Source organism: Harpegnathos saltator, unplaced genomic scaffold (genome assembly GCF_003227715.2).
Source record: "Harpegnathos saltator strain DR-91 unplaced genomic scaffold, Hsal_v8.6 scaffold79, whole genome shotgun sequence".
In the NCBI taxonomy this organism is placed as follows: domain Eukaryota; kingdom Metazoa; phylum Arthropoda; class Insecta; order Hymenoptera; family Formicidae; genus Harpegnathos; species Harpegnathos saltator.
The window spans coordinates 358,340-483,149 of NW_020230637.1; the positions used below are offsets into that span (position 1 = coordinate 358,340).

At 53.3% G+C, this 124,810-nt stretch overlaps 2 protein-coding genes across 2 annotated transcripts; one reads left to right on the forward strand and one right to left on the reverse strand.

Moving 5' to 3' along the window:
• Positions 1-11,488: 11,488 nt before the first annotated feature.
• LOC105181247 (uncharacterized) lies at positions 11,489-12,158 on the reverse strand. Its single transcript, XM_011137893.3, has 2 exons — positions 11,906-12,158; positions 11,489-11,687 (listed from the first exon to the last, which is right to left on the reverse strand). The coding sequence occupies exons 1-2, from the start codon at positions 12,056-12,058 to the stop codon at positions 11,613-11,615; spliced, it is 228 nt and encodes a 75-aa protein (XP_011136195.1). The 5' UTR covers positions 12,059-12,158; the 3' UTR covers positions 11,489-11,612.
• An 841-nt stretch (positions 12,159-12,999) lies between these two features.
• On the forward strand, positions 13,000-112,691 carry Su(Tpl) (Suppressor of Triplolethal). The gene is made up of 10 exons (XM_011137879.3): positions 13,000-14,409; positions 43,285-43,332; positions 100,197-100,315; positions 102,721-102,837; positions 106,127-106,333; positions 107,686-107,756; positions 108,014-108,220; positions 108,350-109,442; positions 109,663-109,840; positions 109,938-112,691. The coding sequence occupies exons 1-10, from the start codon at positions 14,284-14,286 to the stop codon at positions 110,157-110,159; spliced, it is 2,388 nt and encodes a 795-aa protein (XP_011136181.2). The 5' UTR covers positions 13,000-14,283; the 3' UTR covers positions 110,160-112,691.
• Positions 112,692-124,810: the final 12,119 nt, after the last annotated feature.

Below are 124,810 nucleotides of genomic sequence, written 5' to 3' on the forward strand. Positions count from 1 at the left end.
TAAGAGAAGGGCGCGGCTCTCCCCCGCCGCCCTTTCGCGGAGCGGAAACTTAGCGGTAGACGAGGAAAGACGCGGAGCTCGACGCCCCGCGTGAGACGAGACGGGAGATACATCGGACTCTTCTTCGTGCGAGTGCCGCGAGCGAGAACGAGGAGATTGGTATACGAAGGAGGAAGGGAGAGAGAGAGAGAGAGAGAGAGAGAGAGAGAGAGAGAGAGAGAGAGAGAGAGAGAGAGAGAGAGAGAGAGTACACAAAAAGAGAAAGAGTGTGTGTCTCGACGAAGACGTGAAAACAGTGCTGCCAGTACGCAATACATTTGGTAATATTCGTAACGTAAGGTAGGACGAGATCACAACGGGGAGCTCGCATGGTGCTTCGGAAACGCGACGGACACTCTCGTGTCGCCGGGCCGGTCGCCGGAAGACTGACCTTCGAAGGGCGAAAGGAGAGGAAGGAGGCAGGAAGAAAATGAAGAAAAGGAGGAGGAACAAGAAAGAGACGTAGGAGCGCAGTCGAGCACACGGGAACGAGGCAAAACGCGAACGAGGAGGACCGCATAACGCACTCCACACACGTACACACATCTACACGCACAAACACACATACACTCGACACGATTATATAGAGAGAAACATACACACACACACACATTACATAGATACGAGCACACGAGAACACGACTTTTACGACACGACCGCGTTTCTAAGCCGTTTGTTCGGGAAGACGAGTTTACTGTAGATACGTGAAAAACGTTGTTGACGAAGAAGTTTTTTCTAATATACAGTTTAAATGTAGCATTGCGTACGACCAAACAGGCGCGCCCTGACCCGTCGCTCACGGCGCGCACTGTTAGTAATAAAAAGAAAAAAAGACACCTAGTAAGGCATTGTAATTGTAAAGTAACGTTCTTATTCGTAAGGATATCAGAGATCGTAAGAGTCTGACCGCCGCCGCCGCCGCCGCCGCTGCCGCCGCCGCCGCCGCCGCCGCCGCCGCCGCCGTCGCTGTTGCTGGCTGCTGCTGCTGCTGCTGCTGCTGCTGCTGCTGCTGTTGCTGCTGGTTGTTGCTTGTTGCGAACGATGCCGAGATCCGCCCGAAAGCTTCGAGAGCACCAAAGCGCGATACGGAAGCCACGATCCTTCTCCGCGTGCTCCACTTCCGCTCGGGGTGCGAACATCCGACGAGAACGGAACCGCGCGCGCGCGCGCGCGCGCGCGAGGCTCCTCTTTCTACGAACCGGCGAGCGCGCTAGCGACCTCGATCGATCTTCCAAAATTCGACTGTACGACTATCCTCGTGTGATCTCGCGCAATCATAGCTTCGATTCACTCTCTCCGTAGCGATCGCTGCTTCTTGTACGGCAACGCGTATCTCCAAAGCAGGACGACGACGTATCGAGACTGGACGTTGAAACTATTCATACTACCCGCTATTATACTGTTACTACTACTACTACTACTACTACTATTACTACTACTACTATGGCTGCTACCTACCGTCTATTAGCTTCATATCGCGTCTTGTACATCTTGCCTCGTACTACTTGTACATAGGGGACGTTCGTCCGTTCGTAGAAACGTGTCGCGTGCGTGAAACACCGCGCAAGCAGCTCGCCTCCGCGCGCGCGCGCGAGAGAGAAGAGAAATCGCCGGATACCGCGCCGGATAATCTCGCGTTCGATTTCTCGCGATCGCGATCACGAAGCTTCGGTCGGATCCCTCCGTGTGAGAAACGCAGGGAAGAGCACGTTGCACGCGACGTCGAATCCGATGAATTTCATCGTCCGGCCGGCGCGCACAGCCGCGCGGCCGGGCACGCAACTCCGGAGATTACGCTATTATATTCAAAAGTTTCTACTACGTAGTACGTCTAGATATACTTACGTATTGTGTATAGTGTCTAAACGCTGATGTAGCTGCGAGCGCGGGATTTTCGATCGGGAAAGAGAATACGGAGGGGAGAGAGAAAGGGCAGAAGAAACAGAAGGCTACTCAAGGAAGGAAGAGAGGAGAGAGAGAGAGAGAGAGAGAGAGAGAGAGAGAGAGAGAGAGAGAGAGAGAGAGAGAATGTCGGACCATCTCAGCCGCGGGTGCTTTTCCAAATTTGAATACGCCGGAGAAGGCCACCGCAAATCGAAGGATTCCGCGCAACGGTGTGTGCGCAACGGGCTCGGGCCTTCCCCGAGAGCGCTAGCTCGAAGAACTCGAAGAGATTAATCCCTCGACGTCGAGGAGGGCAGGACAAAGGGACTCGTCAGCCGTGTTAGAAGCCGAGTATAATTTGTACCAGTTTAGTAGACTTAGATTAATACTCTCGAGTTCTCTCGAGGGAGAAGCAACGGGACGGCGGCAACATCGTTGCGACGAATCCGTCAATTCGAGACAATACATCCTCCGCTAGTCAGGATACCTAGAGCCACGTTGTAGGATCTCACCTAGCGCCTCTCTCAAGTGCGGCGCCTCACGCGCGGGAACAGAGAGGTCCGGTGAAGCACCTGAGACGTCCGTCGTCGTCGTCGACGTTGACGCCGGGTCGACGCGAAGTAGGTAGACAAGCGAAGAAGAGAAGAAGAAGAAAAATCAGAGGGAGAATAACACGGGTCCGCGAGCTCGCCACCATCTTCATTTGTAAGAGTGTCTATTTTCTCCGCTGCCTAACTAAGTGCATACTGACATACAAGAAAAAGGGCTGGCGAATTCGGCAACTTAGACCGGCCTCGTCGACGGAACGCGGCACAACCTTCTCGATTAAACGATAACCTCCGCCGATCGCCTCCTCCCTCCTTTCTTCCCTCCCACCCACCCTCCCTCTGCCTCTGCCCACCGCAGCCGCCGATCGTCGACGGGGTCGGCCAGCAATTTTTCCTCCTACTCTCCGCTTCGATTAATATCTTGTAAGCTTAATGAAAATATCTCGTGTATTCTGTGATAATTATCCCTTAACGAACACACCACACCCTACAGTTTTACACGCACAAAGAGACACACACACACACACGTATACACGAACGCAGGGGGGCACAAGGTGGGAGAAAAATTCTACGGACGTGTACAATTGGAAGGCACGACTACGCGGTTACACCGATCCCGCAACAGTATTTTTCTCTTTTAAACGACACACACACATACACACACACACACACACAGACAGATACACGCCCGTTTCTATCTCTCTGTAATCATTAAAACGTCCGAGGAGTCTCGTCGGGATAAAGAAAATTAACGGAGATGCGTAATAGAGTGATCCAGGCTCGCCTCACTTTCTCTCGTCTGCCGATCCTGTGACCAATTCAGAGTCGGGATTATTGTACACCCCCTAAGCCCCGCCCCTCCCCCCTCCCATCTTATAGAGCGAATTCGATCCTTTTCCACGACTTTTTCATGTTACCGTACGTATCTAAGTCTCGAGTACGCTGTTGAAAGTAAAGTCCACTTCGAATTGAATAAAGATCAAGACTCTCTGTCGTCTTCTCTATTGTGATCATTATTATTTGTCAGATTCTCCTCTAGATTCTCACAACCGGCCATCGCGAACTCAAACAGCAATTGTTCGCCAGCCTCGAGATGCCCCCCCCTCCCCCCAGCCCCGATCGGAACGCTCGACAAAGTCCGCTCGAATCGATCGGAGAATCCGCAGATGGAGCGCGCGGGAAAAACCGGGACACCCTGCGGGTCGCGACACAATACCGAGAGATAACGTGACAGAGAATGGCGACCGATTTTGCCAGCCGCGAAAATTACCGAGAGAGAGAAAGAGGAGTATCGTTCCACCGGAGGTGGATGTCCGAAGGGTAGGGACGAGTTCGCTTCACGCGCCGAAGAGAGGAGAGGATCGTCCCTGAGCCGGACTCGTCGGCGTGTAAACAACCGAGAGACGCGAGTTTTCACAGCAGGAGCGGAAGATCGCTCAACAATGAGACTGAGCGGAGAGAGAAGAGGAGAAGACGAGAGAAAGCGAGAAACAATAGACGAGACAAACACAACCGTTGACAATACTATGCTCGAGAATCGAGTACTTGATGAAGACTCGATAGAGAACCGTAGACGCGCGTAGGACAAACTTCGCGTTTCGTAGGTGTGAGAAGCTCTTATTTAGGAGTTTAAGGGAGCTCGCGAATGCGCCAAGACGTGCACTTCGCCGCGCGTTTATCGGCTACTGAGACGCGATAACGAGAGCGAGAAGATTGAGAGAGACGCGATGGCTGTCTAAGGGCAGCGTCGTACCGTCGTCACAATTTGCCGAGAGCCAGCGAAAAGCCAGGCAGAAGAGGCTGAGAGAAGGGGAGAAAAGAGAAGGAGAGAATGTGAGAGATGTGACAGAGATGCGCGACAGGACGATTTCAAGCGCGATGGCGAGGACCCAAAGCAATCGTATCCGAGTATCAAACACGCACATTCGACACAAAGAAAATTACCAGTTTATCGTCAGCAGATCTCCGTTAGCGTTACGTTTCGTTCGTTCGTTCGTTCGTTCGTTTAATTCGCGCGACGAATTATTCTCCGGCAAACTGGATGCATGTACACAAGCATACAGAGCCACGGAACACATTCCAACTCACTCACACGAACACATCGTATACCCACACACACACACACACACACACACACACAAAAGATCGAAACTCCGAACGCGCACGTCGTCAACGTTCCTCATCCCGAAAGCAATGGATCATCGCCGCATCCTCATCGCTGCGTCGAGAAACGACGCTAAAATATCGTTCAGCTTCAGCTTCAGCTTCAGCTTCAGATTCAGGATTCAGGCTCCGAGCTCAGCTACCGGCCCCGCCTGGATCGTTCGTCGCGCGTGACTCGACGCGAGCGCGAGCGTTGCCTCGCACGAAAACGCGCGCGCGCGCGACAATCCTGGCGGCGTCTCGAGCAGGACGCAATCATCGACCACGGAGGAGGACTCGCATCGACCACTACGCCGTTCGACCAGCCGGCTACAAGCTGATTACCCGTTACACACGCGATTCGCATCCTCGACCCGAAGGATACTCTACCGCGCGTCGTTCATCAGTAGAGCGCAACCGTAGATAGAGAGCGCGAATGAACGCGAGTCGGAGCCGCGCGAGTCTCTTTCTCTCGGGTCAAGTCGATCGAGTTCGTTTTCGTTCACGCTAGATGTACGTCACTTCTGCTAAGGCCATCGCGCCCGCGTTCATCGGCTCGCGTCCGCGGCGCGAAGCCGCTGCACGCGAGCTTGATATCTCGTGTGACCAAAATGCGGCACGGCGGGATTCGCGTTCTAGCCGCGTTCTCGGCCGCTGGAGCGCAACCCGAGTCTCATCTCGGTCTTAGGGTGTTAGTGAAATTGAAACTAGTAGAATAATAAGAGCGAAGCGCACGAACGCTGCATTACGGCGGCCCGGGCGTTCGCGGCGGGAACGCGGAGCACTCGTCATTTGTATTTATTCGATGGGTTTGTACATAAGGAGAGACAACTCGTCGAGAGCGCGCGGATGTAGTTGTTGAGAGAGAGAGAGAGAGAGAGAGAGAGAGAGAGAGAGAGAGAGAAAGAGAGAGAGAGAAAGAGGGAGTGGGATGTATAGAGCGAACGCGGGAGAGAAGTAGGCGAAACTGTATGCGAGTTGAATGATAGAGAGAGAGAGAGAGAGAGAGAGAGAGAGAGAGAGTTTGTTACGAGGGATTAAATCCGAAAAATCGATAAATTAGTAAATTAGGAGAGAAATGTTATAGGAGAATGGCGAGGAGGAGAGAGAGAGAGAGAGAGAGAGAGAGAGAGAGAGAGAGAGAATGCATGGGTGAGCGAGGAGGAACGATTAGAGCTATATCATCGTTGAATCATCGTGCCATGTGCCATATCATCGCATTACGCATCACAGGGACAGAGTTTAAATATTATTAACTTTAAGTCTCTCGTAGCTAGATATAATACGGCCGTATATACATATACATATATACGTGTGCAGCGTGACGGAATCACTAGAGGTGGAAATGAATCCGACATGTGTGTACATACAGCATTCGTTTGACTATCTGTGATTCCGGTCTTTATTCGAGCGACGATCGTACCGGACGATCCACGTACGGTACGATCGCGAGAGAGACGGAGGGGGTGCGAGCGAACGCGAGAGCACCGTCGTCTCTCCGACGCGAATCGGAGTTCTCCCGCGGAGTATTTGAGTAATTCGCGCGAGCGGGATTCAGAGCCGTCGCTGAAGCTTGCGCTGAAGTAAGGAAACGTGTCCGCGAAGAAGCGGAATTGCGTTTATAGACGTACGCGTACGCGTTTACACACGCGCCCATCTATAAATCGTGAAACGCGTTTCCCACGCTATGTAACAAAATGTCAAGTATTATTGCAAGCTGAATTCTACCCCGCCTTCTGTTGTGCGAATCAAACGAGGTGTCTCGCTGTCACCGGTGTAAATACTCGACGGCCCGGCGGAACTCACAGAGGCGACCAAGAGCGCACGTCTTAATAAAGCTGATCGTTTCTCGAGAATCCCCCATCTCGAGCTCCATTGCGAACACCACGTTTCTCACACGGTCTCTTGTGAGGTCGAGCAACGTCTCAAAATCGACGCAACGTCGACGACCCACGCGCGAGAATCACGCAATGTGTACTACACATACTTGCAATCCTTTAATATCGCTTCCCTCCTTCAGACGAATTAAAACGGAATCAGGTGAATCCTCAAAGAGGTATAGAAATCGTTGTATTATACAAAAAATCTCTCTCAGTTATAACAATCAATCCCCTCTTCCGAGAGAAAAACAGTCGCGCGTCTGTCGGGCGGAACGCGGAAGTCTCAGCTTCGCAACGATCGCATCCCAAGGTCGCTACCCCCGCCGGAAATGAAGATATCGACGATTACGTCGCGAGCGCCCACCGCGGCGACGGCGAACGAGCGACCACGTGGCCGCGTCGGCCGGTCAGCTGACGTAGTACGGAGTGGGGTAGGCCATGGTCCGCATTCCGGCCGTACACGCGCTCGGCTACGCATTGCGTAAGCTGAGCGGTCAGCTGACCGCTCGGCCCCGCCCCGCCGAGCACGCGCCGCTCTCGTTCATCGGGCTCGCGCGTGCGCTCTACGCGCCGCCGCCACGTGCTCTCAAGCGCCACGTCGCTAGGTAGGCGCCGGCGGCTAGATCGGCTGTAACTCGCGAACCGATCGACGTAGAGACGCGGGACAAAAAGCAGTCTTCTCGTCGTGCGAGTCCGCGCAAAACTACTCATATTCCGCTCATATTCCGAATGTTCTTTTATCATTAAAAGTGTGACTATAAAAGTGGCTCGTAAGCCTTCTGATTTGCTGTAAGCCACTTTTGAAGTCACTTTTAGCGATGAGAGTTCAGAGAATATCAGGGCCTATATTTATATTGTTGTTCATTCATCGTCGAGTCGGAGAACAAGCGCCGGGAAGCGCGTGAGACAGAGACTTTTTTTCCCCTTTTTGTCATTCGCAAATTCGACAAAACTCATTCTCGGTTACATGTCTACGATCGTGTACGAAGAACATAGTCTACGAGATCAATCGAGCTGAGCGTCTTCGAAACAAATGGTTTACGGAAATGCTGGGAGTCTGTCTTTGGGGGAGCTTCTTTGCTCGTTCCTGTGTGAGCTCGGTAGCCGTTCGAGTCTTTACTCGCGACTTCGAAACACATCGTGAGTCTCGCTCAAGATGGACGATTGAGAAGGAGAATGAAATTTAAACCGAAAGAAATACAGACAGACCTTTCTCGTTCGCTCGACCCTTCGTTGTTGTCACACGTGTACGTCGACATAATTCGACGCGAATGCAATCCCCTGCTGCACCGCACGCTCGGATATCGACCGTACACTTTTTACTTCGCTATCGCTGTTACTCGCTCGGCCGAAGACCGTCGTGAGTCTGCGATCGGTCGAAGAGGCGAGGGAGAAGCGAGAGCTTGTTCATAGAGAATCGTCACACCATCTCGCCATAACGCGAGCGAGTCATACTCGCGTCGTCGCGTCACATCGCGCACGAAGCGTCCGTTTGTTGCCCAGCTGATCCGTTGTAATCTAATTTTCGCATTGACGATACACACACACACACACACACACACACATATACATACATCTACACAAGCAGAAAACACATCAGCACACGTACACAGGCATGTGTAAGATATTATCGCATCTCGATCGTGTAACCACAGAATATATTGCACATACGACTGCACATATTATATACATATTACGAGAGTGTGTATATACATTATATATATATATATATATATTATATATATATAGATATATATACATACATGGTCATGGCCGCGAGCTGTTGCTGTCTCGCGAGCGGTTAACATGATTTCGACGAAGCGTTACGCGTTTGATCCGATATATATATATATATATATATATATGTATAATTCGACTTTCCCGTTTCTTTCGATCCGTTCTGCGCGCGCGTACACACACACACACACACACACACACACACACACACATACCCACACACATATCCGAGGGACTCGTGAAGTTCAAGAGGAGCGCAGAGTGCCGGCCGCGTTATCTCTTCGTAGATAATATTTTATAAGTCCTCATTATACATTACGTATATATAAATTATATTATTGTATGTTACATAAATGATACGTGCATCAATCCCACATACACACACATACCTCCATCCAGTTCCGCTTGGTCGCGAGGGGAGGACCCGCGCGCGCGCGTTCCCACGACCGGCGGGATCGAGTGGAAGACTCCTCGCGAGGCAGCCACGGAGAAAACGGCTTTTCTAAATCGCACCTCTCGTGTTTCCGCGAACGTATCCTTTCCGCGTGACCGCCTCGACGTGACGCGTCGCGATGGCACTATTCTTCTTTGATTTCTCGGCCCCATCGCGCGTCACCTCGACGAGAGCTCGCGAGAGAGAAATCGCGATTGTCCCGACGGGCGAGCGAGAGTCGCGTTTGTTCGCTACAGCCCACACATTTACCCATTTTGATTCCGCGTCTCCCCCTCCCCCTCCCGTGGTACGTTCGCATAGTTCTCTCGTCCCTCATTTCGCGACCCAACGTATCCATATCCGAAGGGTGCTCTTAAACACGGGAGATAACAGAAGGAGTATTTTGCGCGACGCGTGTGTAACCCATGCCTCGGCTAACAACCGGGCCCCTTCGGACCTAACGACCTACCTACCCCGCAACTCGTCTCGCTCTTCGGCCCTTTGTGCGTTGACGAAACTTTTTCAATGAGATGCACGCTCGAAACGCGGGCTTGATGAGGACGGAGGCTCGCGCGATAGCCGGAGGTACGAAATCCCACGAATGGGCCTCCGAATGGGCCCGGTGTCAGCGAATGGCTTGCGAGGGTTCATCAGTGATGTGTGATGATGAGTGATTACGAGAGAGAGCGAGCGAGAGAGCGAGAGAGAGAGAGAGAGAGAGAGAGAGAGAGAGAGAGAGAGAGAGAGAGAGAGAGAGAGAGAGAGAGAGAGAAGGAAGACAGATAGCTTTCTTATCAGGATAAGCTGCCTCTCTCAGGGGAAGGTAACCCAGGGACTCTAATAAATTATCCGAAATTATCAGCCTGAGATTATTCTGTCTGTCGCCAGGGCCAGATCGTACTATTCGTTGTCCAGGCGCGGGGTGTATAAGCGAGGCGCTCGGACACACACTTTGGCTCGCGCGTGTACAGGGAAAACCGGAAAATACGTCCACCCCGAGCCCGACGAAATAAGCATGGCTCTGTCCATGACCCTCCTTTATTCCTTCCTTTGTACATTTTTCACACATGTAAAACGACCAGATTATTAAATTAAATTATATTAGCAAGTTAACGTATCTCAGAGAGTACCACCACCACCACCACCACCACCACCACCACCACCACCACCACCACCACCACCACCACCACCACCACCTATCACCACCATTACCACGCTTGCTCTCCTGTGTGCAATCAAGCGCAAAATATCTGACTCTCCTCTTCGTGTGCGGAAGATTTAACATTTCGCCAGCTCGAATGTGTAATTGCTCTTCGTCCCTTCGTCCCTGAAGTCGTTTATTAATCAGAATTCAAGATCTCTTTTCTCTGTTCGAGGACGAGCGACGTCCGACCGATGATGACTTTGTTGCTAAATTTTACCGGACGTGTAAGGTTTCTGCGTGTGTCTGCTTCACTCGCAGTGCCTCGAGATTATTATTTTTCAGCGATGTGACTTGACGTCAGGAAGATTTTTTATTTTTCGCGAGATACACGGAGACAAATTTATCCGCCTCGTCTCACGCTATCGAAAAATAAAAAGTCTGACTCGCTGTTGAGCCGTATTGTTTGAAAACAAAAGATAATGATGGAAAATAGAGATAAAAGATAATTAAAAAGTAATAACGAAAGATAGTAAAGGTAAAAAAATCGATTTGAATCTTTGTTGAATCGCGTGCTTTGTTTCATCAACAGGATAGTGGCGGCTCCTAGCGGAAACTTAAAAAATAAGAAACCAATTGGATCAGATTTAGCAGAGACTTAAACCGCATTCATGCCGAAAATGAAGATTGTAAAAACAATAATGGGCGATAAAGGTACGTTGACAATAAAATTTTTGAAAAATCTAAAAATGTATAGTTATATACCAGATATTACAAAGCTTGTGTAAAACATTTTCTCGACTTTTACACTTAAGTCGTGTATTCAATCGAGAAGAGCTGTTGACAGCTGTATGAGATCGATTCCGAAAGGTACAAGCTTGAAAGAAATTTGACCGAATTGTCTCATATGGTTTGTTTCAAATCATAAACGCGAGAGAAGCGCATGTTTCTTATTTTTGGCTGCTTATGTATATTCAAAGTTCATCACAGCCTCTGATTACTCTCCCTGTACTATTGTGTCCCCTCCGTATCCAAAGTACAGAGTATCAATCATGAATCATCTCTTCCTTTAACGTGAACTCGTGAAAAGTGAAAATTTTCTAATATGTAAAAGCATATGGAAATGTCCACTTTTTTCACCCTAGTTCACCCCAGAGGGAAAGATTCATGATTGATACCCTGATCTCAATTAAGGTGTAAATGAAACATCTGGATCAATGGATCGGCAATCGCCTCAAGTGAGCTGTTCTTTTTAGCTGCACTGCTGAACTAGTGCAACAAGTCAGAGTGAGACATCTATATTTGTTCTCACTCTAACTTTGTCGCAGCAGTTCACAAGTGCAGCAGTGCAGCTAAAAAGAGCAGACCATAGGTGTAGCTTCAAGATGTAACTTGAGGTCACTACGAGTTCACTACTCACTACGGTCTTCAATGACGAGGTCGTGATGCGTGCAACTCGACGGGAGAGAGAGGTAACATTATTTTAAAAATATTCCCGTTTCTCTCATTGATTAATAATGATAAAATAATAGTATCACTGAGTTCATCTGTGCGATTAGACGCTGAATTGTGCGACCGAGAAGTAAAATAACCAAGCAGAGGAAGCTTGGATATAACTCAGAGCGCGCTACAAGAATCATATAATATCGGAATTTTCGCAAGTTCCGATTCTGTGGTCGAGACGTGGTTATAGATTGTTACATTTATTAATCGCAACATGTCCCCCTTCATGGGAAGCCACACACATACATCTGTCGCAAAATTATATTAACAAAGTCAGAGCTTCGTCTCTCTACACATGCGTTGTCCTAATTAACTTTGACTAATCGTTCTTTGGGCGGGAACATATGTTTCCTACATTCTTCAGCAAACAACAGCTCTTTCTGAAATAAACAGAGAATCGTCATTTCACCGTCGGCAACTGCACCTAACCTGTGTGCGACCGAAGAGCTACCTTTGCCAAAATCGGTTAAACTTAATTCCGGCCTCAACAATTGCAAAGTTACAAAATTACGATAGCACTCAACGACGAGCCGGGATTCATAAAATCAGACGGCTAACGAACAGGGCATATTCAAGTCGCTATGGTCGCAAAGGTTACCTTCAGCTGTTCCGCATCCGGAATTCTTGGGCGCGGGCCTATCAGATCTGCCTGCCCGTTAAAGTAGTCAGTTGTTAGTGTCCAGTGAAAGTGCATTAACAGCCCGAAGGAATACACACTAGCCAATGGTCTCAGTGTTTTGAAATTAGCCATTGCGAAATAAATATCACAATATCCGAATTATTGAGACAACTGTTACGACGTAAACGAAAGCCAATTCTTACGTCGAGATAGCTCGAGACACTGCTACCAAGTCATGAATATTCCGTTCGTAAAGTTCCTAGACGACATGTGCTCGGAAGGATTAGATCTTGAGAATTCGTCGAGTCTGATTGCAAAAGGTATTCGCACACTTGCGTCGATGGAATTCGATTCTCTCTGCCATCTTGTTTCGACGCAGAGATTGTTAGACGTTCGTTAGAGTGTAAAATTCCGCGATGCTTTGTTGTGAAAAAGTCCCAAGATCCGATTGTTACTATAGCTGCGTTCCGATATTCACCGCCAGTACTGAAAATGCATACTTTATGTCACATATACTATAGATCTTCAGTGCTGGCAGTGAATATCGGAACACAAGCTATGTCCAAACGATATTTCATTCTGCACACGATAGAATAATCATCGGCGATTTTAGTAATCAACAGGAAATTTCCACAAAATTGTCAGATCCGCGTGCGATTCAGATTCGAAATCTCGGATTTTACATTTCCTATAGGTTCTTTTTCTGCAAGAACCTCCGAACTGGCGCAATGCAAGTTGGAACGAGACAGATATATTTTCTCTCATTCCATCTTATTGCAGTGTGCATCAAGTTCAAAAGTTCCTCGAGGAAGACCCCTACGATCATCTTGAATTTATCTTGCGATATTGCACGAATCATGTTTTCATTGGCTGGTCTAAAGATGAAGCATTCGAAGACGAAAGATGAGGACACAAGGCGATCTTAAGATCTTAAATGTAGTACGCGAGATGCGTTTAACGAATACAGAGCGCACAGTGTACATACACACACACACACACACACACACACACACAAACGAGGAAACGTCATCCCGTTTTTCGTCTTTGTCCCTAGGAAGAAGCCGAGACGCATGAAAACCACCGCGGTGACGTAACCGTCGCGCATACTTCACGTCACAAGCATAGATGGTGACACGAGTACGTGGCACAACGAACGGAGCCGAGAACAGTCGATCGCAGTCGGTCGCCGGACATCGCCGCGGGAGGACAGTACGGTTATCGTTCGGGCTCGTAGTGAACGCGTCGCGATTGGCCGACGTCTCCTTCCGCCGACCCCGCCTACCAGGTGTCCGTTCGAAAGTGTGTAGTTGTGTAGTACGTTACGGCGAAACGACGGGCGCTGCTCTCCTCTCTCAGCGAGTTCGTGTCCAATCACAGGAAAAATCCGAAATGATACGTGTTCCGCCCGCTAATATGTGACGGCCGCGAGGAAACCTGGAGGAGACGAGCAAGCGTGTCGCGAGCGCGGTGAGGGTAGTTGTTGCTTCACGTCGTCGGCACGGGGTGCTACTTCGGTCGGTTCTCGCAGCGGTGACTGTACACGGTGTCCGGGGGTGTCGCAGCTGCGAGGTAGTAGTGCGTCGACGAGAGACGTGAGAAGAGCTCGCAGGGATATCTGGAAGTGACGACGAGGCGCGAAGGTGGTGAGCGAGCGTGACGAGGAACAGAAACGTTACGTTTCGCGACGACGACGACGACGACGGCGGCGGCGGCGACAGCGGCGACGACGACGACGACGACGACGACGACGACGGCGGCGGCGGCGACAACGAGGACGCTTTGATGTGCCAAGTTCGCAGTGCGCGTGAGAACGTTCGCCGTCGTCTCGACGAAGATCACGTCGTCTCGCAGTCTCGGTATCGGTGACGGGCAGCACACCGTCTCCGCGTGTGCGTCGTTTTCCTTACCGTCGTTTTCCGCGCCGCGGCCAGTTCCGCATCGCGAGTTCCGGCATCCGGCGGCACGGCCGTGTATATCGTCGTCGTCGCCGCAAGTGCACGTTCGGCGGCTGTACGCCGTGAAATTGGCGCCGAGCGGCGGAACGCGCGCGTGAGAGATCGTTCGACAGTGAGACGGACGAAACTGCGAGACAGAGAGATAGTGGTAGAGTTAGAGAGAGAGAGAGAGAGAGGGAGAGAGAGAGAGAGAGAAAAGATCGGGAAAAAGGAGTGAGAAGTGCGTTCCATCGTCGTGTCGTTTTACGTCGACGGGCGGGCGAGCGAGCTAGCGAAGCAGCCAACCTAGCAGAGGACGTCAGCTGTGTGCTGCGCCGAGGGGGACCGTCGCTGGCGCGAGAGGAAGCAAGATAGAGTGTGCGAGCGCGAGAGAGAAGCCGTGCACGGCCGAGAGACAGAGAAATGGCGACGCTGGAGGCAGGTGTCCAGTATGGTTTGCGAAGCAATTTCGACGAAAACAAGAACCTGCTGTTCGTCAAGCTCACCGATTCGGCGCACCGTCAGATTCTCAGCTACGTGAAGAACAGAGTAAGTGATCTTTACCGTGCTATTCGAGTTTCATCAGATTTCACCAATAGCGAAAGACAGAGAGAGAGAGAGAGAGAGAGAGAGAGAGGGACAGAGAGAAAGAGAGAGGCCGTGATTTGTCGGCGTTTGCGCGCGCGTGCGAGCGAGCGACGAACGAACGAACGAACGAACGAACGGACGAACGAACGAACGAACGAACAAACGAACGAACGAACGAACGAACGAACGAATGAACGAACGAATGAACGAACGAGTGAGCGAGCAAGCGAGCTTGATGCGTGTTGCGTGTGTGCTCGCGTACATACGTTGAAACGCACGATCACTGCACACTCACACGCGCATATGTGCACACGTGTGTGTAACTTGTCGCCACGAAACAGCGATACGCGTGTGTGGCGGCGCGTATATACGTGTGTCGTAATATCATGCCAAGGAAAGAGGGAGAGGGAGAGAGAGAAAGAGAAAGACGGGCACAGCGAGACACCCGATCGTCGTCGTGTCGCTCGCTCGCTCGCTCGCCATATTTCGTGCGAAATTTCGTCCCGACGACGTCTTGCCGTCGCAGTGACGCCTGGGAACGCTTCGACGGGCTCGGCCTTCTTTCTCTCGTTCTCTCCTCGTCTCGTCTGTTCTCCGAGCGATCTCGAAGGCTCTTCTCGAAGATCTTTCGCGCACGAGAGAGGGCCACGTTGGCTCTCGGAGCAAACAGCTGCTCTCTTTCTCTCTCTCTCTCTCTCTCTCTCTCTCTCTCTCTCTCTCTCTCTTTCTCTCTTCCCTTTTCCCTTTCTTCTCCCATCGTCGGCTCGCCCGTGAGAGAACCCCGAGGACTTTTCACAGGTACTTGTCGAGGCCGACAAATCTGAAAATTCGATACGCCCTCGTCGGCGAGAGAGCGCGCGCGGTCGCCCTTTTTGCGGCTTTGGTGTGGCGAGCGAGTCGCGCGATGTCGACATGTCTGCCACTTTGACAACGGCAATTACGTAATGCGTGAGCGAGAACGAGCCGAGCTGAGCCGAAAAATCTCACCGTAACATATGTAACAGCGGCATGAGAGAAAGAGAGAGGGGGGGGGGCGGGAAGGGTGAGTAGACGCATGTGTGGAATTTTACGCGTCTCCGCGAACAGGTCGCCCACTTTGCCCTCCTCCGCCCTTTTGCTCGCCGACGCGATCGCGTAACTTTCTTGCGACTTTCCGAGCATCCTCCGCGATGCGAGGAACGCGAAAACAGATGAATCATCTTCGTCTTGTCTCGTCTCGGCTCGTCACATCGCATCGCGTCGCGTCACGTCACGTCACGTCAGTGGTAATTTCTGCGAGCCGATCCCGCCGCGCGTTTCCTCGGGCGTGCGTTTCGGATTTTTCCCGTGTTCTTTTTTACATCGGGCGATCATTAAGTACGGATACTTAACATATCGTCGATTAAAATCGAGCAGGCAGAGTCTGCGAGATGTTAATCCTAATCTCTGAGTCGTCCTTTTTGTGCCCGAGGGGAACCTACTTTATGGCGGTTTCTCCAACTATCCTCGATAGCGCGTGAAAGGTTACGATAAAGATAAACTGCCTCTGGGAGAGACTGAAATATGTCCGAAGTAAGCCTGGAGAATACGCTCTGGGGAATATACGAATGTCTCTCTATTGTATACATTCTTTTGTACGCGCATAAGCATACTTAAGCATGCTGTAGGACGGAATGCTTTACTCACGAAAGGTACGCCTCTGTCTCTCTCTTTTTTTTCCCCCTTTTTTTTCTATTACCCGCCGTCAATCTTCCGGCCGTACCATTTTCCGTTGTTAAACCAAGTGCGCGGTTTAATGAGCATGAAGCGTTATAAAGCGGTTGCGAATTCTTACATCAGCTGATTCTAACCTCTCGGACGAGATTCGAAAGTGGCGGAATCGTCAGAAGGGAAAGGGGGCCGACTGGGAGAGGGGGACGTATGCCTTCGTCAAAATATCGCGATTAGAACGCGACTGGTGTGTCGACGTCCGATGAAGGAAAAAGAAAATGTGCGTATATTGTGCCCCGTTGCGTGTCTACGTCGCTTATCGCTAACACATCCTTTTCTTTCCCTCTCTCTCTCTCTCTCTCTCTCTCTCTCTCTCTCTCTCTCTCTCTCTCTCTCAATTCTCGCTCTTCTGTTTTATTTGTTGCTGTTGCGACTTGGAATTCCCATTCGTCGAATAGCGCTTTTATACGTCGCGACCGTCATAAAACCGGAAAACGACCTCGATAAAACAATTTCGCTGTCCGCGGATCGTCGGTACTTCCGACCTGTCGTGTTCATTTCGGACGGGAAAACGTTTCGCATGAATTGGACTTAGCATCGCGTTTATCACGGCGTTATAAATTAGTTGTCGTCGGTTTGGTCGCGCGTAAAATCAAGTCTTCGAGGAAGTGATCTCGCATTATATACGCACGTATCTTGAAATAGCACGTGCGCTCTCTCATTTAAATAAATGAAATATTAATATTAAAGCTCAACAACTCGCGCTGTTATTTCGAACGAGTTGACGCAATAACTGTCACGATGCAATCCTTTTTTCTTTTTCTTTTTCATTATAGCAAGAAATGATACACACCGCGTTATGACTTTGGTTATTACTCTTTCGCACATATACCCGTAATTAATAGAATAAAAAATGCATGCCCGAGCAAAGAAGAGGAAGAAGAAAAAATAAGAAGGAAGATTGCGTCGTGAGATAAATTATTTCTCGATCGCGTGTCGATAAAGCAACGGATAACGATCGTAATCGCCGCGGATTGAAATATGTGCCGTGGCGAGAGAGCAGCACTCTTGTCGTTCCACGATTTCCAACGTTTTTCCCGTGACGAGAAACTTGAAAGACGCGAGGATGAAGACGGCGAAAGAACGCGAGGCAAGGTCGCTCGGGACTTTTCCGCTCGGACATTCGGTGGACAGCCAGATATGTAAATAAACGGCCGCAACCCTCTGTGGAAAATAAAGAATGCAGGTAGCGGCAATGAACGAGGGCGAGAGAGAGAGAGAGGGGGGGGGGAGGGGAAGAGGTAGAAAGAGACAAAAGAGAAAGCAGCAGGGTTACGCATCAGGTACGCATGCCGTTTAAAAGACGACGACGCGCGCGCGCGCGCGAGAGAGAGAGAGAGATCCCCGGGGCGCTTCCAGAAGCCAGTTTCTCGGCCGGGCTTATACACCGTGCGTCGTAAGAAAAGGGGCGTGTAACGTGGCCCTTCGAAAAGCACAGCTGTTCCTCGAACTCGAATAACGAACCCGCAGAACGGGCTCGTAACGACCGCTTGTACACTCCACGTGAGAAAATCCGTCTCTCGTCTGTCGTATCCTCTCTCTGTCCGTTCTTTCCTCGCCGTTTCTCATTTTCCCATTTTCCTTCGGAAATTTTTCGCCGGATTTGCCGCGCCGTAAATAAACGACGATCAGCTAATGATCAACTTTTGCCATAAAAAGATGTTTTTACTCCTTGCGAGAAGGATATTAGCGAGAGACAGATCGATCCATCGCACTTTCTCCGAGCTTTTAAAGACCACAAGGTTGCTCCTGCGCCCTTTGTCCGTCTCTCTGCGTTTTCTCCTCACCGAGGGACGGTGACAGGAGAAAAATGTGAGCGCGAGAGAGACACAGAGACGCGCAGCACGACTCGCGCGATCCACATCCGGCCGAGTCCGTCTCGCGGACTACCGCCGAATTTTTTTCTTTCTTTCTTTTTTTTTTCCCCCCCGAACTCTCCGTGAATCCGAACGACTCGCGAATTTATTATGAAGATAAGCCGCGGCCTGCCGAGCGCGCGCGCACGCACGTTCGCGCGAGGCGCACGTTTACCCCGGGAATTCCAATCTCCGTTTGTGCGTTTCTTTACGTACGAAAATAATTCAATGCTGCGAGACGTAACACGGCGAATGGAAAGTCGAATGATATTAACGTGCGCGCGCGCGTGTGATGCATTCCTGCTCGCGGCATAAGGTACACATCGCGGCGGTCGTACGTTTTAAAGGCCTGGCGGCTGAGTAGACAGAGGCGAGAGAAAGAGAGAAAGAGAGAGGCCGAGAAGGAGGAAAAAAGGCGTCTCACCTCGTAATCGCGCTATTAAATTGGCGACTTACATATACACGAAACGCCTTCAATTTACGCTCGGTATAGAATAAATTATGCGAAGTGAAAGTGAACGCTCCACGGCTACCAGGGGGAGCCAGGGGGATGTAGCAAGGGAAGGGGCTGGGCTTTTCGGAGGGGGCAAGGGGAGAAGGCAGGTAGGCTGCGAAAAGTAACGCCGATTGTTGAAAACCTTGAAAGTGCATAAAACGCGCCTGCGAGCCGTTCTGGTCTCGCGCGATTGTGCGATTCCACTGATTTTCGTTTGCCCGACGACGAGCCCGTGCGCGCGCACACACACACACACACACACGCACACAGCTGTGAAAACAGGTGGTGTGTCGCGTGTCGTAAAAATCTTGTCAATAAATCTACGCGTAGCCGCGACGAGGGAGGAGGAGGAGGAGAGGCTCGTCGTCGCATCTCGCGCGCCCCGTATCACCTCTCCCAGAGTTTGTTTCGCGTTATTTTTTTCTCCGTCTTTCCTCGTGAGACACGAGATCCGCGAAACTGATATTCGACGACGGCCTCCACCTAGTTCGAATTATTGTGAAATATCCCGGCGCGTTTTTAGGCAGCTCGAGGAAACTGACGCGCCGAACAGCACATCTCTCTATTTGTGGACGCTATCGCGTTACCGTTACAACAAATATTATCGCTCGCATTACACACGTCCGTCTTCGCATGCGTTATTCATATGATATATTTTTTTTCTATACATTATTCATACATAATAATGAGAAGGAGCAACCGGCCGCTCATCTGTTGCGTCCGCGCAGTATTTCCCGCGGCAGTCGGGTGAATTCGCGTTTTTTAATGCTTGCCTGCCTGCCTGCCTGCCTGTCGACCGGCTCTTCTTCTTGTCTCGCCGTTTTATTTCCTTTTTTATCAGATTGCGCTACCGAAGGCGAGGTGCAGCTTCGGCAGGAAATTCGATCGGCGCCCGACGACGAGAGTCGAGTACGTGTGTACGGTGTTACGTATTCGCCTTTTATCATCGTCATATTATTTTGCGATTGCTAGACAGGCTCGGCTTTTATCTGCCGGCAATAATGCGCTCGAACTCGCGCGTAACGTAATTACCCGGCGAACGGTGCGGTGAAAAAAAAAAAAAAGAAGATAACGTTCGCGACTGCAGTTTTTCTTCGCTTTCCAAGGCCGCGCGCATGTATATCGGTGTGTTGTCGCTCGACGAAACTCTCCCGACGACGACGGGATGGAGCCGATCTCTGGGCCCGTCCGCGGACGGTGACCCGCGACGGTGTGTCAATTAACGTGCGATAATTACAACATCGTTCCGTCTGACTGTCGCGACGCGCGTTTTCGCGCATGTCACGATGTCGGCGCGATTAACTCTCGTCGGCTTGTCGCTTGTCGCCGATTGCGCTCATACGCGACAATTAATGCGAAGGAACCGATTCTTCCTGCTCCTCTCCTCCCCCCCCCCGTCGTCGGCCCTCCCTTATTTGTCCCTCGGTGCGCCTTACGTAAGCGAGATTAATTTTCGCATCGTGTGACGTGATGTATCGATAATCCCGCCACGCGTATATATATATATATATATATAGAGTGATTACATAATGAACGAGATAAAGTAACGACATTTGTTTTTTTGTTCGTCACTAGGCCAATCTCTCGATATACGGATATACGAGAGCGTTCGTCCGACAAAGAATCGTGCGGTTTCTGGCTAATTCCCCGCGACGGCGCCTCCGTGTCTCTTTTTCTCGCGCGCTCTTTTTCTCTCTCTCTTTCTCTCTCTCGCTCGCTCCGCCAACGTTATTCGAACGTCGAATCGATACACCTCCCGGAAACGTTCGATCTCTCCCCGAGTACTCGCGCGCGCTTTCGTGCCGATGTGATCGGTACAGCCGGTATCGTTTTCACCGGCGACGAATTTCGATGAGAATGGTGAAATCGGCCGTTTCGCCGTCACGAGAGCGAAATTCGTGTGGCCTCTCGCGACAGGGATTCGCTCTCTCGCAAGTGATCCGGGCGCGATCGATGATGGTAATGACGACGACGACGACGAACTGCCGTAAAATAAAGTCAGCAGCGCGAGCGCGAGCGCGAGGTGATTTGCTCGCGAAGTTGGCGGCAAGTTTCGGCAGGAGCGCGCGTCGTTACGAATTCACGCGACGGGCTTAGACTTTGGTGGTTGCTCGCGGAGCAACTCGGAATTATCCCGGCGTTACAACACGGAACTCACTCCGTAAGCCGTCGCCCGGCGTTGCGCCGGTCTGAGACCCGGAGACGATAAAGCCGCGTAAAAGCGTCGTAAAAATACGCGCGCGGTCCATTACCGCGACGCGACGCGACGGCTGTTGCGGGAACGAGCGCGAACTCCGGTGAACTCGGTGAAGGTTCGATAGCGCGCTTGCGACTTTTACCCGCGAGCTTCTCGTAAAGCAAGGAGAGTAAGCCTCTCGCTCGGTGATCCCTCGATTCGTCGCCGCCCGCACACGTGTAAATTGCCTTGAAATTAGCGCGGAATTAAATCGAGATTAATTCGTCGCTCGAGCGCCGAATTTCGACCTGAGCTGCCGAGTTGAGCGCCGTTGATGACGACGTTGTCGTTTTTCCGCGAAGTTTATTAAAGGTCGGCCCTCGCTTCTGTCTGGTAGCGCGACGGTTGTTCACGATTAGATTAGGGGCCGCAAACACACACGCGACGACATTGACGAAAAAGAAGCGAATCGCAATCAAAATATTTATCATAGTTGTATTTCTCGCGCGATTAAACGCGACGTCTCGTACTCCGTTTTAGCTTCTGGAAACTCCTACGACGGAATTAGGACGATTGTCGCTCTCGATAAGAGGCGAAAAGGAAGAGAGAGAGAGAGGGGGGAATAGCGAACATCGTACATTTTTTTCACGTTTCCGCTCTCCGTCACGCTCCGTGTGTGTGTGTGTGTGTGTCTGTGCATGCGTGATTCGTATTGAGGATCCGCGAGAGAGAACCCGAAACAGACTTTTATCGTCGCGACGACTGAAGACCGTCACGTCGCGTCACGCGCAATTTCCGACTCTTCGATTTCGTCCCGCTAGCGTTCTCGTCGTCATTGTCGGCCTCGTCGTCCTTCCGCTTTTCCTTTTCGCCGCGCGATTCCAGGCCAGTAATTACCGTGCACGCTCGAATCGCTCCCCGGCCTGGCGATCGGCGACACATAAAAGCGACCGATCCCCCTTGCGTCCCTCTTCCTCCCTCCCTCCCTCCCTCCCTGTCTCTCTCTCTCTCTCTCTCTTTCTTTCTCGCTGCCACCCTCGCGTCGTCTCTCCCCTCGTCTTTCCCCCATCTCTCGGGCTCGACGTACGCGTGTGTCGTGCGTACTTCACGAGAGTAGCCTACTCGCAGCGACATATTTGAGGTGAAACCCGAAGCCGCGCGCGGATTACGCGACCTCGCCGGGACGCAATACTGGTTTGAGCGGAAAGTTCTCCGGCGCGCAATCGAAAAATCGCCACCAACCGCCGCTTCTCTCGGGCCGCTTCGCCGAGGAGATTCGAATAATCACAAGTCGGGATTTCCTCGTTGAGCGACGGGTGTCTTCGAGACTTGTCTCCCCCGCGGGCGTCTTCGACGCGTGCAACATCCTACATATTTCACTCGTCTGTCCCTCTCTTTTTCTTCGCCGTTCGGCGCCGTTCGTCTCATCGACGCCGACGCCTCGGCTCATCATCAGGTCCGCGGCTTGATGAGGAAGTAACGCGATTGAAGAAACTTCATCGGCCGTGCGCTGGCGACGTAAAAGCGTTAGCGGCAAGATTTCCCGCGAGCTCGCTCGTTCTCGCCGCGACTCGCAGATTATTAATACGAAATAAGCGTTCGATCTCTGGCGGCGTGACGCGGACGGGCTCCGTTTCATTCATGCCGCTTCGAGACGAGAGAAAGGAAGACCCACGGGGGGGGCGAGAGAGTTGTTACGAATTCGTCGCGAACACTCTCGTAAATCCGCGCTGTGACGTGTGTTGCGTACAACGCGAGAGTATGCATTTTTGCAGCTCGAGATGAAGCTCTCGGCGCGCGCGCGCCGATCGGGAAAGGTTAATACCGATAGAAAACGCGCGCGCGCGCGCGTGCGCTCGAATCTATGGCGAGGTCGAGTCCGTCGCGATAAAAAGATCGGTGAAGGGAGAGTGATGCGCGATTCCCGTCGGTGCGCGTTCCGCGCGCGGTTATCTCTAAGCGGGCGGCGAAGGCTTTCTCCGCGAGGAAGGCCTTTGAGACGTCCTTTCTCTCTAAGGACGCCGGGGTGGCCGGAGGAGTTCGTCTCAAGGCCGTTGCACTTGGACAAGAAATTAATGTTCCGCGCTCGTTTTGCAAACTGGAAATCGAGTATCCCGCGAGCCGTTGCAGCTTTTACCCGGAACGATCAGCGAACGCGGCGGCGGCATCGTTCATCGTCCAGGCGATGGAATTATCGAGCGAGCGAGCGAGCGAGCGAGAGAGAGAGAGTGAGAGAGGGACGGAAAAAGAGAATGTGGGTGATCCTTTCCTTTCCTTCCGGACGCTCGCGAGAGAGAAAGAGAAGGAGACCGCTCGAAATCCCCCCGGGGGAGGGGACTCCCCCTGAGCGCGGTAATAATACCGGGTGTCGTAGTAGTTAGCGCGCGTGAGCGAGCGGGCGAGAAAGAGTTATCGCTGACATTTGAGCAACTAAGTGGGTGGCGGAGCGATGATATCGATCGAGCCGGGATTAACGTCCGTGAAGAAACGTCCGTGTAAATATTCAACAACCGCCGCTGCCGACTATATCATCCGCGCTAGTCGCATAATACATCAGCCATAAATATCGCGCGTGCCGTCTTCATTTTTATTTTACGTTACCCCGCGGCTGAGACTCGATTTCCCGTTCTACGCTCTCTTTGGCCGCGTTAACGAGCGCTAATGGCGGAAGGATTAATCGCGGGGACGCGCTCGCTCGCTCGCTCGCTCGCGGGGCTGTTGAATGTTCGACTAAAGTGTAACGCGAGACATCGTGCTGCTCGATCGCACGCGCTCTTCTAATTATCGATAATTACGTATCCGCCCTAACTGGCAGCCACCGCCGCTTGCGAAAGTTTTTATATTTTGCCTGCGCGAAGAGCGGAGCAAAGGAGAGGAGAGGAGAGAGAGAGAGAGAGAGAGAGAGAGAGAGAGAGAGAGAGAGAGAGAGAGAGAGAGAGAGCGTGAGAGAGTGAGAGAGTGAGAAAGAAGGGGAAGGGGACGGTTCGCGCGGACGTGGCTTTAAAAAGGGACTCGGTCGCTAATCGTTCATGGGGATTTCCCGGCGTTTTACCGTAAGCGCGCCTATGGCCGCTGCTCGTCGGAACGTTGGCGCGCTGAAAAATTCTCACCTCCCTTTTCTCTTTCTTTTCTTTTTCTCTTTCTCTCTCTCTCTCTCTCTCTCTCTCTCTCTCCCCCTCTCCTTCTCGCGCACGCGCACGCGTCCCGCTCGTTCCATCGAGGCAATTTACGTCGTCGTGCAACCCCCACGCACGTAATTAAAACGTCCTTCTAAAAGGATATATTTTGAAACGTTTCAACGAGCCGCAACGCAAGCGAGGGACGCAAAGCCGCGTAATTACGCGCGGAACTATAAGCGCGAGCACACGCGACTGAGAATATGGTACTTCTCACAAAAGGCCGCGCGTACTTTGTTGTGTTCTTTTGCGTGTCCGTTAAAAAGCGCACCGTTGACACCTCGTAATCGTGCGAGTTTGTGACGCAATTTTCCGCGAGGGATTCGATTTATCCGTTGACTCTCTCCCTCTCTCCCTCTGCGACATACCTTCGACCTCGTTGAGTTCTCGCTCGTCCGACAACGACGAGGGGAAAACGTCGTCGTGCACTCTCTCGACTTGAAGCTTCCGAACTTCGTTAATGGCCGGCGCGGTAGATTCTGCCGTTAGACTCGCGCTCTCTCACTTCTCTTTCTCTCTCTCCCTCTCTCTCTCTCTCTCTCTCTCTCTCTCTCTCTCTCTCTCTTTCTACATTAAGCTTCTGGCAATTTAGCCGGCGGAGTCTATGTGCGCAAGAGGCCTAGTAGTCGCTCGCGTTGGAGCAATGTCGTTTTGTATCCCGGAATATTATGCGAACGGAAACGATAACGCGAATCGCCGGCGGTGGAAAAACAGAAGATAGGAGAGCGGGCTGAGAGACGGGGGGGGGGGGTCGCGACGTTCTATAATTATTCGGGCACAATGAATCACGTTTCATGAAATTGTCCGTTTTACGAAGGAAATGCTCGCTGGTAGTTTGATGGGGCCGCACTTTAACGACGAATCACGGACGGCAACAATAATCGCTAATCGTGGGAGAAAGTCGCGGCGGCGTGTTCTCGGCTTTTGTTTATTTGCTCCTCCATTCCACGGGCGCGATTATAGTTTCGATTAAACGCTCCGGGCGGCGTTCTTGTTCGGAGATACGTTGTCGGTGGGAGGAAACGAACGAGCGAGCGAGTGAAGCAGAAAGAGAAAGAAAGAGAATCCCAAGGAACCGTGTGTTCTTTATCTTTTCTTTCCCTCTCCCCCCTTCCCCTTCCGCGCACTCACTGTCTATGTTCTTTATATTCTCTTAGGTTGTTATTATCTCTACATGTTTTTATACTTTCGCATGTTTGTGGTTCATATCTTTTTATTTGCTTTCCTTAAACGTTGCTCTATGTTAAGGATTTGCTTAGGCAATTTAGCGTGCATCAACTCAAACAACCAACTATTTACTTTGTAAGTCTAAGGTTGATATCCCAAGATAACAATGAATTGTATTTTTCCCCTCCCCTCCCCCCCCTCTCTCTCTCTCTCTCGCTCGCTAGCTTCTCGAGCGTGACCTCTCCCAGCCGTTAAATTTTCCGCCCGTGACTCGACATATTATCGGCTCGATTATTTCAAATACGAAGCCAATAGGAGTACGCGCGGGTCGACGATAACGACGCTCTCGCGGTGCATCGTAGGAATTAATCACGGGAGTGTATATTCCGGCAGATATACTGCACCTAGTCTAACTAGCTGGCTGACGCGCGCGCGATTACTCTCCCCCTCTCTCCCTCCGCCCGGGCGATCCGACGCGGAACATAACGCAGCTGCTATCGATACGCGCTTCCGGCTTTCGATGAAAACAGGTCGCGCGGACAGTCCTCGCTCCTCGGCGCGCCGAGGAGTTTCTTCAGGATGATTTGCGCGTTACGCGCGTGCCTAGACGCGCGCGCGCGCGCGCGCGTGCGCGCATGCGCGCAGGGGAAAAGTTCATTACTTGATTCACCGCAATTTCACGGCTGCCACTTTATACTCTCCGTCCCTCCGCGGTTGGTCATAATTTACATTTACGCGGAATCGTCCGCCGGCGCGATAAAAGTACATATACGCGCAGGCGCGCGTCACACACACATACATGCACGCACGGTACGTGCGTAGGCCGTTAGATGGTATGAGCTCGCTCCTTCTCGCGGATTTGCCTTTTGTATTTTACCATACGTCTCCCCTCCCTCCACCGCGCGATTCATCGTCGGTGATGAAGAAGACGCGTGTGGTGGTTTTTCGTCCGTGTGGACGGAGAGGAAGAAGAGGAGGAGGAGCGGAGTCGCGTGGCGCGCGATCGTTATACGTTATAACGGAGGTATCGGTGACGGACGAAAAGCGAGATTCGATGGCCGGTGTCGCACGATGCAGCGCAACCGCATCGCGTGCGCATTACAACAAACAAGCGGCACGGCAGTACAGCCGCTTATCTCGCCGTGATGTACCGTTTAAATACTTCTGATAGCACGCGCTACCATGTTTTTGTACGATATTATCTGTCACATCGATAAAAGCCGATAATATGACGAAGGAACGAGCGTCAAGCTTTCTTTCTCTCTCTCTCTCTCTCTGTCTCTCGCTCGCTCGCTCGCTCGCTCGTACCCGCAAACGTTTTCCAATCGCGAGGAACGATGACGCCCGTTGCTGCGACGGCGTAATTTTTCGTTCAACAGGTAGCCTTACGTCGAAATTAAGTTGACTTAACCACGCGGGATATTGAAATTTCCAATAACCGAGTTCGGAGCGGAGGCGAAGGTGTCCATTAGACTCCGCTGGAGCACGTTCGCCGCTTGCGTGGTGTTATTTCGTAAGATAGATTTTCCGGGAGTGCTCGAATGAAAATTTTCAACTTGCAGGTCGTGCGTGTTGCCCCCCCCCCACATCTCCGAGTACGTCACTCGGAGACTCGCTTCAACTCGGAGAGATACGATCGAGATCGCGAGGAATAATAAAAATACAGTCGTACGGTTTGCGCGCTCCCTCCTGCTTCTATAAACAAGGACACCGAACCTGCGGAATCCGTGATATAGCGATGCTCTCTCGCGGGATAACGGGAGGATAAACGAAACGGACATGGACACGATCGCACATTCGCCACGTAGCTCGCGAGCGTTTCCCGTCGTCGTCGCGTCTCCTGTCGCGCTTCGCGCAAAAATCCAATCCGGTTCTCGCGCTCGCGATTATGGCCTTTTTCGGCCCAAGGTTACGAGACTCCGCGGTTTACATTGCCGCGGGGGGGGGGGACACGCCCGTCGGTGCGGCGTGGCGCGTGATCGCACGCCGGTGCTTCGTGAAGTCGCGCTTTTTCAATCGCACTGAACGATGGCAGGCTAATCCGGCCGCTAAATCAAAGGCCAATCGACGCGCGAAAGGAAAGGTCGCCCGCCCGGTCGCCCGTTGAATTCGCGCTACGCGTCCGCCTCGAATCGCTGCGAGCGGATTTGCACGGCGTCGAGGCCGCGCGGCTGCTGAGAAATTTCCGGAATGTCTCGGTGGCTAAACCTCGCGCGCGCGGCCCGGGCTGTTTTATTCGGCGAAGAGAAGCCGGAGACTCTCGCGGAGACGACGGCGACGGCCTTGCCGGGCGTCGCGATCGAATTAATTTCATCCTTGGTCGAAACGAGCCGATAATATAATTGCGTTCGGCGAGCACGAGATCGCGATTTTATCGCTCGCGGTCTCGAACGCGCTCCGAGCGAACGCGCGTTTGCCTCTCGCAATAAGTGGATCGATTTCGTGAGGGAAAGTCGCTTTATGAACGGCCAATTAATTGGTTGCGACTGATCGAAGCGATGGAACGATAAGTCACGTGTTGCAGCTGACTGCTGCGTCTCGCGCGCGCGCGCAAGAACGCTGCGCGTCAACTTGGCGTCACTCTCGCGGAATATCGCGGGGGTTCCATATTACGACACTCGCATCGAACTAATCTTATTCTCGCGGGCAGTCGCGTTTATACAATCGACGTTATTTTCACCGAACGGTGTCTCCGCGTGCCGCTAAAAAAAGAAAATAAAAAAGAAAAATTCCATACTCGCGAGTCACGGACACTTCCGTGGGGAAAGCTCGTTATCAAGCTGCTCTCAATGCCAAGGCGGACAGACGGACGTACGGACTCGAGTGTACAATTTCGTCGAAATTATCCGATCCTAACCTCCTGACCCCGATTCATCCTGCAGAGTCTCTCTCTCTCTCTCTCTCTCTCTCTCTCTCTCTCTCTCTCTCTCTCTCTCTCCGGCACGGAGCGCGAGCGCCTCACCGCGACATCGCGTGCCTCGCGGAACTGCGCGCGGCTTAGACGAGAGTAATGTTAATGAATTCGTAGTGGACGACGACGATGACAATGACAGATGCGGCGACGCGCGAGAGACGACCGGCCACACGCACGCATCGTCCACGGGCATCTCTCTCTCTCTTTCTCTCTCTCTCTCTCTCCGCGTAGCGTGTTGCACGTGGGAGAGCGAGGTTAATAGACGAACGTGCTCGCGCGAACTCTCTCGTATCTCCCGCGGCTATCTCGGCCGCTCGTGGCGAGCGCGAATTTCGACGCGAATTTCTCGCGGGGCTCGCTATCTCGCTCGCACGCCGGCGCGAGCAACGGTACTCCTTCGCAACGCTAATAGGCGTTACGTAAACTCGCCCGTGCGAAATTAACGACCGGATGTTGGAGCAGCGACTCCGCGAGGGAGGAAGAACGTGCCCGTCCTCGTGTAGTCGACGCTCGCATGTGTCATATCATATGTGTGTGTGTGTGTGTGTGTTTGATCAGCTGATCGCTGTGAACGCGAATCCACGCGCGAACGAGACGTTCGAGTAGCGCGAGAGCCTCGTCCCTTCGATTCGTCCAATTCGTACTCGCGAAAGCGATCACCGGCATAAGGTAAAAACGTCCCAGTATCCGATAACTTTGAAAAAAATATTTATTATTTATTTTAACGATAATGAGTGAAAATAATAATTATTGTAAAAAAGCTAAAAAATATTTGACGATTACTTGGAAGAGAATGTACCCAGTTTGATACTTTTGTATTAAAATAAAAATTAATTAAATAAGTATGCTTCTATGGTCTGGCAAAATAATGGTCATCTAATTTTTATATTATTTCCCGTCGGCACATACTAATTTTCTAATTGCGGTCAGACTCTGAGACAAATTATATCCGGACATTGGGCCATAATTTATTTCAACTGTCCGGTCACCGGTACATTAATGCGCTTCATTATTTGTGTAAATAATAGATATATACATTGGTTTAAATCATTTTTCTCTACTTAAGAGAATCTTAAGTTTTCGAACAAATGCAAATATTTATATGAAAACCATTCTTAATATTATATATTGTATTTCTTGTGACGACCTACGCTTGAACGTCCGGGTACTGGGTTACATTTACCTTGATTGATCTCCCGATGATTATTAATTTTCTTGCCGATCCTCTGATGATTGTTAATCCCACCGCCGGCGGTATCGATAATCCACACAGCAGCGGGTTCTGTGGACGTTTTAAGGACGACAGAAAAAATCAGATCAACCGCATGCGAAGCTCGGAGAGTGACACTTTTTCCTGCGCGAAGGAGAGCGGACTTTCGACGGATTTCGGGCTTCGCCGTTTTCGCTCAGCCAAAACGTAACAAATCCCCTCCTCCCTCTCTCTCTCTCTCTCTCTCTCTCTCTCTCTCTCTCTCTCTCTCTCTCTCTTTCGCCCAGCCCTGTCTCTCCGACTGATTTACGGCGTTCCTTTCACTCTGCTCTCTCGGGACGCCGATCGTGAGCGCTCACGCACGCATGCACGCGTGCACAGGCGAGTGCACGCGCTCACGCACACGGGGTTGGGCGCGTGACGCGTGTTGTACACGTAGCCGAATCGTCGGTGTGTGTGTGTGTGTGTTGTATGTCCGTGTATGTTACGTACGGCGCCGTTGTCGTATCGCACGCGGTTGCGAAACGCGACGGCGTGACGAATTATAAGGTGTCGCTTGCGAGGTGACATTTCTATCCGCCCACGAGTCTCTGCGACGTGAGGAGTGAGCGGGGAGGGAGGGGGGCTCACTCGGTCCCGATACAATTCCCGCTTCATCGATCGATACGCGACGCGACGAGACATGTGTCGCGTAAATCGCGTGCTCTACAACGGTCGGAATTAATTGCACGGAGACGCGCGGCGCGTACACATTTTCCTCCGGGAGTCGCGGCCGCGATAATGTGGCCCTTTCCAGCTGAGAGCACGCGACACCGACTGCCGCGGATTCGGTTTCAACGTAATAAACCGTATCTCGTTCGATTTAACGACCGCGAGACGACGCGCCCGCGCCGGCTCGATCCGCGCCGAGGAAAAGTCGGCCGCGAGGCCGACGAGGGGGAGGGGGGCCGTCAAGGGACGCGGGGGATGAATCGATGATACGCGTCGCACTTCTGAAACTGAGACGCAGGATCCGAGGTGAATCAACCGCTATTCACCGCAGGACACTTCAGCAACTCTCGTCTCTCGTTGTCTCGTATATATTTTGTATACCTAAACATTCGCGGTATCTTTTCTCATCGCGAAGCTCCTCGTGCTTAACCTTTGCCGAACAATCGTTCTCTCAAGGACACAAAACGGGGACGCGCTTCTTCGAACTTGTAGACTTGTCGATCGTGCGCGAAATGAAGAAACTTCACGCTGAAGAGACCGATGACTGACGTTTGACGTGAGTTGTTGAAAAATCGCTCTCGCCGACAACCGAGCAGGGCCTTTGTGCGCGTCGGAGAAAACGCACGCGGCCCCAAACAGATTGAAACATTCAACAACAACAGCCTTTCTTATTATTATTACGTAATAATAAGGCGCTTCCGTCACACCACGGAGCGCTCGCCTCGCTCTTATTCATACGCGAGTCCTCATTGTCTCGCTCATAGCGCCGCCGCCGCCGCCGCCGCCGCCGCCGCCGCCTCACAAAGGCGGCGGCGGCGGCGGCGACGGCCCTCGTGATCGCGCTCTACCTACTTGTTCTCAGATTTATCCGGCGTCTCGAGCCTCCAACTTTTACTCCGCGCCGTGATTTAGCCTCGTAAGGAGATACCGTTCTCATTCACTTCAAACCGTACGGTCTGCTCGGCACTCGAGGATAGCGCGGCGCATCCGGCGCCGTGTACTTTCCCCTTGCGCCCCCCTCGCGGCCGTTCCACCCTCGCCCTTCCCCCGGAGCAGGGGGGCGTGTAAACACGATTTATATGTATGGATCGCGCGATGAATAGCGCTTCTCTAACTGCGCGCGGGGAAAGGAGAGCTTCTTTCGCCGCGAGCCGAGCTCTCTGCAACGTCACTCCTCTCCCCCTCTGCCCCCCCCCTTTCTTTCTTTCCTCTCTGTCAATATCGACATCGCTTCCGAGGTAGCCGCGCGCTGCTTCCATTGGAAGTGCTCGAGTCACTTGACAACGTGTCCGGTGTCTGTCAAGAGATAACTCCGTAGCGACTGTCGCCGCTCCGCAGAAACCGCCAAGTACGAGACCGGGTTCCCCGCGAATCGATAATGCGCCCGCCCCCTCCCCTCGCCCTCGCCGTCTTCGTCTTCATCCTCGTCCTCGTCCTCGTGCGTAGCTCGTTACAGCCGCCGCCGTCGTCGTCGGTGCGCTCGAGCAAGCGGCAATTATAGTACCGATCGCATTTTTACGAGACGTCAGTATGAACTCGTCGCATTCGCGACGCCCGTGATGTCTCAATATCTGCTGCCGCGATTTCGATTATCCCGAATCGGGCGCGATTAGCGCGCGTCGTGTGCCGGTTTTTCTCACTCGTTCCCACAAAAGCGGATCCAGCAGGGAGGGGGGACGAGAGCGAGCCCCAGCTCTCGCGCGCGTGTGGAAAGTCGGCGGAGCCACGCCGGATACCGCTTTGCATAGGGAATAAAAGAAATTATATTTCGCCCGGACGCGAAACTCGTTCCCGTCGCGAAGAGTATGGAGCCTGCCGCTGCTTGAATTAATGGAGCCGTCGCCGCGCGATACATCGCGGATCGTCCGGTGGGAACATGTCCCCCGGACCTGAGGCGCGCGGCGACCGGGTTAAAACCGCGTACGTGGCACGCTCCACGCTGCGACGAGCGACGGGAGATTAAAAAATAGGAAGGAAAGGAAAAACAGGGGAAGAACGAGAAGAAAGGCCGAGCGAGTCGCGACACTCGCAATTTCGCATGGGACGAGCGCCGCGTCGCGGCGTATATCGCGTCCTGTTTTATGACACCGCCCGTTTTATATCCCACGCGTCATTACTTGGCCGCCGTTTAGCTCTCTCTCTCTCTCTCTCTCTCTCTCTCTCTCTCTCTCTCTCTCTCTCTCTCTCTCTCTCTCTCTCTCTCTCTCTCTCTCTCGAAATAAGCGCTCGAGAATGAGCAATTATCGCGCGCGCGCACGCACGACGTCCTCCGGCGGCCGGCTGCGCCGGTGGAAAATGCTGCGGTTACGCGCCTCGCCGAAAACTCTGGCCGCTGGAATATTTAATCCCTCTCAGGAACTTCCAAATTAAAATACTTTCGGCCAACAATGCCGTGTCCGTCGCGCGATTATTAATATTTTATTGTTCCGTTGCCGCGCTTTTAAACGCACGATCGAGAGCGTCCGTCTCGGTCCGAGATATATCCCTCTTGTGATTTGTCGTTTCGGTCACGTGGAAATTAAAATTATAGTTTTTCCAAATTAGAATTATAGTAAAATGTTATCGCTCGCATCGTTATCATTTTAGCATTCACGCTGAGACACGCTGCGTTCGCACCGCCCGCGACGTTAACGTCGTGCACCGCCGCGTGCGGCATGTTTCATGCATTTCCCTGCACTTGGCGTTTCCACGCGAAAAATATCTCACTCGCGTCGGTGCGAGAACGCGCGCTCGTTGTGTCGCGCCACAGATAGAATCCTCGCTCCGTAGGAGTCTCCTCTGCTCGTGACGTTTGTAAAGTGCTTTCGGCGAGCGAGCGAACTAGCTAGCTAGCTAGCTAGCTAGCGAGCGAGCGAGCGAGCGACACCCCATGTGAATCGCCGGATCCAAGGCGGCATAATACGTCCCTATAGGGCAGGTGGTACTTGGCGTACAAACGCGCCCGGTACGTACGGTCGTACACACAGGTAGTCGGGGGATGGGGACAAGAGGAGCGAACGGGGACCCCACCGACGTGTGCTGGTGGCACGGTGCTGGTGTGTCGTTGTCGATGTTGGTGCTTACGAGAAGAGCTCTTGCTTCGGCTTACGGTTTAACAGAGTCGACGAGAGAGCACCCTGAGCGCGCGCGCGCGATTCGAAAACCTCGACTCGGAAAAGCGAGAAGAGACGTGTCGTCGGTCCTTTTCGTACCGGTTTTTCCTTGTGTTTTCTCTCTCTCTCTCTCTCTCTCTCTCTTTCTCCTTGGCAGTTGTCCATCTGCTCTTTTAAGAAGGTAACGTACGAATAATGGATCTCCGCTTGTCCGGTCCCCCGTATTTCTGCTCCCGTTCTTCTCCCCGTGCTCCCCCGCCCCCCTCCCCCTCGCCCACGCGTGGCTTTTGTCCTCCATCCACCCTCTCTCCGTCGCTCTCTTCCTTCTTCTTCTCCCTTCCTCCTCTTGCACTTCCTCGTACACCTTGTGCCGCACCACGTCTTCCCCGCAAGAGAGACGCTCTTTCACCGCGACCGAGGAGAGCAGAGGAAAAAGGAGTGAAAAAATGGCATCGTTCCACCGCTCGCGGCACGGCGCGCAGGCTCTATTGTATATCCCGGGCTAACTGAGTTTGGTCTGTTAGTAATTCGATTGTCGTGGCCGCGGCTGGTAATTTAAATCAGCCAACGACGACGGCGACGGCGACGGTGGGAGCTACGACGAGGATCGCGTTATTAACTGTCGCGAATTGCGTCGCATTGTTGGACCTTGCTCCACTCCCCTCGCGCGACTACGTTATAAATGAGGAAACGATCGCGTAAAGTCCCCCACGAATTACGGGCGTTACGATTACGCGGTTTTACTCGTCGTACACGCGCGACCCGGCGAGCGCGTAATTTCCCGTCTTATCGTCAGCCTTGCGAACTCGAACGTGAAAAGGCGCCCGCGACTTTGCGGCGAAAATTCAAATCGAATTTCCTGCGCGACAGCGATATTCGATCAAGGTACGTGCAGTTATTTTCGGATATTAAACGTCTCTCGACGAATATTAAGCCACATCTACGGTTGAGATGAAACTCAGCTCGGGGACTAACCGGAGGATAAAAATCTCATATCGGCATGCTGGAATGAAAATTGGATTTGTTGCGCGAGAATCAGGCCTCTCTCTCTCTCTCTCTCTCTCTCTCTCTCTCTCTCGTCCCCCCTTCTCTCCTCCCTATTTCAGTCTCGGCCTAGCATCATATTAGAGCCGGCCCCCGAAGGAAGGAAGGAACAACGAGCTTCGTTAGCGCGGTGTCGCGGCGTCGCCGGTTTTCAGGATCGATGCTCCTCCGCTCGACGTTCTCTTTTTCCACTCTCTCGTCTTGCCCACTCGGTCGAGTCCTACCACCTAGCCAGCAGCTCTAGTCGCCTATCTACCGGCTCTCATCAAGGACGAGCGAAGCTCCGCTGTCGCACCCTGTCGCGCTAAGAGCAAGTAAAAATAAAGTTGCCGCGCTGTTCCTTCGCGGAGTTCCTTTTACTAAATAAGCCGTTAGTAATATACGCTTTAAATACCGACGACGCTTCTTTCCCCGCGGCATCGACCACGCGAACGAATTTCTCTCTGTCTCTCTCTCTCTCTCTCTCTCCCCCTCCCCCTCTCTCCCTCCTTCCGTTGCCCTCGCCCTTTCGACACTCCGCTTTCTTACACGCGAAGCGAATTTCAAGCGGATTTGCTTGCGCGAAGAACAATCCTTTCGCCGCGCTCGATCTGCCAATCGATCGCTGGTAACGATCGGCTGGCCGCGAGGGGACACGGAGAAGGTGGGTGGGGGGGAGTTAAATTTCTTCTTTCCCTAAAGGCGGCGAGCGAAACCCGTTTGACATTTACAGACGCACGTAGTCGTCGTCCCGAACCTGCCCCGCGGCCAGCCGCGGCGGCGGCGGCTTATTGTATGCGAGTGGGTCCAGGACGACGATGACGTTTCGAACGCGACGCCGCCGGGTAGATATTAATTCCCGGCGTGATTTATCGGAGGTAGCACTGGCGCAAGACGCGTCTCGAGCATCCCACAATTACGTCCGATAGCCTTCGCTCGCTCGCACTCTCCGTCGGTAGTCTCTTCATCGTCTCACCAGGTCCGCGCGAACGAGCGAGCGACTCTCGTTGCCGGGGCCTTGCGGAGTGTATCGTCCTCTCGCGACATCCTCGTCATTAGCGATTTTTCGCAAAATTACACCCACGTCTAGGTTCGCGCGATTTGCCTCCCGAGTTGCTGGCGCGTCGACCGTGGATTCGCTCCCGGCCGGGGCGCTTCGACAGGTTGCTCCTCGACCTGAAAAGTGTTTCAACCGGGAAAACCGAGAGAACCTCGGATATCAGGCTGTCTTAATTCGCGAGTATACTCCATTGAGAGCCTCGAGACTCGAGCAACGCGAGACTGTAGCAGGCGCGCGAGTAAGTAGACTTTCCTCGATCTTCTCCCCCCCCCCCTCCCTCTCTCTCTCTCTCTCTCTGTGATCTCGATAGTATTTTATTTCACTTGATTCGTGCGGAAGATAAACATCTCCAATGGCTCTCGCGAGAGAACACGCGCGCCAAGGCCGCGTCTTATCGATCGCGAATCCCGGCGTTTCCGCGAGACGGCGGCGGTTTCCTCGCGCCGGGGAAAATAACGCACGAGGCGTCGATGACGCGCGCGGACGTCGGCAATAGAAGCTACGAGAAAGTAGCAGCTTATACGAATGCATTTCGAAAGGTACGTTCGAAAGTGACGACAGGCGGCGGTCGGGAGACCTAGAAACAATGCCCGGTGCATGCTCGTTCAAGCGGCGACGAACGAACTTACGTAGGTACGAACGAGCGAGCGAGCGAACGAACGAACGGACGGACGAACGAACGAACGAACGGACGGACGAACGAACAGCCGCAGTTCGCTTATCGCGGCCACGCCTAATCGCTCTGATTACGACGGCGCGGCGCTGTCTTGCGGCCCGGATCTTTAAAACCCGGTTCGCGCTCCGACGGTCGTCGCTAGCCGCGAGTCGACGCTCGCGGATCGACCGATAATCGAGCGAGATCGGCCGAACCTCCGATATCTGCCTCTCCGAACAGCTCGGCTCTCTTAATAACCCGGCCGGGTTTCAAGCTCGCGGAACTGCGTTGCGCCGCTGACGCAATAAGTGCGGATCGATTATTATCCGCGAGTGCGTCGGTTAACCGAACCGTCGAGCTCTCCTTCTCTTCCCTCCCTCCCTCCCTCTCTCTATCTATCTATCCATCCATCTCTTTGTCTCGCGTAATACCAGCGGCGCACGATGAGTAATATTCGCGTTCTCTAAATTCGAATCGCGTGCTGCTGCAGCGCGAGGTAATCAGGGAGTCGCGTCGATAATTAACGCACTGTTGACCGAGAAAACTCAGGTTGCTCAGGCCAGCTGAATGTTGATTGCGGCAGCGCCGCGGCGCTGCCGCAGACTGTAACGAAATCTTCGGATATGCCGGGACAATTCTATATACGTGTATCTACACATCCCGACGAATCGAATCGTACCTCTCTCTCCCTCGCTCACGTCTAAATATTTGAGAAACAAAGCAGCTGGCAACAATCAGACGACGCTGACGACAATCGGTGGCAGTGGGTACGACAAGACGAGATAATCAGTTGAAGTATCGTATTTTTTATTAGACAAAATACAACATTTCCGTATTGTATATTAACGCCGACGAGGTTCTCAGATTAGATACACCAGAAGGGAAGTACCGCATACTTCCGGCGTTCACCGAGCGACGCGCGCGGTCACTCGCCGAAGACACGATCGATGGCCTGAGGACAAAAAAGATTTCCGACGACATTTTCACGGGAGAGACACACACACACACACACACACAGCGTCCCGGAAAAGTTTCTCACACAGATACACACCGACACACGTACATAATCGGCGCGCTTTCTCACCTCGCCGACCCGCCGCAGCGCGGCTCTCCGGCGAGATCCGGCGTCGGCTGGCGGCACCCGGATCTCCGATCCGGGTCCGTCACGACCCGCGAACGATCTACGAAGGCGTTTCAAAGTCAGTCGCCAGCGCTAATCGCGCTCGCGCGTGCATCGGCGCTCGCTCGCTCGCACACGCGCGCACATAAGGGAGGCAGAACACACAGGCTGGAGTTCGCCGGCCGAGAGAAAGTGAACCAGTTGGCGGCGTTGGCGAATTTCTCGTCGCGCGGCGTGTTGTCTGCCTGTGCCTCTACCTGTTGAGAACCGGCAACCGTGCCTCTCCCGTCGTCTCGCGATTATGCCCGCGCCGTGCGATTAATCGCGGCGAGCCGAGCGCCGAGCGATTTTCGGCGGCGAACCGCCTTCCTTTTCCGCGCCGGCGAGCGCGCGAGCGCCCGCCCCGTTATTTTCGTGAATTCCGGGAAACGAACGTCCGTCCGTCCGGCCGGCCGGAGACCTTTCGGCCTCGAAGCCGCGGAGGCAAATCGCGCTCTCCGCGCCGATTGTCCATCGATATACCCAGACACGCTACTTGCCGCCGCTGTATATCAGTTCGCGAGAGCTGGACTCTGCTGGCTGCCCCGCACACGCCTGCGTGCGTGTGAACGCGGCTGCATAGACCTTTCCCAAAGGATCTGATAATCCGCTCTCCGAAGCCCGTAATTACGTAAGATCTCTTCATTTTCTCCCATCGCGCCGACGATGACGGCGACGAGATCCTCCTTTACCTCTTCTGTCTTCTTTCTCTCCGCTCTTGCTCTTCTTTTTTTCTTTCTTTCTTTCTTTCTTTCTTTCTTTGTCCTCGCGCTGGGCATTGACGTCGCGCCGCGTCGCGCGTCGGGCGAGAAAAGTCAAGCGCGACGTGATCGGGGTTCGTCGCTGCGATGGAAATAGCTCAGCGGCGGGCCGATGTTGCGAGAGAGAGAGAGAGAGAGAGAGAGAGAGGGAGAGAGAGAGAGAGAGAGAGAGAGAGAGAGAGAGGGAGAGAGAGAGAGAGAGAGAGAACGATACCGCGAAACGCGGTCGCGCGCGGCGCACCGAGCGCGTGCAGCATCGCGGTGTGCGCATAGATGCGCATTTAATTACTCAATTAAGCGCGTTTCTAGCGGCGCGTCGCGTCCGTCGGCAAGAGTGGAGCAGCGCGCAGCGCCGGCTCGGTTACGCGCGCGTTCGGGATTAACGAACCGAAAGTGCGTTCTTATTTTCCCGCCGTGATTGCAGGCCGATTGCGCAAAACCGCCACCTCGGGCCGCCGGCTGCGCTCGCGGAATCCGCGCAGCCGAAAACTAGATCAGAATTCAAAGTGGAGCGAAAGCGCGCGCCTCGCCTCGCCTCGCCTTTGCTCGCTCGCCCGAAAGAAGGAAGAGGAGAGTGCGAATAAAAATCGCGAAGCGTGCTCGCGAGAGCGGAGGAGCGGTCGTGTCTCGTTGCAAGTCGAAAGCCGCTACTCGCACTTCCGCGAGATCTCTCGTCGTAACCTTCGCGGCCGCGCAGCGGCGTTTCGCTTATTTCCATCGGAGAATCGTTGAAGGAACGCGCAAGAAAGCTCCGCCGGAATCGGAATGGCTTTTTTATTTCAGCTCGTATAACTAACATTCCTCCCCTTGCTCCTTCATCTCCTACGCCTACTATCGAGAGATATCGATGGTTCTGCGGAATTTTCATCACGTGGTGTGCGCGTTTATTACTCGGTCACGCGAAAATTCGTGGTCGTCGCGATAATAAAAAAAAAAAAGGCAAGAGACAAGAGGAAAAAAAAGTGCGAGTTTTTTTTTTTTTTTTTTATCGGAGAGATATGAGAAATAGAGCGACTGCCGCCGCGTGTTCGTTCGTTCGTTCCCTCCGTCCCTGCGCGGCGTGAGGCAGAGCGCGGGGCGGGTTGGATAAAAAGAAAAAAAAAGAAAAACTCTGTTTCTCTCGTCATTCCGGACTGGGGAATACTTCCGCGCGCGCACATCCCCGGAATACCGTAGAGCAGCGGCGGACCATTTATGCGCCGCGGAGTCGCGAGGTGCGATGCAAAACGCGTACGCGTTCTCGCACTTGCGCAACTGCGTAACGGCCACGCACGGCTTTCTTCCTTTCTCGTCCTTTCCCGAGCGCCCGCGCGATAACGACGAGCATTCTCTTCTCTTCGTCAACTCGACCCCGCGGGCGTCGATCTTTCCCTCGCTTTTTTTTCCCCCGCGTCGCGCTATCGCGTATCGCGCCCCGTTTCGCTCATAATCGAGCCATTAGCGCGGCGCGCTCGCGATTAACACGTTGTTAAAAGGTAATCAATGTCTGCGGCAACGGCGAGCGGCTGAATTACAGCGGCCGATAACGATGACCTAACCAGGCACGACATACGGCAGAAGCGCGAACGACGCCGATCCTTCGCTCCCGATCGATCCGCGAGGAGGAACTTTCAGGGACTCGCTTCGCGCCGGACACTCGACGGGCGAATAATCGATCGTCGGCAGACGACGACGAGACGACGCCGAGACGAGGCGAGACGAGACGGAGACACAAGACACACGGGAACAGGCGGAATTAACCGCAGATAAGGACGAAGGACGAAGACGCACGGCGAGCGGGATGAGCTATTGTTAACGCGCTGGGATCCCAGACCGGAGATCCAATTTTGGTAGAAAGCGGGATAAAGGAACGCGCGCGTGCGCGAGAGAGAGAGAGAGAGAGAGCACGCCGCCGGGGGTGAGAAGCGCGCGATGCGTAAGAGACGAGGGGAAGTCGGCGGCCGGGTTGTACGGCCAGGACGGCGAAGAGAGTTATTGACCTGCCGTGGCGGGTGGGTCCTTGTTCGGGAGAGACGGCTGGCTGCTGCCTGGCGACTGCTCGCAAGGACCTTTTTGAGGTCGTGTGCGTGGCACGCGAGACTGTCGTCAAAGTAGAACGTTGCGCGGCATAATGAGTCATCCTTTCTCTCTCTCTCTCTCTCCCTCTCCCTTTCTCTCCCTTTCTCTCCCATTCTATCTCGTTCCTCCCCCCCCCTCTCTCTCTCTCTCTCTCTCGTTCTTTAGCAACAAAGTACAATCGTTCGTTCTGCTCGCGTCACGTTATCGCGATTATCATCGCAATACGCGAAAATAGACGCATCCGATCGGCAGCTTGACCCCTCGGCGTCTCGCGAGTCTGCCGAGACTTCCCCCCTCCCCCTGTTCGAAATCGTACAGCCCCCGCGCACACTTCAGACGCGTCCACCCTCGTCTCGTTTACAACGAGCGCGTCGTACGTGGGTGCCGCCACTCGTGGACTCGCGGACTAAATGAATTTAATCATCGGGCGGTAAACCCTCTTCCCTCGTTCGTCCTTCCGCCTTCTGTCTTCCTCTCTTTCCGCTCCACCCCTCTTCCTACCGCGTCGCCGAGTTGCCGAGGCCAACGACCGCCACCGCCGCCGCCGCCGCCGCCGTCGCCGTCGCATCGGATGGCGGGGTGGCGACGACGAAATTTCACTTATACCACGCCGCGGGGGAGAAAGAGGTCCCCCTTTCAAAGGGAAACACTTTGTGCTCTTAACACCACGTGAACGCGCGCACGCGTGTGTGCAGTCGATGACTCCTGTTAATCCTAGATTGCCGGGCGCGTTGGGGGAGGCTCGTTAAAGCCGTCGGTCGGACAGTCTTGCGTGTGTTTCGAATATTTCTCCGAAAGTCGAGATCAAAGGAGAGAGGGTCCGAGAGGAGGATCCGCCGAGAGAGAGAGAGAGAGAGAGAGAGAGAGAGAGAGAGAGAGAGAGAGAGAGAGAGAGACGGCGGATTCCCTTCGGCTTTTACACCGCCTGTTTCGAAATCGACGTCCGCGGGCGGCCGGGATGAATGTGGCCGGCGGAGGAGATGACGGCGGTGCGCTCGGGCGGGGCGCGCTTGTGCGCCGGACGAAGTTCCTGGTCAGAATCCTGATGGAGCACGATCGTCTGTGCGTTCCCGCAGCAAATATTCCCGCAGACGTTGAGATGGGAAAGCAGAGGATCTCGGGAGACGCAGATACGGATTGACAGGAAGGAAGAAGCCGTGGACCGCGAAGTCGCCGACGGCCGCCAAGTCCGCCGGAAATGACGACGGTGACACACGAGGAGGAGGAGGAGGATGCGGGGCGGGGCGAGACGAGACGGGCGCGCGCGCGCGCGCGCGTGCTTTCGAATACCGAAACGATCGCAGGCGGTTATTAGAATAATTAAAACTGTAATTGGATCCTTCTGATATTGAGTGAAAGCGAGCGCGCCTGGGTGACGCTTGATTATTCCGTCGCGTTTACATAACGCCGTGAAAATAATTGCCCGGCGTATTACGCCGTCTCGCCGCGCGCACAGACGGCGGCGGGGGGGGAGGGGGGTGTAGCCACGCGGGATCGCGCACGACACTCCGTTTGTCATGCGAGCGTGACAGAGCCGCCACACTCGTAAAATCCTCGGCCGTCGTTTTGTCGTCGTCGTCGCTGCTGCTTTTGCCGCGAGTCACACCAACAAAGTGTAACCGCCGTCGCTCCAGGTTGCCCGCGACGAGGAATTATCATCGGCGGATCAGTGAAAGCACACGCGCGGCGCAACGCGTGTATATAGATTCAGAACACACGGCTCCGCTTTACGAGCCTCGCTCGCTCGACGCGCGATTTCTACGATTTCCTGCTACGGCCCCGAGACTCGCGCGCCTGTGTCGTCGTCGTCGTCGTCGTCATCGGTCGCACCCTTCGGCTTCGTCGCTCCGCGAAGTGCAAACTTGTGTCGAGAGGGAGAGCGCGGAATTTTTCTGCAACTCCTTCCCTCTCGCGCGACTTCCGCGCGCCGCGACAATGCGCGATTCGCGCGGACGGTGCGGAGTTTCGCGGAGCCTCGAGGGCAGTCGGCGGAATTTAATCTCCTTGATTGCTCGCGAGTAGATAATCGGACAGATCGAGAAGGAGAGAGAGAGAGAGAGAGAGAGAGAGAGAGTGTGTGTGTAATTACGAAATTAATTAACGAAATACGGGGTGAAAAGTATTTCTCGTCACGAGCGCGCGAGGGCCACCTCCGCTCGGCGGGGGTCAGTCTTGTCTCCGACCCGAGTCGACGCGATGAATTTTGCGTGTGCGTCGCTCGCACGAGCCGATGGACGAGCGGAAACCGTGTGAGGTCCGTTCGCGCACGTACGACCAGCGCGGGACGAAACGCGCGTACAAGAACAACACGAGGCGGACGACAGCATTAGCAGAGCGGATGGACACGCGAATCGAATGCGAAACAGGATCGCCGGGGGAGGCGGAGGGAGGGAGGGGGGGTTGCTCGAGAGCGGAACTCCGCGTTCGTCCCCTCGTTGCACCGACGAGATCGGTCCTGTAGGTCCGCTGGAAAAAGCGCGCGAGGGCGTCGTGGGGGAGGAGCAAAGTGCCGTCGACGACGAGGAGGAATCGTCGGAAAAAGGGAAAAAATTAATAAATCGCGCGCGGCTCGCAGACGCGCGGCGTTTTTACTCGCGCAACAATTTCCTGCAGCAGTCGCGCCTCGGCTTGCGGCTTCTTTCATTTTTTCCGTCTCGACAATTCCTCGCCGCTGTCGAAGAGAGGCGGCGGCTCCTCCCTCCTCTCGAGGGAATCGCGCTTCATCCGGGATGCAGCCGGACTTATCCCGAGTCGTTTACCCGCGCGTGTATCCGTCGTGTGTCGTTGCGACTTCCGACGTCGGACGATGATCCGTCGTGCTGTTCCACGTCGCGCGTCCGAGCGGCCGCGAGCGAAGCTCTTACCGGCGGACTTTCCCTTTTCGAGCGGTCGCCAGGAGAGACAGAGGCGCGTGCGTAAAAGTCACACGCAAAATCGCGACTCTCGTCCCGGACGTTACGCGAGATCGCGTGGACTCGCGAAGAAGGATTCGCGTGGACTCGCAGCGCGCGCGCGCGCGCGCGCGTTTCACGGATTTTGGGAGCGAGCTCGCCAGCGAGCTCTCTGTCTCTGATCACCCCGTCTCACTCGACGACCGTCGACGGCCCCGTCGTGTGTGTGTGTGTGATTGAGCCTGACGAGCTGCGCTGCCAATCGACGCTGCGCACCGGTCACGTAATTACACTGTGATCGCCCTCTCTCGTTTGAATTAACGTTTGCGACACGTCGCGCGACCGCTGACTTCGCTTTTCGTCGGACACTTTATCGCTCCGACGAGCTAATTTGCGACAAATGTCTTTTTGATGTTCCTTTGTGCTGTCATTAGCGTGGTACCTCTCCGATAGTCGGCGAATTCGCCTCGTCGTACTATTCTAAATAATGCAGAGTTCCAAGAGGTACAACAGCGACGAGCGCGCGACTTTTCCCACGCGATGATTCGGTATATGTATTTATTTATTTTTTCATTATTCGCCGTGTGTGCATGCTAATAGCTGACCAAACGTTCCTCGATTTGACCCTTACAATCTGTGCGCTGGGGAGAATGAACCTTGACCTTTCTTTTCTCTGTTTCAGCACTCGATCGGCAAGAAACCAACCATCCAAGTCGCGGGAAATGAAGGGGTGAGTGAGAACAATTTTTTTCCAACAATCCCCCGTGCGATACTCTTGTAGACGCGCGTATTTGTATTTCTTCGATATTCTCGCTGACACGTTCTTCGACATGCTCGCCGGACAGGTGAATCCCCGATGCGTTATGCGTTGTCGGCCCGTCGTCACGCGGGATAGATTGTGAGTGGCTTCATTAAAATACGACTAAGCGTTCGCGGAAGTAGCTTGAAAACCGCAAATGAGATTCTCATCTCGTCGCTCGACTACATTTTGTCCACGTTTCTACAGAAAAAAATCGACATTTCCTCTTTCTCTTTTCCCTCTCGGTTTTGGCGAGCGAATCGCTCGCCAAGACTGATTACCGCGTAGCGCGTGCAAACACACTTCTATGAATCATTATTTAGCGCCAATGACGTTGCACGCGGAAATACTGCGTGTGTCGCGACGACGACTTTTTCCGGTTTAGCATTTATCGCGCGAAATCAAGGCAAGGAGTTAATAGTCCCCGTTAATTAGCGCGCCGCACATACAGGCCGCGTGTATACACACACATCCGTAATTCTCAGAAATTCCCTCTTGGCCGAAATGGATCGCGCGGTAAAAGGATCTCTCGCCGGTACATGACATCTCTCCGCGCGAGTCGAGTCCGGGGAGAAAGGGCGGGCGGCAAAGCCGACGGACTGAATGGAGAACGGTGAAATTTTCTTTCGGTGAAAAAAAAAGTGAGAGTGAGAGGACGAGCGTGCGCGCGAGAAAGAGAGAGAGAGAGAGAGAGAGCGAGCCGCTGTCGCCGACGCCTCGTCGTCCCGACGTCGATTTACTTAATTTACTCACGTAATCCGCTAATCACGTAAAATTGTATTCGTTAACACCTTAGCTCGCGCGAATTTCAATCTGTACGATCGAGAGAGACCGCTTCTCTAATATACGTCGTATATCAGTCATTCATTAATAAGCAACGCTGAAATTAGAATTATTTTCCCCGGAGCAAGAGACACCTTCGCGCGTGTCGCCAGTGTCATTTTCTCCCTACCTTTCACACGTTAGATTCTTTTGAGGTTGCGTCGCAAGATCCGACTATCCTGGCGACTCTGTCGTCGTCGTCGTCGTCGTCGTCGTCGTCGTCGTCGTCTCCGTCGCCGCGACGGCGACCGGACAAGAAGGTGGCGCGTCTCGCGTTACACGCGAAAAAGATCCCGCGATCGTGTCGAGAGCTCGATCTCTCGGCCGTCTGCGAGCGGTCACGATGCGTATATACGTGCCACGTGTGTGCGTGTATTGTCACAGCTACATACACATACACACACACACACACACACACTGAAGGTACCGCGGTGAAGGCGATCGAGGTTGGCCGAGCAAGGTTATACACCATTTTCTCTCGCGAACCTTTCTGGCCCTCCGTATGCGCGAACACGCGAGCGCGCGGCCAATGAATTTTTGTCCCGCGATGACGGAGAAGTATCGAGAGAGAGAGAGAGAGAGAGAGAGAGAGAGAGAAAAGGAAGAAGCGGTGAAACAAGCACGTTTATTTCGTACGAACGCGCACATTCGCGCTCGACTCGCCCCGCGAAATCTTCCGCACGGCGGCGCGCGCGCGCGCGCATGTGCGCCGAGCACGAGCATTTCGCGCAAATTAGTCAAATCGGATACGTTAGAAAACGCGATTAATGTATCAATTATGCATACACGCGCTGATTACGTGTGCGTTTTCGAGCTGGTTATACGGCGACATGCTTTAGAAGCAACTCCGTCTACTGTCGTACCCTCGTCGAGGCACGTGTAAAGTCAGTGACAATTTTCTCTCTCCTCTCGCCCCCCCCCTCTCTCGCTCGCATATCGCGCGTAAATTACTGATACGGCATTATATTATCGCGGTTAATTAGACCTCGACTACTGCTCGTGAACCGATCGAGGAGAAGTCGGTGAAGGCGAACCCTTATCGTTCTCCTTCTCTCTCTCTCTCTCTCTCTCTCTCTCTCTCTCTCTCTCTCTCTCTCCGTTTTCTTTTTTCTCTTTTTCTTTGCTCGTTTTAGACTCGGTCGTCGGCGCGATCGTATCACGTCGTATCGGCGCGCGTTGAGCCACGGATTATTTGTGTTCGCTCGAAAAAGCGGCCTTCGCTGCTGAAGAGGAACGGAACGTCGCGTCGTTAACGTGAAACGCTGAGGAGCGGCCATATGCCACCGCGCGTGCGTTCCTTAACGACAGCGGCGGCCGGTCGCCGGACGACAAAATCTCTCCTCCGTTGACCCCGAAGGTAATCGACCTCCTCGCCCCGTCCTTCGTCGGGCTTCCCCTCGCTTCGCGACTATGCTCGTTTGCTGCTCACCTGCTCACCAAGTTCCGACGAGGACGCGCTCAACCTGTCTTGGGCGCGACGGCACCGAGGAGAGGCTCCGAACCCCGTGATCTTGCTTGGAGATTTTACTTCCTTCCTCTTCCCCTCTCTCCCATCCCCCCGCGGCGTTTCTTCGCGACTAACCTCTTTAGCGCGTTGAACATCGCGGTGACCGGCATTGTGATACTATCTGCGTCTTATCGAATTGTTACATGCAGAGTTTAATCCGCGTCCGCGAGGCAGTCGTTCTCGGCTGACAGAGAGGAGATAAGACGAGGTGGGGGAGGAGGATGCATGTATCCGGAATATTGTTCGTTCATCGTGATCAGATTGACTTCTGCGCAAAGTCGTGGTGGAAATCTGTGGATTTTTGCCGGTAGATTCAAGATGGCTCGTTTCCGTGAATTCTCCTTCTCGAAGCTTGTGAACGATAGATGCATCTAGTACTGACGTGTCCTGTCGCAACGTTCACAATTTCCCACGGACAAAATCTTCTTTATTTCTACCGGACTAACTAATGTTCTCCTCGGCGGGGAGTGTCGGAGATTATTGTTAAGGGGACGTTTTTGGAAACACCACTGGTCATATTCCTCGCCGAGAATGACGAGGCTATTTTCCTTTGTCATTTTTAGAACGTTACCTTTTTAGAAGCTTACCTGAAACATCGATTCTACGCGAAAAATCCGCTAGATTTCAGGCCAGGCTCGAAGGAGAAGCAACGGGAAATCTTTGTAGAGTGTAGAGTTTCTCTCGCAGGTCAAAATCGTCAAAATCAGATCATTTTTAAGATATTCTTACAATTCGCCAACCGGACATGCTGCAATTTTACGTGGAAATTCGCAAGAAGATACGTACCTAAAGTCTCGGATGTGTCTCCGAGAAGTACACATTCTGGGGATGCCAATTCTTACGCGGTCGCGGAAAACAACTTTGCCACGCAACGAGGTTCGCGCGAGCTGGGAATCACCACTGGGAGACGGTGAATAATCGGCGCGTAATCGGTATCTTGGAGGCTTCTTGGAAAATCTATCGCGTTACTGCTCTTGCCGAGCGAGACGAAGTAACGGCAATGTGCGACCGTGGTTTTCCGTATAGTCGGCGAAAAGTCATCCTTTTCCCTCTGGTTTATCCATTCATGACGATCCATTGTTGTCCGCGATTACCCATTCACCGTGATCGTTTGACCGTTCAAAGGTGCTGGCCGTGCTATTCACTCTGACCTTTGACAGGCTCGCGCGCTGTTAAAGATCCTGAAGATCGATGCCGTAGTTAGCGGTGACCTTTGCGCGATCAACCGACGTGATAACGCCGTAGGCCGTGGAATAAGTCCCAAACTCGACTCCGTCGCTCGCGGCCTGGAAGCGCGTCGTATTCCTTAAGGACGACTTTCGTCACACGAGAGTGCGAAAGCCGCCGAGCTCGCGGCGACTCGCCGTCAAGAGTGGAATCATTGACGTCATTGAAAGTTGCGCGCGCGCGGTTGCGCCCCGCGTGTGCCTCACCTCTGTCTAATAATATCCGAAAGCCGATTTCTCAGAGCGTTCGATTCAATTCCCTCCTCTCCGCCCCCTCTCGGGCGAAAACGTCGAGACCGGGAGGAGGAAGCAATCGCCCGAATCGCAATTTCTCCCATCCGTCGCAATTTTTCGATTCTCAATACGCGGCCTCGTCTCTCTCTCTCTCTCTCTCTCTCTCTCTCTCTCTCTCTCTCTCTCTCTCTCTCTCTCGCGCGCGCGCGCGTACATCAATCGATACAAATTCAACGGACCGCAAATTTCCTCCTTATTCCCCGACGACGACGACAACGACGACGACGACGACGACGACGACGATGACGACGACGACGACGACGACGACGACGACGCAGACCAGGTCGCCGGGGAAAGGCACGTCCCTCCCCGCCCGGTACAGTCCCGAAGCAGCGCGCGGGGTTAACTCTCGAAGTACCTCTCCTCCTCCTCCGCCGTCGTGTTCCTTTTTGCTTCTTTCGATCTTTCACGCTCGTTCCGGCGCGCCGCCAGGAGCGTAGCGATTATTCCAGTATAATTCGCCGTTTAGCGGGCGTCCTTGCCGCGGCTGACGTATCCAGGGAGAACCGATCTCCGTTCGCGCCTTCTCTATACCACCACACGTCCACCTAAATCGCGCTGCAAGCGCGTATCTGTGTGTCTGTATGTGTGTGTGTGTGTGTGTGTGTGTGCGCCGTGCGTAATGCGCGATTTCATGTTTATAGCAGCAATGCTCGGCACGATCGGGCACGATACGTGTGTAACAATCAGCCGGGCCTCTCCTCGTATGCAGAAACACGACTTTGACACGTACAAAGTCGCTACATCGTTTCTCTCTTTCTCTCTCTCTCTCTCTCTCTCTCTCTTTCTCTACTTTTCTCTCGTGCTCTGTCTATCCGTCAATCTCGAGGCATAGGCCTCGATCGTGGATCTTTCCTCTCACTCTCTCGCCTCCTCGTGGAATTTTATCATGAACGCGCAGAGTTTCTGCGTTCGTACGAGACACGGTTTAGTGATAGTTGCTACTTTTTCTTTTTTTTCGCGGAGATTCGTGTGCGTCGTGGACAGCTCGCGCGCATGAACGTGGCTGCCGTGAGTGTGATTGTTCCGTGTGTGTGCGGCTTTGAGCGAATGTGTGCGTGCGAGCGTTCGCCTTCACATTGTTACCTTTCACTCGGTTCTTAGAGCGACCGCTTATATGTGTGTGTGTGTGTGTGTGTGTGTGTGTGTGTGTGTGTGTGTGTGTGTGTGTGTGTGTGTGTGTGTGTACATATATATATATATATATATATATATAAATACATACATTTTATTATATATAAAGAAGGCTTTACCGCGCGGGAACCGCGCGTTATTGCCACCATTACGGAAAGGCCTCGGACGGGTTTTCAGAGACACGGAAGAAAGTCGTTCCGGAAAATGGTCGATCGTCCGAATCTGACACTTCGGCACATCCGGGAAACGGGCTTCGGTGTGTGCCGCGCCTCAAAGAGAAAGAAAAGGAACTGAAAGCGTACGTAGGCGATCCTAATATTCAACTTCGGCGAATTTTCTTGGAACCGATTACGCACATTACAGAATAACGCGGTATCGCGTTTTTTTTTTTTTTCACCCTGCAGACTTCACCTCGACGTTTTTTAGTCCTGCAAATTTAAGCTCGCTGCTTTTATATGTTTATCGGTGCTCGACGTCCGCCGTGCGCGCGAACCAAGAAAGAAAGAGAAGAGAGAGACGGAGGAGAAAAGACCTCTCCGCCGACGACGACGAGGCGTCCCTCGGAGCGTTTTGCGAACCGCGCAGAATTTCATCGAACTGCGCGCGACGGCGAGTTTCACGAGTCGCCCCCGTGATCGATGGCCGATCGATCGATCGATCGAGAGCCGGTCATGGGTGATTTTGTAAACTTTGTTTTCACCGATTGCACAAGTGCGCGCGGACAGACCGCGGGAGTGAGTCAATTCTTATTACGTTGTGCACGTGGCAAAAAGGCAGGGGGGAGGGGTGAGGAAAAGCAAACGATCGATTCGCGCGACGTGCAAAACGCGCGACTGTTGCCGCATCGTCTCTCCCCCTCTTTCCCGCTCCGCTCCGATATCGCCAGGGCGCGCGATGACGGGGTGAAAAAGTCGATGACGCCGAATTGCGACACGAAAAATCCCCGTCGATCGTTCGGCAAAAGGATAACAGGGGGGGGGGCCCCGCCACATGCACGCGCGCGCACGCGCGCGCGCGTAAAAGTAAAACTCGGACGGCCGCATTTAATGTTACGTGCGCTCGCGCGTCCCCATTCGTCGCGACGCTCGGCCCCGGGCTCGGTTTCGCAACTTTTTCGAGCTCGCTTCTGAAAGTCGTTCCGGAGGGAACGCGATCGAACGACGACGACGATGCGTTTGTCCTTCAGGGACGATCGCCAGGCGGAAGTTCCCGCCGAGCGTCGTGTCTCTCACATTGTTTTCGCGCGCTAAACGCTTCCTCCTTGAGCAGCCGCGTTCGTTGCAACACACGGACGCGTCCGTGCGCGCACGTAACACGTAACTGTGTTACGTACACACATACGCAACACACGTGCGTGCGTGGCTATTGGCGCTCGCGCGCGCGCACACACACGAGGCTCCCTTGCCGGCTAAAGGCGCGCGGTGTTCCATCGCGACTGACACGAAACGTCGCTGCCGTAACAGTTACTTTTACGCGTGACCCACTTGCCATTCCAGCAGTCGAATCTAAGCGCACCACCGCCTGCGCTGGAGCGAAGTGGGTCGCCCTGAAATCGCCTGAGACCGGCCGGCCGTGCACGAGGCAGGCGCAACCCTAAAACGAAGGTCGCTCCGCGGAAGGTCGAATGCGCGCGACCTCGCGATCGAGCGTAGCGAGCGAGCGCGCGGAGATCACCGCCGCGAGTCGTCTTTCTCTCCCTTTCTATCTGCTATCGATCGCGCTTGTGACAATTGTTGCTGATTCGATGATATTGTTTGTAAGCTTGCCGATTGCGGCAATGATTGCTTTATATTTGCAGCATTATTGTTCGAGCAGGCTCTGGCATCTTATCTGATTAAGATTCTTCTCCTCCTCCTTCTCTCACTCACTCGCTCACTCTCTCTCTCTCTCTCTCTCTCTCTCTCTCTCTCTCTCGGCAGATTCTCCCGCGCCGCAGAAGGTCGACCGGAGCTTGCCGCTGGACGCGCGATAGTCCTGCACTTTTCAACATTGTCTTATCCATTCTCTCTTGCATTATTTCATCATCGGATATTATAAATAACGTTATTACGCAATCGGAATTCCATTGAGCTCGCCCGGAATTAGACCGCATTATATATCGCATTCGATTCGAGCGACGAGCCCGCTCGCTCGCTCGCTTGCTCGAAACTTCAAACTTTATCGGCGTTTCGACGTCTTCGCCGGGAGAAGAATCGGCTTGAGGAAGCCGCGGACGGAATACCGTTGGACGATATCACGTAACGGATTAAAAAAAAAATCAATCGGCCTAAGCGCAAGCGCCGAATACGCAGATCGCAGCGTCGACTGCGCTGATATTAAGGGAACTGGAGAGTAGTCAGATTGCTGAAAAATCGTGCTTGTTTTTGATAATATTTTGTGACGAATTGAATAAATGTGCAAGAATGAAAATTTTAAGTATAGTTGTACAACATATGAAGAGTAGAACAATTTTATTTATTAACAAATACTCGTAATAAATATACGATATATGTAGCTGAAATATACTCTCTCCTTTTTTTTTTTCCCCCTCCAAGTTATCGTTTTCGCAGTAATATCTCGGCTCTCGGTGGTCCGATCAGAGCGAATTTTAGCTAGAAATCTTGAGGAGGCTCATCATTATCCGGTGAACCACTCTAGAAAAGAAAATTAAACAAACTTAACAAAATGGCAGCTATTATTAGAAAAAAATTCAAATTTTTCATTTCTTTTACAATAAAAGAATTAATATCTCGAAATGAAATATTTTGACGAAGTTGTTCATGGTTCACCTGAGAGCCGCGTGAACAAATATTATCGCTTTAAAAGTTTAAATCGACACGAAGCTCAGCTTCGGAGAAATCACTGTAAAAAGTTGAACAATAAAATGAACGAGAAAAACTTTAAACGTTTAAAATTCAAGTGGACGTATATTTATATGAGTATTTGTTTAAAAACAAAATTTTTCTGCTCTTCATATGTTATATAAATATATGTAAAATTTTCATTCTTGCATATTTATTCAGTTCGTCACAAAATCATTATCAAAAACAAGCACGATTTTTCAGTAAAATCTGACCCTCCAGTCCCCCCTTAAAGCGGCGATGCGAGGACACAATTGCCTTCGCGGATGACCTTTATTCGCAGATATGTGTCACGGCGTACGCGTACGCACACACGTCGCGACGCGATGCGTCGGTTAATTCCAATGATCGCGCGAAATCGAGCATCACGACGCCGACGAGGACTCGAGGCGCGTCGAGACGTGTGAGAACGGCGGGAGCGTTGTGATCGAGGCGGAAGAAGAAGAAGAAGAAGAAGAAGAAGAAGAAGAAGAAGAAGAAGAAGAAGAAGAAACCTACTTAGTCCTCTTGTCGCAGCGGCCGTTGAAAAAGCGCGCTTTGCGATTTACGTCAATCTGTACTCGAGACGGAGGAATGTGCAAGAAACGCCGCGATTGCATTTATATCCGCGGTAAAAACAGGTTGAAAACGTCGCGCAACCGTGTCGCAACGAAGCGGCGATAAAAAACGCAATAATGAAACGGAGATATGACGGTGACGCAACGCACGCATATTTATACCCGAGACGACGTGTGAATGCATTTAATTAGAATAATTCGGCAGCGATGCCCTTTCTCGCCGAGGAGCGGAGGCTCTCGCGCGGACGTCTCGCGGGCCAGATTTTTTGCAGTTTATCTGCCTTATTTATGAGGTTATCTGCATCTGTACGCGCGAATACACATTCGACGTTTTTTATTTAATATCGACGTTAATTTATTTAATATCGTCCTTTTAGACCGATGCGTTCCATTTATAGCCCGCACGCGTTCATTTTTTCCTCTCTATTTTATCCTTTTCCCCTTTCTCGTCCTCACCGGAATCGGCGTGCCGACGGATCGGTGAGGTGAGAGAGAACCGCGTCCTGTCCCGCTGTCGTCGCGCTCTCAACTCTCCTCCCAGGATAACGCGTAAACGCGAACGTGAACGTTAACGAGGCGCGGCGTCGCGCATGGGGAACGCGAGCGTCAAATACAGGACACACGTGTCTACACGGTGGCCAACGTGGCAACGCGAGTTTCTCGCCGTTTTTTCCAACCGGTCTCTTCCGGGCCGAATCGCGATACCGCCGCCGCCGCCGCCGCCGCCGCCGCGACACCCGATCGCTTCGTTCGATCGGGCAGATTTATCGTCCAGGAGAAATCGTCCGTCCGCGAGTCGCAAACTCGGCGTGCGGGAGGAATCCCGTGGCGCGGCGAGAGGGAGACAGAGAGACAGAAAGAAAGAGAGAGAAGCGGCGGCGTCGGTGTCGTTGGTTCTGGGACACCGTGTATAGGTGTGCACGTGTGTGTGTGTGTGTGTGTGTGTCTTTATCGTCGCGGCCTTGCGCGTATGTAGGCGAACGCGCCGACGTATGCGGGTGTGTTACGCTCCTCGGCATTTTTTTCATTTTCCCTCGTTTGCGCCCGTTCATTCACGTGGCGTTACGTCCGCGACTTGCGCGCGCGCGCAGGAGAGAGACAGAGAGACAGAGAGAGAGAGAGAGAGAGAGAGAGACTCAGCGCGGTCTGTATTACGCGCGCGCTTACGCATTCGCGCGTTCCGCGTGCGATAGCTCCGGAAAGAGAGACACGACGGCGTGCACGCGCGATTCAGCAGAGCCGCCGTGAACGACGAGAAAATCAAATGGCGCGCTCGCTCTTCCTCCGTCTCTCTCCTTCCCTCACGTGTGTATCTGCCCTCGCCTCACGTCCGAGACAGATAAGAGGACGATCCGTTATCGGCGTCTTGCTCTCTGTCCGCGTCGCAATGCGGCCAGATAAGACAGACCGCGCGGCTAAAAGAGTCGCGCGTGTACGTGGCTCGTAATATTTATTATTTGTCGCGCTCTTCTCGCGCCAGAGTCGTCGATTATTTATCGCGAACGTCGCGGTTCGTGCAGTTCTGCGGGCGAGAGAGAGAGAGAGAGAGAGAGAGAGAGAGAGAGAGAGAGAGAGAGAGAGAGGGGGAGAGCGAGGGCGGCCTCTCCCTTCTTGTCTCTGTCATTATGCCCGAATAAATAGCGCGACATGGACAGGCCCGGTAGATGCGAAGGATAACGGGGGAGGGGGGGAGGCCGCCGTGGCTCAATTGGTCAAGCGGCAAATGAAATTTTTCAGCCCGGGGGTAACGCGAGGTGTCCGGCGAAACTGGTTCCACAAAGACCTTTTTTTTTTTTTGCCGAGCTCTCTCGGCTTCCTTCTTCTCGCCTCGCCTGTCGCCGCACCGGTTGGGCTCGGCACCGGCGAAACGCGCCACGGGCGTTTCACGAAGGCGGCCTCGAGAAGGAAATCGAGCCCGTTAAAAATCCTCCCCGCGATAGTCGCCGCCCCGGCCGGCCGGATTAACCGATTCAAGTTGCGCGCGTCTCGGGATCGAGCCGAGCAGTTGAAGCGAGACACCGGCGAGCTGCGGAAACGCGTCTCGGACTTTGGTCCGCTCCTTTTCAGGTCCTTCTTCCGGTCGAGGAGGAAGCAACGCGTGCGCGCGCGAGAGAGCGCGTTTCTTCTCATCGTCCGAGTATAATCGGCACGATTTCGGCAAATTTCCGTAGAGGAGACCCGAGAGAATTTTTGTCCATTTTCGCTATTTCTTCCCCCGCGCGGGCTTATTCGCTCGGGCTCGCGCGTTCGTCCGTAATTTGTCGACAGATATCGCTGAGAGTTCCAACAACCGCAGCCGCATGATGAATAATCGAGCGTCCGATATTATTGGAGCCTTGACGCGTCGCGGCCGCGTACTTTTTCACAGCGGCTCTTCGAATTCGGAACGGCCGGCGCCACGCTCCTGCCGGCCGTATTTATATATAGGACTCGGCCGCGTGACGAGGGACGGTTACACGCGACGTGAGGCGAAGGATCTTAAACCTGCAAAACTGGATTCCCCTCTGTCCGCGCGTGTGTGATGTATATATCGAAAATTACCGACTCGCTTCTCTCGCAGCGCGAGCCGCGTCGCGCGAATTCGTGCGTTCTCGCAGCTTAATCGCGAGGTGCAATTTTCACTCCTGCTGCTCCTCTCTCTCTCTCTCTCTCTTCCCCTTATCATTCTCTTTCCCTCCGTCGTACTTGTCGATGGACAATCTTTCGTTTCTTTCGGCCGTTCCTCAGGTCGATCCTCCGAGCACGCTCGGCAGTGTAATATTCCGACACGCGTGTCTCTTATCGGCGACTCGTGAACAAAAACGACGTTAATTTTGCAACTTATCGTTATCGCGCTTGATATCACGGCAGGAATGTTATACGCGTAGGTGCCGCCGCGAGAAGTGATTCAATGTGCGCAATAATTAGCGCAGCGAATCAGCATCACCAAAATAGCGGGAGCGATACGTCAAATAGCAAAGCGCAAGGCTCGGCGTTGCTGCGAAAAATCGTTGCTCTCTGGCTCTACGATGACGAGCGAGAGACCAATGATATAGATGATACAATGAGCGATTTGCACCGCGGCGGGGAGTCGGAAGTTTACGCAGGAAGAGAGACCGCTGCTCGCGCGCAGGAACGGCGAGACGGCCGCGCGTTGTAACGGTACATTTTTATTCCGCCGCTTGAAAATGTGGTAAATACATAGAAAAGGGTACATCTCGGCGATTTTGTTCATTTTGAAATATGTTATAAAGAATGAGATTCTGAGTGACTTTTCCTAATACAATTATATGGGGGTCGCTTATAGTTTCTGAGATATTTGACTTTAAAGTTTTACAATTGCACGCTGAAGTATATTTGAAGTAGACAAGCAGTTTTCATTCACTTTAAATATAGGAAACAGTACATACAAGCGGGAGAGGGGCTCCGCCCCTCCCCAAACAAATCCTAACCTGACCTAACTTATTGCATCTTTATATATTTTTGGACATTGTTGAAAAAGTTCTCTCAAGATCTATATCACTTGGCTCAACTTAACTTATTATAATATCTACATATAATTAGGTGTTGTGGCTTTCGAGATCTTTTCAACATTGCCCAACAATATATAAAGATGCAATAAGTTAGGTTAGGTTAGGCTTTTTGGGGAGAGGGTGTGGGGGAGGGGCGGAGCCCCTTATATGTACCGTTTCCTACATTTCCATGTATACACTATGTTTGGATTAACTGTTTGGATTGTACTGTAAATAACGTCAGCTTATGATATGTGGAATTTGATTCCAGAATAATCGAAATTTCAAAATCAAATTAGGATCAGATATCTCGAACACTATAAGCGTCTCCCATATAGTAGTTGTATCAGGAAGTCACTCAGAATTTCATCCTTTGTAACATAGTTCAAAATGAAAAAAGTCGGTGAGATATACCCTTTTCTATATATTTACCGCAAATGTACCGCGACGGTAATGTATCTCAAGCCTCGTAGCGCGCTTCCTTCGGATTCGAGAAGCTCAAACCTCCGTGCGCGAGAAAGATGGACGGGCGGCCCTCGGCCGATCGAGGAGAGCCGAGCAGCTCTCGCTGCTGCTGCAATGCGCGATGTGTCTGCCTGCGTGAGTGCGCTTGCTACTATGTGTCTGGTGTCTGGTGTGTGTGTGTGTGTGCGCGTGTGTGTGTGTGTGTGAGTGCAGCTTGGCGACTACTAACGCGTATCGAGCGCAGCGCTTCGCTGTAACCGAGGGGAAGCAAAACAAAGCACGGTTGTATTATTATATACACGGAAAGAAGGTATATTTTGCCGCGTTCTACCGCTCATTCGAATCGAACTCCCACTCTCCCACGTCTCTTTCTCTCTCAGGCCTGTATCGTCTATTTGAAACTTGGCTCAAGCGAGATGCGCGCAGACTTGAATTCGGAGCCGAGCCTGTCAATTTTCCCGGTGATTGCTAGCGTAATGTCGCGCGTGTCGGAAAATTCCACCGAGGACCTGGTTCTGAAATTTCAGGTCTCTCTGAGTGTCTCTCACGTGAAAAAGTCTCAAACAACAAATTAAGAGACGTATTAAGCGACACGCCTTCTTTTGAAGCCTGTCGAAGCCTGACGAAAAATTTAATTATTTCATAGACTTATCTAAAGGCTCTAACCTTCTGCTGTGTAATCTAACTTTTAAAATTGACCGATTGGAGCCCGCACGCGATATTAATGTTTTTTTTTCATTACAAAGAAATTTGTTTCAATGTCAAGTATAATAAAATGCATAATTATACGAAAACCCAAACGTTGCGACCCGGTATGTGGCCCTCATCATCTGTGTGTGCGTTAATTATTTAACCCTTTAACGCCTACTGGTAACTATGGTTACCAGAAACGCATTAAGAATTCATAACTTAGTCAAAAAAGGAAGATATTTTCGTTTTCTTTGCACCTGCACTGTAAAGGTGAATTCTTCTTCTAAAAAATAGTATATCGATTGTATGTAGATTCGGTTTAGTCCGTTGTCAAATTCCAAGTAAGCATAGTTAGCATTGTTACTGACATCTAGAAGTGCACTATAAGTGAATAGATTGGTATCTGTTGTAATTTTATACATTTCGAAGCTTTCTCAGATGCAAAATGTGAAATTAAAAGAATAGAGAAATTCAAAATGGCGAATTCAATACGGTGGACACGAAAATCAAGAAATCAAGCTACTTCCGTGAAACCTGGCGATCTACAGTTTTTTATGCGACGAAAAATGAAGGGACGACTGACTGTCTAAATGGTGATCTACAAGATATTAAAACAAAAAAAAAGTGAAACAAATTTAACCGATCAGGCTTCTATTCTTCGCTTCTGGGAGTAGTTAGTTGCTGCTTGGAAAGGTAGTTTTACGTAGATATAAAATTCTGATATTTTTCTTGGTTGTCACCACTTATAGTCTCGGTTTAAAAAAAACTCAAATTTTATTCTTAAAACACTTATAAAAAAGTCGGGTGTTAAGGGGTTAACTCAATCATCAATCGCCGGGTCTGAAACTCCGCGATGATTCGAGTTGCCGAGCCTGTCGTCAGTCCCCGAGGACTCGATCGGCCGAGACACTCGCGTGTCTCAGGACTAGAGCTGCCGATTAGAGCTCCCTCACCGGGGCTGCGTCCCTTTATTTCCCGGCGACTCGCGCACGCGCGCGCGCGCGCGCGCGCGAGCCACGTTTACGCGAGCACGAAGGCCGAGTGCGGCCGCGTGCGCGGCGCACGCGAGCTCCCCGCCGCCGCGCCGCGCCGCGCCGTCGCGAGGACGATTTCGCATGAAATATGCAACTGAGAGCCGCCGGTATACTCCTCCGTGCAACTTCCCGTCCCGCCTCGCTTTCCCGGCGCTTTTCAACCCTCCCCCGCGCTCCCCAGCCCCGGCGCGTCTACCTCGCGGAGAACTCCGGCTGAATGAAGCCGCGCGTGCACCGGCGGGCTATGAATACTTAAACCCTCCGTCGTCTTTTCGCGTTGTGCCGTCGCGGTGCGCCGCGCGAATCGTAGCGCACGGGATGCACCTCGCCGGGGCCCAGGGCGGCCGCGGCTGGCCGGGCCGAAATCGGTGAATAATTCACGCCCCGCGACGAATGGTGGGTGCGCGCGCGCGCGGAACGCCCGGACGGCCCGGAGAGAGATTATTAACCGCGCCCGCGCGCGCGGCGCATTAAACCTCGCGAACCAACGCGATTCGTTATCGGCGATGGTGCCGATAAGGCCGAATTTATGTAACACGCATGACGACCGCGGCGGTTCATTATCGGCGAGCGCACGCGCGATAACACGAGGCTCCGTGCTTCGCGAAAATACGCTCGCGGCGAAATTTCAATTTTGCGCCGCGGTGGCGGCTACGGTCGCGCTCGTCGCTCGTGATTAATTAACGCTATCGCGCGACCCGGCGACTCGAAGGTGTCCCTCTCGGAGGCCGCTGAGATAGGCCCACGCTCGCGACACCGCCGCGGCCGCGCCGGACGTTTACGTCAGCCTTTACCGTTGGACAAATTTTCGACTAATCGGGTAAGCGCCGGGCCCGATGCCGTTAGAGTCAAACGCCTAATCAAAATGTAGCGGTACCAACCACCTGCCAAATCTCCGACCTTCCGTTCCGAAGGAGCCTCGGTATCGATCGCGCGCACCGTCTATAACCCGGCTGCGAATTGATACATCGGCTCTAAGTCGACAGGGAGGAAGAGAGAGAGAGAGAGAGAGAGAGAGAGAGAGAGCGTCGAAACCGAGCATGCACTTTGATCACGCGTCTCTCCTTGCGATGTTCGACAACCGACGAGTAGCGGGAGGGGAGAGAGAGACCGAGAGAGAGAGAGAGAGAGAGAGAGAGAGAGAGAGAGAGAGAGAGAGAGAGAGAGAGAGAGAGAGAGAGAGGTGTCGATGGTCTGTATTACACTTAAGCTTCCTAGTTTCGGCAATGAAGCGCCACTAAACCAATATAACGAAGACGAGCGCACGAGCGCGTCGTTGTTCACACGGCGGCGGCGGCGGCGGCAGCGTGCGAGACGAAATCATTAATCACGAGCGGGTGTAATTAATTACGACAGTCTCCCGCTCGCTTTCGCGGCGGCTCGAAGGCGCCGCCCTCGCCCGGCCGAAAAAAAGAGAAAATAAATGGAAGAGGGAGAGGGATGTCGCGAGCATCCGCCAACGTCGCTGTAGTAAACTATCCTTCGGCCGCGGACATCACGTAGCAGTTAATTATCGGGAACACGGGGACGTAAAAGGGGAATAAATTACGCTTATCGATCGCGCTTCTCGGACTGTACACACACACACACGCGCGCGCGCGCGCGCGCGCACGTGCGTGTGCGTGCGAGCGAGCGGGTATAATACGCCGAGGAAGATCGTGTTTCCAGCGGCCTTTTTCCTCATCCGCACGCTCGTCGCCCCTTCTCGTTCCCTCCTCTCTCGCTCGGGTAATCCCGCGAGAATTTCTCGAGGCGGCGCGGCGCGGACGCGCACAATCGCCACGCGGAAATTCCCTCGCCCTCGCGAACGCCGCCAACGGGAACTTATCGGGATCTCACGGGGACTCTCTTCTCTCTCTCTCTCTCTCTCTCTCTCTCTCTCTCTCTCTCTCGGCCGACCATGAGCCGTTGATTAGACGAGCGTGATCTCTGCGGAGCTGCTCCTCGCGCGCGCGCGCTGTATGGGACATCTCCTGGGAGAGGCGAGTCCAGCCGGACGAGAGACGGCGCGATATTATTCCGCTCGATCTCGAGAACGAGTCTTGCTTAACGGGGAATTTTAGCTACGGCGCGGTATTTCGAGACCTCGATTGCGCGGACCGATTGCCGCGATGGCGACGGCGACGGCGACAGCGCGACCGCGGCGGCGATGGCGGCGGCGGCGGGTATTCTCTCGCTGGAGAGGAGAGCGATCTGGGCTGTGGAAATTATCCCGCGGTGAGGGGCGGCAGGGGGACGACGCTTTACACGGCGCTGCCGTGTGTTTTTATTCAAGCTGATCCGGTAAACCGCGGTTTACGCGGATCGTTGGGCCGCGGTCGTCGTAGATTGTCGCTCGCTCTCGCTCGCACGGATCGGATAGAGCGGCGTGTAGCGCATCCAGGTGTTCGACGTAAGTCGAGGAACATAAGGACCGTGTAAAGACCGGAAGCGTCGCCGTGCGCGGTTTTGGATTCCCTCCTTCCTGTGTACAGCAGCGAGACTGACGTTCCTCCGTATCGCACCAACTGGATAGGAGAAGGAGGAGGAGGAGAAGGAGGAAGAAGAAGAAGAAACGCCGGGCTTGTATATACCGATGTACGCGTGTTCTCCTCTTCTTTGCAATATACGCACACACACACACACACACACACACACACACACACATACGCATACCGGTTTCCCAGAGTGGAATCGCGCGTTCGCGCTCCTTGAAAATGACGTCTTGCTCGCTCGCGAGGTTTCTCTGCTCGTCCTCGTCCGTCGTCCGCGCCGGCTTTTTCTCACGCGCGAGCTATACACACCGCGCGCCAGCTCGTCCTCTCTATGCGGGAAACAAGTAGTTTCCCCCGTTTCAATGTCTCCTCTTGCCTTGTCACGCAAGGGCGTACGTGCGTACGCGGCGTGTGCGTGCGTGCTCGCGGGGGGCGAGCTGAAAGTTCGAACGAAAGAGAGAAGTGTTAACGACGGCGGCTCCTCCGGCTCGCTCCGAGCGAGTTGATAATGAAACGAAAGCGCGTAGATAAGGCTTATCTATAGATAGGTCGCGCGTTATCTAATAGCCCCGGCGAGATGTGCAGATTCACATGTGCACTTCTCTCTCGGTGCAGCCGAAAGCAGCGCGGACGGACGAGAGCCGTCGTCGCGTCGTTGCGTTGGATAAAAAAAGAAACTTGCGGAAGTGAGCGCGCTCTGGATAGAACATCATGAACGCAAAGAATTCCTTGATAGACTCTCCTCACACAGAGATCTATATTTCGTTATTAGATTCGTCCGTGAGTCACGATGATGACACGCGGCTCTTCTTCTCTTCTCAGCGCCGGCAATAATAATAATGACGACCCAAAGTGTTATAATATTTTAACAATGCTTAATAATAACAACAACAACAACAATGATGATTAGCATTATTACCATTGCTATTATTACAATGATAATAATTAGTATTATTATTATTATTATCACTGCCATTATAACAGAAACCACGGGAATAATTCTCTCTGTGCTAATGCTGCTGAAACAATATTATCTTCATATTATATCGCATGTATCTAGATATACTATTACTGCGCGGATGGTGTGTGAAAGCGTCCGATAACAATAACATTTTCAAGGACGAAAGACGACGCCGGTGCTTCCGCGCGGCGCGGCGCGGCGCGGCGGATCTCGACTGTCTTCCGGAGAAGGCAGGTGAGAGAGCGGCCCTCGGGGTAAACCGCGCTTTTTGCGACGATCCGCGTCCACCTCGCGCAAGATGCTTTCGCGGTGTTCCGGATTGTTATCGCGGGGCGAGACGCGCACGACGGCCGCGGCTAGCGTGGTGTGGCTTTCGATCAATCGCGCGCGCGCTGTTGAATGGACTCGTCGCCGGAAATCTTGTACACGACTCATTGCGGCCTTGGGCGCGCGCGTTCGTTCCGTAGCGCTTCTAATTAAATCAGAAAGATATATATCCAGTCGTCGCTCGAAGCCGCCCGCTAGGCTCGCGGAGAATCTCGTTACTCCTCCGCCCGGCGCGCGATCATCGAGCTTCTAAACCGCGCTCGTACGGGCGCGCCGTTCTTCCGGAGATTTAGGAAGTCGCGCGCCGCCGTTTGCCGGCGCATCAATGGCGCGGACAGCAAATGGCAAGATGACAGGTTGTTGCATAATTATCGCGACGCAAGCTCCATCGAATTACGATAGATGCTCCGCGCGCGCGGAACTTGAGACAGCGAAAGACTCGCTCTCTCGCTCGTCCGCCCGTCCGTCGGCGCGGGTCGCGTGTCGCTTTCGCGCCGAGTCCTCGAGTGAAATCCGCGCAAGGTCGCGCGAGTGCGCGCGGTGCGAACGATTTAAGCCGGAAATTCCGGCCGCGCGAGATCGTGCGAGCGCGTAACAACGGCTGCGATCGTTCGTTCGCACGCGCACGCGCGCGCGCGCTGGCTCGCCTGGCTATGACTGGCTGTTGTGTGCAGTCCGTATAATGTCGCTCCTTTTCTTCTTTGGCCGCGCTCTGTCGCCCCATCTCTTTTCCTCCCTGTCTGTCTCTCCGTCGTCGTCGTCGTCGTCGTCGTCGTCGTCGTCGCTTGTTCCCGCTCGGTCGTGCCATTCTATTCCCACCGTTCTCTCTCCGAGGCCCGAGACGACGACGACGACGGCGGCGGCGGCGGCGGCGGCCCTCTTTCTTCATCGATACGCGCTCAGGTCGCGCCAAGCGGCGGCGGCGACGGCAGAGTACTTGCTGAAATTACGAATTCATTAGCGACGAATAACTTTCACCCCGCGCCGACGCGCGCGCCCGAGTTATCTCGCACGGGCTGTATAGAGCCAGACGATCGTTACATTCCGCATATCGTTAGCGGCGGGATATCCGCCGGGACGCGCTTCATTGTCGAGGAATGCGAAGCGCGACGGCAACTCGAACGGGCGCCAAATGGCTCGCCGCGGAACGCGGCCGAAATCGATGGAAAATCGCGGAGCTACGCGTCGCTCCTGTGCGCGATGTCGACGACTCACACGGATATCAAGGATGAAGACTCGTCGTCGTAGATTAGAGCGGTCAGCTGGATCAGCAGTCGTCTCGATCGACTGACGGGCCGATTGCTGCATTCTGGCGGACGACAGAGGGAGAGAGGAAGAGAGAGAGAGAGAGAGATATGACATGTATGGATAGGGTTGCCAAATCCAAAAGTTAAAATTACCGGGCATTTCTTCCTTGATAAGAAACCCAAACCGGACAGAAATAATAATCGTTAATAAGGTTACATTAAATACAAGATATGACAAGAATTTATTCACAATATTAATTTCCAAACAATTTTATAAACAAGATTTGATTGAATAAAATAATAAGCTATTACTTTTTTAATATATACGGAACGACGGATCGGCAGATATCATCCACTAGATGGCTTTTCGTGGCGCTCGCGATCGTTTGTAGGCGCTTGAAACGGAGAAACGGAGTTGCTAAAGTCTGAACTCTCATTCCATTGTTTGGATATAACTTAAAAACCGGACATATGACTTCCGGTTTGACTTATTAACCGGACACTGGACAAGACTTCTGAAAACCTGTCCGGGTAAAAACCGGACAGTTGGCAACTCTATATACGAGTCGACTTTCAGCGAAGACGCTGAAAGCGACGCAAGGCGGTCGCGTTACAAATTCTGCACATCGTTTCTAGCGGCGCACGCTATCACCCGGAAAATGAAGACCAATCCTCATCCTTTGGTCAGCTTATCTTATCATTCTCGGCGCGGCGGACTCGCCGGGGAAAGGAGTTCCCCGTCGCGCCTTGTTGCAATCTCGTTGCGAGTCGACACGCGGCCGAAAGAAAGATGTGTGTCGCCTGTTATCTGGTTTCGTGCCGTATGAAAATACGCTCGCGGCCGGCTCCTTCCTCCCGCGCAGAACAGCCCCCTCGAGCTCCGTAGTTTCTCCGCTTGCGACACCGCGCGAGACGGCAATTGCGAAAGGGTTTTGCGCAAAAAGAAAATCCGCGCGAGAGAGCGAACGCCGCGCCGGCGTTTCCCCTTCGGTTTATTAAGCGCGCCTCGTTTTTGATCCTTTTCTTCGCGCTCGCTTGCTCGCTCGCTCGTTCGTTCGTTCGTTCGTTCGTTCGTTCCTTCTTGTCTGCTCTCTTTCTCCTCCTCTTTCTCTCCTCTCGTCTCTTTCTCTCGCGTCTCGCGGCGACGGAAAAACCAAGCGAACCGGCGATTCATCCGCTGCCGTCACCGCCGCCGTTGATCAATGGCTCGAACATGATTTACGACGAATACCTCGAGTTACACGTTCTGCCTTCTTATCGGAGGGAACATCCGCAGGCGACAATCGCTCCAACGACGAGAGCCAATTAGCCACGTGCCGCACAGGCCGTTCAATATTTGCGAAACGCGCACATCGTGCGCGACTACGTGTGAGCAGAGTTTATCAATTGCAAGATCACACACGCCGTCGGTTACTCGAATATTCGATGCATCGGGATACGATATCACGGACGTGGGCTCAAGATGGCGCGGTCGTTTTCTCCCGAATCTCGACGTTTCATCTCATAATGCTCACACACGAATTCCGAATTCCTCGACGGAACACACGCGCGTGTGATGTCGTGCGAATCGTCTCTCTCTCTCTCTCTCTCTCTCTCCCTCGGAGAAATTCCTCAGCGAGGCCAGGAAACGCGCGCGCTGACTCTGGCGACATCGACGTTATCGACGTCGCTGTGAATTTACGAAAAAAAAAAAAAAAAAAAAAAACGGCGGCCGGATCGGTGCACGCCGAGGTCGCTTTATTTTCGCGATGTTTTATCGCGCTTCTCGCACGCGCTACAGTTGCGCAACGTGCGCTCTCGCGTAATGACACGCGCGTTCGTACGTGCCGGTGGCGGCCAACAATCGTCGACAGCCGCCGGAGCCGTTTAACGTCAAACATTGTGCAAGGTGCACACCTCCGCTCCTCACGCTCCGCGTCGTTTCACCGAGCGGTGTAATGTCAATGTCACGTACAATTTGGCAAGCGCATCTGCGGCCCGGGCCCGTGTTTGATCAGTCCCGCGCGAGATTTATCAGCTGCTGCGCCGCGCCGGTGCGCGCATCACGGTGAATCACAAACCAACCGCCTCGGCGAGTTATCGCGATAAAGCGCGGCGGCGGCTCTGTTGCCGCGGACGGCAACGATTGAATGATTACGACGGAACAATAAAAGAACGATAAACGCGTACTCGAGATAATTGAGAGGAGGAGGAGGGGGCAGGGCGGGGAGGAGAAGCGAGCAGCGGCCTGTGGCGAGTAATGGCTAATTAAATGCGCACCGATCGCTCTTTAAAGCGCAGCGATCCTTTATTTCAGACATTATCGCCTATCGGTGCATCATCGTCATCATCGTCATCATCCGTCCGTTCGTTCGTCGTCCCGTCGTTTTCGCCTCGCGCGACCGCGAGCGTCAATCTCCGTCTCTCTCTCTCTCTCTCTCGCGCGCACTCAACGAGTAACAAGGATACGATGATTCTTGTACCGCCAACGGGAAGCGCTCGTGTTTCCGTTTGCGGGGAATTTGTGCGCGCTGCGGACATACGCGAGGCTGTCTGCGGCGATTGAACAATGAAAGAGAGAGAAACTGTCCGGAAAGTAGAGGGGCGCTCTCTTGTCGAAGCAGAATTTCGGTCTTGCTCGCGAGGGACGCGGGATGACTCGCGCGGTCTTTCGGAAGTCTTCTTTTCCCTTTTGTTTTTTTTTTTCCCCCCCCCCCGATACCATCGCCACGGTGGATTTTTCTCTCGGCGGCGCGTTTGGCAGACGTTGGCTTTCGTTTCGTTTCGCGCCGGGAATTCGTCTCACCTCGACCGTATTAGCGCGCCCCGGCTAGACTCGCTGCGCCGTCGCCGCTTTTTTCTTTTAATCGGGTCCGCACTTCCTTACTGAGGTATGTACAAGGTGCCCGGCTTTTTACCGAGCGCTGTGCTCCAGATAGACCGCGGCAGACGTCGAGATCTCGGCGGAAAAACCCGACCGATCGAAATTCGCCGCGAATGAACACCCGCAGTGACGTTGTAATTCATCGGGGTATATCGGCGCACCCGTTCGACTGTGTGTTGTGAGAGAGAGAGAGAGACACTCCCGTGTCTCTGTCTCGCTTGCTCTCTTTTCTACGACGTCGTCGCTTGCCCACGTCGACGTCGAGTACGATCGTTTTCGAACAACGACCGACGCCGACGCAGCCGATGGCCGTGTGAGGTCGAATAATTAATTGAAAAAGATATAGATACGCGCGCTCGCGTGGATTTATCTCGCACGCGCGGCGCGATTGTCGATCACTTTTTTTTTATTTTCTTCAGCGCTTTGAGCATCGGTATCGGCGTATATCGGGGCTGTCGATGTTATCTGGGTATTGGCGATAAAAAAAGAGCATCGTCGTGGAAAAGCGCGAGTTGCGATGAAAAGCGCTCCGTTGTCCTACTCGAGGACGACGACGTCTCTCTTCGCTGACGTATTCGTCGTCAAGCGCGTTGAATGCGCGAGGAAACCTTGATGCAGGTAATAATCGCGTTGTTTGCCGAGCGCTGATGGTTCAGCTGTTTGCACAAGTGCCGGGTATATCGGCTTATTTGTAATGACGAGAATAATCCGCCATGTTATCGCGCGCTCCTCCGAGAAAGAAAGGAGTTTTCGTTTCTCTCTCTCTCTCTCTCTCTCTCTCTCTGTTTCTCGTTTTCCGAAAACGGTTCACTTCGCTCCGATATGTCGAACCGCATCCCTCTTCTCATATCCTCCTTCTCCTCCTCCTCCTCCTCCTCCTCCGCAGCATCGCCGTCGTTGTAAATTTCGCCTCGCGAAATAACTCGATAGATACCGTTCGAGATATATAAATGGCCGCTTATCGCGGACGATTCGCGTAGCGCGCGTATCAGTGGCAGAAGTCGACCACTTGTTAACCTTGCCGAGTGGACGTTAAGATAATCCGTTAATAATGGTTAGCCGCGGGTTTACGCGATCGCGACGGCTTTAACGACGCTCGCTGAATCGGCGAATCAATTTGAGTAGGAGGTAGAGAGAAAGAGAGGAGAGGGAGGGAGGAGAGGAGTTGATATCGGCGCGGCGGCTCCTTCGCTCTCGCAGTGGGATCCGATGTCGTTCTCTTTTTGCGTTCCCTTTGCTTTTTCTCTTTTCGCGTGAGAAAAGTCGCGACACGCAGGTGTTACCGCCGCCGGGCAACGCGCGCGCGCGCGCGATGTCGAAACACGCCGAAGAGATTTCTCGTTCCCATCGCGATCGTCGACGGGATCGCGATTCGAGGCTCTCGGATAGATTTCAGCAACGCGCGCTCACGCGAGAGGGACCGGGAGAAATATATTACGCGACCATTTCATCTTTTCCTCTCTCTCTCTCTCTCTCTCTCTCTCTCTCTCTCTCTCTCTCTCTCTCTCTTTCTCTGTCTGTCTGTCTGTCTGTCTGTCTGTCTGTCTGTCTGTCTCTCTACCTCTGTCTCTCTCTCGCATGTGTACGCTGTCGAGATGTTATCACCGCCGTGGTCGTCATTTTCGATCCACTCGGTTGTCCCGTGGGGAGAATCCTTGAGGATTCTTCAACCTTAAACCGTGCGCGCGAGCATTCGTCTGCGAAGTCTCCGAGAACTTTTCAGCACGTCTCGCCGTTGGCAAATCGGACCGTGTCCTGAATTTTCCGCTGATTGCCGGATATTAAAAGGAGGAAAATCCGCGAGGACAGGCGAAAGAAGAGGGAGGGAGGGAGGGAGGGAGGGAGGGAGGGAGGGAGGGAGAGAGAGAGAGAGAGAGAGAGAGAGAGAGAGAGAGAGAGAGAGAGAGAGAGAGAGAAGGAAAGAAAGAGGGAGAGCGAGAGACACGCCGATCATTACGGACGCAGAGAGACGAGAGTCTCGTCCAAGCTCCTTTATGTAAACCTTGAGGCGTAGATCCGGATTCTTCAGGAGCCGACGGGGCAGAGGGGGTAGAAAAGGAGAAACGCGCGCAGCGGCGGTGAGAAAGAGCGAGAGGGAGAGAGAAAGAGAGGCAGACAGCCGCGATAGAGAAGGGGCACAAACCGCGCGTTCGACTCCTCAGGTGTCGCCTCCTCAGGAAGGAACGGAGGGGAATCCACGCGCTTTTAGATCGGCAGGAGGTAAAAGCAAGCACGTCGGCGAAAGTGTTTCTTGTATAATGCACCTCGCCGCCATTGCCGCCGCCGCCGCCGCAGCAGGTCCTCGCCGGCAGAAACGAACGAATTTAATGACCGTCGCGGAAAAAAGCCGACGGAGATCTCTCGGCGAATGTTCCACCGCGAGCGCCGAATCCGCAACGATCTCTTTTATCGAGGAGTTTCTCCCCGCGTAAATGAATTTTCTCTCTCTCTCTCTCTCTCTCTCTCTCTCTCGGTTCCTTGTTTCTTCACTTCTGCCTTCTCTTTCTTTCTTCCCTTCCTCGCCGAGTCTCTCGTGATTGACACGTCGACGATGGATGTCGCGAGATGGTGCAATATCATCGCGCATAGCCAAGCAGACTAGATAAGAGCGAGCGAGGACCTTGGTACCGTTCGATATTTATCAAAGCGATTCGATATCATCTCGAGCGGTATCAACGAGCCGTTCCGGGACACGCCGTCACGACACACTGTATCCAGAATATACTCGGCGCGCGACGTTGTTAATATCACACTCGGCTGCTATTAATATCATCTTTCGATGTTATCAGGGTCGCGCCGTCGGCTCGCGACAGCGGTGGCTGATACGCGATCGCGATCACGCTCCGCGAGGAAATTCGAGCGGTTTCGATTCGCACGGGCAAGGAGATCGCCGTGCCGCGCCGCGCGTCACGGATCAAGGGAAGAGAGACGAGCGACAGAATTGCGTTTCTATCTTCCATCCGGCGCCGATCTCTGCGTCTCTCTCTCTCTCTCTCTCTTTCCCTCTTCTTTGCGGCTTTTCTCTGCCGCCACTCTTTCTCTCTCTCTCTCTCTCTCTCTCTCTCTCTCTCTCTCTCTCTCTCTCTCTCTCTCTAACTCGTTCTCTCCCTCCTTCTCTCTCTCTCTCTCTCTCTGTCCTTCTCTCTTTCCGTCGATCTACCGGCGTCTCGTTCTGCCTTGCTACCTCCTTCTCCTACTTCATATCGAAGGTATGTAGGCTGTGCCACATCCTTGCCCGGAAACCGTTACCTCGCTGGCTGTACACTGAATGGAGCTCGCTATACCGTTGTTCCCCATACACGAATTTCCTTCTCGGCCTTCTCCACCTCTTCCTCCCCTGCTCGTCATCGTCGTCGTCGTCGGCGACGTCGCCTCCTCTTCGCTATCGGGCCTAGCTCTCACGCGTGAGCGAGCGTGCGAGAGCGTTCCTCCTCTTCTCTTCCCCGTCGTCGCGTTTTCGCGTTAATGACTAGCGCTAATCGCGTCGGGCCGCTGGAATAACGCTCGGATAACGACCGCGGATCGCGAATCGTTGCTCCCGTACCACCTGCCAGCTTGCCTACGTCAAGCCGTGGCTGCAAAGTGAAATTTGTTTACGGCGACCACGCGTCGCCGGAAAAACGAGGCGCACGTGAAGGCGCGAGGGGAGTGTTCCCGCGTCGCGCGAGTTTCGGACCGACTCGGCGGGTTTGTTGGCAGATTCGACGAGTCAATCGCTCGTGTCCCGAGAGAGAGAGAGAGAGAGAGAGAGAGAGAGAGAGAGAGAGGAGAGAGAGAGAGAGAGAGAGAGAGAGAGAGAGAGAGAGAGAGAGAGAGAGAGCAAGTGGGCGTAGGGCGCCGTTGGGCCCGAATCCGCCACTGTCCCCTTCCAGCGGCGGCGGCGGCGGCAGCTGCTCGTCGCTCTCAACACCGAGCAGCAGCTCTCGGCTGGTCGACTTTTGTCGTAGCCGACTTTCCTTCCGATTACTCCAGACTCCGTGGAATGCCGGCGGGACGCTCTCGACGCCAACGAGCTGCTCCGCTCTGCGAATCTCGTCGCCGCCGACGCCGCTTGGCATTGTTGCACGCCTTATCGTGCCTTGTATCGCGTATCCGGCTTAATAACGTGTCTCTGAACGGTCGATCGGCGGTGATTAACCGCGACGAGAAACAACGGCGCAGAGGAAACAGGGGGCGGCGAGGATAAATGTGCTGCTTGAGCTGAAAAATCGGGATTATTCATGGCGCGGCTAAAGCTCTGGGAGAACGACGCCGCGCGAAGGCAAGCGCGAGCGCGTAGAGTGTCGATGATAGTACGTATATAGTCGATAGACACGTGTGTGTGTGTGTGTGTGTGTGTGTGTGTGTGTGTGTGTGTGTGTGTGTGTACGCGTTCGGCGATTCACGTAACGCTGATAAAGGAGCATAACCGGTGAGCGAGGTAGCGACGGCGACGGCGGCGAGTCGCGATTAACTCTCGATGCGCGCCGATCGACTCTCCTTCGTCGAGTCTCTTCTCTCTTTCATTCGCATCGCCGCGCGCGCGCGCGAGCGAGCGAGCGAGCGAGCGAGCGAGCGAGCCTCGTTAACGATCCGTGCCGATCGCGAATTTACGACGCGAGATTTACGACGAGCTCTGCAGAGTCGCTTCGCGAGACACCGACGGGGGCGATTTCGCAAGGAGTCTCGGTGATCGGAGGGGGAGGGGAGAGCTTGGCTGGGGTGGCGCGTCGTCGCGCCGTCCGCGAGACGACGAAAGTCGCGGAGGGCCGCGTAATTAAAGCGAATTCTGACGTGCGAATTAATAGACGACACGGTGCGTGTCTGCGGACACGCGCGGCCGCGCTAATTACGAATTCAACGTGTTCTTCAGGGCGAGCTGCATTCGCGAGCGAGAACGGGTGCGCTCTCGCATTCCGCCCCCGTGTGTTTTTCAAGAAATAAGGAAAGGGGGAAGTGTGTAATTACTCCCGTGTATCCATTATCCCGTAAAAGGGAGCTCCGGGGCAAACGCACCACGACCGGGCATTAAATAACGCCCCCGTCCCCCGCCCTTCTCTCTCTCTCTCTCTCTCTCTCTCTCTCTCTCTCTCTCTCTCTCTCCTCTCTTCGTCGTCTTTTCCCGAAGCATACGGACTCGGCGGCGAAGTTCGTCGACGACAACCGGCGACGGCGAAGTGGGCCGAGAATTATTTATACGTCGGTCGACACAGCTGATCCGCTGTTCTCTCCTACCTTTACGCACTCGCCTGTATTCTTGTGCACCGAGAGCGCGCGCGTGAGAGAGAAAAAGAGAGGGGTGGAGAGAGAGAGAGAGAGAGAGAGAGAGAGCGGTGGGAATCGCTGCTGAAAGTTCCTCGGCGGGCGAAAGAGGAGAAGCGCGAAGGAGCGACGAGCGCGAGCAAGAAGAGAGTCGCTCGGCCTCGACGCAGCCGAACGAAAAAGCATATTCGATTTCTGCCGGTGGTCCCGAAATAGCGACGCCCGACGGAAATAAACGGCCGACAAAGCGCTCCGACGCTCGCTTCCTTGACGGCGCGCGTCACGCTCTTTCATCTCGCGAGTCGCAGTAGTGGCGGTCCTGGTGGTGACGTGACGGGTGACGGTGACGGTGGTGCGATTGTTCCCGAATTAACCGATAAACGAAGGAAGGCCCGTAACAAAGGCTGGAGACGAGCGAGAAGAACGCGAGAGGTCGCTCGAATCGCGGCGAATCATGTGAATTCGTCGCGCGGGAATTTCGGCCGGAACCGCCGGGTCGCCCGAGGCCGATCAGCGAAATGCCGAGACGGGGCCGACACCCGCGCGCGCACGCGTCTATTAATTCGCGATCACGGAGAACGGCTCTTATCGTGATTTATTCGAGCCGTTGCCCAAGTGACGGACTTACGAAACCGTCGTCCGCGTCGTCCGCGTGGTCGGGCCGCGGGGCCGTCGTTAGAAAGCCATTTGCGAATTTTAGAAATCGCACGCGAAATTTCTGCCACGTCGTCGCGTCGCCTCCCCGAAAAGAAGCCGGTGGAGAAAGCCAGCCGCCGACCACCGGCTGGCCGGCCGCGGCCGGCCATCAACCAGTGGCCTATCACACAGGGTGATGTCATTGTTCGATTATCGACCCGCGTCACGTTCGATTCGATCGCCGCGGCGGGTACGAAGCGCACGAATTTCTCGAATAATGGACACGCCGGCGGCAGGGTTGCTTTCTCCTCCTCTCTCTCCCTCTCTCTCTCTCTCTCTCTCTCTCTCTCTCTCTCTCTCGTCGCGCAGCCTCTCCTCAAGGGTTGCAATATCGACAACCGGTGACGTCACCGGCTCGGTCGCCCGCTGGTGGGCGTAATATAACACAGTGCCCTTCCCCACTGCTTTCCTCCGAACGAACAAACGCCCACGCGCGTGCCGGTCGTTCCCTCGAAAGTATCTTGACGCGAGCCGACGGTTTCGTTCGCGGAATGCGAGCAGTCATTCTCCCCTCGCGAGAAGACGTTTGTTTTCATGGTCGACGTGCCGTGCAGAAGAGGAGGCCATTGCGCCGCCCGACGGAAATTACGTTCCACGCGGCCGCGACGAGAGAGAAATGCGCGCGCGCGCGCGCGCGCGCGGGTGAGCTGCGGCGAATTCTCGCTGGGCCGATCCCGACGCGGACTCCCGTCTTCGGCGGCAATCCGCTTGCGAGCGCGCGCGGCTGTAACTGCCGACTTGAGCGCTGATCGCGCGCGCGAGCGCGCGAGCGATCGTCCGTCTTCTCGATTCGGCGCCCGTCGTAAATCCGTCGCGTCACTGTCGCCGCCGCGGCGAAGCTGTGCTCGTTAAGCCGCGTTCACACCGAGCGATTGAACAGCGATCGACGAGCGGTGAGAATTCGGCAAATGTGCGCGGCAAATACGCCGCCGAGCGTCCGTCAGCGTTCGACTCGCGCTTTCGACTCAGTTTACTCATGAAGAGAGAATATCAAAAAATGGATGTTGCTTCGCTCAGTGTGAACGCGCCTTTAGCCGGCGCTACGGCGAGAGCGCCGCGCGCGCGCGCGCGCGCGGCCATGCCTCTCTTTCGGGGAGTCGTTTCGATCTGACGCGTTTATAAATAGGCTCGGCTTTCAAAACTCGCGGCACTTACCTCTCCAACGAAGAAACATATTCGTATACTCTGTGCTCTGCTCGCGAAAGCTCGTCGATGATACGCGCGGCTGGAAGAGCGATAAAGTCGCCTTGTTTATCGAGAGACCGCTGATTAGCCGAGCGGCCAGCGAGAGTGCGAGCGAAGTGGCGGGGGGGGGGGGAGAGCGCGCGGAAAAAAAAAAGAAGAGAGAAGGGGGAGAGGCAGGAGGGAAAAAGAGAGGCGGACGGAGGCTGTATCGGCGTAAACAATCAATCCCGTGGAAATCGTACGACATGGTGCAAAGTACGTGCTTGGCCACTTCACGGTTGAGCTTACGGTTGGTCGATAAGTCAGACAGCTGCGCCAGTGCGCGAGAGCCAGTTTTCGACAAGGTGACCGAAGAGCAGCATTTCTCTCCCACCCGGTGTGGGTATCGCCGAACGGTATATTTCTCCGGGGCTGCTCTCGCGCCGAGGCTCCAGATGCATTCCGCCGGGATAAAAGGAACGAATAAAAAAGGACATTTCATGGAACGGTGACGCTTCTTTTCGTCTCGTGCGTCTCTGGCTCGTCTACGGGATTATTATCAGGCCTCTCTCCCTCAGGAGAGAGGTGTGTTGTCCTCTCGAGACCTTCGACGTGGGCCGAGACCCGAGAGACGTAACACGCGAGCGTCCAATTTTTCCGTCGCCCCATTTATCTCGATCTTCGAGCGTCGCGCGTCGGCTGCAAGGTTGATTCTCCGACCAGTCTGAGGATCGAGAAAACGTATTAACGCGCCGGACGGGAAAGGCGCGGGAAACTCGTTTCCCCCTCCCCTCCCCCTAAGCTCGCATCCCCCTTGGCCGCTCCGCGTGCTGATGAAGATGAAGACGATGAGATAACCGCGCGCGCGCGCGCGTCGACGCGCGACGACAAATCCGCAGCCGTTATCGTCGTACATAAATTCGCCGCTTGTATTCGACACGGCGTATCTTCCGCAGGTCGTAACTGCGCCGCGCGCGCGCGAACACAAAACACACACACACACACACACACACAACCATCCGAATACGCGTCCAAGGTTCGCGACCTTCTTCCGGCTCCCGTCGCGACCCCATGCCGTCCTCGTTACTTCACTTATGCAACGCGCGCTTTTTCCGCCTGCTCGCCTCGGCGCAGCCCTCTCGACGGCAGTCTCGTGCGTGTGTGCGTGTGTGTGTGCGCGCGCGCGCGCGTTCCGCGGCTCTATTACGAAAACGCCGGTGAGCATTCGTCGCAATAGGAAGAGCGAATCCGGACGTTCCTCCGCGTAATCGCCGGCTGTCTCTCGGCAGCGAGTGAGCGGCACGGTCGTTTTATAACGCATAATGACGCGTTTCAAGACCAGTAGGTCGCGTCCACAGTAGTCGAAGAACGCGCGCCCGCCCGTTCTCTCTCTCTCTCTCTCTCTCTCTCTCTCTCTCTCTCTCTCTCTCTCTCTCTCGCGGCCGCGGTTCATCGAGCACGGGCCCGATGGTATAACCGCGCTCCTCGGAGCGGCCGCGGCTAGCGGGGAAGGCGGGAGGGAGGATAAGGATGAGAACGACGAGGAGGAAGAGGAAGAGGAAGAGAGAAGACGACGCACGCTGAAGAGGGAAGTCTCTCTTTCTCTCTCTCTCTCTCTCTCTCTCTCTCTCTCCTCGGTCACGCATCGTCGGCGTATATTCATAACAGTAACTTCGCTGCGCGCGCGCTCTCTCTCTCTCTCTCTTTCTCGTCCTCGTCGTCCTCGTCCTCGTGCTCGTCTTCTTTGCCGGGCTTTCCTCGTAAACAAGTCTAAGCGGCTCTCGATGAGCCCGTCGTCGCCGTCGCCGTCGCCGTCGCAGTCGATGTTATGTAGGTTACTATCGCGCAACGGTCGGCGCCTCGTCTCGACCCGTCTTTAAGAAGGTCGTTTACGGCGTAACCCGAGCCCACTTCACGGCTCGTCTCGCTCTTTCCTCGCCGCGTCTCGCGCCCGCGAGCCCTTTGAGCCGCCGCGCCGTCGCGTAGCCGCGAGTCGTGACAATCCTCGGCTTGATTGTCGCCTCGGCGCGGCCGATTATCATCGCTTTCAGCGAGATGCGTGTCGCGACGAGTTGTGACTTTTCGATACCGCCCGCGCTTGAAATCAAGATTGTTTCTTGCGCGAGCCTATATTCGATCTTTCCGCGCGCGCGATTTGAAGGAGAGGGCGCGGAGAGGAGTCTCGAGGCGAATCGCCGAGGTCGCGGCGCTGTTCGGAGGTGCTCGCGAGAGACGAGAATTTGCACGCGCTCCAAAAATGGTTGCAGCCGCCGGGAGCGCGGAGCTCGGGCGGGGAAACGGCGGCGAGCGAGCGCGGTGGGGATGGCGCGAACGGGAATAATGTTGCCGTCGATCGAAATTCTCGCTTTCGTCGCAAACGCATAAACACGCCGATGTATGTGTGTATGTGTGTGTGCGTGTGCTCGCGAGAATTGCGCGATTGCATGAGCGCGCGCGGGTTCAGCGAATTTCGCCCGTCGATGACATTGTGGCTCGTTCTCGCTGGCAAATTCGCGCGAGTCCACCTTCTCTCTCTCTCTCTCTCTCTCTCGTTCCCACGGTTACGTTTTTCGTTCGCATTCCCGCGACGTCGCTCGTGCGACATACGCGCGCACGCACGTATACACATTCGCGAGTCTCCGCCGTCGACGATTTACGGCGGCTTAAGGAGATACGCGACGTCGCATTGTGTCCGCATAATGCACTTCCCAACGCGGTCCGCTGCCTGTTCCGCGCGGCGCGCGAGCGTGTGCGTGCCGAGTGCCCGGGCGCAAGCACTCTTTAACCTCGGCGGCGGCGGCGGCTTTTTCTCTCCGTTTGTCTCCGGGTGGCCTATGTGTGCGTCGACGGCGATACTGACGACGACAAGACGGCTGCTACCGCCGCCGCCGCCGCCGCCGCCGCCGCTTTGCGTCGGACCTTCTTCTTACGACGCGTCGTCGCCACCGCCGCCGCCGTCGCCATGCATATGTGTGTGTATGCACGTACAACCGTACTACACACAGCGCGACAGCGCTCACCGCGGGAGCGCGACGAGTGGAAGGGCGGCGGTGGAGGCGCGGATCGAAGCCACGTGACGGAGCCTCGCGGGTATATAAACTCGAGCGCGGCCCGGTAGAATCAGCCATTCGACGACTGGCTCCGGGGCACGATGTGTCCTGTACTCCTATTCTCGCTCGTTTAGAGATATCGAGAGAGGAGCGAACGAACGAACGAACGAGCGAGCGAGCGAGCGAAGGAAGGAAAGAAGGAACGAGAGAGAGAGAGAGAGAGAGAGAGAAGCCAAGCCGACTGGCACGAGACAGAAAGAAAGAGAAACAAATTGGCCTGAAGAGAGAGAGAGAGAGAGAGAGAGAGAGAGAGAGAGAGAGAGAGGATAGAGATAAGTAAGAGAGAAAAAAGAAGGATAAAAAGGATTAGAAAGAGAAAGGGGACATTATCGAGGAGAAGTACGCGCAGAGTCAAGTGCACCCGATGCAAGAGAAGGAGAAAACTCTCTCTCTCTCTCTCTCTCTCTCTGCTACGCGCACGCGCACACGTGGCCGGACGACTTTGGAAAAAAGTCCGCGGCGATCCAGGGGGTTGCCGTAGGTCGGCGGAATTTGATGGACGGCCGAGAAATGACGTAGCCGCGCTCATAGCGGACGGCAATGACGTCCTCTTTCTAACCCTCTTTCTGCTCGTTCCCGCGAAGAGAGTGACCGCGAGTACATGAGAGGCCATTGCCCCTCCAAAGACGAGAGTGGAAAAGTCGCAGCGCGCACGGATCATCCATCTAGCGTGATATCGGTATCGGAGAGGAGGGAGAGAGGGGAAGAGACAGAGAGAGAGAGAGAGAGAGAGAGAGAGAGAGAGAACTTGAAGAGGAGACAGAGAAAACCCGGCGGAGAAGCAAGGATCGTGCCGGCTGAGTGATCTCATCATACGACGGCGAGCACTCGCTCGCTCGGCTTCCCGTCACGAAGACGTATATAACACGTCGTCGAGCGCTAGCTCGGTCCTCAAGGTCCCTGCCGACGGCGGCGTGGCTCGGCAATCTCGATTCCTTCGTCGTGCCGGGCAACGTGAGGAGAGATCGCGGAGAGATCAGCCGCGGCGAGCGGCGACGTCATCGCGGGCAAATCCGAAAAGACCGCGACGAGAGGTAGAGAGTGCTGCGCGCTCCCTGGGATTTCCCGACTGGCCGGATCGATCCGTCGGTCGATTTACCGTCACGTGATCGGCGCGTCGTCATCGCTCTCGTTGCGCGGACGAGTGCCGCGATTCGGTAACGCCAGCTCTCTGCGAGACGTCTCCCCCCCCCTCCCCCCTCGCCCGTTTTCTTTCACGGTCGCGCCAAGAGCAGCGGCGATCGCCGTTGCCAATAAACAAATAAATGGAATATTTCGAGGAGCTCGCGCACACCGCGCGGACGACCGCGCGTTTCCTGGATCTCGGCGCTGTGTGTGACGTAAAGCGGCTTGCAAGAAACGCAGAGTAATCGGAGAAGTGGACATTATACGCTTCTCTCTCTCTCTCTCTCTGTATTGAGTAACGCGTCCGCGCGCGCGTTTACGTCAAACTCTCGGCATCGATAACCCCATCGCGTCCGATGTAGCGCGGGAATGACGTAGCGCGTTGCGTGTGCACGCGGCGTCGGCTGGTGTAGCATCAGCATCATCGACGTGGGGCGACCGAAATTTCCCGCAGCCGTTGCCAGACATCGGTCGAGGAGCAAACGGTGCGACGCGACGGTGCCGCGGGGACGGTTTAGAAAATGATCCGCGCGTGCGAGAGAGATCTCGTTTTCTCGCTACTTCGGCGGCGAGACGAACGGCGACGCGCGGCGCTCGACGGAATTCCTCGGTACGGGATTCCGCGATCAGCGACAAAGCTGTCTATTTCTGTACGCGCGACGCTGTCGCGAGAGACACGAAGCGCTCCGCGAAACAGGCGAAAACAAGGCGCTCGAGAGCGAGCGAACGATCGGACGATTTCACGAGCGTCCCGGCGAAGTCGCGGCTAATAAAAGACATTGCGCAACCGCGGAGGTTGCTCGCGCGCGGTGGATAATAATAAGAACGGACACGCACGGCAGCGTGACAGAGACACGGGGAGATGGAGGAAGGGAGGAGGAGAGGCAGGGTTGCGTATCCGTTCGTCGTGAAGCAGCACCACCACCGTACGAGACGATAAGCGTAATAACAAGCCGCGCATGAATTGCCTCGCGAGTCGAGTCGAGTCGAGTCGCGCGTTCTCGCCGCTACGAAATCGAGGAGAAACTCGCGCCGAATCAAATCTCACGGCGAGAGGCCCGCTCACACGCGCGTAATTACAGCCTATCCGCCGGCGAGAAGAAAAAGTTCAACCGAAAGAGAAAGAGAAGGGGGGAGCATATCACTCGAATGAGGACGGTATCATCCAGTTACATTGTATCGAGCCGCATTCGGGTAACGATGGGCGTCTTGATGGCGCGTTGAAAATTTGGTCTCGGCGACGCGGGCAAAGAAGCGAGGGAAACCAGGAAAGCCGCGAAGGGGGCGCGGGAGGGCAGGATATTTCTCCGCTGCGACCGTGAAAATTTGCGAACTTGAAATTCGCCTTGCTTGTGCGTGGCCATCGCCGTCATTCGTCCGTCCTTCTGTCCGTCCGTCCGTCGCCGGAATCCTTATTAACGACTGGCCGGTCGGGAAGATAATCGTCCCGCGGTGGTGGAGAATTGAGACGCCTGGCAACGGCATATCGGAGATGGATCGGCTTCCCGGCCGCCGGTCGTTAGCTGTGATAGATGGCAACCTGTATCCACCGCGGGGCTCTCGTTCGCCAGCGAGAAATCCGATCGTAACTACTTCCGGCTCTCGGGCCGATGCCTTCCGCGGAACGCCGTGAAAACGGAAATTCACTTTCTTTACCTTGGCAGCGTACCCGCGCGTACACGTCGTTCTCTCTCCCCCTCTCTCTCTCTCTCTCTCTCTTTTCCCCTACCTCTCTCTTTTTTTTTTCGAACACCTTCCCCCCCCTCTCTCTCTCTCTCTCTGTCTGTCTCTCTGTCTCTCTCCGTCTGTCTTCTTCCCCTTCCCCTTCCCTCCATCTATCTATGCAGGCACGTGTTTCCCCGTGACGCATCGTCCTCGATCTCCTCGTCCCTCTGTCTTCCTCGCACGATCACCTCCTCGGAGCCTCCAATGAATTCTCGAAAGCTACTAAGTCATCGATTAATCGACATACTGCGCCGCGTTCAATTCTCCTCGTTATCGCCGCTCGAGATTACGCTCCGAGCGGTCGCGTGTTGCGGCGTTTTTGCAATCGCGACGAACGTTTCCCCGTAATGATCGACGCGTTATTTTCGCGACCGCTGACGATATGTGTACTTGACATTTCTCGCGTACTTACTACACGCGCAAGCACTTTGTCGCTTATGCCTGATCACCACCCCGCCTCGCGTGCGATTTTGCGAAATTGCGCGGCGCTTCTTCCCGTCTCACTCACACACACACACACACACACACACAGTCATTGCCGCGTGCGTGTATTTCCGTCCGCTTATTTATTACACGATTCATTCGACCTCTGCCGCTTGTATCGCGCTCTTAGAATTCGTTTTTCGGACCCCGGTGATTAATGAATTTTTGTAACGAGCTGTGCGACGCATCCAGGCAGGCAGGCAGGCAGGCAGGCAGACAGCAGCGCGCCGCCTTTACTTCGCCGCGTGCAAGCTCACTTCTTCTTGCCTGTCAACGTTGCGCTCGGCTTGGCAAACATAGCGACAGGCAGGGGCTGTCGAAGGACGCGCGCGCGTATACACATTCGCGCTAATGCGTTCGCGCACAAGCTCGATTTGCACCAACACGCTCGACGCGAGAACGACAGAGAGAGAGAGAGAGAGAGAGAGAGAGAGAGAGAGTCGGACGTGTGCGTAAAGGACGCACTGCGGCCAATGAGATACGAAGGAGGTATCGTAGCGCGATTTCTGATTTTTATCTCCAGCCGAATCTTATCGCGCGTGTTTGTGTCCGAGCGATTAACAATTCGTCGACGTGGGGGAACGAAGACAAGGACGGGGACGGAGTCCGGGACGAGGAAGACACTCCGCCATGGTGTTTTTGTCGATCTACGATCCGGAATCGGGGAGAATTTTAATGAGAGATATTTTTTATCGAGCGAACGCCGCCGCCGCGCCGTCGTCTCGTGTGCCGCGCCCGGCGACTCGTTGATTTTTCCGCATCGCGCGCGAAAATCACGCCCGCTCTCGCATTGTCAGCGAAGTGAAAATCAAGACGGCGGCCGGCTATATTTAGCGCCTGGACGCGCCGCGGGAATACGTAAGATTAGAGTGCGGAGCGTAATTTTAACGGCATCTTCGCAACGGAACGGAACGGAGCGAAGCCGGTGGTGTCGGAGAGCGGCCCCGTCGTTTCTGGTTCGCGACATTTTAAACGCTGTTTTTCTCTCTCTCTCTCTCTCTCTCTCTCTCTCTCTCTCTCACACACACACACTCGCTCGCTCGCTCGCTCGCTCGCTCGCGACTTTATTCATAACGAGCAAACGCGAACGGCAGCCTTGAGTTCTAAATCCGGTTGGAACTTTTTCGAAGCGCGTCTCTCTTCCTCCCCTCCGCCCCCTCTCGCTACGATCGCCTCGTATCTTGTTTTCGTCGCGTCAAAGAATCGATTATATGCCTGTCGACTCGAATTTCGCGTCGCCTCGAGAGAAAGTTTTTCCAGCGGAAAGGAGGCGCGCTCTCCTCCTCCTTCTCCTCCTCCTTCGTGTGCTGATTTCCTCGCGAAGCAGCGGTAACTTCGCCTTCGAGAGTCGTCCGTATCGTCGTAATTCTCCGCGATACTTCTCTCCTCTTTCTCTCTTTCGTCCGTCTTTCTCTCTGTCTCGCGAAGACAGCACTCGAGAAAAATACCGACGCCCGTACGTCGCCGCTAAACTTAGTCTCGTAGGAAAATATTTTGTCGGGGAAATATGCGCGCGACGCGCGTATCGCTTGCACGAGCTGTAAGCTGTAAGCATGGAAGGAACTCTCTCGAAAGAGGGAGAGAACCGTCGTCGTTGTCGTCGTCGCCGCCACCGCCGCGCCGCCGTGTTGACTCGAAATCGTTTCCGCGCTGCGGAAAATGCGGACACGCCTTCGTCGCGCTGTTTTGTGCCGCGAGTCGCGGCGTTTTCCACGAGCGCTTCGTCGAAATCATTCCACTGGCAAGACTCGCGATTCCCTCGCGCGCGACAGGTATCGCATTGCCGTTCCCGCCCCCCCTCTCTCTCTCTCGTGGCTCTCGTCGTTTCATCGATGGCTCATAATTTCCATACGGATTTGATCGCATCGATGAGTCGGAAAATGCGCGGCGGCGGCGGCGGCGTTGAAATTCCGCGGCACGTGTCGAATGTGGAACGCCGGCGCGCGGCGCCGCGCCTGAGATTTAAAGCGCGACCCGTGCTCTTTACGAGTCCGGTAAGTCTCCCCTCCTCTCCTCTCCTCTCCTCTCTCTCCCTCACAAGGTAGCCTCGTTTTACGAGCTTATTTACTAGGCGAAGCCGAGCGAGCGCGTGTCGAACAGGAAATTGGGATGCGCGCGCGCGCGCGGGCGAGCGCCGCGTTATCAGCGGTGATAATAAATATTGCCGACGGATTTTCCGACGTGCTCTCGTGCGTCGCCGTCGTCGACATCGCGGCGACAGCCAGGCGACTCCTCCCGGTGCGTATGTAAATCGAAGCGGCGACTCGCCACGAATTATCCGCCGCGCGCGACTTATCGTCTACGAGAACGAGCGTGCGGGAAGCGGCAGGGACGGCGAGAGGAAGATATCTCGAGAGGCCGAGAGAGGAGGACGAAGAAGGAGACTCGGATGGAACTCTCCACCTCGCGCTATCGTCCCTCACGAAAACAAGTTTATTTGGCTAAGATGCCGATAAGAAAAGGTACCTTCTCGTCGGCGCTAGGCGCACGCACACGCACACGCTCGCCGCGTATTCGCAAGTATGTACGTACGGATGCATCCGGCATGCACATGCGCCTCCTCCGACGAGGAGCCGCCCGCGTCGCTTATCTCCGCTCGCAATGACTCCCCTCACCTCAGTACGAGTCCGTCGGTAATTCACTCACATACACACACACGCACACACACGCGCGCGCGCGCCTACACACATGCGTGCGCGAATTCGCCCGACGCGTGTGCCGGAGCGGGCGAATCGATAAGCCCGAAATGGCAACAACATTTGATGTTACAGCTTGGCCGAACGATTGAACCTCGGTCTCCTAGACTAAACATATCGTTCCTCGCTTGTATCCGCAGCCGTGATTATCACAAGTGCGCCGGTACCTCGTAAACAGGAAGAGTGTTTTTGTTCGACCTTGTTGCACCTCGTTCCACGTCGTCGTCGTCGTCGTCGTCGTCGTCGTCGTCGTCGTCGGTCTTTCCTTCCTTCCAATCGTCGCTCGCGTCCGCCGATTTGACTTCCACGATCCTATCGACCGGACTCTTCACGGACAGAGGTTATCGTTGTATTTTTACTTCTCACTCCGCATGTTTGTCTATGAGAATACATTTTTCCGCTCCTCATCCATCAATTCCCGTCGAAACCGCCGGGGACCGTCTTATCTCTCGCCGCGCTCGAACGTTTGGAATTTCGTTTCTACGTATTTCTCTCTCTCCCTCTCTCTCTCTCTCTCTCTCTCTCTCTCTCTCTCTCTCTCTCTCTCTCTCTATTTATTTTATTTCTTTTCTCATTTTATTTCCTTCATAAGTCCATTTTTCGAGTTTATTTCCTCTAGATAATACACGCATGATATTATCTCATTATCGTATGTTAGCATTTTCCTTCCTAATTGTACATTTCCTTCTTCCTGCTTCCCTTTTCCTTCGTCTCGAGGAAGATTCCGATGGTATTTTCTCTCTCTTTCCCTCCCCTTTATTTTCCGCCTTATCTCGTACATTTTATTATCCGAACGTCGACGCGGTTTCTCGTTCACCGAGAAACTATTGTTAGCATTCCGGATTCTCAGGAACTCGGTAAAGCAATTGACTCGCTAATTTCCCTCGAACTGCCGCTTTTCCTCGGAAACAGTTCTTTCCGGAGTTTTGTTCCGAAGGAAGAAAAGCGTCGGCGGAGCACGCGCGCACACCCACCACCCACTCGCGCGCGTATACATCACACACACGTATACATCGCGCTACAAGGCCGACAAAAAGCGAGAAGCAGGAATAAAAAAATATAAAAAAAAAAAGAAGAGAAAGAAAAAGACAAGAGACTCGACGGAGCCGGGGCAAATTGAATTGCAAAATGTCCCCGGACTGACGCGTCGAATCCTTTTAACCTCACCGGGGTCATTGATATATATTTCCTTTCGTATCATTACTTCTCCGCGCTTTATCGCGCGACCGCTAATGCATCCAATTTATATCTCGCTCGTGCTTTCTCTCTCTCTCTCTCTCTCTCTCTCTCTCTCTCTCTCTCTCAAGCCGGGAAGACCGCGTCCCGCGGTGGGTGGCGCTCCTTTCTCCCTTAATTAAACAGACGCGTTTCCTTTGCCGCGTAACAACGCGAACGGCCGACTCGTTTCGCGTAATTACGCCGCGTATATTTAATTGCAGCTTAAACTCGTTAAACGCGAGCGAGAGAGAGAGAGAGAGAGAGAGAGAGCCACTTGTTATGCTCTTTGGGACATGCCCCTCCCCTTCAAGCGCCGAGAAATTAATTAACATGAAATAGAAAATCGCGCATCTTGAGCGAACAACGGAAGGTGAACACAATCAGGCCCTCAGGTATTGTTAAATTACCGTTTGTGACATATATACAACTATAAATACTGGAATCCCTCTCTGGAGGAAGAGAGACAGAGATAGCCAAGACCAATAAATAAAGTTGGAGTTCCTCAAATAGAGGAGAACATAAATAGCGAGGCGGGACAAAGCGTGGGCACTTGCCCGCGATTTATACACATTTATGCACTTGGTCGCACGTGCAACAAGGACTACGATGACTACGATGACGACGACGACGACGACCACGTCACCACGACTCGCGCGCTCTTATTGTACTTCATTAGCGCTAAAATTCTCGATGGCACCCGCGCGATAACAACAGGCCCGTAGTCGTTGCATAATGCACGTAATGTCTGCGCGCATACATATATATGTGTGTGTGTGTGTGTGTGCGAGCGTATATTATATGCATATGTATTCGAGACGGTCGCCGTCGACGCGCGTCGTCTCGGCGACGGGGACAATGGAGGAGGCGTGCGAGAGACGTCGCGATAAGACTGCGAGCGGGACAATATTCGAAGTAAAATCAACGGCGTGATTTCCGGCTATTTGTCTAACCGCGCGCGGACGACGCTTATCGTTGATCGTCGCCGCTGCCGCCGCGCGTCGACGTTATCATCTCGTCGTAGAAGCCGCCTCAGCCGGAAGAACAGTTTTGCGTTGCTTATTAGGCGCGCGTTGCCGACCGACAGGTAGCCACCGCCGTCGCCGTCGCCGTCGCCGTCGACGGGACGAGTCGAGCGCGCGTCGCGTATCGATTCACGCGACGGGATCTTATCGATACCTGAGCGGCCAAACTCGTTCCAGCGAGATCGCCGGCCATCGATAAAACTTCCGCCTCGAAAATGGCTCCCGGCGCGAATCGAATTGTGCGTTACACGCGGCTTGCCACGATACGCTTCCCCCCCCCTCTCTCTCTCTCTCGACGTCACGCGATACCATCCAAGCTTGCCATCCGGGGAGAGACGTTAACGTGGCACGTTCGCACGCGCGCGACGATAAGGTCGGAATTTGCCGTGCGTGTCGCCGGGAGCGGCGTATCGGAAAATCGGAATGCTCTCGCGAGTGTGGCGGCTCGCCGAATCTGCGAAATCGCCGATGCGTCGCGTCGCGTCGCGGCGGCCGATGGCCGAGTAAAAGTATCGGCGCGCGCGTCCGATTCCGGGCTTGAGCGTGACGAGCGTGCGGAAGAATGTGAAAACGCGCGGCGGCGTCGCTAGGCGGAGGGAGGGAGCGAGCGAGCGAGCGAGCGCGCCGACCTGCCGGCGCGATAAAAGCACATTGTCGCGCCCGACTTTCATCATCCGCCGTGCTTCGTTTCTTTCTTCGGAAATCGGTTTGTGTGCGTAGGCCGATCCGTAGCGAGATCTCGCGAGAGCGCGCGCTGTACACTACCGAGCCGCGCATTAACGCAATCGCGTGCGCTAATGTGTGTCTCCTGCTCACCTGTGATTAACTTGAAAAGCCCGAGCGAGTCACGGCAGGTGATACGCGTCGTTTACGTGCGTGCGAGCGAGGTAAACGGGCCACGGAGGAGGAGGAGGAGGAGGAGTTCTTTCGCGAGGGATCCTCCCCCTTCGAGTCCGCTTGAAGTTCGAATCGAAAGTAGCCGATATTTTCCCCGCTATCGGGAGGGGGGTCGCCGAGGAGGGGGGGGGCAAGGCAAATCCCGTTAATGAGAGTAGTCGTTTTGTCATCGCTCGCTATTTGTCATTCTAAGTAAGTGTGGCGCGATACGTGCGTGTGAGATTATTATCATCGACGCGCTATGGCGACACTTGCTGTATGAAAGTGTCCTCCCCGCCTAGAATTATTCGCAATTACACAGTCGCCGTGTAATTACAGTGAGAAACGTCAGACACGCGCCTGCGACGCGGTGCGAGAGGGCTCGTCCTCTCCGAGAGGAACGAATTGGATCACGCGCGGTGAAAACGCGTTTCATTACGCGTCGCTTCGCGCGAATACGGCGCTCTCGCGGCGAAATACTTTTGACAGCGAAATTGCACGTGGGCCGCGTGCTTCCGCGTGAATCCCGTCGTTTTCCGTAAATCGAAATGAGAATGTGTGTACCGCCTGCATTCCGTCTGATCTATCAGCCTCACTCGCTTAAATCGAGTCTCAGCTGCTTGATTTCTCTCGATCCGAATTGGATCGGTCGCGGCTTACAAAAGGCGCACGAGCAAAAAAGAGCGATGGAGCCTCTCTCTCTCTCTCTCTCTCTCGGACGCCATTCTCTGACGCAGCCGTGCGCCAAATTTGGGCGACTCGCGATTGGAATCGGCAACCTACTGACACACTAATCGGCACCGCTGGTGTGCGCTTCGCGTCGCGAGCGCAGCCGGTTCGCGGACGCGCGGACGTTAACTAGACGAACATGCGAGGCGCGTCGGCCGATTAACATACCTCGGTCTGTCGATATTCCAAGACGCGCGCGCGCGTAATTAATCGGCCCAAATGTCGCGCTTGATGATCGGCGAGCGAGACGAGAGGATGGGGAAAACGCCGACGGAATCAATCGCGCTTTGCGAGAAATCAATCCGCCACCGACAGTCACCGTTATTCAAGATTTAACTGCGAGTGGCGAGTGAGTACGATTGAGAACAGGAGAAGGACGGGAGGAGGGAGGAAAGGAGAAAAAAGAAAGATGGAGGAAGGGGGAGAGAGAGAGGGGGGGAAAGACGAGCGTAAACGCAGAATTAACGCGAGTCACACTCGAAGATTTCGTCCGCGGGTGATTCAGCCCGCCTCGCAGCGAGTGCGAAGAGAGAGAGAGAGAGAGAGAGAGAGAGAGAGAGAGAGAGAGAAGAGGGGAAAAAGTATGTTTCTATAAATATAATGCGTTTCTGAGTCATCGGCTCGCGCGCGATGTGCCACCGATGTTGGCTCAATGGCATTTGAAATCGCCGACCTTTCACGCGTTTTCGCGCGGCGCGCAGAGCGCGCTCGTAAGGACGCCGGTTCCAACGAGCTGGAACCTCCAGCTTTTATAATCCGTTCCGTGCGATTGCATCGGAATCTGTTCGACTTGGAAACGAACGAGCGAGTGAGCAGGCGAACGAACGAACGAATAAGCGAGCGAGAACGATCGATGGCGCGCGCGCGTGCCCGCTCCAAGTTTCTCTTTCGAATGAACTGAACTCGCCGATCGGCATCGCCGCGGCTGCTTTTCCCGCGGATCTCCGCCGCGAGACGAGACGCGACGTCCAGCTCCAGCCAGACAGGCCGAGGCGTCCGCTTCTCTTTCGTGGGAATTTCAGGAACTCCGCGTGCCTATTCTCTCGCGTGACACGATTTTCGCGTACGATAGATCTCCGAAGTGTGTGAATGCGTCTTGATAATGATCGTGCAGATGTTGATAATGACCAGCCGCGGGAAAATCATTAGTCTTCTAATCTCTCTATTCGCTAAACGTATTGATGTCCGAGCTGAGTTCAATTCAAGCGCCCGGCTGTGCTCGGTTTTTCCCAATTACGGAACTCTTCGACTCGTGTTGATCCACTCGTGACCTCGTACGATGAACCGTACCGGGTGGGTGCAAAAATAATTGCGCGATTTTTACACTGTAAGAAAGGATGTGTTAAATTTAACATATTTCATGTGTCTCGAGTCGTCCACTCTCATTTTTATGTGTTGATTTAACAAATTAAGCAAATATGTTAAAAAGTAACACGCATAATATGTAAAAAATTTAATATTCGAACGCCGTCAAGATCACAGTTTGCGTTAAACTGACACACAATGAATGTTGTTGCCTCAACATTTGGGAAAAGTAACGATCTATGGCTTGATGATGAAATGAAAATGTTAGATTGACATAATCTATGTGTTAGAAATCCAATCTTTATATAATATAACACACGATAACTGTTGTAATGAGGAAATTGACACATTTTAGCTGTTGACTTTAACATATAAGACATGTCGGAGCAAGAATTCATGCATTTACATATAAATTGTGTTATTTTAACACTTGGAAAACAGTTAATCTTAATCTAACGCAAGAAAGTCTTGCGTAACACAACAACGATACGTTAAATTAACACACGGCTGTGTAAAGAATTTAACACAGAACTTTCTACACACAAGAAGTTTTAACAAAAGTACGAAACGTTTTTGACTGTGTAACGTATCGAGTATAAAGACGCGCATATATATATATATATATATATATCAGTTAAAAATTCTATTAATCAAAATAAAGACCGTTGGACACTTTTCTCCCAACGGGAAACAAGTTTGTTTATCTCCACGAGATAGAATTCTGCAAAGGATAACGCTGACCGGAAAAATCGGCGCCAGACTTAAAGCGATAAAAACCGCAGTGATTTTTGCACCAATCTATTATTTGCCGGCCGGAGCTTCCAGCGTGGCCCGCATCTCGTCGCGTTCGAGTTCTCCCGATTTTGCCGGCGCATTCGGGCGAACTCACGGCGTGACGTGCGATCGTTTCTGGCGTGTTCTCTCGCCGGCAAAGTCCTCGATCGTCTGGATCTTCCCAGAGCGATAGGTTGAAGAATCATTGTCACTCAATTGCCTCGTGACGTCGCGAGAGGCGTCCGAGCGCGCGCGCGCTTCGTCGAAGCAAAATCGCCCGTCTCGGATTTTCCCGCGCGAGCGGATAATCGTTATCGCGATGCGTCTAGCCGATAAGCCGATCACGTATCAGACGGTTCTCCAGCGGGGCGGCGATTCCCGCGAATCGGCGAGTCGCGCGAGTCATTGCTTGAATTAAACGGCGTAATTATCGGGGCAACTCGACCGCTCGCTGGCTAACGCGCTTTTATGACTGGCGACGTGCCAGCACGCCGGCAAACATCGAACGTAGGCGACAGGCGTGTTCAATTAATTAGCATTCGCAATCACGACGAATCGGTCGTTCTCGAAGCCTCTTCGGGCTGCAACCCCGCGGCTGCCTCCCCCCCCTCCCCCTCGCGCAAATTCAGAGCTGACAGGCGAGACGTTTGAACAATCGAGAAAGGAATCGCGCGAAACCCCGCGCGAGCCTCTCGAAATTATGATCCGCGAATTTTAACGTCGCCTCTTCTTCGTCTGAATCTCGAGGGAGCAGCAGCGCGAGATTCTCGCGTAAATTAGCCGCTGGTAAAAATAAGAGGGATAAAACGTCTCCCTCCTCGCGATCCTCGCGCGGCTCGGCTCGCGCACGGAAACGTCGGGATGGTAGCGTCGTTGAGTATTTTCCACTTTGGACGTTTTTGGTGACGTAATCGCGCGCTGGCCTTCTCACTCAACAGCAACGGGGAGAGCAAGATAGATGCGTTTGTTATCAGTGTAAGGTTAACCTTCCGAGGTTAACCTTCCAAGTTGCCGAGTAGAAAAATATTCCTTAACACAAGCGAAAAAAAGAGATGCGGTTTATGAGAACGAAAATAAGTAGACCCTTTGTCTGCTAAAAATTACATTTCGGACATCTGTGCGAGGTAAGTGAAGGTAGAGAGAGAGGGAGAGAGAGGCCGGTCGAAGGCTGCGGGGAACTTTCTAACCCAATTCCGCGCATTATTTGCGACATTATATTGGGCAATCGCTGGTCGATACTGGGTCTAGGTCCTTCTCAGACGAGGAATACTAAAGCGCTGCACCTGTCGCGTCGCGGAGTTGTCGATTCGCCGCGTTTCGTTCCTCCGGAAAGAGAATGCGAGAGAGACGACGCGCGGCCATGAGGGAGAACGTCCGAGGAAGGATCGAAGAGTTCAATCGATCTCCGGGAGAAATCTCCCGAGGGAGAGAGGAAACCGCGAGAGCAGGCTCGGCGTTGTCCACGTGAATTTTCCCGGACAATCGCGACGCTCTCGCCTCTTCTACGCACCGCCGGGCGGCTCCCGTCCCGCTCGCTTTCAGAAGCGATCTCGCCGCGATTAACTTTTAGCGATGTGTATTTCACAATCGTTTAGATGCTCGCGCGCGCGTGCGCGCGCGCATTCTTTCACTCGAGAGCGAGCGAGTGGAAGCTTGACTTACGTAACTGCCGAGCGAGAGAGAGATCCACGAGGCGAGAGAGCGGAGCCACGTTGGTATTTATCGCCGTTACCGGGCGGTTTATCGACGTGAAATTAGGAAATTCGAAGCGTCACGGCGCGTGCTGAGGAAGCGCATGGAGGGAGGAGCGAGAATAATTAAAAATCCCCCCCCCCCACCTGTGAATTTTTCGCAACGTGCGTCCGTGTCGCAACGCGCCACAAGTGGATCTTCGCTCTCTCACCGTGCGCGTGTCTGTGTCGTGGAGCGGCGGGGGGTGGGGCGGAGGGGGGAAGGAGAGAGAATCGCCGTAATTCAACGCGTTACACTAGCGTAACGACGATCATCGACGCGTAACAAGCGGCTCTCCGCCGAAGGCCCCCTGAAAATGCGCATCGCGGACCCGACGAACTCGAGCCACGAGCGCCACGAGAGAGCTTAATCGTCTAATCTTCGCGACGTCACTCCGCGACTTCCGAGCGCATTGGCAATTGCCGTGGCGGCGCACGGGACGTGAGTCAACGCTACTGCGAACGGGTCAGAGGGCGAATCCATGAGGTTTTTTCCCAGAGGAGCGTCTCGCGCGCGCGCGCGCGCGCGCGAGCGGCGAGCGGCGGCATTCCGTCGGGCGCTTTCGCGCAGGGAGAGATTTTTCGCGCGATCGGAAATGGCCGCCGCTGCGAGGAACCGCGGTCCTTTCGCTAGAAGAGATCGTCGAGTTCGCACTTTCGCGGGCGAGATGATGAAGTTCCGCATGCGGGGAATCTCCCCGCGTCTCGCGGATGCTCGTTTTCGGCGGAGATCGCCGCCGCCGCCGAGAGGGACGTCGCGCCTCGCCGGCGTTGAATAAGTAAAGAGGCCGGGCGGAAGCGGGATCGACCGGCGACGGTCCCGCGAGAAGAGAGGAACCGCACCGGACCGACCCCGTGATCGGGGTTAGAGGTCAGCGGTTAGCGCCTGAGATTTGTTCTCGTGGAAGCCCCTTCGGGACTGGTTTCCCCGGCGCGCGCGGTCCGAGCAAACCCACGACGACGACGACGACGACGACGACGACGACTACAAGCGGATTACCCGTCGCGGGAGTCGAGCCGCGGAGATGAAAGCACCGTTTCTCCATGGACGCGTTGAAAATTTAACGAGAGACAACGACGGCCATTTGCGATCTCTGCTGCTGTTTCGGGCTGCGCCCGACACGCACTCGCCGAAGTTTGCTCGCTCCTTGTGAAACGTCGCGCAGGAAGAGAAGAATCAGCGGCGGCCGGGAAGTTGCAAGCGCACAATAACGAAGAGAATGAGAAGAGAGAGAGAGAGAGAGAGAGAGAGAGAGAGAGAGAGAGAGAGAGAGAGAGAAAGAGAAAGAAAGAGATTGACTTCTCACGGCTGATTAGGGAGCAGCGCGAGATTGACTGACGGTATTATTAATTTCTCACACGCACAAGCTAGCTAGAAAATGCTACACTTGTCGGAACGAGCGTTGTATAGTCGCGAACGCGCGCTTCTCGAGATCGAGCGGTGGGGGGCGTTTAGTACGCCTCGAAGCCGAATTAATCAGGGTTCAAGGAGAGCCGAGTCAGGAGAGGAACTTTTAGTTTCACTACTGAATAAGCGCTTCCGTCGGTACTCGACACTCTCTCACACGGCAGATACTCTTTCCGTATCATGTTCGGCCTGATTCCCGCCCGCGGAGAACGAGCGACGGCAACACCCCCTCCCCCCCCCCGTCCGCCCGCGGAGGGCGGGGTCTTGGGTGTGTGACTGTCATTCCTCGACTGGCATTTCTCGTCGCGGTGTCTTGCGCGATTCATCTGGACCTGGTTCAGCGACAGGACGAATGTAATTTCGCAGACGCACACACGCGACGACTTCGCGGAGAATCGGCAAGAACGACGGCGAGGCGCTTCCGCTTGTGCGTTATACGATCCTCTTCATCCGCGTGTCCTCGTCGCCATCCACGCGTTTCACGAACGTCCGCGGAAACGCTTCCAGCGTGCTGCATTCCGTCATCGTAATCTTCCCGTCTTTCTCTCCGTTGTCCCCCAACTCCCCTTGCCGTTTTCTCTCTGCGTTCTCTCTGCGCTCGTTCGCGCGTTCCTCCCGACGCGCGAAATCGAGGCCTCGCGCGCGAGAATTAAACGCGGCCAGCGCTATTACACAGCGGGCGACACAACGATATAATTTCACGGCGAAAACGGCGCTCCTTGTTAAAAGGCGCTTCCTCGACTCTCTTCGCGGTGAGTTCTCCTTCCTCTTTTTTATTTCATTTTTTTTCTCTCCCTTTTCCTTCTCCTCCTTCACTCGGAGTTTCGCGAGCAGCGGCGGCGGCGGCGGCGACGGCCGGCGGTGCGCTTTCACTTAACGCGGCTTAATTCGTAAACTTTCGAGACGGCGACGGAGACCGACGCGCGCTATCTCTCCCTCGCCGACGATCCAATCATCGCGCGTAATCGCGGTCTTAAAAAACGAGACTCCCGGCTAATTACGTGGCGGGGTCACAGCCGTGGAAAGCGGCCGAATAAGCGGCGTGTAACTCCGTGCGAATCGCCGTTCGCGGGTAATTACGAAACCGTGTCCGCGACGAAAACACGTTTTCGCTTCTTTTATCGCTGCTCTCCAACCCGCCGCGAGATTCGGTCGACGATAGACGCCGCGGCGGAGTCTCTCGCGGGCTCGATTAGACGTCCCGACGACGGCGAAGAAATCGCATCTGCCTCCCGCGGACACACGCGGCGGATTATCGCGATACGCCGCGTATTCCGACATTCTCATGTCGCCGCCGCTGAAAGAAAGGAAGAAGGGAGAGAAAACGGAAATCGCCATTCGGCGTCGTCTCTCTCTCTCTCTCTCTCGCGCGCGCGCGCGCGCACATCTTTCTCCTCCCTCTTTCCTCTTCTCCCTTCGCGTATCACTCGAGCAGCGCGACGGATCGCCATCGTATCGTCCACTTCCCTCCCCCCTGCCCTCTAGCGCCGCCGCTGTGGCGATGACGATTTAGCTCCGTCCGATTGTGCGTGCGACGCGCGAACGATACGCGGCGAAACCGGCGCAATGTTACTTTCACTTGAGCGCAGATTTATTTTCTGCGCCGTCGATGCGCGTGCGAACATCGAACATGCCTACCGTTCGCGCTCGGCGGAGTTAATTAAGCCGGCGTCACTCGTGCGTGTGCCGCGAGTGTGTATGCGTGCGTGTGCGAAAGAGCGACGAGGGAATCGAGGAGAAGCTGCCGCCGCGGTGTGCGTCGGTCGGTGGCGTGGAGCACTCGCGAACAGCGGCGATGGCGGTGAGTTGGGGGAGGGGCCCGGGGGGGTACCGCGGTGGAGAAAGGAGAGAAACAAAAATACCGCCGGTGAGGAGGTCACCGCGCGGTCGGTTGGTTCGCTTGTATCGGGACACGCGCGCGCACGCGCACACGCGTTTTTTCCTTTTCCCCGCGACGACGATGCGGGGCATCTCTACGTGCACCGATGACCTTGTGCCAGATGGAGGCTCATTCTGAGCCAGGGACAGTCGGTCTCTCGCACCGATATACGCTTATCTCTCTCTCTCTCTCCCGCGAGCGCGCGCTTCTGTTTCACGAGTCGAGCGCAGGGGGAGGGGGCACGCGCGGCCGCGAAAGAAAAAACCGCGCGCCGCTGTCGCAGCGATCGATCCGGCGTGCCCGCCCCCGCCCCTCTCCCCCCGTGTTACCGCGGGATAAAGCTTGCTCAATCTTCGGCGCCTTTCTCCTGTCGCCGTCCGACGACGTCCCGGCGAGCGGACGAAAATGAGGAATGATCAGCGGGATTCGCCTGCGTCGGTGACTGGAATTAGACGGTTTCGTATGTAGCGGCTACGGGAACGCTGCCGAGACACGCGAACACGGCCGAGTCGTCGTGGAAGTCCACCGCCGGTCGATCTCGCGAGAGAAATCGTGGTGCCTTCGAAATTCTTGCGAATCTCGCCGACGGAGCGCGCGCTCTCAGACACGGATGGAGAAATATTAGGACGTAATCCCGGGAGAAGCGAGACGACTGTTTTGATTTATGTCGAGAGTCTTATTAATTTCTCTTAATTTTTATCTTTCTTTCTTTCTTTCAATTGATTCTTGAGAATTCTTCAATTTTTTCTCGACTTCGCGTATTCTTTGCATGTATATTTTATATATTCCCAGTTGAGAGAAATTTTCCTTAATGTTTTCCAATTCTCTTGAGTTTTTGTTAGTTTTTACGTAAAAGATGCCACTTTTGTGAGACGAAGCTCTCTCCCCCCGATGTCTCGTCGTGACGTGAAACAATGCACGCACGCCGTTCACAAAAGTACAGTGCGGTGCAAAAGAGAGAGAGGGCGATTCGTCGTAAAATTTCATTGAAGACTGCAAAATAGCCGAAGTCTCCTATCCTTCGGCCTCCTCTCCCGTTTATTTGTCTACAGGTCATCTGACAGATCTCAGGCTCGCGCGCATTTCCACGCGTGTTCGCCGCGCGTGTTCTAAGGTCGGTCACGTGCGCTCGTCGTGACAAGTCGCCAGGTCGTCGCCACGTGCGCTCGCTCGTCGCTCGCGATGGGATCATTCCGTTCCTTTTTGTCAGGAATTCGCGAACGAATGAGCATCTTTCACCTGTCCCTCCGCGATGATTCCTTTTCTTTCCCCGCCGTACACGCGGTTGATACCGGTCGGCCAGTGAAAGTTGTCCTCTCGCTCGTCCGATCGAGGATCGATGACGCCGCGGGCTCGTCGTTTCAGCGGGGTGAGGGAGAGGGCCCAGGTCGCTCCTCAGCTCGTACCAAATCCGGCCAATTCGGGAGCATTCCAACGAGCTAACGTCCGCTCCTCGGACGATCGGCAATTCGCGAGAGACGGAGCTCGCGGCGGAACTTGTGACTTTTTTACGTGCCTCCACGGGGTGGGAGGGAGGGAGGAGGACTTTCGGAGACCTGCGGCCGATGTTGGACTAAATCGAGCGGGTAAGGGGCGGGAGGGATCCACGTCGCGACTGTTTTCTCTCTCAGACCAGAAGTTCCCACGTCGCGTCTTTCGTCACTTCATGTAAGAAGACTTCGCGTCAGATGAATCGATCGGAAATGGCTCGGATGAAAACGCACCGACGAAAGTTCAAGAGGAACGGCCGATAGAAAGAGACGGAGCGCGCGCTCGAAGACGCATTCGATCCTCCTCGAAGCGTTAATGAGCGGCGATGCGAACGGCCGCTTTCGCGCGGCTTAACAGCACGTAGAAAGAAGCCCGCCTTATTCGACGGAAAGGCATGTCAATCTCCATCGCGCGCATATCGACATACGCGTCTTCGAGCAGCCCGCGTCGCGCCGCCGCTCGACGAGAGGAGAGCCGCCTCCGCGGACGCGTTCCCTCCGGAGCGGAACCCCCTCCCCCCCCCCTCCCGCCGATCTTCCTCCATGACGCGCGTCCCCGTATTATTCGCACCATTCGCGGCTGGCCGCACACATTTGACGCGAATGACGTCGCGCACTTGTATGTGTCTAATTTTCCTTCAAGAACCCAGCGCGTGTCGTATCGTGTCGGGACGTGCATCGTCCCGTGAGGGAACGAAAATCAGCCGCATCATTGACCCTTTGCGCAGACGCGCGTCTGCGAATAGCGCTCCAAGCGCTGCCCGACCGAACTAAATTCACCGAAACAATAGTAGCAACAATAATATAACATAATATATGATAACAAAGCTGAGCTCTCTTACGCAAGTTTTTAAGTTAGTTATTGTGGTCACTGTTAAAAGGGTTAATATCCTCCGCCCTTTCGTTCCCCTCGCTCGCCCTCCGTCCTCTCTTTTTCATTCTCTCTCGCACACGTGCGCTCGCTCGAGAAGGAAAAAGAAAGGAAGCGGCGCGGAGAAAAATTAATCCTCCCGCGCGCGAGTATTTTTCCTCGCGGATCGTCAACGGCGATTCTCTCGCCGCGCGATGCTCTCCGACGATCGCGGGACTGTACGGGGTCAGGCAGGGGGCGGGGACGGCTCCTCTCGCCACACGCAGCCCCGTTGCCGGCGCGGCGTGGCGCGCTGAAAATAATAATAATAAATCGGGATTAGAATATTCCGCTCGACGGCGTGTAAATTGAGGGAGATAAGGCTCATTAGCGAATCCGACGCGCATTCGTAACGTCGCGCGGCGCAACGTGGAGCGACCGGCGATAATCGCTCGTAATTTTTCCTCCGTCTCTCTCTCCCCCCCCCCCCCTCTCTCTCTCTCTCTCTCTCTCTCAGGCGTTCCTCAGCCACTACGGTCTCGTGCGCGGTAGCCATGTGATGTCAAGTAGCGAGATTACCGGCATACTCTCGCCTGTGAATGATCACATTTAAGCGCGCCATGAACGTTCCAGCGCCTAGAATCTCAGACGGAGACTAGAGACGGATCGCGAGACGGGGTTTCGTTCAAGAAAGAGAGAGAGAGAGAATTCATGCGAGACTCTCGGACCGTTAGCAGCCATGTGCTGAAATTAACGTGCAAATTGGCGAGACTCATTATCTCAGGCGAGCCCGTCAGATCTCATCGAGCTCGCCGGGGATTTCGGTCGAAAGCAAGTCGATCCCGACAGAGCGCGACTCTCAGCGGCAACTGGCGAATCTTCGCTTGGACGATATTTTCCGAAACGGACGAGAGCTTCGCGATGAGACCCAGATGGGACACGGGCGAGGTATCGATAGCCGCGGCCGACGGGGCCCGTCGATGATGATCCTCGGCCTCTCGGCGATATTGTAGGCGACACCGCGACGGCGGCTCCTGACACGCAAGAATGTCGCGAGAATGCAGCGAGCGCGGCGGTTACCGTTCGCTCGTTGCTCAGCTGTTGCGGCCTTAAGGACTGAAATAATCCGAAGCTGGCAGCGCGAGTAGGTGGGCGGTCAACCGCTATCCGCGCTCGCGCGGATAGCCGGGCCCGAAATAAACCGGCGTTTCTAAAATTATCCCGCGCGCCGGCACTTACTTCAATCCGCGAGGAATGCAATTCGATCCCTGGAGGGAGGGAGGGAGGGAGGAAGGAAGGAAAGAAGAAAGGAGGCAAAAAGGACGGAGAGAGAGAGGAGCGGCTCTGAGGCGCATCGCGTAGCAGTCGCGCACCTTCCTCGCGACTTGATCGCGGCCGATCGATCGGCCAGAAGAGCGCGCGCGCGCGATCGTTTCGCCCGTTGCGGGCACCCACGACGTGCACAGGCGAGATTACTCGAGGCGAGGCAACGTCGATGAACCTCTCGGCCCGCAGGGAGACTCTCTCGTCGAGCGATACGAAACGAAATCGCTCGATCGCGATTCACGCGTCCCATACTCCTCCCGCCGATCTTCGAGCTATCTGAATTTCTCCTCTGGTAATCGCCTCGGTCCGTTTGGCGTCAGTGAGACTCGACTGCAGACTCTCTCTCTCTCTCTCTCTCCGTCGTCTGCGGCACAATGTATGCATGCGCGTGATACCGCGCTAACATCGCCGTGGGATGATGAGATCGCGGGTGGCGTGATGTGCTTTCGTGCAGCGAGACTTGTCTGTCGATCGCCGACGAGAGTTCCTCCTGCGAGCGCGCGAATGCGCGAAAGAACGAGCGAGCGAGCGATCACTCGCGACTCTCCCATGTCTCCGGCGTGAGAATTCGAACCAGCTGGTGCGCTCGCCCGGCGCCCCGGCTCTCGCGCGGCACAATGGGTGCTCTCTCATGGGGCCACGAATCTCGCCTCGACACACAAGAGAGCTGCGAGAACCTACGAAACGGAGCCGGCCGAGCGAGCGGGTGAGCAACCAGCCTGGCAAGGCAAGGCAAGGCAAGGCAAGGCAAGGCAAGGCAAGACAAGACAAGACAAGGCGGCAGGCCGACCGGCCGTCCTTCCGCGCGCAGTGAAATTTAAATGAGCGCTCCCGACCGCTCGCCGTGCGCCAACGCTCTGTCTGTGCATCTCTGTGTGTGTGTGTGTGTGTGTGTGTGTGTGCCTCCCTTCACGAAACTTTCATATCGCATTCTCGCGCGATTCGACCTTTCGTTTAAGAGACGACGTCCGTCCCGCCGCGCCGCGGTGATGCTTGAACGAGAGGGGGGCTGCTCGGGGGGCCTCTATGGCCTCGATACGTGAATGCCCGTGAGAGAAGCCTTCTCTCTCTCCTCTTCCATCACGTCCTCTTCCTCCTCCTTCTTCCAGCCTCCCCTTCTTGGCTGCACGAGTAGTATTACGTACACTGACATCGCGTGTGTCCCGTCATCGTCATAATCACCATCGTTTCGCCGAGACCCGAGAGAGTCGTCGTCGTCGTCGTCGTCGTCGTCGTTGTCGTTGTCTTGTCTCACCACGTGGAGCAGAACCTCCGATCGACCGATCCCGCCGTAACGTCCCCGTCGTCGTCGTCGCGCGACAACTCTGGATTAAGACCGGCTGATATGGCGCTCTTTGTTTGTTTTCCCTTACGACGCGTTCCCTTACGACACACGGATAAAGTCGCGGATCTCTCGTCGCCCGGAGCGCCCTCCCCCTCCCTCCACCGATTGTTTGGAGCAGCGTGTGATATTGCAATATTGTAACACGCGCATTACATGTATCGCTTACTGAAATCGTACATGCGATCATGTATATTAATGTATGTATAAACATGTACACACACACACACGCACACACACACACACACACACACACACACACACACACACGCGTACACGCGCGATTTTTGCTTGTCCACTTACCTGCGATACATAATAAATATGTACGGTAAATTTCAATAGTCCGCCGCGAGGAATCTCTCGACGCGGTCGCTCGAGGCTCCTTCTCCGAGGCTGCCAATTACCAAATACCCCGATTACGATGCGTCCCGATGACGTTGCGCCCCGGCACGCATTCGCAATTGATTGAACGAAGGTTGCGCGCGGCCGGAATAAAACTGTGGGCGAGAGAAAAAGAAGAAGAAGCAGAAGAAGGAGGAGAAGGAGGAGGAGAGGAGATTCTGCGTATGACGAAAGGAGGAAAGGAAGGAAGAAAGGTGGAGAGAGAAGGAGAGAGAAGAACATGAAAGCGCGAGAGAGAAGGGCGCGACGACGGGGGGGGGGGCGACGCGAAGTTGCGAAATGGCCAGTCGCGCTCGACTGCCTCTCGATGAAATTGAATCGCGAAAAAAGGCGCCGCGCGCGCTTGCGTCAATCGCACTTTATTCTCCGCGCGGCGCCCCGTCGGAGAGCTCTAATTTACTTTCAATTAACTCGCTAACGAGGCGCGTATCGGGCGTCCGGCCGCGATTGTCGCCACTACATCTCTCTCTCTCTCTCTCTCTCTCGCAGACGCGGTCACAAGTCTCGAGCGCACGATCGCGCCGACGAATTCATTGAATTTTCCTAGACAAGCCCTCCGCGCGCCGATCCTCTCGCTCCTCCGTTCCGGCGCGCTACGCCGCTATTAACTCATTTGTATCCATTCAAGGCGGCTATTAACGAGCCGTCGCGCATATAATGCGGCCCATTATGCGGACGAGGAACGCGTGCGTGCGACGTGCGTGCGTGCGACGCCTCGAGCGCGGATCAACGGTCAGAGCGCGGTTGGGTGTCCTCCTCTGTCTCTTTCTTTCTTCCCGCGGCGAGCAACGTCGGCGCAGCGTCCTTGTTTCAAGAAATGGGACAGGAAATGCACCTTTTCCCTCGATGTTTCTCGCCGACGCGCGTGAAACAAGATGGCTCTCCTCGGGACGGATCTCGCGAACTCGCTCGCGCGACCTCGCTCGATCGCGCACCACTTTGGGCCGCAGGCGCGAGGACTCCGTCTCGAAGGGCTCGGAGGGCATCCAATCGGACCCGGGCGACCTTACCGTCGCTCGCGAGATCCCTGCACTTTCGCCGCGCGCGCGCGCGCTCCGCGATCGCCCGAGTTCCTTTTAATCCCCGCGTCGCAAATGTCACCGTCGTGCTGCCGACGACGGTGCGAGACAATCCGATTAGGATCTACTTACTTCTGAATACACTCGCCGGCATTATCTCCTCGCTCTTTCGGCCGCGGCTCCTTGTCGTCGTCGTCGTGCCGACAACGACGACGGCGGCGGCGGCGACGACGGCAATCGATACACCGAGCCCCCCCCGCTCTCGTCGATACCGCAAACGCCCCGCAGTCTCGTTTCGCAAGGTTCTCGTCTCTCGCGGGCCCATTTCATGTTTCGAGGAGTCGGATGCACGTCCATGCGCCGCATTCGCCGCGAGCGGATTCCGTCCGCTCGTCGCCGGCTCGATATCGCGGAGCGTTATCGCAAGTGAATATCGCGCCTCGAGCGCGGTGCGTGTAATCGAGGCCCGTAAAGTGCGAGCGAGCGTTATTACCGGTTCGCTTATTAAGCAACCACCGACGGAGTCAATGAGAGAGAAGTCTCCCCGCCGTAACCTCGTCGTCGTTTTACGCGCATCGCCGAACTTGTATCTGGGTTAATATTTAAATATAGACGCTACAATTTCATTCCGGCTCCGGCGAAGTGGATGCGGATGCGCGAATCGCGGCATTTTATCAGCTCCCCGCCGTGGGTTCATATCGAAGCGCCAACGTCGGCAATTAAAACTGGACAAACGACGACGACGACGACGACGGGGCAGCGTTTCTCCCGGAATCGAGAGAGAGAGAGAGAGGGGGGGAAGGGAGAGAAAGAGAGAGAGAGGAGACTGTCGGGACGAAACTCGGTTTGAGGAAACCGAATTTCCACTTGAGACTTGCTTTTATCGCGTATTACCGCGCCGGTCTGCCGGGATGAATCCCCCTCCCTCTCTCCGCGTCCCTCGCCGAGTAAGAGAGAAATCGAAGGATATAGAATCGACGGACGATGTGCCGAATAGATAGACGGAATGGATGCTAAATAGATAAGCCGCTAAGTAGCTAAACGGACAGATACATGCATGCTGGCCTTTACATAGCCGGCGGGTACATAATACTCGCGGCTGTGGGAGAGAAAAGTGACGGTACATGCGTCGGCAAAGCGTGCGTACGCCGCGCGCGTCCTCTCGGGCTACCGCGAGCCGTTTCGTAATTTAATGCGATCTCTCACTGAGAGGACGACTACTAACTGCACCGCGCTCTGTGTTCTGATTTCAGCGGCTCTGTTTTCCATCCCTCGACGGCCATGAGTCCTCCTTCACGTTCAGTCTCTCCGGCAACCAGGACATCGAGGGCCCTTCGGGTGGCTTCGAGTGTATCCAGCAAACCGCCGCCAAGTATGTATCTCCGCACGCACGCACGCACGCACGCACGCACGTGCGTCGTCGCACTCTCGCGTGTCTCTCGCGAGTCGCGTCTCTCTGATTAGAGTCGACTTTGATCCCCGAATTGCGCGTCCTCCCGCTGTGCTTCACCGCGCGTCATTGTCGATTGCTCTGCTCTTTCTCCCTTTTCTCTCTCTCTCTCTCTCTCTCTCTCTCTCTCTCTCTCTCTCTCTCTCTCTCTCTCTCTCTCTCTCTCTCTCTTTCTCTCTGTCTTTTTTCTCTTGAGCCTTTGCTGCATCCCGACGCGACCGTGATGATGTTTCTCGGCACCGAGACCTTTTTTGTCGACTTCTTACACACACGGCGCACAGAGTACGCCGCGCGAGCACTCGGGTAATGGGAAGCAATCGAAATCGCAGTTGGCGCGCTTGCTCACCCGATCGAGATCCTCGGCATTATTATTGCGCGTCGCGGTGGTAGATAGCGCGAGCAAGTGTCGGGTATCATCACGGTGACTATCGGATAGCGGAAAAACAATCTCTCTCGTGGACTACTCCCCGGCTTTGTATCCCCGGTCTGTAATCTCTCTCTCCTCTCTCTCCTCTCTCTCTCTCTCTCTTCTCTCCTCTTCTTCTCCTCTTCTCTCTCTCTCTTCTTCTCTCTTCTCTCTCTTCCTCTCTCTCTCTCTCTCTCTCTCTCTTCTCTCTCTCTCTCTCCTCTCCTTCTCTCTCTCTCTCTTTCTCTCTCTCTCCTCTCTCTCTCTCTCTCTCTCTCTCTCTCTCTCTCTCTCTCTCTCTCTCTCTCTCTCTCTCTCTCTCTCCTCTCTCTCTCTCTCCTCTCTCTCTCTCTCTTTCTCTCTTCTCTCTCTCCTCTCTCTCTCTCTCTCTCTCCTCTCTCTCTCTCTCTCTCCTCTCTTCTCTCTCTCTCTCTCTCTCTCTCTCTCTCTCCTCTCTCTCTCTCTCTCTCTCTCTCTCTCTCTCATCTCTCTCTCTCTCTTCTCTCATCTCTCTCTCTCTCTCTCTCTCTCTCTCTTCTCTCTCTCTCTCTCTCTCTCTCTCTCCTCTCTCTCTCTTCCTCTCTCTCTCTCTCTCTCTCTCTCTCCTCTCTCTCTCTCTCTCTCTCTCTCTCTCTTTCTCTCTGTCATCTCTCAAGCGGCACAGGTAATTTCCCATCTGAAGCGAGCGGCGTAAAAAAAAAACTCTCCCGGGGAAGCATCCTTGAGGAGCAGGTGGTATGCTATCGCGGCGGCAACTTGACACACTAAAGCGCGCTGTTAGCGCGCCGCCAGCAGGTGTCGACTGCTCGCGAGCGCTCGCTGCGTAGCCGTGAACGGTTATGCTTGAGTCAGCAGAACCGATTCAGCGGCAAGTAGCGCGACTACTAATGCTACCGTATCGGCGACGTCGACACGCCGACAATCGCTGTCGCTTAACGCGCGACGACAATTGTTCCGATCGTTGTCCTCGTCGTCGTCGGCCGTCGTCGTCGTCGTCGTCGTTGTCGTTGTCGTTGATGAAGATCTCTCCTCGAGTGAGAGAGACTCGCGAGAACAACGCGCGTCGCGTCCTCCGTCGTTCTCGTCGGCGGGGCGAGGACCCTCGCGAATATCCGGCTTTAACGCATCGACAACCCCGGAAGGGTGAAATTACGCTTTCTGTAGATTCGCGCTGCGCAGCCTTCTGTAGGGTGGAGTTACTTACTTTCGCAGCATGCAGTCCCTGGAATTCTCTGCGATGATATTACGTATTCCGCTCGTCACAAGGACGCTTTTCCGGGCGAATGACACAAACGTTTTTTTTTTTTTTTTTTTTTTTTTATATTAACGGAAATTCGACGGCCGCGAGAATGGCGATTTTACTCTGCAATTTTATTGATTTATTGATTTGCTTATTCATAATATACGGGTGTAAACCCTTTGATGTACATTACTTGATAATGGTATAACAACCCACGAAATCATGATACATTTATGATACGAAATGAAGTTAAAATATCAGTTGAAATACTAAGTTTCCAATTATGCCTTTTTCTTTCTCATTTCTATCATTTTTTTTTTATCTCACGCAGCATTACACGGACTGTAAATTCCGCGTTGTTACGGAACGAATTACTGTAGCCCTAAATGTACAAAAAGATTTTGTCGCCTTGTAGATAAAAATTTCTCGATCGTGACAATTATATCGATCGGAAGTGTGTACGGGTTTATACGCGAGGACTTTTGTCTCTCTTTAGACCACCGTTTCGAAACGAACTCTCGAAATCTATACAGCGGTCGCGGTAATTTCGAATTTTCGAATCGAATTAATTTCGCCGCAGTTAGCGGCGAAGTTAAAAAAGAAAATAAAAACGGCGCGATACCGCGGCGGCCGATTGATCTTACAAACTGCCGCTCGTTGCAATGTTCGTCTTTCCCGCAGGAGCCTGGAGAGCCTCGGCAACATTCCGTACAAAATGCGGATACACGCGAACGACGACGTGTACGAGACCACCAGGCACCGGATGGTGATCGCCGAGGAGAACAACAAGAACAAATGGTGAGTCCGTTCGTTCCCATTCGAGCCTTTACGACTACGCGCGGCAACAGGCGAGGAAGGACGAGATCCCTCTTTCCCTTCGGGAAAGCGACCGACCGAGCGCCGCGCCCCTCCCGACCCTCCCCCCGTGTCTCGAGACTTTCCTCCCGCGTGAGCGCGCGAGACCGTCGCCGCCGCGCCTCGCGGAATCGTAAATAATGCTCGTCCCGCGCGGCCATTACTTTTACAAACTTTCGCCCGGAGATACGGTCTCTCGGATGTGTTCGCGCAGCGATTCGTGCTGGAATTTACGAGGCGATGCCGCGTCTCGCGAGCGAGCAGCCGCGACGAGAACTCGCGGAAAATTGCAGACGCGCCGCGCTTTTCCGTCGCATCGCGTCGCCTCGCTATCACCTCGATACACCTCGTTTTCTCTTAAATCGCACGAGAGTCTCCCATCCGGAGATGTCTTCTATCTCTCTCGAGCGGCAGCCAGCAGCAGCAGCAGCTCTCGAAGAATCCGCGGGCGCGTGACAAATACGTACGCGTTCGCGTACGCGATGCGAACGAGTTCTCGCGTGTTCGGCTCTCCGCGTTCGGTAAAAATATCGGATACCGCGTTTATTAAACGCCGATTGCGGCCGTCAGGCGTCTCATTGAACCGGACAGTAATTTCCCAATCTCGTGTCTTTGAACAGTCCCGCGACAACTGGCTATTTTATGCCGCTTCTTATTCTCGCTGACTTATTTCGCGGCCTACTTTTTTTTTTATCCGTGTTTCTTCTCCCTCTGTTCTTCGGGAGAGCCTCCCGCGAGAGAGAAAATTTATTCAATTCTTTTCTTTCGGTGAGATGAAACTTGCTAATAACGTTTACGGATGCGCACTGATCATGAGCTCACCGTCGTGTGTATATACGCAGCGCGCGATTTACCGAGGATTAACCTCGCTTCAGAGAGAGAAGAACGCTTTCGTATATCTCTCCAATCTCTGAAATCTCTCTGGAAACTGCTCAAAGAGACCGTCTCTGCAGCTCGATTCGAGCGCCGCTTACCATCGATGGATTGATAATTATTAGATAATTGTTGCCTCAACGAAATCCCGTAGCCAAGCATCGATGATATCTGTCTGTCGGCGGTAATGAAAGCGTGATGATGAGTCTGAGAGAGTATACGCCCGTTTTACCCTTCATATTTATCTACTCCGTAGGGGAGACGATTCTAGATTATCTCTCGCGGGGAAAAGCGCCCGACGAAGGTTCCGCCGCAAGCAGAAGCGACGCGTCGACCGAAGAATCAGCCGCGCGCGCGATTCTCCTCTCGCGACGCGCACGCGAGGCTCTTCGTTCGCGCGCGCGCGCGGCGGCCACATCGACGGCGTGGCTAATTTGTTTAGCGTCGTCACGGTCAAGGTTAAGAGCGCCTCACAAGTGCGACTTCGTCACGGCTGAACCCTTTTTCGCCTCTTCCCAGCGTCGTCGCGCGGTGCTCGATCGGTGATTCGCGCCGGCGGAAAATTACGTAACCCCGATCGATCGATCGATCGATCGGCGGCCGGTCGGATCTCGCGCGACAACTGCGCGTGGAAAATTGCATTAATCGCGTCGTCGATCTCGTGACGAGACGTCGACGATGTATTATTGGGAACCGACGTTTCTCGCGTGCGCGCGCGCACACACACATACACACACACACACACACACACACACACACACACACGCGCGCGCGCGCGCGCGCGCGCGTAAATACACGTAAAAACACGCGCGATTAGAAATCGCCGCTGCGCTCCGCGCGAGCGTGTGTTCTATTTCTCTTTCGGGTGACGCAACAGGCAATCGCGCTCGGTGTTTATGCGCGTCGGCTGAAAAATAAACGCGCCGCCAGTTATTTCGCGCGATTAGAATTCATTGTGGAGTATACATATGCATAGTGTTGTGCGCGTCTCGCGTTTCGCTCTCGATTCGCTGAAAAACGCCGCGTGTTCGCATTTTTCGCGTTCCCCCGTCGTGCCTCGCCCCGGATGCCTGGAGATGTGCGAATCAAGAATCTTTACGTCGAGTCGAATCGAATCTCATTTTTTTAAATTCGAATCGAATCGAATCTATGAAATTTCATTGGAATTCGAATCGAATCGAATCATTGACAAATTTAGCAAGACTATTAAACATGCAAATAATGATGGAAGATTTTAATACGAAAGGGGAATATTGATATTGTAATATCACCTTAAAGTAAAATATATATTTAAAAATTTATAGTAATTTATAATTAAGTTATTAATTATAAGTGAAGTTAATTACAAGTTAAGGGTTCAAACGTACAGGCCGAGATGGCTCGTTTTGTAGCTGATACACGCAAACGATAATGTATATTTGATTCCTACTCGTATTATTCGGATTCGAATCGAATTGAATTACATTAGATTCGATTCGATTTGATTCGAATAGTTCTTCGCACATCTCTACCCGGGACTCTCGATCTTTGTCCGTTTCTACGAGCGCGATTTTACGTTTTCTGAATTAACAAAAAATATTTACATACATACGCATATACAGAGTGTCCGGGATCTTTTGGAAGCGAAAAATTGTGAAGATCAATCAGATCAAACTGAGAAGAAAAGTCATGTACCGTTTTGCAAAAGTCGCAAACGTAGTGATTAAGTTATTAATAATTGAAAATGACACATCTAGAGGCACTTTTAATTGATTATTTGAAAATTTACATATTTATTTATAGAATGGTAAAAGACTTTTTTGTTTTAGAATAACTTAATCTATTATTATATAACAGCCATTGTGTCTAGCGATAGATTTGAGTATATTGAACTTTGAGCCTTGAATCTTGATCCTATCATTCAATATACCCGTCATATAATTGTAAACATAGCTTAATAATTAATTATTTTTATAAAATGATACTTGACTTTCCTGCTCTCAGTTTGACCCGATCAATCGTCACAATTTTCCGAAATCGTTTCCGAAAGATGCCGGACACCCTGTATATGCAGTAGAAAATCATATGAAATTATGTTCCGAAACGTCCGCATTCACGAAGAGATTACTTACAATTGAGGTGAATAGTTTCCGTGTCGCATAATTCACGGCCGTTATTATCTGTATAATTAAACGACCTCAATTGTGTCCGTTTAAATTCTGCTCCAGCGTTCCGTCTGCTGATACCCATCTCGCAGCTAAATCAATTCGCGCGCGCGCGCGCGCACCAAGCTTGCGGATGCGAGCGCGCTAGAATTTCATTTTAGGACTAACACGTACGAACTAACATTCGTCTCACCGGCAATCCGTATCGCTTGCAGCACGCGGGTGATCAAGGCGAATGGTCCAAACATCGGGCGCAAGGTGAAAGTGAATGCAACCGGAAGGACGATACCGCCTCCATCGAACGCGAGGCATCGGGAATCATCGTCCCCCGCCAGTCAACCCAAGCGATCTCCTTCCTACCGGCCAACCACCAGCAGCTCGCCGGAGAAGAAGATCACCGACCTCATGCGCAGGCCGCTCAAGTAATTATATCTACCTACATGCATGCGTCAACACCTCCTTGTCATCGTTGTTGTCGTTACAACTCACATCGCGTCGCTAGAAACGTCGCTCTGGAAACGAGCGAATTTCAATCTCTGGTCAAGTTATTGGATGGGTACAAATTAGTTCGGTCCGTTTTCAAAAGACGGCTCCGGCTGTTATGAATGCCTCATAGTGACTGCCGATTTTCGCGGTTTCAGAGTGGTTAGACATCTGCGAATAATATTCAGTTTATATCGCTTTGAGTTTCATACAAAAACCTTGCTGTTTACGGTGTTGAAAATGTCGAATTTTGTGTCGAACCAAGCAGCATTTGCGGGAGGTTTTAATTTTCTGCTTTAATTGGAAGAAAAGTGCAGCCGAAGCCCATCGAATGCTTGTTGAAGTTTATGGTGACGCTCCAACTGATAAATCATGTAGGGAATGGTTTCGACGTTTCAAGGATGGAGATTTCAGCGTCGAAGACAAGCCTCGCTCTGGACAGCCGAAAAAATTCGAGGACAAAGAATTCGAGGCATTACTCGAAGAAGATCAGAGTCAAACGCAAGAGAGGAGCTTGCAGAATCATTGGGAGTGACTCAACAAGCCGTTTCCGTACGGTTGAGAGACATGGGAATTATTCAAAAACAAGGAAATTGGATGCCTTATGAACTGAAACCGAGAGAGACTTTGGAAGGCGTTCTTCATGACAACGCTCGGCCTCATGTCGTAAAAAGTCGTAAAAAAATATTTGGAAACGCTCGAATGGGATGTTTTACCACACCCGCCGTATTCTCCGGACATTGCTCCTTCTGATTACTAGTTGTTCCGAAGGATGCAGCACGATTTGGCAGGTCACCGGTTCGCTTCTTTCGCAGATATCGAAAATTGGCTCCAAACTTGGATCGCCTTAAAAGACGAGTCATTTTTTCGAGATGGAATTCGAAAATTGCCTGAGAAATGGGAGAAAGTAGTAGCCAGCGATGGAAAATACTTTAATTGATCTGTTCATTCATTTTGTTTTGAAATAAATACATCTTTTAACACAAAAAAACGAACCGAACTAATTTGTACTCCCAATACATGCACGATTGACTCGGATCGATCAAAACTGGCGACGCTTTTTGTTCTCCAACGTCCCCCGTAGTTATTTATTTATAATTCGTCTCTGTACTCTGTCAATACACAATTTCATCATATTTGTAGCAAATACATGAAACGAATACATTTATTTGCCTTTACACTCATGTGTTTGCATATGTTTTATATATATGATGAGAATGTGTTGAGAGAGACGCTCGTCAGGCTCGTCGAATGCTCGCAGACGTGTAACTCACACTTGTCCGTTCAACAGGGAAAGACTTATCCACCTTCTCGCCCTGAGGCCGCTCAAGAGACCAGAGATTTACGATCGTATCAACAAAGGTGAGAGACAGAGAGAAAGGGAGAGAGAAGGGGGGAGGGAGAGAGAGAGAGAGAGAGAGAGAGAGAGAGAGAGAGAGAGAGAGAGAGAGAGAGAGAGAGAGAGAGAGAGAGAGGGAGAGGGAGAGAGAGAGACGCGACGAGATCCCAAGACGGATAATGCACCCTCCTCCTCCCCCCTTAATCTAACACGTTAAAATAACTAATTCGGCCGATAACTGGACAGAACGATATATTGATATCGATCCGACAAATTGCAGAGGGTATACGGGAGCGAGAGAAGCCCATCGTGATGACGCTGCTGCGACAGGTGGCCAACATGCGCGACAACTCGTATCACCTGCTGAGGCACGTCTGGAACGACGTGCAGGAGGACTGGCCTTTCTACACCGAGCAGGAGAGGGCCATGCTGAGGCGGCGGAAGCCTCAGAACCTCACACCACCTGGCTCCAGCGACGGATCCACTGGTAACATACGACACAACCGATATTTGCCTATACGCCTATACGTCCGTAGCCACTAGATCGTCACCCAACCGCGGACGATCGTTGGAGACTCTCCGCTCCGAATATCATTCGAATCGTCGTCACTTGCAGGCAGCGGTCAATCGCCCAACTCCATTCAGCCGGGCTCGCCGCCCGCCATCACGGCACCACCTCTATCGCTGTTGGGCAACAAGAGGCCGGGTTACTACCAGGGTAACGACGGGCTGCCGACGAAGAAGCCGCGGATATCGCACTACCGGAAATCCGAAGCCAGCTCGACCAATTCCAGCGGCGAGAGCGGGAGGACGTCCAGCAGCGGCGGCGGCGGCGGCGGCGGCGGCGGCGGCGGTGGTAGCAGCAGCAGCAGCGGTGTCAGTCCTACGGCCGGTACCGTCGGCGTCGGTGGTGGTAGTAGTAATAGTGCGAGTGGCAGTGCAGGTGGCAACGTCGGCTGGGATCACCAGAGGCAACAGCAGCGTGAGCGTCGCGGTGATTGCCGGCCCGAAAGAACAGCGAACAGTGATGTGCTGCGAGGTGGGATCGGCTACGGTAGCAGCAGCGGTAGTGGCTCCCGATCGTGCCAGGCGTCGCCCAGTGATCCGACGGGCAACCAGGGCGCCGGTTACGGACGCGGTGGTGCTGACAGTGCCGTCGCGACGGCCAGCAGCAACACCGGGAGCGGCTCGTTGGGCGCTCCGTCGGCCGGCAGCTATAATTCCCACAGTAGTCCAGCTTATAGCAGCACGGCGATCGCTAGCGGGGAACGACATTATTACGCTGGCCGGTCAGCGGCGACGACGGTGGTCAGCGGTGATAATAGTGCCTGTGGTAGTGTGGGTGCGAGTGTGCAGGACATTGCCGCGCGTTTCGTGCCGAATAGTGCGAGGAGTGATAACGTTAATGTTAATATCACTAGCGGTCGTCACGGCGGCAGCCCGAGCAACGCGAGCGCCGACAGGAGGGACAGAAGCGACAGGAGTCGGACAGTCGTGAGGGAGAATAAGGACTGGGAGCCTTGGACGGTGAGTGGTAGTGCGAACATTGTGGCCTCCCTCAATGGCCACGCCGATATCACCGGTAGCGCGCACTGCGACGACATCTCGGAGAGTCCGCTGGCTTTGGAGGGTAACCAACCTTCGGAGAGTCCTCTGGCGTTGGGGAGTTCCATGACTCTGGACAGCTCCCAAGTCCCCAACTACCTCACGTGAGTAGACATGGCACGATTGTTGTGTTTGCCAACGGTTGTATTCGTCAATGGAATTCCCGTGGGAATCGACGATAAGTTTGCGATTCCTTATTCGTACGAAAAAAGAAAAATCGGCAAATTTTGTTTCCAGATGATCAAAAGTCGATTCACATTTGACATTGACACACTTGACTGTGTAAGGAATCCTCCTCACAAAGCAGCTTTCTCTTTTGTTCAGGTACTACACGACGATAACCAATCTGGAGCAAAGGCGACGTTACAAGATAGCGTTCCACGCGCACTACGAGGAGTACCGAAGAGTGCACGCGATGGTCGCCGCTGTCTCCCAGCGCTTCTCGCAGTTGTATCAGCGAATGACCGAACAGGCGACCCGGGGGAACTCGGACGAGTGTCAGGTATCGTATCGCGGCATGGCGAGTCTGATCGCTGATCTCTCTTTCTTCTCTCTTGCGAATTGTCCGGTCGCTAACCGTCTCCGCTGATCAATTACAGCGACTGAAGCAGCAGATCATGGCTGAGTATCAAGAAAAGAAAAACGACCCAATACACCTAGAAGCGAAGAAGCAGTTCAACTATCTGCACAATAAGCTGGCCCACATAAAAAAATTGGTCCAGGATTTCGACACGCAGAACTTCAACGAGAACGTAGAGTCGACGTCGACGAACAGTTGCAGCAACGAGAGCAACGACTTTGACAGCCGGCGGCACTACTGACATAAACTTAAACGGCTGCCTCTCGTTCCCTGCCTTCTCTCGGTTGTCGACACGCTGCTGTCAACATCGCCGCGGAATCTGTGCTTCCTCGGCATGTTCCAAGGCTGACTCCTCGTCTCACGGTCCACATGGTTCCTGGGTTCCATGGTTCGCTGAACGGTCAAGCGCATCCGGTCCGTTGCCCGGTCCCGGCGAGCACTCGTTCACAACCAGCGCCTAAGCGCGAGATACACCCTGCTACCTGCTGACCCTCCGCAATATCTAACCCTCCGTCGTCGGTCCCCCACCACAGGACCGGCCCACGAGATTCTCGTCGCAACGTTGCTGCTCGGTGCGTCGTCTCTGTTTCTTCTCATCTGCAACACCACAATACCACGACAACTCGTTAGCCGTAATAATTTAATTATCAATAGCTTTAAACTCTGTGACTTTGTGTTACATGCATCATCGCGCACTGGGATATAGCGACAGAGTTCTTTCGGTTCTTGCATGATCCTCTTATCGGCGAAACGGTAAGAGGGGGGGGGGGGCCAGTCATTTTACGGACGACTGACATCTTCCTTTTTATTTGCAGCATTTTCAATTTTACCGCACATGTCGCACATGTTTGCGTCCCTGACAATTTTTCTGTTTTTCTTTCCCCCTCTTTTTTTTTTTCATCGCGTACGACGTCGCGCACCGTATCCGTCCGTTATCCGTGAAGACCGACAGAATACTCCTCGGTGCAAATGAATAATTTTCTTTCTCGGGCGAATAATTTTCTTTCCTCTTATAGAATTGGCTTTATAGAGAAACCGCGCGCGTGGTGTCGGCGGTGGTGCGTTACATGCGCGCGCAGGACGACCTATATCCTAGTGCGCGATACCACACAATCGAGAAAATCTGAATACTCGTGCAATGTCTTTTTCTGTTGGACAATTTCTCGACGCGGACTGACCGAGTGCGACACGCGATGCGACGAAACGTCGAGCCTTTTCTCGACGCTCGTATGCCGCGATAAAGAGATCACACGACGCCGAATCCTCCAATGGTTCTGGTCACTCTGATCACACCCGTTTTAATCGAGGACTGTCATTGCGAAACGTTCGTTCGACCATATTGGGTTAAGGTACGAATTTGGAAACTGGTCTTGCACCGCGCACCGTATTGTGCACTCGCGACACGTCGGGTTACCAATCGATTCGGATTCGTAAGTTATTTCGACTCACGCGTGACTCGCGCGGTACTTCTATGCGCGTCAGCGACTAGTTAGAGACTAGCGTTTTTACCTTCCCCTGTTTCCTTTCCCCTTGTCTTCTTCTCGATACTCGTCGTTTTATTCCGCGTTCGAGGAAGATCAGACCGGCACACTTTGTCGAACAAATGTGACAATTCCAAGGGTTAGCGCGTTTATAGCTCCGAAAACGTCTGACCTTCTCGTTTTTAACGACTGACAGACTGAGCGTTCTCTTTTCCTTTCTTTTTTTATGCCTTAAACGAGTGTAGTTTCGACGCGCGATGTTGTTGCTTCCCCCTTCCCCCTGCTCCAATCTGCTGACGTTTGTTTCTCGTTCGTTGCGTACACGTTTTCCACGACTGCGATCATCTCGTCCGCCGCGCCGTTCCGTCGAGGCCCTCGGGCGCTCCGAGGAAACGTCTCACTGCGCTGATACGCCGATCGGATGTGAGGTACTTAGGAGAATTGTCGGGTGTGACGACGATACGAACGCCGATGCCGCGATAAAACGCGATGGATGATGAATCGGTCGCTCGCGCGGGAGCAAACTTCTTCGCCTTCTCGGAAACCGCGCGAGGATCGCGCGAACGCTCGCTCGCGCCTCCCGCGATCTTGCCGCGGGCTTCTTTCAAGGGCAACCCTTTCGTGCAGACGGGGAATTCAATCGTCGACGAGGATCGATTCTGCGCGTACGTCGTTGCTCACGCGCGCTCATGATTCCAGTGTTTCTCCAGAACTACGTCGTTCCTACGAGCGCGCAACTGTCGCGCTCGCGATCACCCCCGTCGAATTCGGACGACTCGCGCGCGAGCAGTCGGCAGCAACGGCAGCGCGAGAGAGCCTAGGATTGTTGCTTAACGAGTTATGTTCCTCTCTTCTGACTTACTTTCCAGCGAGATCTAGCGCGCGCGCGCGCGCACGCACGCACGCACGCACGCGCGATTTCTATCTGTGCTATTCGAATGTTGTTGGCCGAGTTCGTAGATCCTGTGCGATCTGCCGAACGGACGCGTTAGTAGACGAATTTTAAACGCGAGTTATTTAATGGTTTTCGCCCTCCCCCTTTGTTCCGCGACGCGTAGTTATTTATAATCGATTAATATATATATATATTGCATATATATATATATTATATATATGTATAATGAAATTGTTGAGAGACACTCGTTACATTTGTCGAATGGACCTTTTATACGTCGAAGGAGAATACCGACGCCCGTGTACTACCGTGTTATAATTTCTCTCCCGTCATTGTGCAATACGAAAACGAAAAAAAAAAAAAAGGAGAAGAAGAGAGCGGAGGAAGAGTGGGTGAAGAGTCACACTGCGTAGAATATGCGATCTCGGCGTCGCGACGTGCACCGACTCCTCCCTTTCACCGAGGTGAGGACGCACGAGAAGAACGACCTATTCGATATTTCGGTGACTCGCGCCGTAGCGTCTGCGAAGTACCGGGGATCCGAGAAATCGAGGGCGAAAGAGGGAGACGATCGTTGCACGCCGAGTCGAATCTGTACGGCACGCTACAGGGCGGACGAGACGGAAAGAGCGACGGCGCGAGTCGCGATAACTGCGAAATATTCGCGGCAGTATTCCGACATGTGCAACGCGCGAGTGTACATTGTGCATTTCCCGCACGAACATTGTACAGCTGTAATGTGCGCACACGTTGAGAAAGAGGGAGAGCTCTCTCTTTCTCTCCCCCCCCCTCTCTCTCTCTCTCTCTCTCTCTCTCTCTCTCTCTCTCTCTCTCTCTCTCTCTCTCTCTCTCTCTCTCTCTCTCTCTCTCTCTCTCTCTCTCTCTCTCTCTCTCTCTCTCTCTCTCTCTCTTTGCCTTTCTTCCATAGTGGTCGGAGAAAGGAGGATTCGAGTTGACACCGTAGAGACTGTAAATTATACAGCTGGCATGTATAATCGCGATAATTTGCATCTTTAGATAATTTATATAGTCGTTGTGTGCGTTACGGTTGAAATTTTCACTTCGCGTAGATTGTATTTGGAGTTGAAGGAATTGGTAGAGATGTATATATTTCGTTTTAACGATTGCGTTTCGCGACTCGCAAATCTGCAATCGCACATACGCGCTCTTGTTTCGTTTGCTTTTCTCGTTTCTTTTTCTTCATGACTGAGGAGATACAGGCTTCTTCTCTTGTTCCCGTTTCAGATTAAAAATTATGAAATTTCGGAATTTAAATTCGTTTTACATAAGGAGAGAGATCCTCGGGGTTTCTCGAAATTCGGAGGAAAGATGGGTGCGAAGGTATCGTGATTCTCGCGCTCACTCCAGTTATAGCTTTTGCACACTCGCCGTTCTTGTAGCGAATGTAAAATCAATGTTTTGCGTCTTCGAACTGTGTCTCGCGACACGCATACACACACACACACACACACATACACACAGACAGTCGCACACTGTGCCATACACGTGCGAATTGGCGCACGACGTTCCCCTTTTTTCCAAGACTCGCCCGAGGTCGAACGTTTTTCAGGTCTGTAGTTACCACGTTATACGAGTCAGTGTCCTTTGTAAATTGTACTATTTGTAAATAGTATCGCGCTATCAATTACGTTATGTAAATCAGAAGGCGGTGTTCTTTGTTAGCTGTGAGTTGAAGGTTTCGACAAATTCTTTCGTCGTCCGTCGAACAGCCAATCGATTGTCCTGACGATTCAGCCGCGAGAGAATGACAGAGAGAGAGAGAGAGAGAGAGAGAGAGAGAAAGAGAGAGAGAGAGAGTAGAAACAGTGCCAAAGAGACTGAACTGAAACGACGTTCAAACGCCAGAAAACTATCGATCGCGATGCGAGTTAACTTGATGCGTGTTAACTTAAGCAACAGGCCCGGCATCTTTCGCGCTCGTCGCTTTTGTTAAAAACTCGAGCGTCGTCCAAGCAATTGCGTTTTTCGTGAAAGTAAGTGCTCTTAACGCTGCATTTAAACGACGTTTGAACGCTTGGCCCTTGATTGTCGTAATTCCGTTATTGTTTCGCAGAGAGTTGAAGGAGAGATTATTATTAACGGAGAGGAGGAGCGCCGCTCTTGTTAAGAAAAAGAGAAATTAAAAAAAAAAGTGGAGAAACAGAGAGAGAGAGAGAGAGAGAGAGAGAGAGAGAGAGAGAGAGAGAGAGAAAGGAAATGAGGAGAGAGAAAGAAGAATGAAAAAGAGGGTATCGGCCGTATTACTCCCGGATTGTATTCGATCGTTCGGCAGGAAGAATGCGAGTTCGACGATAGATTCGCGATAAAGGAAATACGCGCTTGTGTGTAAACAGAGAGAATATAAATATACATTTTATACGGAAGAAAGAAGAATATATTTCTCGTAACGAAAGCCGTGAGCTCTCGCTCCGAGGGAGAATCAAAACTCGCGCTAAGGAAAAAAAAGAAGACGAAAAAAGAAGGAAGGGCGGAAGAAGTAAGAGGAATAATGCCAGTTTCGCTCGTGTAGATTTATTAAATAGGGATGTCGTTCGGTTCCCCCGTTGATAAGGAACGCGTCTCGGTGGTGGAGTTTCGGCGAAACGTTGCGACTTCTCCTGAGGTTCGAATAAAATTTCGCGAGAATCCCCCCCCCTCGCCTGAATCGTCGCAGTTGCGCTCGTTCTGCGGTCGTCCGGGCCGGTGGAATGTCGTGAAGTCGAAGTATCGAGTAGGAAGAGAGAATGAGGAGAGAGAGAGAGAGAGAGAGAGAGAGAGATCGCGAAGAGACGAGGATAGGATCTTCTTGCTTCTGTCGAGGTGTGCTCGCGAAGAACTGTCCGTTCGCGCGCGGACACGATCCATATCCATGCTCAAGACCCAAACGACACTCTCGATTCGCCGGGTGGGAAGAGGAAGGAACGGAAAGGAAGAAAACGAGGAAAAAGAACACAGGAACTCTCCAAGTGCCAATATTAGCCAAGCGTGAATTATTATATATAATATATATATATACACACACACACACACACACACACATACATACGGGCGTGTATACGCGTGAAATACACACACACACACACATACATACGCACACTTATACACTCATATGCGCATATAGCGTAATTATTACGTGCATTATCTCTTAGTGGTATACCACACTATGTGCAAGACATAATAAAATCGAAAGAGAGCAGTCACACAGGCTTCGGGAAGTCGAGACGCGTCTCCTCCTCGCTGGCAGACCACCTGGTGACCAGCCTCCTCGACGGGCTCGTGCGCCCGAGAAAGCCGAGATATTGATAGACGAAAGAAATCGACAAGAAATCGCGTGGAGAGCCACGGACGCCTTTTCGTCGCAGCTTCGCCAGCTTTGATCTTTCTCATCTGTTCTTCTTTACTCTTCATCTCTGCATCCCTCGCCGCACGCTTCGGTACTTTCCGATCCGAGCGTTCGGTCCTCGGTCGAAGGACGATCGAAAGAGAGAGAGAGAGAGAGAGAGAGAGAGAGAGAGAGAGAGAGAGAGAGAGAGAGAGAGAGAGAGAGAGAGAGAGAGAGAGAGAGAGTCCACCCGCGATTCCTGCAGACTCATCGTGCCCGGTGGGAGATGTCGCGATCGATGAACGATCTGCTTCGGTGGAATTCGGATGGCGCAGGACAAGACGTCCTGTCTCGCGAGATATCATCCTCGTTTACCAGTCGGCAAGTCCGCTCGATCTTCACCGGGTCTTTCGTCCTCGCGAGAGTTACCTCTGCGTGCACACATTCGCGCAGTCGCGACATATCATTCTACGAGTATCCGTTCTCTCTTCATATCACGCACAGTGCGAGAGGAGCCCCGACGGAGGTCCTCTTGTGCGCAAGGATGGGGGGATCGCGAGCTGTGAAAACTCGCACATTTTTCCCTGATCCCCGCCCGCCGCCCGGAGGTTCTGCTTCTCCGACTGAAAGCACCGACCTCGACGTTCATGTTGACAAATGGAAACAAGGAAACTGGACTCCAAAGATATCACGCGTTGGAAAAAAAGGTCCCCTCCCCCGTCTTTCGGCGGATCGATGAGCGAAGTGCAGCTGACCACAGCCTCTCTCTCTCTCTCTCTCTCTCTCTCTCTCTCTCTCTCTCTCTCTCTCTCTCTCTCTCTCTCTCTCTCTCATCGGCACCCCCGAATCGTCGTCGTCTCCTCCGTCTCATCGCGCAGCTAATCGTCGATGCGACGGCGAGTCGCGATCTTGAATCGCGTCGCAGCTATATGAAGCTTCTCGCTCGCCCGGAACGACGAAGAGCCGTCCTTCGCCCTCCCCCTTCGTCGCGCCCTCCCGCGATACGCGACACCTGGTCGCCTGCCGCAGAATCGTCGCTTCGCTTCTCGTTTTTACACAGCCGACGATGCGTCGCGTAGTACTATATACTTTTTGACTGTGATTTGTTGCTAGGCACTTTGTAATACATTAGTCGCGCCCGCGCGACGACGACGCGCGTGAAAGAGTCGCTCTCCGCGGAGCGAGAGAGAGAGAGAGAGAGAGAGAGAGAGAGAGAGAGAGAGAGAGAGACGTTGACCCTTCTTCTACCGTACGACTCTCGCTCGTGGCATAGGGAAGCTATATATATATGTATACACACACGCAAATATTTATATATATAAATTAAATATATGTACAAATTATATTATATAATTATATGTATATATATTTACGTATATACATATACATATATATATATATATTTTTACCGCGCAGTCAGTCGTCGGAAGAACTCCGCGAGATCGTCCATTTTCCTCGTTCTCGAACCTGAAGAGTCGCTGAGAGCGTCGTATGGGGAGTCCTCCGATGGAGCGTCCATGTGGACGAAGGGTTGAGGAAGCGTGCGACGCGGCGTTGAACACCTTGACTGTCGCGTCGAGTTCGAGGCTCGGCCCGAATTCCTGGTCGCTGGGGTGCTGCAATCGATGTACAGAGTCAGATTACTTAACGGTCATGAGGATCACGCGGAGGGATGTGGTGGGTAGTGAGAGAGCGAGGCAGCCATCGAGTCGACGGAGAATGTTGATTGCGTTCTCCCGTCGGCGGTTCTCCAAATTCTCGACTCGTTGGCCGCTCCTCAGGTCTTGCTCGAGGCTCAGCCTTATCCAGGTACGGACTCGCAGGATGTGTGCGCTCTCGAAGAGACGACCCTTCGATCGAGATCGAGGTCTCCTTGCGCGATCATGCGAGCTTAGATGAGCCTCTCCGCTGTTTGTGTTTGCCTCCCGTGTGCCTTTCTGTGACCTCAACTCGTTGCCAACGTGCGCGAATTGCGCTGGAGCCAGGTGGAACGCACCAGGTGCAAATATCCCCAGGTGATCGGGTCGCCGACGGCTTCCTCGCCGCGGGGACTCGCGCTCTTGCGAAGTCTCGCGAAAAGGTGGAGGTGCGCGGCGCTCAAGGTGTCAAACGCGCGACGACACGCCGGCCATATCGCGTCCGCCGATGGGAAAGGATTTTAGGGATTAGAGCCGAAGGGGAGGGAAAGAGGAGGAGGAGGAGGAGGAAGAGGACGTAAACGAAGGCGCGTCCGTTGTCATCACTCATATCACGGAAGAACCAGGCTGGTTCTGCAACTTTGCCTCACGGCGCGAGCAGTAAGCAAATTAACCAGCCACGGTTGTCGATTGTTCTCCTCATCAGTCCATAATTAAGCGACTGCTTAGTTCGTTACCGACCGTGTCCTCAAAGCAACGCTGCGGGCTCGATCGTGTCAGTCCTGTCGCGATTCGCCGAACGATCTCGTTCCAGCGGCTTTCGAAGCGCGCGATCGATCGATTGTTCCGAATATGTCAAGATTCCCCCCGCCATCTTTTTTTTCTCGTCCTCCGAACAAACTCCGACTCGAAGTTGTTCCTCGCGTCGGTCGCCGAAGTCGCGCGCGAGAGACGACTCTCCTTCCGCCGAAATTTCTACCGCGTGACGCGTCAAGTCGGGGGTCTCGTCAAGTGCAACTTTGAAGTCCTCGGAGAGGAGGATGAGATGTTGCGAGGGAAACGACCTCTCTCTGCTTAAAAGGGAACAACCCATTCGTCGTCGTGTAAGCGTTCGAAATCGAAGCGACTACGGTAATTGAGAGCGGATTTCCGAGTCGAGCCTTCGATTCCACGTGAATTCCATCGCGTCTCCTGGACCCCCGTCAAGCAGGGGTTCTTATTGTCCTTCTCTCCAGGCTGTGTCCTGGAGAAACGCTGCTTCACGGATTATTTAATACGCGATTGTCTCAATATTTTATCTGCGTGTTTTCGATCTTAAGTCGCAACTTCAACGTTTATTAATCGTGTAACTCAACCAGCTGCGGATGGAGTGTACGAGAAGAAAGCAAATCTGAAATCTTTACAATTCACGCGCGACGAAATTCGTAAGGTTGATTCAGCGCCCAATCTTCCTACCTCTCGGCAAGCGTCCCGGGATTGTCATTGGACCCGAAGAGGTCGGCTCGCTCGACGTGGAACCACGTCCGATATATCGGTTGAAGTGAGTCGAGCTCTTCTGCACGATCGATCGCCATCGGCAGGAACAAAAGAACGAGAGAGAGAGAGAGAGAGAGAGATATATATATATATATATATCGGTACGCTCGATCGAGGGCAGCGAAGGGATATTCTTTAAATGCTTAAGGAAAAAACACGAAAAACGAAAGGAAGCCGCGCGCACACACACACACACACACACACACACAAGAAACACTGGAAGCGTGAAGCGCGCTTGGATGACTGACAATTAAGTGACTTAAGGAGCGCGAAGAGGTCGGTGGGTAGTCTTAAGTTTTTAAGCACCGATCGCGCGAGGGTGAAACAGGTGGGACGACGAGAAACAAAAAAAAATGAAGAAAAGAGAATGGACTTATAAGCGTATGCTACTCTCGTATCTGTATATATACACTCACACACACATATCTGTATATATACATATACGGACACACGTACGTTTTTGTTTAACTTTTACAAGAGTAAGAGAGAGTGTGAGAGAGAGTGTGAGAGAGAGAGAGAGAGAGAGAGAGAGAGCATGAGAAATGGACGAACATAGAGATGATGAGAATAAAGATGATAATGACGATGATGATGATGATGATGATGATGGTTATGACGAACCAGGTGACTCGACATTGCATGTATAGGTATACAACGTACCCCGTGATCCTTTTATTGATGACGACTGCATTGCCCCCTTGACAAAGGCTCGTATATTAATTACATAGTTGTATTTGCAATTATTACCTATACATATATATTATATTCACTAATTAAAGTATACAAAGCGGAAAAAAATGCGAATAAAGAGGAATTATATTGTTAGCGAGAGGAGAGATTTCGGGACCCGCTCGCGTGGAACGTGTGCCGCGTCGCCGATCGAGCCGAGAATGAGAGAGAGAGAGAGAGAGAGAGAGGGGGGGGAGGGGAGGGGAGAGGAGCGAGAAAGAGACAAAGACAGAGGTGGAGAAATCGCGCGGATCGATCAGGGAGACGCGGTTCTTTGCCTCCCCCCCGCAGCCGCAAGCCCCATTAACCCTCCGACGCACCTTCTGTTCCGTGACTGAACGAAAAATTTGACGACGACGTAATATCTCGCGTGTACGCTGAAAAATCGCGCGCCTCGGGCGTCGTCGGGGCTTCGATTGAAGTCGCCTGCCGTGGGATCATCATTCGAAGGAACCGGAACCACCAGTTCCCGGGGCTCTCCGGAGCTCTTATAAGGTGCGCGCACATACACACACACACACACACACACACACACACACATACCTGTGTCTCGGACCATATCGATCGTCCAAAAGTAACTTTGAGCAGCCTTTCAAATTAGACTAGACGCCGTCAGCGGGTGGATGACGAAAGGGATGCCTGGGAAGATGAGTAGCAGAGGGAAGTTGAAGGAGGGAGAGGGAGGACGGTGAGGATGAAAAGCCGGTACGCGCGTCCGCTGGAGGGTTAATCATGATTCCGCCGCACCGCGTCTCCCCTCGTCTCGCGCCTTCCCGCCGGTGTTTCGTCGGCCTTCCGATCGTGTATCTTCGATTTTCTACCGGGACGTGCAATCGTCGCGGCGCCTCGTGAGGCGCGACTCGCTTCCGTCGAGGCGGCCGTTGTAGGATATAACCTCTCGTCTTCTCTTTAGTCGATCGTACCGGGCGGCCCTGGAGAACAATAGAGATCGATCCGCGCGAGCACTCGGTACCTCGGCGAGACGACGACGACGACGACGACGACGATGACGAGATCGCGCGTCGTCGTCGGTGGACAATGGGATCAATTGTTATATCGAGAGCAGATGGACCAGTAGTCGACCGATCGGCGATCGATCATTCTCTAGAGTGATCGGCTCCGAATCGCAATTGACGGGTCGATCGCGATTGACGATCGAGAGATCGCCGACGTGCCGCTCTCGGAGCCGCGTCTGGAAGCGCTCGGTCGCGAGATCGTTCGGCAGGTCGTGACTTCCGGTCTTCGTATCCGCCGGTCTCTCGGCGAGACGATCGGCCGAAAGAGCGTTCCTCTCACTTTCACGTTCCACGCGAGCTTCTCTGTCCGAGAATGAGCCGTGCGCGTGCTTCTGTTTTTTATTCGGAAAGGGCGAGCTAATGAGAGAGAGTGAGTGAGAGAGAGAGAGAGAGAGAGAGAGAGAGAGAGAAAGAGAGAGAGAGAAGTGAATTGTGACGATCGGCAATACTTTGCGCCGGTTTCGATGACGAGGACGACGGCGAGTGCGAGGGAGAGAGATAAGAGTGAGAGAGATGACATACGCGTTTGCGCGAGCCTTCACGTCAATCTAGTGGCTCGCAGCGGCGACTGAGAAACCGAGAGAATGCGATTTGCGGCTTTGCGGAAGATGCGTACTGTACATAAACTGGGACCGAGAGAGAGAGAGATCGCGCGCGCGCGCGCGCGGAGAATCGGCGCGGATTTTCCCGATTGCTCGCGTCGAACGCGCCGCGCATTTCGGTCGTATATCGTGTGCGCGCGCACGCGCGCTCTCCGTTGGAAGCGAGAGAGAGAGAGAGAGAGAGAGAGAGAGAGAGAGAGAGAGAGAGAGAGAGAGAGAGAGAGGGTGAGAATGAGAGAGTGAAGAAAAGCAGACGGCTCGTCTCCGTTAAAACGCGCATAATTTAATTTGTACATAATTTCCTTGCGAGCTGAAGCCTCGTCGTTGTTAATCTTCCAGTTTTGCGTTCGCTCGAGACCTCCTGTCCGCCGTGCGTTGTTGTCGTGTAATCGCGTTCCGTCGTCGCGCGCTGAGAAGTCTCGAGGAAACGTAGATTGAGGGCGCGCGCGCACGCGCACGCGCGCGTGCGAGAGAGAGAGAGAGAGAGAGAGAGAGACAGATGCGTCGTCCGTGGTGAATGTGATCGCGGAGAGATTCGCCAATCAGTTTTGCCGTTTTTCGGCGCCTCGAACAGGCGGGAACGAAGACGAGACCGATCGCTCGCTCGCTCGCGCGGCGCGTTCTCGAGTTTTGCGAACGCGCTTGCGGCGAACTGATCAGCTCGTCGCTCGTCGTCGCGCCAATTGACACGTTCGCTTTGCGGGACCCATACTTAAAGACGAGAGAGAGAGAGAGAGAGAGAGAGAGAGAGAGAGAGAGAGAGAGAGAGAGAGAGAGAGAGAGAGAGTAAGAGAGAGAGAGAGAGAGAGACACCCCCTCGTTCCCCGAAGCGGACGTATCAATCGACCGGTCAAGTTCGCGGCGGAACAAATCGGCTCCCTCGGACGAGCTCTCGTGGAGCGAGTCGGAAATGCCAGGGCACATCCGTGACTTCCGTCCCGCGCGCGCGCGCATCAGTGCCGCCGCGTGTGTCAGGCTTCTCGCGACCGCGAGGACCTTGTAGTCCTTGTCCTCCTTGTTGTAATCGTGTAAGCGTCCCAGCATTCTCTGTCCATTTTCTCGCAGGAGTCGCGTCGTCGGTCCAGGCAGGCGAGACACGGAGTGTTTGTCGCGAACCACCGCCGTGAGAAAGGGAGACCCCCTCCCTCCCTCCCTCCCCGAGAGGCGCTTCTTCCGCCGCCAGAGAAGGTTCCGCGAGGACTCCTCGCGTGGCAAGCTGTCCCCCGCGTAAAATTGTACCGAAATGAAAGTTACGTTCAATGTCGGCGACTCGATTCCGATTTTTCGTCAATCGACAATCGATCTTCACCGCATTGTATAACTTCCGAGTGAGTTGGAGAGAGAGAGAGAGAGAGAGAGAGAGAGAGAGAGAGAGAGAGAGAAAGAGAAAGAGAGAACGGGAGAGAGGGGTGATTTTTCGTTCGGCGGGCGGGGGGGTGCTGCACACTCCGTGTGAACGTAATAATTAAATAGATAGACGTCGAGAACACGCTGGCATAACAACACGGCGACGTTCGCGTAGAGCTCGTCCGAACGTGACTTTTGGCGCAATCTCTCCGGATTCTCGTGACTTCCAAGAGCGAGGCGAGGTCGCGAGAGGAACGCGGCGAGCCCTCGAGCTGCCGATTCTCCGATTCGCGAACGGGCGACTCCGACTAATTAAGGGAAAAAAAAAGTATATTTATTCGAACGACTTGCCAAGTTTTGTTGCACAGTGTACGCGAGATAGATTCACGCGGCAAAAGAAAATCATATAAAAAAAAAAGAAAGAAGAGTGAGGAGGAGAAGGAGGAGATGGAAGATGGTTAACGATAGGCGATAGGAATGATCTGGCGGGGTTTACGGATGAGTTGCGTAGTTACTTGAGCGGTTTCACGAAATATTGATGTATATATCTTAAGTTTGTATTATAACTTCCCTCACTTAATTTGTATGAAATGAAGAATTTCGGACATTATAAAGCCAGAATGAAAAAAAGCACGAGTCGGATCTTTGTCTTCACGATTCTCGCCTTCACCCCCCTTCCACCCTGCTGATTCCAATGATCCGTTTATTGGAATAATAGCTGCGTTCTATGTAAGTGCAGCGATCAAGCTATTAATTTTTTTGAAAACTAGTTTACAATATTTTAAGTTACAATACACACGAGAGGAGACTGTTTGTAAAGTCTGATACACGTAAGATGTATTACGTGCAGAGATTAAATAATCATTTTTCTCGACTGCGGAAGATATGCAAAATCAATGAGCTGTATTTATAAAAAGAAATAATGATAATATGAGGTACGGCTCAATCAGCATTTTACAGCTTACGTCTCTAGTTTCAAGATATATTTGTAGATGTAAAATTTGCTCATTACTGACGGTACTGATGGTACACAAACATAAATCAGTATCAGTCAAATGACTTAAAGTATTGAGTCAAGAAGTTTGCTGTACCGCTTAAACAAAAAAATTATACGCAGACAGAAATTACATTGGAGACAGGAGCTAAAGTAGATATACGCCTATATCTACGCGATTCCGAACTTTGCTCATCCAAAGATCAATAGATGTGTTTTCGGTTATATGCGACCAGTTTGAACGCCTCGTTAAATTCGCTTCGCTTAATAATCGCCATGTTAAAAATACTTTTTTTTTTTTTTTTATTGAAATAAAGGTTGTACTGGGTTTAGGTACAAAGCCTATCTAACCCGTTAAAAATACTCGACATTTATCGGGTCTCTTGGCGCCACCTAGCGGTATCGAGTGGAAATTCGTCATTAGAGGACTTCGAGTCTTGGATAAATATGGTTTGAATCCAGACACTGTAACGTTTGTTTTATAGTCCCAAAGTTCCTCCGCTATATAAGTCGCTATAATTCACCGAAGTCTCACTTTTCATTATTTCACGCTAGGGCGAAAAGATTCATGATCGCTGCCCTAGATTGCTCGCTGGATGAAAAGAGTGCGTTCTGATTGGTGCATTTCCATCCATCTTCGAAAATGCACCAATCAGAACCAGCAGTATTTTCATCCAGCAAACAATCCAGCACGAAAATAAGCACCGTGTGCCGCCGGCTTTAGAAATTACTACTATCGAATATGTAACCTCATCTTTCAATTAAGTATTCACATCGACAAATAATTTCAATAGAAAATATGACATATATACTTCGGAAAAGGAAACTTAAACGTTTTATTCATTGCTCACCCAAATTTCATACTTTAATTCGTTCGCCCGCACCACAAAATAATCAAATTCAAAGTACCATTTCTGCTTCAACATTTAACAACATGATAAAAAAGAGTCGCACTGCAATTTGCTGTCGTGCAAATTAAAGGGAAAGATCCGCGTTCAAGTAATGTAATTGTCATTTATATATGATCTTTTATTTGTACGATATACTTGACCAAACTTGGTCCAGTGTCCCAAGTAGAACAAAAAAGATCATGATGACATCAAAATAACAGGAAAATGGCCGAATCATAATGAGAAAAAGAATTTTTTCCTCATCATCTTGACGTCATCATGATTTTCTGTTCTGTCCGGGATTTCGGCATTTTACTGATCTCGACTTATATTCGCGTAGCGCCGTAAGAAAAACAAGGAAACTTTACGTTTATAAATATATCTCAAAACTAGACATTTAAGTCTAGCAAAATGCTCCTTGAACTACTTTATTGCCGTTATTC

Coding starts and splice junctions, on each gene's coding strand:
- LOC105181247 (XM_011137893.3), bottom strand. CDS start 12,058: ATGGCTAATTTCAAAACACTGAGACCATTGGCTAGTGTGTATTCCTTC. Junction 11,688..11,905: donor CGGATGCGGAACAGCTGAAG/GTAACCTTTGCG, acceptor TGTTTATTTCAG/AAAGAGCTGTTGTTTGCTGA.